The 144179-nt window shown below is 38.7% G+C and overlaps 1 pseudogene across 1 annotated transcript; it reads left to right on the top strand.

Moving 5' to 3' along the window:
- Positions 1–24600: 24600 nt before the first annotated feature.
- Positions 24601–127338, top strand: LOC149258265 (uncharacterized; annotated as a pseudogene). Its single transcript, XR_016256788.1, has 7 exons — positions 24601–24674; positions 26304–26646; positions 125225–125412; positions 125651–126120; positions 126309–126396; positions 126706–126901; positions 126995–127338. The product of XR_016256788.1 is annotated as an uncharacterized LOC149258265 (transcript).
- Positions 127339–144179: the final 16841 nt, after the last annotated feature.

Genomic DNA, 144179 nt, shown 5'->3' with positions numbered 1-144179 from the left:
AAAATTTTGGAGGGTGTTGCAACCGCTACAACAAGACACCATGAGTAGGGAAATGTTGTGAGAGATGCCTTGACTTGTTCTTCTCACTTCACAAATCTCTCTTCTACCTCATCATGAGGGTTGTTACAACTAGACTCAACTTCCACGACTATGATTTTGAATCTTCCTTCTTAATCCAATTCCTTGATCCTACAATTTCACAAAAATCCCAAAGAAGCTGCTCTAATGAATATGATATATAAATCAGCATGGATATTCCTCTATAATATTTCATTCCAAAATATCTTATTATTACATAATTTATTATAGTAGATCTTAGATTTATTATTGCTAGCTTAGCGATCAAATTTATGCAAACAACTGAAACTGAAATGAAAAAAAAAACATAAGAACACACCATCCACACAAAAGTACAAGATGTAACTAGGGAAACAGATATGGGAGAAATCCTACCTATAAGATGAGGCCTATGCCTTGATCTCTTTTCCTTATTTAAGAAATGAAAGTAGAAATAAATGGTAACTCTTTATGGATTCCGTGGGCACTATGGCATGAATGAATGCTACAAGATTTGTTACCTCCTTTCTTATGCTCTAATAAGTCACTCTAGATGATTTTCACAACTATGGAACAATAATAACATCACAAGAATGGAACCTCTCCTCTTCCTAGCGGCCCATTTTTTAACATATCTTGATAATCACCTATGGTTGGGGTTAGTGTTTTCATGCCTCAACCCTCAATTACTGTTAAGGCTTTAGACCCTCTACAATTTTCTTGAAAGTCCATATGTGGCTAGCCATACATATGTGAGTAATGGGGGTCGATGTGGCATCCACCATTACCATGGTGGTCAATGGGGGAGATCACCTTGTAAGAGGCATAAATTTTGGACATGAAATTTGATTGAGGTAATTTTACGTCGTTGGAAATATTTTAGTGTGTAAAACAATGTTGAGGGATTGCAAGTTATGCTCGCAAAGTTTTGACTCCCAAAAATTCTAGTTGATGCCTCTAATTATCTATGGAAGGTTCTAAATCATAAATCACCAAACTGGTACGTGTCCCTAAAAGGGAACCGCACGCCAATTCCCCAAATTTTTCCACCCAAAAAGTGTTGAAATAGATTACAAAATATATAATGATTCAAACCATGTATAAACAATGTGAATGTTAGATCTCTTACTAAAAAAATACATGATTAACACTATAAATTTGTATAAAAATAAATTGAAAGTCCATGAATCTTTTAAATCATCATAGACTTAAAGTTTGATAGGAAAAGGTGAATATCAAATTTCAATACTAAGTCTCCATCCTTACTTGTAATAATTCATCCCACTACCTCCAAAATCTAAACTTCAAAAGATAAGTCCAATCACCAAGTGCAAATCCACTTGAGGACATCACCCATCACCAAGTACAAACCCACTTTATATCATCGCCCATTGTCACCTCGGTGATTTTCCTTCTCAATTTAGGTCTATTGTCCTTTGGAACAAAGGAGAAATCACTAATAAGGCCACATATATTTCCTTTAAATGCAAAAGAAAAGAGCCCATGGGGGGGAACTCAATTGGCGATCACAGTGTTATGAAGTATTATGTAAACCATGAGCTTCAAGGTTCCAATCCCCCATGGGTCAAGTCAACAAAAAAAAATGCAAAAGAAAAAAAAAAATAGAGCCATAGAATGATAATTTTTCAGGGTTTTAGGATATGAAGTGAGAAGCCATCTAAGACCTAGTGCCTTGTCTTTGGGCTATGGAGCCTAGAAAACAAATAGAAGTTGAAATGGAATAAGAGATTTGATAAAACCATCGAACGTCAAGTATTATGAGTTAAGGATAGATTCGATATATATGTAACAACCATATGAAATTCTAAACAAAGACACATCAACACATCCATAATATTATTACAACCACATAAGATATGATAGATGAGATTAGAATAAATGGTATAACCTTTTATTGAATGAAAAACCCCCTAATACATTATAATTCAAATATAATATAAGTGGAGGGAATACCATCTTAATACCACACTTCAACCTCCTCTTCTAGCAAATAATAACCCATTGTGATAAGAAGAAATAACCATCTACTTGAAGACACAACAGAAATACATAAATGACAACCTTGAATACACACAAGAACCATGATAAAAGAGGATGATAGAAGCTATAATTTGTTAAGCCCTTCCTTTGTCTATTGAAAAACAGTATACTTGGCCTTAAGGGGTTTTTCCTCCCCATGAACTTCTACCTAACAAATGAAAGGGGTCCTCATTTTATAACTTCCTTATTCAACGACTTTATAATATAATACTATAAATAACACTCTAGAAAGTTATAGATCCATCTTTTCCTCTGAAAATAATAATAAAATATCATCAAAAATGCTCTTTGAGACTTCTTAAAGTAGGACGTTCCTTGTTAGTGGTTAAAATATGGACAAAAGAAGGGTAAAATAGGTCATTTCTTCCATGTGTCACCTCCCTATGGGGGACATTCCTTGAGATGTTATTTTGTCCTTTTACATCCACAAAACATGTTTCAAAGCTATCTCAAAAGAAAGATGTCTTCCATAAATGATAGTTCTTGACTTAATCTTCACATCAAATCATGCCACATGAAAAATGTCAAAGTTATCACTCCAAATGTTCCCAATAATCAATGATTATTCCTTTATAAGAGAGACTAAGAATATTATTCTACACACATCCATGTGGATTTCTCCTTAAAATAACATTTATTCCTCATTATCAAGAGTGAAAATGTTCCATAAAGGCCATGTGGCATTCCCTAGATCAAAGCACTTCTCCTAGAATGGGATTTTGACCTTGAAGGAGATGTTCTAAATGGCACGTGCCTTCATATCATGAAGGACGTTTTTTTCTCATGCATGCATGTTCTCCAAAATGTCTCCCTTAAATGCATTTAGAACCTTCTAGAAACAATGAACTCCTCTAAAAAATCACATTTTACCTATCCTTTGCTTAAGCAAGTGACTGAGGTCCACATTATGCTTCCAATGTAGAACATGCTTTGCACATTTTGATATGATACTTTGATGGTGAGACATGCCTCCAAATTTGTAACTTATGCATTGAATACCATTATGACACCCCAAAGACACTCTCCAATGGAAAATCATGCATACAAATATGTAGACAACCACCCCAAAATGGTGAACTATGGGAATATGTGCAATAGTGCCTCCAAATATGTGAACTCAACAATGAAACATGCCTCCAAACATGTGAATATCCTTCAATATGTGATAAACATTTCTCTCCATCACTATCTATCCCGTGCATGATAAAAACATGATGCTCAAACAAAGATCCCAAAGTTCACATCTCATAGTATAATGCTGTTGAAAAGAATGCCTTTGACATGCGAAATGAACTCACATTTTTAGGCAGTAAGACACCTTATTGTCAATACAATTACATCTTGTTTACTCATTTGAATGCCAAACACATGGGGATGTCTTCCTTCATCTTTTGAGAATTATAGGTAGATTCCAACCATTGGATGTGCAAGTTTCCCAACCCTTTTCTTTCACGCGTATTTATTCATTTCCTTGTTGTTTATCATTGAAAATGTTAATGACAACACTCCTTGTCATTCATCATCATCAAGGCATTTAATGGTTCAAATCACTTGCTATTCACACACACACACACATACACACACACAATACCTATAATTTGCCATTAAAAATTGGCATGTTTTCATTTTCCACATAAACCATAACAAGGTTTAATTTATGTGAAGGGTGTCGTGCAAATAAAGAAAGATCAACAAGTCTTAACCATAAAGTGACTTGCAATGTGGGTTTCTAAGGTGAATAAACACACCTACTTACCACAGATGACACATGAAACAAAAGAGGTTCATATACATGGATTGTATACCAAGTCCCCAACCCCAATTATAACAATTTCAAAGCAAACATATCAAGATGTACTCTCCAACCATTTCTTCAATTGTTGATATGTTGACATAAAGTTATTTTTCTATTACTTTTAAATCATAATCTTTACTATTTCTAAATTGCTCTCAATGCCATAAAAACCACATCATTCTTATATTACCAAAAAAATTAAACAATCACCAAACCTCTAACCATATAATTATATTAAATATTCAAAATCATATTTTAGTTGCGTTGAGAGGTGCATTCTACAACCCAGTATGATGTGTAAGGATGTTCGTCCATCATCAAAGTTGAAATTTTGCTCATGTCGACCAAAATAAAATAAAATAAAAAAAATTAATGTAAATGTTTTGTATAGTTATTTAATTTTTTATTCAAATTCAATGTATATGATAAAATAACGATTAAATGCAGAAGATAATTGTATTGTAGTTTTTTTATAAAAGAAACCAATGAAAAAAACTACAATACAATTATCTTATGCCTTTAATAGTTATTTTATCATTTACATTTAATTTGAATGGATCATAAATTTACCTTCAACAAAAAATCTTACCACATTAAAATTCCAAATCAGATAAACTTTTAAACATCTTTACTCTTTACTAAAGTCAATACCATTTCTTAAAATAAAGTAAAAAGGTTAATTCAACACAAAGAATCGAAAATTTTGCTCCAAAACCTTTTAATATTTCTTTTAATTAAATATTTATGAAATGAATCTTTAAAAGGAAAACCATATCCCGTGGATGTATTAAAATCTTTAAAGACATAAATATTTCCACATCAAAGTTGTAATATTTGAAAATTTTGTTATCATGCCATGTAAAAAATATCATTAAATCTAATATTAATATTATAAATCTAATAACTTAAGATTAATACAATATTAAATTTAATATAATTTTAAATTTATTATATTATAATCTATATTAATATATCATGATATATATTAACTCTAGATATATATGGGAGGGAAGAACAAATACATAGAGTGATAGAGGTGGAGAGATATAGGGAGTGAGAGGAAGGGATGGAAAGGGAGAGAGAAAGGATGAGAGAGAACTTGAGAGAGAGGACAAGAGAGGGAGGGATAGAGAAATGGAGTTGGAAGGAAAGAGAGGAAGGGAAGAAGAGACACAAAGAGAGAAAAGTGGAGAAAGAGAGAGAGGGAGTGACAAGGGAGAGATGGAGAGAGAGTGTATATATTTGGGGGTGAAATAGAGAGATAAAGAAGGAGAGAGAGAGAGAAGAGGGGGAGAGAAGGAGAGATAATGATAGAGTTGGAGGGAGGAGAGAGAGAGACAAAGACAAAGGCACATAGATGAGGGGCAGAGACAAAGGGAGGTGGGAGAGAAAGGGAGAGAGAGGAACGAAGAGAGCGAGGATGTGAGAGAGAGAAGGAGAGAGGAAGGGAGAGAAAGAGGGAGGTAAGAATAAAGACACAAAGTGAGAAAGGTGGAGAGAGAGAGGGGGGGTGATAAGGGAGATGGAGAGAGAGGGAGAGAGGAGAGCAGGAGGGAGGAGAGATAGAAGGGGGGAGAGAGGGAGAGAAGGGGAAGAGAGAAAGACAGGGAGAGGAAGAGGGAGCAAGAGATAGATAAATATGGAGAAAGAGTGTGTATGTTTTGGGGGTCATTTAGAGAGATAAAAGAGAGAGACACACACACACACATATATATATATATATATATATATGGAAAATGAAGAGAGGGAAGAAGAAAGAGATAGAGAGAGGGAGAGATATATAGACATGGAGAGAGACGTTGAAAATAGAAACAAGAAATGCTAAAAATAGAAGTGCTAAAAATAGCACTGCTATGAATAGCATTTCGGGATACATTCCAATTTTAATTAGTCCCTGAACTAAAATTGAGAATTAAAATTCGAATTTGATTTTAGCAGCTGTTTGAAAAATAATTAATTAATTCATATTATGTTAATTAGTTGGAGAAAATCAAACATGAAGTCTATGTGAAGACATGCAACAATTTTCCCTTTGATTGAGGAAGTTATCCCTTGATTAAGGAGATTAGGATGAGTTGTAATTAGTTAGCTCAGTTAACTGAGTTAAGTCCAGTTAGATTAGTTCCAACAGTTTGTGGAACTGATTGTGAGTTCAGTTAGTTAATGCATGCATGTATGTAACTACTGCACTTCAGATAACTGAATATTCTCTCATAAATAACTCATGCATGTCAGTTCAGTCAGAGACCCAGTTGAGATCAGATGATGGGACAATGTACTATCAGTTGTAGGAATATTCCATTGAGGATATCTCTTGCATGTAGAAGGAATTCATTCCGTGGAGATTGTGTAATTACTTTTGAGTTTGGTGAGTTGTGTGAGAGGTCAATTCACATAGGTGCCAGCCAGAGGACCCAGGAGAAACTGCGTAAGGAAATAGGAGGCTTGGAGGACTGGAGGAAGGCATATGTTGTGTCTATTTAATCTATGAGCAACATTGAGGGATTGTACTGAGAGCTAGATAGCTTTTGAGCTAAAGCTTTGTGTAATCCGGACATATTTCCACTTGTATGATAATACAGAGATCGGAGTTTTGAGCTGAGGCTTTCCCTAGAGTATTCTTCTGTGTTCATTTGTGATTGATTTCTCATTCTCTGTTATATGTGTTCTATTTGATCTTGCTCAAAATTCATTAAGCTTCCGCAAGTTTGTTTGTAGAAGTAGATCAAGTATTTTGCTTTAGTATATTGCATTATCAAGTGATCTACAGTGGGAAATTCTACATGGTATCAGAGCAAAGGTGATCAAAGCGAAGAACAATATACAAAGAAAGGAGAAGTTCGAAGTTTGAAGTTCCTGATTATAGAATTTGAATTCTTATCACATCTCAAATTTCACCAATGGTGTTCAACAGTTTGAGATTCGAGTATGCCCTTGATGGTAGCTCGAATTATATAGCTTGGAAGGATTGCATGGAAGCAGTATTAGAGGACAACGGTTTGAAGGACTTCATTGATCAAGAAATCCCAAGCCAGCAGCTGCTAATGCCCAAGAATTGGCAGAATAGAAGAAATGTGTGGCTAGAATGAGGAGAATCCTTCTGGAGGGAGTTCGAGACCACATAGTCTCATGTCTCCATGGGAAGGAGACACCGTTTTCAATGTGGAAAACATTGAATGATATATATAAGAACAACAACGATCAGAGGAAGCTGGCGCTGAAAGACAAGCTTTGGAAAATCAAGTGTGAAAAGGGTGACACGATCTCTACATATCTGAACAAGCTCACCACCTGCATGGATGAGCTTGGAAGTGTAGGGATCACGACAGCCGATGATGACATGGTGAGTCATGCTCTCCTCAGTCTTCCTAAGAGTTAGCACAACTACCAAGACTCGGTAATGGAAGAGAGAAACTGCCAGATTGGGAATGACTTTGGTTGGATCTGATGCAAGAGGAGATAAGGAGAAGCACCAGAGATGGATCTTCATCAAAGCAAGATGACGAAGAAAATCTAGCCTTAGCGATTAAGGCGAGGAAAGGGAAAGGGAAGGCGTCCCATTCCAAATCCAATTCTTCCTATGGTGGGAAGAAGATTGACAAATTGAAAGTGAGATGCTTTCATTGTCATGAGGTGGGCCATTATGCTATGAATTGTCCACAGAAGAAATCCAAGAAGGGATCCTCAAAGGGATCAGATGGTGAGGCACTGGCCTCACAGTTCAAATTAGATTTCACCCTCATCACATGTATGGTTTCATCGATGGTGGGGTGTGTTTGGTAGCTGGACAGTGGAGCTTCATTCCACATGACCGGCGACAAGAATCTTTTCAATACCTTGGAGGATAAGGACCTCTAGATGCGCATTGAGATGGGCAATGATGGAAAGCACCGTGTTTTAGGTGAAGGTACGGTTGTGTTTTAGAGGGAGCATGGAGCTCCTCTCACCCTAACTAATGTAAAGTATGTGCCGGGTCTAAAGAAGAATCTTGTGTCCATTGTTATGCTTGAAGACAAAGGCTATGATGTAGTCTTTAGTAAAGGAAAGGCATTCCTGAGGCATATTGGCACTGGACAAACCAAGAGGATTAGGATTCAAGTAAAGAATCTCTACAAGCTGGAGGTAGACAACTGTGCTACATTGAGTTCCAAAGTAGAGTTAGTGTAGAGCCAAGATGTTGGCGAGCTATGGCATAGAAGATTGGGCCACTTGCACCATGGGGCCTTAAAGATCATGCAACAGATTTCTACCGGACTTCCCAAGGGAAAAATGGAGCAAATGGATACATGCAAAGGTTGTACCTTGGGTAAGTATGCGAAATCTTCCTTTCAGGATCGAGACAGTAGAGCTGGAGAAATCCTGGAGCGAGTTCATACAGATGTGTGTGGACCATTCTCTACAGCGTCCACCGCTAAACAAAGGTACTATGTTATTTTTATTGATGATTTTTCTTGTAGATGTTGGATCTACTTTATGCAAAAGAAGGATCAAACCTTCTCAAGGTTTTGTGAGTTTAAAGCCTTGGCAGAGAAAGAATCTGGAAAGAAAATAAGGGCCTTGTGTAGCAACAATGGTGGAGAGTATGTCTCCCAACAATTTAAGGACTTCTACGCAGCAGAAGGAATTAAACAGGAGTTGACGGCACCCCATAACCCACAACAGAATGGGGTGGCCGAAAGGAAGAATAGATCGATTATGGGAGCAGCTCGAGCGATGTTGCATGACCAAAGCCTACCACTTCATTTGTGGGTTGAGGCATGCAATACAACAGTATACTTGCAGAACAGAAGCCCGCATCGTATACTGGGAATGAAGACACCAATGGAGGCCTTTTCCGGGAAGAGACCAGATGTGAGTCACTTCAGGATCTTTGGATCATCGGTTTATTGCCATGTGACCAAAGATGCCCAGAAGAAGCTAGATCCAATAGCTGAGTTGGGGATACTTGTGGGGTACACTGATACACCCCACAACTATTGGGTGTTCTTGCCTACCAGTCAGAGGACAGTGGTACGCAGAGATCTGAAGTTTGACGAGCAAAAATCCATGTGGGTATCACTTGAGAGGGAGCTCAAGTTGCATGCAGAGGAGGAACTTTTAGTTCCTAAGGAGGAGGAGCCTCAGACTGATGCGGAGCAGTCACATGCAGAGGATCCGGGAGTGGAGACATCCACTCATGCGGAGTCTTCCAGAGATGGGTAGAAATTCTCAATGGAAGCTGACAAGTTGATGTTGGATGTGAGAGAGAATGTGGGACAGCCATCTTCTCAGCACAGACAAAGGAGGTCACCCTAGCGGTACACTAGTTACATGGCCCTGGTTGGGGAGTGTGTAGAGACCGAACCTTCTTCATTCTAGGAAGCAGTGCAACAATCAGTCTGGGTTGATGCAATGGTGGAGGAGTATGACTCCATCGTTCAGAACTGTGTTTGGGATGTTGTCCCAAGACCGGAGGACAAGTCAGTGGTGAGTTCCCGATGGCTTTACAAGGTAAAGCAAGTAGTTGATGGCAATGTTGAGAAACATAAGGCAAGGTTTGTTGCCTGTAGTTTCTCATAGGTCGAGGGGATCAACTACGATGTGACCTTTGCTCATGTAGCAAGGTACTAATCTATCAGATCGATGTTGGCAATATCAATACAGATGGGTTGGAAGATCCATCAGATGGATGTGAAGACTACATTCCTCAATGGGAAGATTGAGGAAGAGGTGTACATTGAGCAACCAGAAGGTTTTGAGACCTTCAATTGTGAGTCACATGTGTGTCGACTCAAGAAGGATTTGTACGGGCTGAAGCAAGCACCTCGTGCTTGGTACACCAGGATCGACAACTATTTCACCAGCTTGGGCTTCACCAAGAGTGAAGCAGATGCGAACCTTTACCACATCATGGTAGAAGGTAAGCCATTGATCATTGTTCTTTATGTTGATGATCTAACATTGACAGGTGATGATCAGTTGATCAAGTCTTGCGAGGAGGACCTTGCAGGAGAGTTCGAGATGAAAGACATGGGTCTTATGCACTACTTTCTAGGCATGGAAGTGTGGCAAAAAGATGGGGAAGTGTTTGTGTCTCAAGGCAAGTATGCCAATGAGATACTTAGGCGATTCCACATGGAGAAGTGAAAGCCCATGCAAACTCCTCTAGCTGGTAACTAGAGGAAGGAGGATGCTACTTTAGGTGAAGTAGTAGTTGCCACCGTTTATCGACAACTTGTGGGTTCATTGATGTATCTAGTGAACACACGACCAGATTTGTGCTTTGCGGTGAACCAGTTGAGTCAAGCTATGGTTCAGCATACCAAGCTGTTTTGGAAGGCAACGAAGCATGTGCTGAGATACCTCAGAGGCACATCTCAGTATGGATTGTGGTAGAGACGGACAGAGGGAGTGAAGCTTCAGGGCTTCACAGATGCAGATTGGGTAGGGAGTCCATCAGACCGAAAGAGCACTTCAGGAGGAATCTTCAACCTTGGTTCAACTGCAGTTTCTTGGTACAATAGGAAACAGAGGTCAGTTGCACTTAGCTCAGCAGAGGTTGAATACATGGCTGCCAGTCAGGCAGCATGTGAGGCCATTTGGATGCGGAAGATTCTAGTTGGATTATTTGGTCAGAGGATGGATCCAACTGTGATCTATTGCGATAATCAGAGTTGTATCAAACTCTCTGAGAATCCAGTATTTCATGATAGGTCCAAGCACATCGATATCTGGTATCATCATCTTCGAGACTGTGTGGTGAAGAGAATCATGTTGTTGTTGTATGTTTCGACTGAGGAATAGGATGCAGATATTTTAACTAAGGCATTATCAAAATGCAAGTTCAAGTTCCACAGAGACAAGATTGGGGTGATAGATAATCCTTTTCTTGTTGAGAGGGAGTGTTGAAAATAACAACAAGAAATGCTAAAAATAGAAGTGCTAAAAATAGCACTGCTATTGATCCAGGTCCCGGTGTGAAGAAGGACCCTTCCAAGACCTTTTACTTTCGTGATGTGTTAAATTGCATTTTAAAAGAACATTAATGAATACATCTGTATGCAGAAAAGAAGAGGAACAAGACAATCATCAACGCATAAAAACATAAGCATTGATAACGGAGTTCGTCCAGGAGGGACTACATCTCTGGGCCTCAGTGTCAAGATGGTGTAGGCCACTGCATTAAGTGTTGTCAATAGAGGTGATGTACACAAGAGATGATGTCGTGATCATACAAGTAAAAATGCCCTCATGTAGGAGTGGCTCTAAGAGATATTCCACTACTGGAACTCTCAATCAAAGACTCCTATCAGTATGACACAAAAACATGCATGATGAGTATCCCGCCAACATGGCACAAAAGGGATCTCAATGCAAAACATGCATGACAACAACAAGAGTATCCCAACAACATACAACAAGGGATCTCAAAACATAACATGATGAGTTATGACAGCAAGTACATCACATAGAAGATTCCGCATCATATCAAGCAAGGAATCATGACAACATATAATAAACAAGATCCTGCATCAACATCAATCAAGGATCCATGCAGCATAAAGCATAAATAAGACGTACATGAATACATCATATACCTCACAATAAGGGGCCATCTGAAGCTTGATGTTCATATCCTTAGCAAAAACAATCCATAGTGAATAATGTTGTTCACATTGTCGATGCGCAGGCAGGGCCCATTACCAATCTGGACTTTGGCTCCCCTTGCATCGATAGTTTTCTGGCTTGTCACAATCAGGGGCATCTAAAATAGAAGTTGTCAAAGTGTTGACGCTTGCTGAACCATCGATCTCATAGCATCAATCACAAGAAGAAGACTGCTCTGGACTCTCTGCAATGTAGCTCTCTGGCTATCTGGCTTTGTAGTGCTCTGGCTATGTCGCTGCAGTTCTGCAGCTTTGCCTGACCCTCTGGTTCTTTGGCTCACCTTCTCGCATTGCCTCGATCACACTCTGTGGCTCTACGGTGCTCTGGCTTTAAAGCTTCTCTGAGTAACTCGTGGCACTATCTAGCTATCTCTGGCTTTGTTTGGCCCTCTCGTTCTGTGACTCTCCATCGGGCGCAGCCTCCTCCTTGGCTCTCTAGCAATCAGGCTCTCACGCACTCTCTGGCACTCAGGCTCTCATGCTCTCTAGCTCTCGGGCCTTGACATTCATCGTGTTTTATAACACGTTTTTGTGACAGGGCCGCTAAAAACGTGGAGTTTGTTGGTTTAGAATAGAAGTCATTTGAACAGAAGGTTCGGCTGGCGCAACAAAACCACAGAAATAGCCTTTTTTTGTTCAAAATAAAAATACATAGAAACATTGAAAAATATGAAAAATCGGACTTCAAATTTCATGAAATCGAGTCTATAAATACATCGAGTCTGGCCCTTTATCAAAGTCGCTATCACTGATGTCAATGGCCCTGTATATCGGAGGATCACCAATCGCTGATATGCTGATTAGATCTGGACTGTTGATCTGTTCCTTGATCGGACGGTCCAGATTGCATCACATGTTGCTATCGCATCGCCCCTTGGTACCTGGGATCGCCAATCTCCCGACTGTCGATTTAATCATGGCCGTTGATCTATTTTCTGATCCAACGGCGGAGATCGCGTGTCGTTGATCGCTATCGCATATCGCATTCACTGTGGCCCGGGGGTTCTTCCCTTGTCCATACGCCGACGCCGATCACCGATCGGCCGATCGTTCCGATTGCTGATATCGCAATTGCAAGTTGGCTATGCCTGGGTCCTGATATCGCGTGCCTGCCTTCCTCTGACCCAATATATCAGAGATCGCCGATTGGGGGTTCTAAAGGCCCAACCTTAAGTCTGCCCTTTGGACTCCTCCGATTTCGATTTTCCTTATAAGGCTTTTAGATGCATTTTTAGAGGAAAAGCCTCCTTTCTCAAAGGAACCAAGGCAAACTCTTTTCATGATAACTTCATCATTCAGACTCGGATTGGAGTGTCATTCGCACCATTGGAATCAGGATGACAAGATCTATGCTCTGGTCCTAGGTTGACATCATTATGAACACTTTGATTTTCAAGTGTTCATAAACCCTCTTTGTCCTGTGTGTCTTTCTAGAGCCACCTGGATCAATCCTCCCCACTGAGGAGCTTTTGGTCCTCCAAAAGCATGAAAAATAATCTACAACTCTCTCTGTACCCTGCCTGCATCACAAGCGTCCTGAAAAGGTCTCGCTTCCATCTCCTTCACCTTTGTTCTTCGGAGCCTTAAGCGACGAACCGACACCTGCTACCTCTGCATCTTGTAGTACATTGTTTTGCAAATTACATGCTTGAATGACATGACCAACTAATGACCCAAAACGTCCCATACTTGCCACGAGTTTATAACACATACTCGGTGGTCAAGTTTACAACAAGATGGACGTAATATCCTAGCTATGACAACAAGGCCAACCTATCATGGTTGCTTCAACAAGTGATGGAAAACACATCATCACTGCAACACATGATTTACATACATAAGGCCAAACACTATTGTTTCGACAAGTGATGGAAACATAACATCACTTTTAGAGTGTAAAATACGACTCAAAACATGACTAGACATCATTGATGCTGACCAAGTGATGTAAACACATCATCACTTTTATATTTTAAAATGCAACAAATGATTTACAAAATAATGACCATGAAATGACAACATGTCGAGAAACCATTTTTCACTTATCAATGTGAATGGGTCACCTCCTTGAGGTAGTTTTGCTTGTCGAACAACTGCTCTTCCTGGTTCACGCACCGATGCTTTATATTTAAGGCGCTACTCTAGATAGAGCCTCCAACAAGTGGCTCTTTGATGGCCATTTCTGTCGCAATGACCGCAGTAGGTTTTCTTCCTCCATATCTGCTTAACTTATTTCTTTTCATGCTGTTGAGAGGGTCTTTCACACATCATGAGTGCTGCCATTCTTTTCCAACACTTAGAAAAGGTATGGTTAGGTAAACCACAAAAGGTACATGTTTTTCGATGCCTTGATCTTTGTTCATTATTAACAACATGATCATAATCAAAATGAACATTCAAATATCGAAAATGGTTATACCTTCCCTTGCTGTCTCTGATGTCAGTATGGTGATGAGAGCTTGCCTCAACTCTCTCCCTGCAATGGAAACTGCCATGGGATGATGGGGATGTGTTCCCATCATTTTCTTTCCTCACCGATTTCATCGATGTCTCGGACGACTCTGACACCTTCGAGCACTCTCCTTTAGTGTATCTCAAGCCTGCAAATGGATGTTCGTGCACAACCTCCAAAGGTGGAGTTATGCCTTGGTTATTAACACCAAGTTCTTCTTTCTCCTCGTGCCTCGTCTTTGTAAGGAGCCTCATATTTGTCCCTGTAATTGGGATCTCCAAGTCTCCAACAGACATCATACTATGAGAAGATGAAACCGAAAGGAAATCAACATATTTTACCTTCTCTTTCGATTTGGAAAGATCTAATGAGGGTTTCTCATCATCCGTTGTTGGTGGTTCGCTCGTTGTCTCACGCATTCCCCAACCTCTTTCCTGACATACCCAAGTCCTGCCTGACGAGGTAATCCCTCTACTTTGATGGGGATTGACAATGCCTTGGCCATTAACACACAAGCCCTTTCCTTCATACCCCATTCTCTTCAACAGTTTGGAGCCAATTCCTGTGGTATGATTTTCAAACAACGAAATCATTATCAGGAAATATACATGAAGATGGAGAACTACATTTTACCTTGCATGGGTTACGATGCAACTTTTCCAAGGCCTCGTCCTTTGCTTGCAGCTGTCGTAGCAAACTTTGTTTTTCCTCTCTCTCTTCATGTAGGCGCATCTTCAATTCATCATTCTCTGTTTGAAGATTATGCTTGTTTTGCTTCAGTTCTTCCATGGCCTCTTCTGTGGCTTGCAACTGAAGCTATAATCGCTCCTTTTCCTCTGTCTCTTTCTGTAGAGTTTCATACATGATTTCCACTTTCTTGGAAATGTTGAGCATGGTCTCGTACATTGCTCTTTCATCCTCTGTCATTGTTCACACTGCAATTCACATCAACGCAAAGACCGCTCTGATACCACTTGATCCAGGTCCGGGTGTGAAGAAAGACCCTTCCAAGACCTTTTAATTTTGTGATGTGTTAAATTGCATTTAAAAAAAACATTAATGAATACATTTGTATGAGGAAAAGAAGAGGAACAAGACAATCATCAACACATAAAAACATAAGCATTGATAACGGAGTTCGTCCAAGAGGGACTACGTCTTTGGGCTCCAGTGTCAAGATGGTGTAGGCCACTACATTAAGTGTTGTCAATAGAGGTGATGTACACAAGAGATGATGTCGCGATCATACAAGGAAAAATGCCCTCACGCAGGAGTGGCTCTAAGAGATATTCCACTACTGGAACTCTCAGTCAAAGACTCCTATCAGTATGACACAAAAACATGCATGATGAGTATCCCGCCAACATGGCACAAAAGGGATCTTAATACAAAACATGCATGAAGACAACAAGAGTATCCCAACAACATACAACAAGGGATCTCAAAACATAGCATGATGAGTTATGACAACAAGTACATCACATAAAAGATTCTGCATCAAATCAAGCAAGGAATCATGACAACATATAATAAACAAGATCCTGCATCAACATCAATCAAGGATCTGTGCTGCATAAAGCATAAAGAAGACGTACATGAATACATCATGTACCTCACAATAAGGGGTCGTCTGAAGCTTGATGTTCATATCCTTAGCAAAAACAATCCATAGTGAATAATGTTGTTCACATTCTCGATGTGTGGGTAGGGCCCATTACCAATCTAGAGTTTGGCTCCCCTTGCTGCGATATTTTTCTGGCTTGTCACAATCAGGGGCATCTGAAACAGTAGCTGTCAAAGTGCTGATGCTTACTGAACCATCGATCGCAAGAAAAATACTACTCTGGACTCTCTGCAATGTAGCTCTCTGGCTACCTAGCTTTGTAGTGCTTTGGCTATGTCGCTGCAGTTCTACGGCTCTGCCTGACCCTCTGGTTCTTTGGCTCACCTTCTCGCGCTGCCTCGATCATGCTCTATGGCTCTGTGACGCTCTATATTTCAAGCGCTCTGGCTTTAAAGCTTCTCTGAGTAGCTTGCGGCACTGCCTAGCTATCTCTGGCTTTGTCTGGCCCTCTTGTTATGCGGCTCTCCATCGGGCATAGCCTCCTCCTTGGCTCTCTAGCACTCAAGCTCTCGCGCACTCTCTGGCACTCAGGCTCTCGGGCTCTCTAGCTCTCGGTCCTCGACATTCATCGTGTTTTATAACACGTTTTTGTGACAGGGCCGCTTAAAACGTGGAGTCTGTTGGTTTAGAATAGAAGCCGTTTGAACGGAAGGTTCGGCTAGCGCAACAAAACCACAGAAATGGCCTTTTTTCGTTCAAAATCAAAATACACAAAAACATTGAAAAATCTGAAAAACCAGACTTCAAATTTCATGAAATTGGGTCTATAAATCCATCGGGTCCGGCCCTTTATCGCTGTCGCTATCGCTGATGTCAATGGCCCTGTATATCGGGGGATCGTAGATCGCCGATACGCTGATCGCCGATATGCCGAGTAGATCTGAACTATTGATCTGTTCCTTGATCGGACGGTCCAGATTGCATCGCATGTTGCTATCACATCACCCCTTGGTATCTGGGATCATCAATCTCCCGACCGCCGATTTAATCTTGGTCATTGATCTGTTTTCCGATCCGACGACGGAGATTGCGTGTCATTGATTGCTATCGCATATCGTATTCACTGTGGACCGGGGGTTCTTCCCTTGTCATACGCCGATGCCGATCGCCAATTAGCCGATCATTCCGATCACCGATATCGCAATCGCAAGTCGGCTGTGCCCAGGTCCTGATATTGCATGCCTGCCTTCCTCTGACCCGATATATCGGAGATTGCCAATCGGGGTTCTAAAGGCCCGGCCTTAAGTCCACCCTTTGGACTCCTCTGATTGTGATTTTCCTTATAAGGCTTTTAGACCTATTTTTAGAGGAAAAGCCTCATTTTTCAAAGGAACCAAGGCAAACTCTTTTCGCGATAACTTCATCATCCGGAATTGGATTGGAGTGTCATTCATACCGTTGGAATCAGGACGACGAGATCTACACTCTGGTCCTCAGCTGACATCATTCTAAACACTTTGATTTTCAAGCAATCATAAACCATCTTTGTCTTGTGTGTCTTTCTGGAGCCACCTGGATCAGCTATAAATAACATTTCGGGATACATTCCAATTTTAGTTAGTCCCTGAACTAAAATTGAGAATTAAAATTCGAATTTGATTTTAGCAGCTATTTGAAAAATAATTAATTAATTCATCTTGAGTTAATTAGTTCGAGAAAATCAAACATGAAGTCTATGTGAAGACATGCAACAATTTTCCCTTTGATTGAGGAAGTTATCCCTTGATTAAGGAGATGAGGATGAGTTGTACTTTGAATTGTAATTAGTTAGCTCAGTTAACTGAGTTAAGTCCAGTTAGATTAGTTCCAACAGTTTGTGGAACTGATTGTGAGTTCAGTTAGTTAATGCATGCATGCATGTAACTACTGCACTTTAGATAACTGAATATTCTCTCATAAATAACTCATGCATGTCAGTTCAGTCAGAGACCCAATTGAGATCAGATGATGGGACAATGTACTATCAGTTGCAGGAATATTCCATTGAGGATATCTCTTGCATGCAGAAGGAATTCATTCCTTGGAGATTGCGTAGTTACTTCTAAGTTTGGTGAGTTGTGTGAGAGGTCAATTCACACAGGTGGCAGCCTGAGGACCCAGGAGAAACTGCGTAAGGAAATAGGAGGCTTGGAGGACTAGAGGAAGGCATATGTTGTGTATATTCAGTCTATGAGCAGCATTGAGGGATTGTACTGAGAGCTAGATAGCTTGTGAGCTAAAGATTTGTGTAATCCGGACATATTTCAACTTGTATGATAATACAGAGATCGGGGTTTTGAGCTGAGAATTTCCCCAGAGTATTCTTCTGTGTTCATGTGTGATTGATTTCTCATTCTCTGTTATATGTGTTCTATTTGATCTTGCTCAAAATATCGATTAAGCTTCCGCAAGTTTGTTTGTAGAAGTAGATCAAGTATTTTGCTTTAGTATATTGCATTATCAGGTGATCTACAGTGGGAAATTCTACAAGAGAAAGCATGTGTGTTTGGGGGGGGAGGGTGATATAGAAAGAAAAAGAAGGAGAGATGGAGGGAGATATAGATATAGATGGAGTGGGGAGAGGGGGAAGAATAATTCTTCCATTAGATGCATTGATTTCAACGTAGATGGTGATTTCTAATCCTATTGAATTGCTTGAACTGAAGGACATAAACTAAAGGTTAGGGGAGAGGAGGAATGGGGAGAAAGAGAGAAGGAGAGGAGTGAGAGAGGGAGAGAAGGGTAAGAGAGAGAGCGGGAGACACAAAGATGGAGGGGGGAGAGAGGGGGGAGAGATAAGGAGAGAGGGGGTGAGAGAGAAGGAGAGAGGGAGGGAGATAGTGACAGGGTTGGAGGGCAGAGAGAGAGAGAGAAAGAGAGAGATGGGGGGAGAGAGGGAGGTAGCAGAGAAAGGGAGAGAACGGGCTTGAGAGAGAGGAGGAGAGAGGGAGGGAGAGAGAGGAGGAGAGAGGGAGTGTAGTATACCTAGGGGGGATAGTATGGGGTACAGAGGGAGGTACTCAAGGGAACAATATAATAATGGGATGGGCCATAGTAATAAATAAGGTGGTTAACCTGTATCATGTAAGGGACCACAAGTAGTTAGCAATAATGTAATAAGCCTATGGTATTAGATAGATGGTATTGAGGGAACCATGGTAATGACCCATGGTATTGTATGTATGAGGCCTATATAAAGGCTAGAGACTCCCCATTGAGAGATGTCAAGGAATATTGTATGAACATGCATATGGCTTGTGGAGTGTTCTCCTTCCTTAAAGAGTGAATGTATGGTGTTGCACTACCTTAAGGGTTTGATCAATAAAGAAGCATTTCTATCTATATTCAGATCTAGTTATTTCTTGGGTATATTTATATTTCTCATATATTTTCATATCAGTTATATAACAAGTAGTGTCAGAGCACTCTCTTGGGCAAAGCAGAGATCTTTTTTTTTTTTACAAGAACTTTTTGGGGCAGCGAGTTTGCAGATAAGATCTGTATGTTCTGGTAAAAATTTTGCAGAATCTAAATGTAGATCTGAGTTCCTTGCAAAAAACTACCCAATTTATAAAAAAAAAAAAAAAAAATCGGCAGAATCGGACTCCGGATGAGGGAGATATAGCTGATTTAAAAATCAACTGTGTTGCAGACATTTTTCAGGGCGGTGAGTTTGTAGATCAGATTTGTCTATTTTGGTGCAAAATATACAGAATCTAATTGCATATCTAGGTTTTTGGCGAAAAAATACGCATTTTGAAAAAAAAAATCAGCCGAATCGGAGTCCGGATGAGGGAGATATCGTTGATTTAAAAATCAGCTGTGTTGTAGATATTTTTCGGGGCGGCGAGTTTGCAGATCAGATCTATAAGTTCTGTTGTAACATTTGCAGAATCTAATTGCAGATTTCAGTTCTTTGCAAAAAAATACCCAAATTAAAAAAAAAAAAAATCAGTCGAATCAGAGTTCGGATGAGGGAGATCTCGCTGATTTAAAATCAGCTCATTTTTCAGAAATTTTTGTGACACGGGACAGCTGAAGCGCGAATCTGAAATTCTAGTGCCTAGATCAGAATTTGATGAAGATGTACAAATTTGATGGCTCTAATTCAGAAATATGGGTAGCACAAATGGAACAATATTTCTCTCTGAATCACATCGTAGATGATGAAACTAAACTGCATGTGGGAGACCTTTACTTGGACCAAGAAAGATGGCAATGGTGGCAGTCACATTCTAAATGCTATCCAAGGACAATTACTTGGCAGATGTTCGCAAAATCCATTTGTGACCACTTTGACCGTAAATCTAATTTTTTGGGTCCTCTTACTAAGCTCAGACAGACAGGCACACAACTTAGCAAAGATTTTATTTTTATAGGAAAGAAGGAAACTAAGAAACCTAAAGGGTTATTTTCTGCTGGTATCTCCTTATTGCAGGTTCATGGATTGATTTAGAAAGAGAAGATGATTGTGTCTATAAATCCTAGTTGCAAGAATAATTTTATCAATGTTAATTTGACAAAAAAAATTCGAGTTCCAGCAAAACAAATGGAGCACATACAGGTTAATAATGAGGAGGTGCAAGTTTATAAAGATTTGAAGCTTTCTATGGATAAGTATGTGTTGCATTGTGATTTTTATATTTCGGATATGGATAACATGGATGTTGTTTTGGGATATCCTTGGATGGAATCTATGGGTACTGTCAATATTAATGTGCAGAAGAAATTCATGAAACTCTGGTATTGCAAGATATTTCTATTAAGACCCAAGTAGAGACATCAGATGATGAGCCTTTAATGGTCGACAACCAAACATAAACATCAAACCAAGTACCAGAAAAACATGGAGAATCCAAGGAGGTTGAAGCAGAAAATGTTATAGGTACTGATATAGCATATGAGGACTCAGTGGTTGAAGTAATGTTGGAAGATAAGAAACAACAACAGGCACCACAACATGTACTAGATACCAATCAAGCTCCATTATGTGGTGAATTAAAGAAAAAGACACCATTGGTTAAAACTTCAGCATATCACCACCCACATCACTTCGCAAGAAAACAACCAACAAGATGGCAACAAATTGGCCACAAGGACAACAACCCCTGCATGATAGATAGAGAGAGGCGACGATCCACCCACTACACATCAACATAGAAGAGCCGCCAGGGTCAACTTCCATCTCAAGCGAGCAAGACACTAGCTAGATCGAGGGTTCACCTTTCTCTTGGATGGCTAGATGTATGTGCATGGTACCAGTGGACTGCTCTTTTGAGTAGATCTTATTAATTGTGTTCTTCTTATGTTTCGGGGACAAAACATGTTTAAGGGGGGTGGAATGTAGTATACCTAAGGGGGATAATATGGGGTACAGAGGGAGGTACCCAAGGGAATAATGTAATAATGGGATGGGCCATAGTAATAAATAAGGTGGTTAACCCGTATCATGTAAGAGACCACAAGTAGTTAATAAGCCCATGGTATTAGATAGATGGTATTGAGGGAACCATGGTAATGACCCATGGTATTATAGGTATGAGGCCTATATAGAGGCTAGAGACTCCCCATTGAGAAATGTGAAGGATTATTGTATGAACAAGCATATGGCTTGTGGAGCGTTCTCCTTCCTTAAGGAGTGAATGTATGGTGTTGCCCTACCTTAAGGGTTGATTAATAAAGCGACGCATTTCTATATTCAGATCTTGTTATTTCTTGGGTATATTTGTTATTTATCATATATTTTTGGGCTAGATCTATAACAGGGAGGACAAAGAGATGGATTTGGAAGGGGAGAGAGGGAGGCAAGAAGAAATACATAGATAGAGAAAAGCATAGAGAGAGAGGGAGTGAAAAATAAGAGATGGAGAGAGAGTGTGTATGTTTGGGGGTGAGATAAAAAGACAAAGAAGGGGAGATGGAGGGAGATATAGATATAGATGGAGGGGGGAGAGAGGGAAGAATATTTCTTGCACTAAATGCATTGAATTCATGGTAGATGGTGATTTCTAATTCTATTTGATTACTTTCACTAGATGCATTGATTTTAGTGTAGATGTTGATTTCTAATGATATTTGATTACTTGCACTAGATGCATTGATTTTAGTGTAGATGTTGGTTTCTAATCCTATTTGATTGCTTGCACTAGATTCATTGATTTCAGTCTAGATGTTTTCTAATTCTATTTGATTGCTTGCACTAAATACATTGATTTCAGTGTAGATGTTGATTTCTAATTCTATTTGATTGCTTGCACTAGATGCATTGATTTCAGTGTAAATGGTGATTTCTAATTCTATTTGATTGCTTGCACTAGATGCATTTATTACGATGTAGATGACGATTTCTAATCCTATTTGATTACTTCCACTAGAGGCATTGATTTTAGTGTAGATGGCGATTTCTAACCCTATTTGATTCCTTGCACTAGATGCATTGATTTCAATGTAGATGTTGATTTCTAATCATATTTGATTGCTTGCACTAGATGCATTGATTTCAGTGTAAATGTTGATTTATAATCATACTGGATTGCTTGCATTAGATGCATTGATTTTAATTTAGATGTTGATTTCTAATCTTATTTGATTGCTTGCACTAGATGCGTTGATTTTAGTGTAGATGGTGATTTCTAATATTATTTGATTGCTTGCATTAAATAAATTGATTTCAGTAGATGTTTTCTAATCTTATTTGATTGGGTGCATTGATTTAAGTGTAGATGATGATTTTTGATTTGATGTAACTCAATGTATGATGGTACATTAACTTAAAGTGATTGGATTAACAATGTGCATTGATTTTAGTGTAAGCACAAAAAAATGATTGACAATGTGCATTAATTTTTTTGTTATAGTAATTCAACCTATTAATATTGGAGAACAAGAGAGACAAGGTATGATGTTTACTACAATAGTTCGAGTTAAAGAATTGAATGGTTTACGATCTCAACTATCATTTTCATATAATCTATATGAAAAGATGGGAAAACTAACAAATAATGTAAAGGTTTTGTAAATCGATCACTCATTAAAAAATATCAAAATTACATTATGTCTTGACTTTTGCAAAACAAACTAAAGATAAAAAAATCATCAAAATATTTTGAAGGAAATAAATTATTTAAAACATTACCAATGAAACAAATCAATTCAAGAGTAATCTTGATGCAGTAAATTATTTAAACTACTCTTCAAGATATATTTAGTAATACATGGAGGGACACTATTAAGAATTAATTAATTGCCAAAAGTTGTGATACCTAAAATTAAATGAAATAAATGTGTAGTATCGATCATCTTGCAAACTATTGACAATATTGTCTCATTTCTTCATCACCATCTATTACTAATAGACAATTACATACACATATAAAAATAGAACACAACAATTGTAACATTCACAAACATTGCCATCCAAATCCAAACACATAAACACACAAACCACTCAAAGCATCCAAGCACGGACGTACAAACCATTCAAGGCAAACAACAAAAATAAAATTAAAAAAGAGAATGATATAGTCGTGTCAAACAAAGAAAGCATAATGTAAATTTCAAAGTATGAAGTTTATCTCAAACATATACATAATTGATAAATCTAAAAATATGTTATTGTTGCCCTCGACTGAAACCAACCTAGATCCATCTAACTACAGATCTATCATATGCCGCGAGGAATCAAATCCCTCAAGGTGTAAACCTTTCCTCAAATGATACACTCTAAAAAAAATTTACACCTCGAAAGATTTGATCGCTCTCAACACATAATAAATCTATAATTAAATAGATCTAAACTGATTTTTAATAAAATATTTCCATATTATTACATATATCATATTAATAAAAATTTTAATATTCCAAATTATAAATTTTTAAATAAATTTTCTATACTCTAAAGTTTTCACCAAAAACATTATACTACGATGCATTTTTACTGGACACTACATCACCATACTACCTTTTTCCCACCTTTCTAAAGCTTTAATTCATGATACTATCTCCCTCATGGAAAGAAAGGGAAAAACAAATTCCCCTTAAACAAAATCTAATACTACCAATGACTCATAAAAGCGCTTTCACGACCTAATCCCAACCCAATCAAACTTCATCATAATTCCTCACTAAAAGGAGTACTTTCACGACCTAATCCCAACTCCAATCAAACTCCTTTTTCCTAATTAAAAATTAAGTACTTTATTCCATCGATTTTAAAGTTTTAATGGTGATTAAAAGGCTGCCCTCTTTGGTTTTTTCTTTCACCAAGAAACTAATAAGGGTGGGTTATTCTTTTCAATCACCAATCAAATTTTTTTTAAGCATTATTATATTATTTTTGAGTGATAGAGATGGTGGTTTGTCATTTCATTTATCTGGGTTTAAATCTTTGATAATAGGCTCATCATAATAAGGTTGGAAGGATACTCGACTCAGTCTTCAGACATCCTAAACTCGACTATGAGTTCTTAATATATATAACTTGAGCTCTATTACATATATATAAAAAAACTGCCAACCCATCAAAATTTTCTTTAAAATATACATTTTATAAAAAAATGTGGATATTTTGGGATGGACCAATCAAATTTTAAAAATTTCCATTATTACCATAAAAATCAAACTTCGGATTAATTATGAGGCACTCCAAAGTCAACACTCGAGCAATACTATTTGATGGATGGGAAATGTGAAATAATTTGCCAAATCAACAAATGGTGTACTGAAACATTCCCTATCCCAATCACGGGAGACCATCATTTGAAAAAAAAAAAAACACTATCTACTCTCTCCTAGAACGCTTTGGGCTTCCCCCAAAGTGTAGGATTTGCTTTAAGGAGTGATTCCCAATACCCAACCAGCGTTGCCAGCTTTCCTTTCCTTCTTTTCTAGCCCTGTCACCATTTTCTAATTTTCTATTGTGTAATTGATTCTCTTTTGGGACAAAGTCAGACAAAGTTCAAACACGATGTGTGCACCTTAGCGCAGGGAGAGTAATGGATATATTGTGCGTGGAGTTGTGGCTTTAGTGGAAGAGTTAGTTATGCAAAACATTAAATGCAAGTAAATCATTATTCCAACATACCGCAAATTGCAATTAATTTCAAATCATTGCTAAAATCTTTCCACTCCTTCGCAATAAGTAATTAATGGTACGGACACGAATAAGAGGAATGATTTATGATGCCGCTGATTAGGGACACAAGGACAGCGGAGCAGAGCAGTTAGTCAAAAGTTTAAACAGCTCTGCTTCCTTCAATTGTACTAAGTGTTTAGGGTTTATGCCTCAGATTCCTCCCGAGGTACTAACAGACAAACTGATTGTTGCAATATTTCATTTAATCAGAACGCACCTTGGACCACATTGGCAGTTTTATATGTTTTTAATTTCGAAAATTGAACAAGTAGATTGTGAATGCACAGAGAATTTGAGTTGATTTCTATACACTGTGTAAGTAAGGTGAGTTTTGCTGAATTAGAGCTTTATATCAGTGTGTTATTTGAATAATGCTTGCACAACATTGTTCGTCTTTTTTTTTTTAATTTCTTAGTATGGAAGAAAAATGCTGGGTTTTTATAGAGAGTTTTGTTTTATGGGGTGTCTAAAAATGTTGGGTTATTCGTCTAGTTTTATTGGAGTTATCATATTGGTGCTACTTATATGTGCAGCGTTCTGATGGGTTTTATGGAAATGCTGGATTTTGTGTAGTTTTTTAACATTGGCCTTATTATATGTGATACAGTCACAGTTATTTTGCAGTGAAAGGTCGTAGCAACCCATGCATCAGGGCTAGAATAGTTTTTTTGTAAGGAATGAAGGTTCTGTATTGTAGGTTCTCTGCAAATTCTATGTTATTACTTCAGCCTGCTATATAAATTTGGAGTCCCAGACTTTTACAGTCAAGTGTTTTGGGTTTTAGGAAATCACAGGCTTCAAGCTTATGGCCGTAGTACTTATGCTATCAATGGTTATCTCCTGTACTTTTTCCTTGTCAAATACATTATCTTTGGTAATTGTTATCTTTCATGTTGTCATGTTTATGGCATTTGCTATTGTATCTTTCTTTTTGTAGGTGTAACTGTGTTATATTTTTGCTGATTTAGTACCATTTTCTTCCAGCCACATATTAGACAGGCAAGATGTGTAATTTCAGATCTTTAACATTATTAGGAAAGATATGTAAATTTAAGCCATTCATAATCGTTGTTATCGTGGCTTCCCTGTATCTACTATCTTGTGTTGTTTTAGTCTTTCTTAATTTCTTCTCCACTGGAAAAATGGCTGTTTGTTATTGAATATCTTGTGTCTAGGCATTCCCTTGTAAGAGATTGAGTGCTTTTGCATGCCAGTCCATACATCCATGCATGTGTCTCACACTCTTGCCCATAAGTTGTATGCCATAAGATCAATTGCATTCCTTCAATTTATGCGGTTTCACGTCCTTGTGTTAGTAGAAACATTTTCCATAACTTGTATTTGTCCCTTGAAGTTTACAGTTACTTATAACCTCTAGAGATGTATAGAAGCTCTGATAGTGTTTGCAATATGTAAAATAATGAACATTTGGGTTCGTGTACTAGGCTGCTTAGAAAGGTTTCATTTTGGAGGTTTTATTGTGCAAAATGGTCATTCTAGCATTTGAGTGCTTATGTATAAAATTTTAGGCCTGTTCTGAGTTTTGACCTTGTCAGGGAAATTGATTCGACTAAGAATGAGAGTCGGGATACTACGATGCATTCTGCCATGACTTCTTCCATGATGGCGGGTGAAGGGCGACCACTGTTTCATGATTTCTTGGGCATGAGCCCCAGCGAACCAAAACATACAGAGGAGATGGTAATGTCTCATGTTTTGTCAAGGACGCCTCCCATAGTAGTAGACAACATGAAGAGGAGAACCTTAACAGGGATTCATCTATGAGAACGTCCTCATTGACTAGTGAACGACATGAGGTAGCAATGGCATGCTCAACACAGCCTCTTCTTACAGGACCAGTGACATTGACAGTTGCTGGATGTTCAGAATCCGGATCAGGTGCTGTTGCTCTGACTATGCTATGCTCTACTTCTTACATTTTTAACTGCGACAGTCTCCATTTTTTACAATGTTTTTTTTTTCAAGTTTGTTTCAAACCTGGTCTTTTTAAAGTTGGTATTAAATTTTAAACCAAAGAATGCGAGGTTATGCTCCTTATTCTCTAGACTGTCGAATTACACAAATATGGCCAAAGGTCAAGGTAATTACAGAGAGTCGTATCCTTCAGAAACATATCCTCTGAAAGCCAAAAGGTCAATATTCATCTAACTGCCAGGACACACTTTTTTCTCATTTCTGAGTCAGACTCATGCATGATTTTAGAATGTTTATGTTGCAAGGGATATCACCACTATATAGCTTGGTGAATTGATTATGTGTTTTGTCTTTGAATATATGGTTTGTAGACGAAGGAACCGGTGAATTTCTCCAGAAAGCTTCTAAAAAAGAGAAAATTATTGCCAAAATGTTTGATCATTTTGGAAGCACAGATTCTTTGTAAAATTTAAGTTGTTCTGGATTATTTAGTACCAGGTTTGTTGTTGACATTTTCCATTCTCCTGGGGCACTCGAGACGTGGTTTTATTAGTACGGCATCAATTAGTTTTTGCTTTGTCTTTTTATCTGATGAAGAAATGAAGTTAGGTTCTGTCTGCATTCTTCTGAAAGGTCATAAAGTGGTATTTTGATTTTTTACTGATTTAATGTGCATAGAACTAGTTAAAGGCATATGTACGTACATATCTTTACTGTGCATACAATAAGTTAAATACATACATACATTCATGTCATTGGTATGTACAGAGCATGTTAAATGCATATATACATATATGCCTGCACCTAGGATATAGACCAGAAGGACTTCTTTTCTTCATTTGTTGTTTTGCTTAACTGAAGAAATATATATTGTCCAACTTTAGTTACCAGAAATTTACAAGAATACAAAAAGGGTCTTTGGGTTGCATTTTCTCATGTGATTTTCTGTAGAACAAACTGCATGGCTTGTTTTGTCTCTCTTTTAAGAAAGAAAGAAATGTAGGTCTTTTTATTCATAAATGTAGTGTACCCTACAGTATGGTCAATGTGGGTATTGAATTCTTCTTCACCTTGATGCTAATCTTCAAAAATTTGCATGCACAATGCATGAAAGAGAGAGAGAAAGAGAGTTAGAACAATTTGGTTCATTCAATTTAATAGCTCAGAAAATGGAAATATGTCATTATTCCACTTTTGGAATTACAATAAGGGAAAAGGTACAGATGTGATACTCATCTCTCTGAACATCTGCAGGGCTGACTGTGAAAGGGAGATTTAACACCCAGCTTTAGATATTCCAAATTAAATGCTACTTGTTATCACCTGGAAATTACCACCCTGTAAAGCTGAAGGGAGTTGGGAAACTCTAGAAGTAAGAACTGTCATCTCGCTTATTTCCTCTCTCCGAAGTTAGTACTTGTCAACTTCAGGAGGGGTATCTCTCAATCTAGGTACTAACTGCAAATTCAAGAAATAACAGTAACACCTAAAATCTAAGTAAAAAGCTTGCTGGCCTTGTATATCTGCCTAAAGTATGAAAATCAACAAGCTGGAAAATCTAAAAATTATCCTAAATGCAAAAAAATCAATGCAGAAAATTAACAGTGAATAAGGACACGAATTCCAGTGCAAATACACACCAAAAACGTGCTAATAAGATGACAGAATAGAATTTAGTAATTTACAGTGAGCTGTTATAACAGTTTTAAGGCCGTCTATGTTAAATTAAATTATATTTTTGGGTATTTTTTACGTTTTTAGATTTTTCCAATGCTCAGAAATTGAGAAAAATGTAAGGCCGTCTATTACTGCGTTATAAACAAAATTACAGCAAGTTAAGGTTGCCGTAATTTAACAAAAAATTGAATAATTATGATCGAAGATGCCTGAGCTATATGTTCAGAATGCCTAAGATGCACAAATTTTTAGATAAAGAAGTGGTATTTCTTTTATATAAATAAATATATGACTAGGAAAAATAGATCAGTGCCTTATGGAGTCAAGAAGATGAAAAGAAGAAAATGAGTAGGGTAGAAGAAACATCCTATTCCCACTACTTAAATTGGAAAATTTTATCAAAAACAAAATTAAAAGCAATTAAGAATCTACTAAATTATATAAATTCTTACAAATAAAGAACAAGAGATAGTTGCAAATAATTGGGACAAGAAAGAATTCTCCAAGTACAATCATCCTCAGCTAGATGGCATATGTACAATCATGATCCAACAAAGAAGTCTCCAAGTATCTTAAGTACTATATGCTAGCTCTCAACATCATTCTCTCAAGAAAATAAAAGAAGGGTGCAAGGCAATAATCAACAAGCTCTGGTTATCAAATCACTCACAAAAATGGACCCTTCTTCACAACTTGTACAATATATCAATACAAAGAATGCAAGAATAATAATAGTTAAGACAGAAAATATAAGGGAAGTAAGTGTTGATTTTTGGGTAGACGTGGGAGTTATTCTCCAACTACATAAGTTAAAAAAAAGAAAAATTAAATTTTAAATTAAAAGAAAGAAAATTTAATTTAATTTGCAAAGTGACGTGCTTCTTTGGGCACCCTAATATCACTATAAAAAGACAATTGAACTTCTCATTCACTCATCACTTACATATTTCTCTCTCTCACACGTGGCAAGTAATCTGAGGACGAGGCTGAAGTTTCTAAGAAGTTGAATTTTTTAAGTGTAATTGCTTAATGATATTCTGGGGTGTGCTAAAGTAATATCATATATCATTGGAAGTAATTATCAGTTACATAAAATTGTGCTTGTCTAATTAGCTCTAGAAAATGAACATGGTATCAGAGCTTTGGTGGAGAAGGGCCTCAACAAAGTGTTAAATTTTTGGGATTGTTATAATCTTTATGTACAAATATTTACTTTTACTGCTACCTAAATTTATGCAAAGAACTGCATAAGTTATGGTGGGAAGTAATTCCTGATAAATATGTTTAAATTAACCTAAATTTATGCAAAGAATCACATAAATTATGGAGGAACAATTTAACAAAGTCAAACACTATGTGGGTGGATTATAGCCTAATTCCAATGGAGTAAAATACAAATTTTAATATGAGGAGATATTTAACCTCATAGCACCAATGAGTAAATGGTTAGAGAATATGTGTGGTGTGAGTAGCGACATAGATCCGCTAGTGTTCATAAGAAATTAACCTAGTAGATTTAAAGGGCATCTTAGAGGATTCTCTCAGGATCGAGCATAAACTCAGCAAGAGTGATTTGTGTTCGAGAGGGAGAAATTGTATAGACATCTAAAGCCATGCGAGATGACTGAAAGAGCATCTAGTTCAAAGGGAGTAGACAGTGAGGTAGAATGGAAGGATGCAGCCTACTAGAGATCCAAAGGGTCTCCCATGGTGATGAGGAGCAAGAGGCTCCCAAGGATGTGGGATTAGGTCCTTCTGTACCTGTAGAACATCCTTTAGATCATCAAGAAGACTGTGAAAAATCCTCGATTGCAATTACTAGATATTATTCTACTAACTGTTAGTAGTTTAATTCTTTACAACGATTAACGAATAACTCAATATTGCAATCTTCACAATAAAAATAGGTTGCGGAAAATAAAACCAGGAATTGAGAAATAAATGCACACACACATAAAAATGACACCAATATTTTTGGACTAATGTCCCCAGAAAAACCCCAAAGGGAAAACCGGTGCAACAGATGAGGGTTTATTTTTCTTATGCAGCAATTAGGAAATTACTACAACTGGATACCCAACTGCCAATCCTTCAGAAATAATCCATAAAAATCAACTGGAGAATTTTTCTCCCTTCTACAAACAATTCGACCTCCCTCTAGCCTGCTCGAACCCTCTCATTGGCAACTTGACCTGCTTGGAATTCACACTGTCTGGCCTGGGAAATTCGTACTACCTGCTACTTAACTCTAAGTTGTCCAGCCTCCCTTTGCCTTTGGAAATGACTCGCTCTGCCTGCCGGGGGATCTCCCAACCTTCAATAATTGAAACGACCCTCTTTTCGGCACTCACACTGTGGTTTTTGGCTGCTCGCATTGGCTATTCGGCCTCTCTGCAGAATAATTTCGGTCTCCCTTTTCTTGCCTCTCTAGCACTGGAAAATTGCTGGGAAACTCTCTAAATTCTCCTCTACTTCTCCCTCAATCACTGATGCTCTCCCTCTTTGGGTCAAACTCTCTTCTTTATTGAATCACTACAACTGGATAGCTCGATCTGTCAAGGTAACTCGCTCCCCTCTTGTGTCTTTTTCCATCCCATCGACTTGCTCTTATAATCTTAGACTTGATCCAAGTCACTTTTTGGAAGTCTCTAGAGCATAAGTTGATCTCTTCAATTAATTCAGTTTAATTAATCACTTTTTCTAAGTTAGACTTAGGAAATATTTAAATGATGTGATCCAGGTGGATATTGGTGGGCACCTGCCAAGTCCACTTGGACCCCCACCATTGTTTCTTTCAGCTTTTCAGTTTCCTTAATTGTAGCCCAGTTTACTATTTTTAGCAGTTTTTCAGGTCCTGAACTTCCGGAGTCGTTTTGAAGCCCTAAACGATGTTTTTTGGGAAAACTGGGAGCAACATGGGTCCATGGACTGATGTTGCTCTTCCCAAAGTTGTATTTCTCGGATAGATATTTTTAACGAGATACTGTGCGCGTCAAACGAAGATCGTATGCCAAAGTTACAACCCCGGGAAGTTGATGTACCAATTTACCCAAACGGGGCCCATAGTTTGGCGTTTCATCTTCTAGGGTTAGGTTTTGGGATGTTAAGGGTTTTCCATTGTTTCTCAACAATAAATAGGCCTTCGAGCTTCATTGTAACACAGTTCAGAGGCATGTAGCCGCCACATCTCTTCTCAGAGATAAGCTACCATCGCCCTAGCTGGTGTATTTCCAATTCTGTTTGTAAGCATATTTCAGTGTTTTACATTAATGAAATGAAGTATTATTTCCACTGCATCTCTGTGTTTATGGTTATCTCTGTAACTTCCTGTTTAAATTCAGATCAGTGGTATCAAAGCGGTTTGCTTTTTCTCTGTTTTTCTTTGCATGTCCCCAACGAGGTCGGGATATAAGGAGTCAGGGCTTGAACTGGTCGAACCTTTGCAAGACCAGCCTCACAAATCCCGACAGCCTCCCATGGCGGATGAAAAGAAAGACGATGGGGCAGGAGATCCTATCAAAATCTTGCTTAAAGAAGCCCTCGAGCGACAAAGGAACGTGATGATGGACAACTTTGCCAGATCCTTCAGCGGCTACCTAGGGGCAATGCATCGGCTTCCAACAGCTACTCTGGAAACGCCACACCGTTTAAGGTACAAGTTAATTTTGAAATCCCCATATTCGAGGGTCAGATAGACGAGATGCCGTCGATAAATGGTTAAATCTGCAAGAAGGTTATTTTTCTGTTCATGATTTTTCCAGTTGAGAAAAGATTCTTTTCGCTCTTCTCAAAGCATCCCCCCACGTCAAGGACTGGTGGGAAACCTACTGCGAGCATAAGGATGAAAGTATAGGCTCACTGTTTTCAGCCGCACCCACTTGGGATTCTTTCCGAGATGCCATCAAGGGGCAGTACTACCGAGTCGGAAGCTATGAGGATCAATACATAAAGTGGACCACGCTGCGACAGGGAAGGGACCAAGACGTGCCGGAGTTTACCAATATTTTCCATACCCTTCGCACAAAGTTGGGTATCAAGGATTCAGAGCAGCGTTTGATACTCAAATACGCAGCTACCTGCACAAGTACATTCAGGAAGAAATAGAATTCCTGAACATCCCCTCGCTCGGCATGGCATACCGATATGCTGTCAAGGTCGAGCAAAAGTTTAAACAGAAGAAGCTAGACTTTGGATTTGTGAATTCAAAGCAAGGGAAAGGTGCCCCCAAACTGCAGAACAAAGGAAAAAGCCAAGGCGGGGCGGCCCAAGACAACCCGCCAAAGCTGTAAGCAAAGAACAGTGCCGTGAAGCCGAAAAAGGACACAGGAAAGTGGTGTGAGTTCCATAAGAGCTCCATTCACAACACAAGTGAGTGTTGGGCCAAACAGTCACTGGTGGTCGAGCTAAAGGTTTCAGAATCAGATGCACGTTCCGACTCTGAGTCAGAACCCGACAAGGGGAATGACAAAGGGAAGCAGATTATCGATGTGGAGCCCAACGCCACCGTTGGCACCACGAAGATCCAGAAGGAGGAACCGGAAGATCCAGAGGAGGAGGAGCGTCTCTTGCACTCCCAGATGTGGGTAAAGGGCTCCCCGCTACAGTTCATTGTCGACAGTGGGAGCCAAAAGAACCTCATTTAGGTAGAGGTCGTGAAGCGACTAGGCTTACCAACCACAACACATCCACAACCGTACACCATGGGTGGCTTCACCAAGGATGGGCTCTTCGCGTGAGCCAGCAGTGTCGCCTTCCATACAACATCAAGCCCTTCACGGATGAGGTATTGTGTGACATTGCTCCCCTTGAAGTTTGTGATGTATTATTAGGACAACCTTACTTGTGGAAGCGACATGCTGTGTATGAATCAAGGCCCCGTGTTGTTATTGTTACTTTGGGAAATAAGTTGTACAGGATACCGGAGGTAGCACCGCCTACCGCCATCTCTTTGATTACTGCAAAACAATGCAGTAAGCTCGTTTCCAAAACCGGGAAATTTGTTTTCCTGATGATACGCCCTCAAGGAAAGAAGAAGATGGTGGCCACGACCTCCAGACAGGGCCCCTCCGCACGACAACTACAGATGGACAAGGTCGTGGAGGAGTATGAGGATATCTTCACCTCCCCCGCAGGGGTTCCTCTGCACTGTCAGGTCAAGCACTCCATCGATCTGACCCCAGGTGCGCCGCTACCCAATGGACCAATCTATCGGCGCTCTGTTTTGGAGAATGATGAAATCAAGAGGCAAATTCAGGAGTTGCTACAGAAAGGTCACATCCATCCAAGTTCATCGCCCTGTGGGAGCCCGATCGTGTTGGTACAGAAGAAGGATGGGACTTGGAAACTCGGTATTGACTATCAGGCACTAAACAAGATCATTGTTCGTAATAGGTACCCGATTCCACGGATTGATGACCTCTTGGACCAACTGAAGGGGGAAAATATTTCAACAAGATCGATTTGAAGTCAGGATATCACTAGGTACCAATCGAACCCTCCAATGTGTGGAAGACTGCCTTCAAAGCCAAGGAGGGCCTCTTCGAATGGTTGGTTATGCCTTTTGGAATGACGAATGCTCCTGCAACCTTCATGAGGCTAATGGATGACATCTTGCAGCCATTCACCAACTCATTTGTAGTGGTATACTTGGATGACATCCTGATCTTCAGCCAAAGTTGGGAAGAGCACCTCCACCACATCCGATAGGTTCTCCAAACACTGTGGCAACACAAGTTATGTGCCAATTTGGAGAAATGCACTTTTGGCATGACCCAGGTTCAGTACCTAGGATACATTATTAATGAACAAGGAGTACATGTGGATCCATCCAAGATCCAAGTCATTTGATATTGGCCATCTCCAACCACTCTGACAGAGCTCCGCAGCTTTCTAGGTCTTGCCAAATTCTACCGCAGGGTCATGTTGGGATTTTCTCATATCACTTGGCCCTTGAGTCAATTCACCAAGGGAGGAGCGAAAGAAAAATTCTTTTGGTCTGAATCTCAACAGAAGGCATTCCCAGAGTTGAAAGATCGCCTCTGCACGGCACCAGTGCTTGCATTACCAGACTTGCAACAACCATTTGAGGTCGAGACAGATGCCTTTGACTATGCTATTGGGGTAGTCCTCACTCAACACGGGCATCTAGTGGCATATCACGGTGAGACACTTTCAGACACAGTCCAGAAGTATCCCACTTATGACAAAGAGATGTATTCCATTGTGCAGGCCTGCCGACAATGGAAGCGTTACATTTTGGGGAAGGAAACAGTCATCCACACAGACCACCGACCCCTGCAGTTCATACAGACCCACGGGAAATTGCAGAATGATCGCCATCAGAAGTGGTCCACATACCTGCAACAGTTCCATTTGAATATCAAATATAAGAAGGGTAGCACCAATAATGTTGCAGATTGCCTCAGTCGACCACCGATCATGGCGTTAACCACTGTGCTCAACTCTTGTGGGCACGAGACTTATGATTGGCCACTTCTCTACAAAAGTGACCCAGAATTCAGCCACACATACCAGACACTCTTAAAGGGTCAGCGTGTTCCAGATTTTCACCTCCAGGATGCCTTGTTATGCCACCTGGGTCACCTTTGTGTTCCTTCAAGCGAGCGTGCCAAGATGATTTGGGAAGCACACTACAGTCGGGCTGCTGGACATTTCGGGGTCGAGAAAACGGTGGCAGTACTGTAGAAATATTTCTATTGGCCGAATCTTCAACAGGATGTCGGGAAGTACATCAGATCATGCACTGCCTGTGCCATTGCCAAATCGACCATCAAGAAGCAAGGCCTCTATACCTCGCTGCCTACCCCTAGTAGACCTTGGGAATCCATCTCCATGGATTACATGTTAGGCCTTCCTTCCACTAAACATGGAAACGACTATGTTTTTGTGGTCGTCGACAGGTTCTCGAAGATGGCCATTCTGGCTGCCTGCAAGAAGAATATCACAGCATAAGCCATTGCTAAACTCTTGTTTGAACGAGTGTAGGTACACTTTGGGATCCCACAGTCTATCATCTCAGATCTGGACAACAAGTTCCTTAGTACATTTTGGTCCAATCTTTCATCGATGCTCAACACCAAACTCACTAAGTCCACAGCCTTCCATCCTCAAACTGATGGCCAGACAGAGGTTGTCAACAAGATGATCGTACACATTCTGTGCATGTACAACTCAAAGCATCCATGCACATGGGACGAGAGCCTCCCTTATGTTCAGCACAGCTACAACCGGGCTCTCCACAGCTCGACTGGCCACAACCCTTTTCAGGTGGGCTTGGGATTCCAGCCACTATGTCCCGTTGATGTGGCCATGCCATTTGCAGCTACTCACGCAGATTCGGCTCATGTCCAGTCCGAAACAGATAAGGCAAACAACTTCATTGAGCACATCCAACATATTCGTCAGCAGGTCCATGACATTCTGGAGAAATCAAATGCCAAGTACAAGCAGCGACATGATCAACATCGGGTGCCACACAAGTTTCAGGTGGGCGACAAAGTCTGGTTGCATTTGCAAAAGGAACGCCTTACCGGACCCTATCGGAAACTCAGACCACTTCGATATGGTCCTTACACCATTACCAACGTTGTGGGAAACAATGCATTTGAGCTTAGCATTTCCCCATTCCTTGGCCTGCACCCAGTGTTCAATGTGGACCGCCTTCGGCCATACTTTCCACCATTACTAGACACATCCAACATTGCAGAACAACTCACACCCACAGAGTTAAATCCAGATTGCATGGAACATGATGCAACTGATCGGATCATGGACACACAGATCAAGCACACTCACCAGCAAAATATCCAATTGTATCAAGTTGTCAAAGTAGGCCAACTCCTTCACCAGGGCAAGTGGCTCACCAGGGACAAAGTTCAATAGAAGTTTCCTCATCTCATGGAGGAACTCAACGCAATGGGGACCATTACTTCCTAAGGGGGGAGGAAAGATCCAAGTGGATATTAGTGGGCACTTACCAAGTCCACTTGGACCCCCACCATTGTTTCTTTCAACATTTCAGTTTCCTTAATTGTAGCCCAGTTTACTATTTTTAGCAGTTTTTCGAGTCCTGAACTTTCGTAGCTGTTTTGAGGCCCTAAACGATGGTTTTTGGGAAAACTGGGAGCAACATGAGTCCATGGACCTATGTTGCTCTTCCCAAAGTTGTAGTTCTCAACTAGATCTTTTTAATGAGATACTGTGCACGTCAAATGGAGATCGTATGCCAAAGTTATGACCCTGGGAAGTTGATGTACCAATTTACCCAAATGGGGCCCACAGTTTGGCATTTCATCTTCTAGGGTTAGGTTTTGGGATGTTAAGGGTTGTCCATTGTTTCTCAACAATAAATAGGCCTTCGAGCCTCATTGTAACACAGTTCAGAGGCATGTAGCCGCCACATCTCTTCTCAGAGATAAGCTACCATCGCCCTAGCTGGTGTATTTCCAATTCTGTTTGTAAGCATATTTCAGTGTTTTACATTAATGAAATGAAGTATTATTTCCACTGCATCTCTGTGTTTATGGTTATCTCTGTAATTTGTTGCGTTCCTGTTTAAATCCGGATCATGATGGCTAATTAATTTAATTAAGGCGTTTCACAAGCTTATCTTGCAAAACCTTTTTGTTAGTTTTTGTAGCATCGGATGTGTTCTAGCCACGAAATTTGGTGGAGAGGCTACAATCATTTATGGAAAATTCCGCCTAGAAATGGCTTAATTAGATTATTAACTATTTTTTAAATATTTCCTAAGTCTAAACTTCGGGAATATGACTAATTAATCAGTATTAATTAAGTCAAGGCGAGAATCATCTAGAAACTCACATGGATCAATTTACAGATGATCCTAGCCATTGATTAATCTTGGCCGTTGGTGTTCCAACAGAGGATTATAAGAGGAGATCAATGTGGTGATGGAGAAATCACTTGAGCAGTTTGATTTCTTGGCAGATCGATTTCCTGAGTAGTAGCCTAAGTCACCACGTTCGTGTTCGTGTTCGAGTTCGGCGACCTTGAAATTCGAATAAAGTTTGGTACCTAAAATTTTGTCGATAAAGTTCGACATAAAATTTGACATATAGAAATTTGAAAAAAAAATGTATATATATAAAAAAAATCAATTTAAAGTCAAATTTCAAAGTCCATAATGCACATTGCAAACACATAGGATTATTGCTCAAACATTTAAATCATTTCCACATAATTTTATAAACCATGAAAGCAAGTGCCAATAAAGAACCAACTTCCATACATAGTAAACAAGGTGAGAAATTCATCATAGAGATTGGCACTCATATCAAATTCAACAAAACTATGGGCCATATCAGATTTCATATATTGAGAAACAATCTGATAAAAAAGTATTCAAAATATATAAACTCGAAAGTTTAAAGTAGTTTGGCAGTTTTAGAAAATTGTTCATGCAAAAAGTTAACTAGAAGTCTAAAACAGGAACACAAGTTTTATTCTTGATGTTGCTGTGGCCCACTTGTTATATCAAACAGTTCTATGTCATCAAGAGCAGTAGGAGTTGTGAGTCCGCTAGATGCTTCAGCATCAGATTCATCACTCAATTCCCTGTCAATGTCACTATCAATGTAAAATTCAACTTCATCCCTTGATGCATTTGGAACAAGATCGATCCACGGAGTAGAGGAATTGGATGACTCTTTAGCCACATCTTTGAAAGCCAACTGAAAGTTACTACGAACATAAACAAGATCTTCTAATCTTCCAGATAACATTCTATTTCTTTTCTTGGAATGAATGTGGTCAAAGGAACTCCAATTCCTTTCACATGTTAATGCACTTGATCCTTGGCTTAAGATACAAATTGCAAATTTTTGCAATTTTGGTGCCCCTGAACCATAAAATTCACACCATACTGCTGGATCACTTATGCTCCTATCATACTTTGCTGATTGTGTTCCAAAAAACCCTTTTTCTAACCTGTATGTTCATCAACTGACATCTGACCAAACCTGCAATTACTGGATCTCGATTTAGCTTCTCAATAGCTTGGATAAGTCCATTCATGACTTCTTCATCCCTATGTCTTGATAACCCAAACAATCTAGGGTCCAAATAGCATGTTGCTGCATGTAATGGACTATGCATCATCTTACATATTTGATCAATTAAATCCAATATCTCCAGGTAATCAACTTCCACATTATTAAAAGCACTTGCAATGGCCTCTTTGCAACGATCAATGTTTTCATAAACAAAACCCATACAAGGTTTGTTACCATCAACCATGCGGAACACATTAACAATTGGGTCACATATTTTTACAACCTTGTTTGCATTTTCCCAAAAGCCATTATTGAGCACTATTTGTTCAACATTTTTCCCCTTAGTTTCTTTTGAAAGCGGAGGTCTCTCTCACTCAGTATTGTAGAAAATACTCTTAGGCTTGCTTTTTCCTCAACAACTCTTTTCAGAGTAATATAAAAAGTGGCAAACCTTGTATCACAAGGCCTCAACAACTCTTCTGATGCATTCTTCCTATATATGCTCAAACTGAGACGATGGTTGATGATGAAGTTTGCAATTATTTTTGCTCTTTGGATTGTCTCATTGACCCAAGGAAATTTGGCTAAATCATGCAACATTAAATCCAAGCAGTGAGCTGCACAAGGGGTCCAATAAATGTGATTATACTTTTCCATAAACTTCTTCCTTGCACCAACAGAATTTGATGCATTATCTGTAATAACATGGACCACATTTTTCTCCCCAACCTCTTGAATTGCTTCATCCAAAATTCCAAAAATAAATTCTGATGTCTTCACTCAATCCATTGCATTAACTGCCTTCAAGAAAAGTACCCCTTGAGGACTATAAACAAGCACATTGATCAATGGGTGATGACACAAATCTGACCAACCATCACTCAAAATTGTGCATCATGTATGCTTCCAAGACTCTTTAATCTGAACCAACTTATCTGTCACTCTGTTTCTTGTTTTTTTTAGCGTTTTTGGTCCTTAAAGCTTCAAATCCGGGAGGAACATAACCCTTCCCAAAATCAATGGCCTTTTTAATTACATTTTTAAAATATGGACTCCTCACCACATTAAAGGGAATTGCACATGCATAAAAGAATTTTGCAACAACATCATCAACTTCTTGTCTCTCCACAAGTTTCCAGAATTGATTTAATGTTTTGGTTCCACTTGTTTTTACTTGAGTAGAATTTGATTCACCAATGGTTGAGATTGAATTAATGGTGTTGGAGGAAGACATGGCAATCTCCCTCTCAATTCACTGCCTCTTATTTTCAGTGTTCTCCTTTTCCATCTTTGAAGTGAAATAGTCTTTCTCTACTACAGTTTTTTGTTCATCAGAGATCTTAGTGCAACCTTCAACACCACCTCCACTTCCATTGCTAATACTGAGAAGGTGATCCACTGCTCTAGTTAAAGAGCCAGTGAATTGATGTCCATACAACTGACTCAAAAGTTTTTTCCCCTCTTTTTTGACAAAATTCCATGATACAACAGTTGATTTTGTGGGTGCCATTGAAATTTGAAGGCTTTGATTGTTGAAGACTGAGGTGAAGGCTTGAAGCCTGAAATATCTGCAGTTTTTTTTTTTTAATTTACATTTTAATTAGTTTTATATTTTTTTTGCAGAATGAAACTATAATTTATAAAATAAATTTAAATAGTTTGGATCTCTCAGGCTAAAGCCTGAGAGTCTAGACACTATATTAAAAAAACTACTAAATTGTATATATTAACTTATTAAGTTTTAACTGATAAAAAAATGTGCATTTTAATTTTTGACTTACCTGGATAGTGCGGCTTGCTGAGCCTATGATGCCAAGAACCTTCAACCGAGCAAGAGGGTGACTATGCAGTCATGCAGTGTGAGGCTAGAGTGATTGGCCCAGTGGGAGTCTGCACAGTGGAGTCGACATCGACGGCCGCAAGAGACTGGGGACTGGAGTTGGGAGTTGGGACGTTGCGGGAGACTGGAGATGGCGTAGCGTGTTGTGTAGACTGTAGTGACTAGTCGATGGGTATCAGCTATGTCGTGGCCGGTATGCTGCTTCCTGCAGCCTGCTGTATGTGATTTGTGAATCAACACAAAAAGCAAGCCGCGACATACATAAACCGGTCAGGTGATTTTTTTTTTTTTTTTTTTAAATGGCGGCCAACGAAACCCTAAGTTACTTAACCAGGCCTGCATAAAATTCAAATTTTTAAACCGAATAAAAGCAAATTTAAACGAATTTCAAGGCGATTTTTTTTCTTTTGGCGATCAAGTTCGGGTTCGACGTTCGGGTTCGGGTTCGACATTTTATTTGGCAAACACATTCGAACAAGTTCGATTTTGCTTGAGGTTCGTTGAATTTCAAATCCCAAGGATTAAATTTGTTGAACTCGGTAACATAGGTAGCAGCAGTTAGTTGACGAAGAGAGCCAGAGATCGAAGCAGTGAGTGAGGGGCAGGGACAGTGATTTGGAGGAGAGGCAACAGCAATAGGGATGAGTTATCCCAGTGAGGCCGCGCAGAGTACACGTAATAGCTTCAAAGAGGGCAGTTCGATTAGCTAGAGAGAAAATCATTCTTAGTTCTAGAGGCCGGGTTGAGGTTCCAGGAGGCCAGAGAACAATTTCCTCAGTAGCTGGAGGCAAAACGACTTCATCAATGACTGGTTGGAGGCTTGACGTCAAGCAAACTACGCAAAGCAATGTAGAGGCTGACGCAAAGGGTCAGAGGGCCGAGTTTCTGAAGGCAGGTTGTGTCGGGATTGCCGGTGGAGGAAGGGTAAATTCCCTTCAATACTTTTGCCTGAAATTTCATGCTGTGGATTGCCAGTTTCAGGCATCCAGATTGTACTTAGGTTTTCACTGCTACATAATAATAAAAACTCACTGCTGCACTGGTTTTCCCAAGTTGGGCTTTTCTAGGGATATTTGTCTAAAAATAATTGTCTCATATTTTATGTGTGTGTGCTAGGATTTCTCAGTTTCCAATGTATTATTTTTTTCCGTAGAATTTTATTTGTGAAGGTTGCAGTGTGTTCATTTCGATATTTGCCATAGTAGATAAATTGTTAAATTAATTAACAATTAGGAGAAATAATACCAGTTGCTGTAATAGGATTCCAGTTTTGGAATTTTCACATGGTATCAGAGCGCAGTTGATTAGCCAGAGAGCTGAAAAGCGAAAGAAGGAATTTCTCTATTCAGTAAGAGCAATAGGCTGAAATTCCCAGGGGTAGTGCAGTGTTTTACCAGGAGGCCGAGTTACTTGAGGAAACTCGATTTTTCAAAGGTGCAGAAAAATTCGATCCTTCCAAATCGAGTGATTCTAGAGGCAGAGGGAGCGGCTAGGTTTTTCGTTGGGCAGATCTCTAGCTGGACGCAGAGGGTTTTGCAGCAGTTCCCTAGTGCAAGACCAACGTCTGGGTGGAAGAGAGAAGGGCACACATACAGGGAAAATTTTCCTTAGGGAACTTCTAGTCTCAAGAAATTCATTTTTCCTTGTAGATCGACAATAGTTGTGAGCAAATCTTCTCACTTCGGAAGGGAGTGTGAGTCGTAGAGTAGCAACCGAGCAGAAGGAAAGAGGAAGTTTTTGACAATTCCTTGAGATGGCCATTGCTGGGCTTCATAATCAGGACAGGATGGATGGAGCTTCCAATTATGTCATCTGGAAGGCAAGGATGTCCTTCCTTCTAGATGAATATGGCCTGGAATCCTACATTGATGCTGTAGTGGCAGTTCCCATAGATGCAGATCAGAAGAAAGAATACAAGAGGAGATGGTGCGAGTGAAGCGGTTGATCATAAATGGTGTCCGGGATCATGTTGTCTCATATATAGCTGGCAAAGATACTACCAAAAAGATGTGGGATGCTCTCTCCATATTGTACCAGGTTACTTCCGAGCAGTGGAAGATGTACCTAGAGGAGAAGTTGAGACTCACCCAAATGCAGAAAAGGGAAGGCATAAACCCCTTCCTTACCAGGATTCAGGAGGTCCAAGAGTAGCTGTCAGTTATCGAGGTAGCGCCTCAACCCATGGAGCTAGTGTGATTGGCACTCAATAGTGTCTCAGAGGATTGGCAGGTCTTTGTCCAAAGCATATTGGGCAGAGATAGGCTACCAGACTAGGATAGAATGTGGGCCGATTTGCAGCAGGAGGAGTTGAGATGAGCTCTGTTAAAGAGCTCCATTAGTGGCAGCAACAACAAATCAAAGACGATGAAGGAGGAGAATGTGGCCCTCGCATCAAAGTTTCCCAGTCAAGGACAAGGAAAGCAGAGGAAGAAGAAGAGGGACCTGTCAAAGGTCAAGTGCTTCATATGTGGTGAGCTTAGTCACTACAGTACCCAATGTCATCTCAGAAGAAGAACAAGGAGGAGAAGCAGGACCAACAAGCAGCTTCAATAGAGATCAATAGGCTTTCCTCCAGGTTGGAGGAAGACTTCGCTATGTTTGCCAATATAACTCTAGGAGTGAGGTTGGGTGACTTGGTAATGTAGTGTCAGAGCGCTATAGTTGGGTAGGATCCTTGAGGAGTCCACCTCATGGATCATTACCTAGCTACGGGGGCCTACAATATTCATTGGCAGGATGGATCAGTGGCAGTTGATGCAGTCAGAGACCAAGTGACAGTTGCAGAGACTAGTAGCAGTCAAACACTGGGGAGCGCAGTGGAGAGTTGGCAGCAGTACAGTTGGCACAGTGCAGAGTCAACAACAATGCAAATTCATCAATGACAGTACAAATGCTAGTAGCAGTCAGGACTCGAGAGAAAAATGCATCATATTGAATATAGTTGATTCAGTATTTTGGATGCTTTTCAGTTGCAGATGTTGCAGTTGCAACAACAACAAATGAAAGGGAGTTGCAGTGCAAATGTAGTGTTGGTAGCAGTATGGCAGTGTCAGCAGCAACACAAATGCATCGTATATCAAAGTTGCGCAGTGGTTGATGGGCAATATGGCCAGACATCAGCAACGTGATAGGAGATGATGCAGAGACAGTGTGTTGCAGTAGGGAGTGCATCACTAGAACACATTCCTTGCTAAGAGGGAGTGTTAGTTTTTGTAGCATCGGATGTGTTCTAGCCACGAAATTTGGCGGAGAGGCTAGAATACATGAGATCTCCAAAACCCATAAATCGTTTTTGGAAATTCCACCTAGAAATGGCTTAATTAGATTATTAACCAGTTTTTAAATATTTTCTAAGTCTAAACTTAGAGAATATGGTTAATTAATCAGTATTAATTAAGTCAAGGCAAGAATCATCTAGAAACTCACACAGATCGATCCAGAGATGATCCTAGCCATTGATTCAGTTTTAATCTTGGTCGTTAGTTTTCCAACAAAGGATTATAAGAGGAGATCGATGTGGTGATGGAGAAATCACTTGGGACACTTGAGTAGTTCGATTTCTTGGCAGATTAATTTCCTGAGTAGCAGCAGTCAGTTGCCAGAGAGAGCCAAAGATCGAAACAGTGAGTGAGGGGTAGGGAAAGTGATCCGGAGGAAGTTTTCCAGATCTGGAGAGGCAGCAGCAAGAGGGCTGAGTTATCCCAGTTAGGCAACGCAGTAGCTTCAGAGAGGGCAGTTCGATTAGCTAGAGAGAAAATCGTTCTCAATTCTAGAGGTCGGGTAGAGGTTCCAGGAGGCCGGAGAGACTATTTCCTCAGCAGTTGGAGGCAGAACGACTTCATCAGATACTGGTTGGAGGCTTGACGTCAAGCAGAGTAGCATAGAGACTAGTGCAGAGGGTTAGAGGGCTGAGTTTCTGAAGGCAAGTTGTGTCAGGATTTCTGGTGGAGGAAGGGTAAATTCCCTCCAATAATTTTGACCAAAATTTCTTGCTGTGGATTTCCAGTTTCAGGCATCTAGATTGTAGTCATATTTTCACTGTTGCATAGTAATAAAAACTGTCATTGCTGCACCGGTTTTCCCAAGTTGGGTTTTCCGGGGACATTTGTCCAAAAATAATTGTCTCATCTTTTATGTGTGTGTGCTAGCATTTCTCAGTTTCCAGCGCATTAATTTTTTCCGCAGAATTTTATTTGTGAAGGTTGCAATGTGTTTATTTCGATATTTGCCGTAGCAGATAAATTGTTAAATTATTTAGCAATTATGAGAAATAATACCTGCTGCTGCAATAAGATTCACGTTTTGGAATTTTCACATGGTATCAGAGCGCAATTGATCAACTGGAGAGCTCAGAAGCGAAAAAAGGAATTTTGTTGTTCAGTAAGAGCAGCAGGCCGAAATTCCCAGGGGCAAAACAATCTTTTACTAGGAGGTTGAGCTACTTGAGGAAACTCGATTTTTCAGAGGGGTAGAAAATTTCGATCCTTCCAGATCGAGTGATTCTAGAGGCAGAGGGAGCAACTCAGATTTTGCATTGGGAAAATCTCTAGCTGGACGCAGAGAGTTTTGTAGCAATTTACTAGTGTAAGACCAACATCGAGGTGGAAAAGAGAAGAGCACACACAAAGGGAAAATTTTCCTCAGGGAACTTCTAGTCTTAAGAAATTCATTTTTCCTTGCAGATCGACAGTAGTTGTGAGTAGATCTTCTCACTCCAGAAGGGAGTGCGAGTAGCAGAGCAACAACTAGGTAGAAGGAAAGAGATAGTTTTCGACATTCGTTGAGATGGCCACTGTTGGGCTTCGTGATCCCTTGGTGGAGGACCTCTAAAAATTGATTCCTTTAGACCCATGAAGTTTTCCACTTGGAGAATTATTTTTTCTAAGGCATTTTAATTTCGAATCTAATTAATTAATTTTCTGGCTTAGGATTTAATTTTATTTTGCCAGAAAAATTAATTAATTTACATGAGGGGATTTAATTATTTTCCCATCCTATAATATATAATATTTTACATTTACAACCCTCAAAGCGGGAATACAGATTTGGTTAGACCCTCAAGGGACATACCCCATCTGTGCCACAAATATGATCTAGTAGACCAAGTGATTTGTAATAAAATAATTTAGCCAAATAGCTTAAATTATTCCCAAATCACTTTTACATAAGACTCGACTTGAACACTAGGACTGACCTAAGACTTTGACGAAGAATTCCACCCTAGCTTTGGGGTGAGGTTGGAGGGGAAAACTTTGTCGACCATCCGTGTTTAGAAACACAAATGAATCAGTGAGACAAAAAACCTCCTCGGATGAAGCTCTCGCCAAAATAATAGGCTTACCTAGGTTGTTACCTACATTCGTGGTCTTACTAGCATCATTTACATTACATAACTTGCAAAATGAGTTTACAATGACATGTAGACCACTGATAAATGATCTGATCCTTCGAAAAATTTGGTCCTTCGGCTTTCTTGGAACTTTGAAAAATCGTGTGGGGACACGTTGCTTCCATGAAGTAATGTGAGAACCCCAGAATCCAACATCCAAGAAAACAAAAGTCCATCAAATAGATTTCCATTCAACATTGAAATCATCATGCTTATATAGAAAATACCACTGGAATAGAAAAATATACTCTAACAGACTAAAATAAAAAGACATAATATAATACGTGAAATAAAACTATCTAATGACATGAAATAAAAGTGATAGGGTTAGAGATACTATACAAAACAATGCCCTATGGCATCAGATGTCATCGATGAGGAACAATCTTAGGCATCTGTCCACTGATTGGTAGATCAATGGGTTTCTTCTCAGATATCCACTGCTGAAATTTAAGCCTCTTAGGTCAGTGCAATTACTCATCACTGTGCTGCATATTTTTGTCCATCTGCAATCATTCTCGTTTTCTGCTTGGCGGAGGGGATGGGTGGTGGAAAAAGTGACACACTGGCTAGATGAACTCTAACTCAAAATGAGGCAAATGCTCCTGAGGCACAACGTGTTCACCGTTCTCCAACTTCTTTGGAACTTCTACATGATATCTTCTTTCCACTTCTCTATATAACCTGACCATGCCACCTGTTACTGCTGGAATGGTAGCGTAAGATAGATCCATCTGAATAGAACTACCCAAATCTGCTGCAAACTTCCTGGAAAGAAGCATTCCCCAAACATCTGGTGTATCAATCACTGCTATATCCATGGTGATGATCCTGTATGGATAATTAGTTAAGGCGACTTGTAGATTTTTAACTACACCAAGGACTTCAACTTTTCTAGAATCCATAGAGAAAATGTTATGATAAGGTCTCGAGATTCTTAAATTCAATTGTTCCATAACCTTCTTAGTCATAACATTCATGAATGCACTAGAGTCGAGCATACAATTATGAAGCAAATGATCATTTATATCCAATGTCAAGAAGAAAGGTTGATGGTCTTCATTAGTCATGTAGCAGTTCAAATCTTTTAATGTGATTTCCTCATCTCTACGCTGAAGATCAGATCTTTCTTGTTGAGTAATGCCTAAGGCTTTAAAGAATGAGGCCCTTTGTAACGAATCTTCAATAATTCTAAGACTGGAATTGACATATTGATGCTATTTATCCACGCTGCCCAATCTATCTTTAATCCAGACTTATACCTTTCGACAGGAACCTGTTTATTCTAATTCTAATCTTTACCTCTCCTTGTATAGACTTTACTCTTTGCTAGCTCAAGAATCTTCTCTTGAGATGACTTTTCACCATATGCCTAGGTAATAGGGTCTTTCTCTTCATTGAAAGTGTTGATGCCAAAAGCTGAAGATATCATATCGGCACACCAACTTTCATGGGAGCTATCTTGATTTGCTTTATTATCCAACAGTTTCTTACTTTCTTCCAAAATCCTTCTAGCAAATTCACATGTACTCTCGTCATGAAAACTCTCACAAGGTTTGCAGAATGGGACAGACTCATCAATCATGTTGGCAGACTCAAGTGGTGTAGAGCGCCTTTCATCATTGGGGGGATTCCTTCTTGGCCATGGATTGTTGTTGTTACCGCTGTTATTATTATTGTTCCTAGGTGGCACACTTTGCATTTGGAACCTTTCCATTTGTATCAATTGATTCCGCATTTGACTTATCTGTCTGTCATGTTCAACTTTCATTTCTTTCATTAATCTAGTTAAATATTTAACAGTGTCTGACTCTTCTTCTTTGATTTCTTTCCCTTTAGACCTAACTTGGACTCTTTCAAAACCAGGGATTTCTAACTTCCCTAAGGCTTTCTTATATTTCTCCAATTCCTCAGCCGTGCTTTGGGAAATTGTTAGAGTATTGGGATGAGCATGTCTAATCTCATATTGGGTCTCCACGGAATAAGCCTCAAGATATTGTTCTAGAATAGTCTTGTCAGGAGGCTTGTAGTCTTGAGTCATATCTCTCAGAAGTTTGTTGAATCTTTGGTTGAATTCTTCCACCGTTTCATTTTCTTTTTTCTTAATAGTGTTGAATTCCTTACCCGAATATTTTTCTTCTCTCTTGTCCCCATATTTATCTCTGAATGCATCAAGGAGACTCCTCAAAGAATCAAAGGCATTATCGGCCTTATCCTGAAACCAATCAAAAATATCATCTTCTAAAGAAAGGATAAAAAGCTTCATTCTGACATCTTCATGATTGTAAGCTACAGTATGAGCAAATCTTTGGTTGAAGCAGTTGAATTTCTTAATATGTGCTTCAACGTTGATGGCATTATTCCCCGGAACAACGGTAGCTTTCTCATGGTAGCTTCATTTGGAAAGTCATGTGGATGCCCCTGAATGTTTGTGAAGTTGCAAGGCTCGTAAAAGTCATCCATGATGTCAAGATTTATAGGATAGTTGATGAAAAACAAATGGATATCAAGGAGAGCTTCCTATCTGAGAAAATTTAAATGATCTCTAGAGTGTAACTTGTTTAACTGGGCTCTTAGAATCTTTTCAAGATCGGGAGCGGGGTTAACCAGGCTACCAGGATTCCTTCTAGAGCACGTTCTTGTGAATGGATGAGTAAGTGGAGTCGCCACCCAAACAGGAAACCAACCTAAATGTCCAGGTGCTAAATGTGAGTATGAACAAGATGAGAGGATTTAGTGAGAGGAAAAAGGATAAGGTGATGAGAGATGAAGAATGATGAGAGAAGGGTGCCAAAAGGTGTGGCATTGATGGGACAATGAATGAAGAATGAAGGATCACAAGGTGATATGATAAAAGAGTATGTCGTTGAAGCGTCGAGAACAAGGTAAACTTATCCCCGACAACGACGCCAAAAAATGTTGTCGCTCAGATTGTACAGGCACCGCGACCACTGCTCAGGGCGGGGGCTGTCACTCTGATCCCTGCTCACTCCGTTCTAGTTGTCTTCTAACAACAGTCTATGTAGGGTAGTCCCTATGAAATGAGGTGAAGCGAGATAAGTTGGGAACCAACTCGCCTCGGAGACATGGATGAGTGGCCTAGCCACTTGGCTGAATTTGAGCAAGGTTATTGATTAGATTAGATTCTCGAGTATGAGACCAATGCCTTATGGAGTCACAAATTCTTGCTTATTGTAAATTGAAACCAAGTAACCGGATTGACACTGGTTGCTTAAATGATTGGTTAACCTATATGATGAAAATCCTAGGATCTATATGTGATGCAATGATCTTGGTTATTTTTAGTTATATGCCTAGTCTAAATAGAACCTCTCCCCTAACTGTTTTGAGAAACATTCTTCAGAGTGGGTTTTGAAATGGAAGCCAACGGGAAGCAAGCAGTGGCCTAATTAACGATACTTGCCCCTGTGTTCCACCCACCTAGTGCCTCTAACGAATGCAAGGTCACTGTGTTAACCACTAAGAAGAGTTGAATCTCTCAAGCTAATTGGAAAAGGGTTACCATAGATCTCTATCAACCTAGCTTATGTTAGGAGGTAAATTTTAATGCAACCTAAAAATAAGATGCTTGTGCAAGAGATTATGAGTGAGATTTTTAGGTGAGATTACTTAAGTGTTTCTTTAAGTACTTAGTTATATTTTACCGCAGTTATGATGTTAAGTACTTCATAATGCTTAGAACATCTAATACCAACCAAAAGACAAGTGTTAGATTTTAACAGTGCCAACAAGAGATAAGATATCCACAAGATGCAATTGATTAATGAATATAGATCCACAATTGATAATCAATAGAGCAATAGTTGACCAATGATTCAATATGATAAGCCAATGACCATTATCCACAAAAGACAATAAGATAGCAAGTGTTCTTAGCCAATATTCCTCAACACAATATGATTTATCAATTTTCAAGTTAAGAACACTTAGATACAATCTAAATCACCACCAATTAGATGCACAAATGAAACAAGTTATTTCAATACCACTTGGATTAGAGAGACTTGGGAACAATTTATGTACTTAATCCAAAGATTTGAAATGTGTTTAGAGAGTGAGCTTATTAGACATGAATTTCAAAATTTATAGCATACAAATGCACAAGGAAAACACAATGTTAGTCACTTCCACAATGTCAACGCTAGGAACAATATACAATAGATTGTAAGACTATGAGAGCACTTACGCAATTTATGTTCCAATGACCTCACAATGAGCAATAAGTGACTATTATGAAAATAGTGACAACAAGAAGTAAATTAGCTTTATATGCCCAATTTAAAGTGCAAATACTTGCCCAATGTAATGAAAAAAAAAACCCATGATCAAATAAACTTTGCCAACTGAGAATTTGGATAGATTACCCTTTCAAATATATAATTTACCATTGTTAACCACTAAGAAGAGTTAAATCTCTCAAGCTAATTGGAAAAGGGTTACCATAGATCTCTATCAACCTAGCTTATGCTAGGAGGTAAATTTTAATGCAACCTAGAAATAAGATACTTGTGCAACAGATTATGAGTGAGATTACTTAAGTGTTTCTTTAAGTACTTAGTTATATTTTACCGTAGTTATGATGTTAAGTACTTCACAATGCTTAGAACATCTAATATCAACCAAAAGACAAGTGTTAGATTTTAACAATGCCAACAAGAGATATCCACAAGATGCAATTGATTAATGAATATAGATCCACAATTGATAATCAATAGAGCAATAGTTAACCAATGATTCAATATGATAAGCCAATGACCATTATCCACAAAAGACAATAAGATAGCAAGTGTTCTTAGCCAATATTCCTCAACACAATATGATTTATCAATTTTCAAGTTAAGAACACTTAGATGCAATCTAGATCACCACCAATTAGATGCACAAATGAAACAAGTTATTTCAATACCACTTGGATTAGAGAGACTTAGGAACAATTTATGTACTTAAACCAAAGATTTGAAATGTGCTTAGAGAGTGAGCTTATTAGATGTGAATTTCAAACTTTATAGCATACAAACTCACAAGGAAAACACAATGTTAGTCACTTCCACAATGTCAATGCTAGGAACAATATACAATAGAGTGTAAGACTATGAGAGCACTTATGCAATTTATGTTCCAATGACCTCACAATGAGCAATAAGTGACTATTATGAAAATATTGACAACAACAAGTAAATTAGCTTTATATGCCCAATTTAAAGTGCAAATACTTGCCCAATGTAATGAAAAGAAACCCAATTATCAAATCAAACTTTGCCAACTCAAGAATTTGGATAGATTAGCCTTTCAAATATATAATTTACCATTGTTATATCAGATTTGTTATGCAGAAATGTCAGTCACCAAAACTTCTAGATTCATGCCAAGCTATGATTGCCCAACTTATGCAATTTATTCCTCAATATGCCAAGCAACTTATGAATGATTTTTTAGGCCAATTTAGGATGTTTTTATCACTGTTATGAGTTAATTTACTTGCTGAAGTAAAACAATGAGGAAACAAGGGTTAGGAGATCAAACCCTTAGGCCCTAGGCCTTGAAGTCTACTAGCCCAACTTGTGCAAAATTTTGTCCAATGACTTGATACCTGAAAATACAAACTTTGGACCAATTTTCTCTGCAAAACACACCAACAATCAGTCTAGAAAAATTTCAGAGATAAGCATATGGCAATTTAGGGCCAAGAGAGGGCAAGAGAGAGGCCAAAAATGAAGGGAAAAGGCCTTAATAGGCTTGCGGCTAGGGTAAAAGGCCTATTAGGCCTTATGGCAAGCCCAAAAAAGGCTGTTGTTGGGCTTAGGAAGGGCCAAAAGGTCCACTAGGGGCTATGACGTAGGGTTTTGAGGCCCTAAGGCCTGCGGCACCCTAGGGGAGGCCTCAAAAGAGGCAGCCGCAAGCCCTTTAGGGGCTGCGGCTTAAGGGAGAGGGGGATGGAGGGCAAACAGAGGGGCTGAGGATGGATAGAGGTGAGAGGAGAGGGCTAGCGAAGGAGGACGGAGGCCGAGGAAGGAGGAGAAGAGACCACGGAGGGGGACAGAAGGCCTCTAAGGCCTGCAACAAGGGTAGAATGGGTAGTGGAGGAGGCTGAGAGGGATAGGAGGGCCTGCGACAGGCCTAGGAGGGGAGGTCGTAGCCCTTAAGCCTCACGGCTAGCCTCTAGGAGGCCTAAAACCCAGATGCAGGAGGCTAAGAGGGGGACGCTGAGGGTTTGGAGGAGAAAACCGGGGCTAGGAGCCTTGAAAACCTTAAAACCCTTGCTCCAATTTTTTTTTATGCTTCAACTCTTCATTTTTTTGAAAATTCTTCCGTGGCTGGCCCTACAAAAAATCCTAGAGACTAGATCTTACCCTCAAGGGCCTAGATCTAGCTCTACTTCAGCCTTTTCTCTTGATTCAACCTGCAAAAATGAAAATACAACACCCAAACCCTAAATATATATAAAATTCTTAAAACCCCAACCCAAGTTAGCAAAAATAATTTACAAAATAATTTTACAAATTATACAAGGGTTTTAAAATAAATTTTGAGAAATAATTTTTTATGGTATTTTTTTTTGATAAATGGCTAAAAATGCTTCAGAAACCCCATGCACACTATAGCCTTAGCGAAGATTTAATCCACCATACAAATACTTAGGATCCAAGCAAAATGATCCTTGCCCACAGTTTGTGAACTTGGAGACCAAGGACTGAAGTACCTGCAAACACTATGTATTATCTCAAAATAATCATATATAAGCACAACATAGGAAACCCGTAGTCAGTACATACCACAAATCAATGAACAAGTACATTTTGAGTTGCACCCCAAAGTCTTTATTATGGCAGAAAAAATAGTTTCCAACTAGACAATAGTTTACACAAATACTTCAGCGACAATTTCATAGCCAAAAATTAGATGGCTAGAGACTCAACTGACTCTCTAATTTATAGCTAAATCCTCCATGTGGAAAAATAACCACTAGTTTCTTTGATCATTGTCAAAATAATCTCAGTGTTCAAATAATACTTGATCACCTTTTAATCATAGCCGTTGATATAATTATTTTTGAGGAAAATTTGAATTTTTTTTTGATTATTTTTTGATTAGCTAAAAATTAATTATTTTGAGCTAATTTCCTCAAAAAATTGACTTTGACTTAACCACCAAGGTCCAAGGGTCCAAATTTTCTTGAGATATACAATATTCCTTTGGTGGAGGACTTACAAAAATTGATTCCTTTAAGACCCATGAATTTTCCACTTGGAGAATTATTTTTCCTAAGGCATTTTAATTTTGACTCTAATTAATTATTTTTCTGGCTTAGGATTTAATTTTATTTTGCTAGAAGAATTAATTAATTTACACGAGGGGATTTAATTATTTTTCCATCCTTTAATACATAATATTTTACATTTATAGCCCTCAAAGGGGGAATACACATTTGGTTAGACCCTCAAGACACATACCCATCTGTGACACAAATACGATCTAGTAGACCAAATGATTTGTAATAAAATAATTTAGCCAAATACTAGGAAACCGGATTCGTCCTAAACCCCCTGCGAATCCCGAATCCGGCAAATCCGACACGATTCGGTCCAGATTCGTGTCCAAATCACAGGACACGTCGTGTCCGTTTCGGACACGTCGTGTCCGAGGGCGTGTCGCGATTTTCAGGGGCGTGTCGCGATTTTAGGACACGTGTCCGGTTTCCAGGACTCGCTAAGCTCAGTGCAGGTATGAAAAGGGCGTGTTTGCTCATTAATATTTTCATTTGGTAAGTGATTTGTGCTGTTGCAGCAAGGAGTAGAGCATTTTGGCAGCTTCATAATCAAGTCTAGGCCCTAGTATTGATATGCTATTCATGGTAATGTTAAATTCTTAAAGTAAAAGTGACATTCTCCTTAATCTTCATTTTCATCCTTTTACTTAAATTTTTAACATTACCATGAAATGACTCAGGATGTTTGAGAGTGGTTCCGGCCTCATTGGATTTCATATGGAGAAAGTAGAATTTTAGATTTCATTCAAAATCCAGCAGACTTATCAGTTTTTCAGGATTTTAGGATTGGGGGATTGCAATGTTTCCATTGAATTTTGTCATGTATTAGGGTATGGAACTCGTATTTAATCAAGAGCACCAAACCAAGAGCTTCTGAATATGTCGTTCCCGCTCCCGTTTTCGCTCTCGCTCCCCGCTTTCACTCCTGCTCCCAAGTAACACTGTTCCTGATGATATGGGTCTGGACACCATTGTTGAGTTGGCATTGGCCAACATGGATCTCAATGATCCAGTGCTAGAGCCTGTTAGATTTGATGACTTAGAGGGGTCAGCCTCCATACCAGCAGATGCAAAGGCGACTATGGATACAGGGGAGGAGGAGGATGTAGAGGAGAGCAGTGGGGACCATGATGATGGGGACAGTGATGCTGATTGATGCCTTGAGGCTTGTATACCTGTAGTTGTTTTATATTTTCTATTTCTATTTGCCATTGGCATTGCACCAACACTACCTATGTAACACATTTTGATTTGATGACTTAATGAGAAAACTACAGTTGTCAGTGTGTTTATCTTACTATCTTGTAGTTGTAAGGTCTTTCAGTTATGAATTATGAATCATGATTTAAATTTTTAATAGATTTATCATTTATGTGACCAGTACCACTGACATTTATTTGAATTTTGTATGTACTATGCATGCTAATAGCTATAGATGAAGATCTATGTTTGAAATCAATAAATTTGTATCATTAATTAAAATTTGTGTAAGAAATATGATAATATCTAATTTTTAATATATATATATATATATATATATATATGTTTTTAAATATATATTATATATATATATTTTTTAATAAAATAATATATAACGTATCCTAACGTGTCCTGTTCCGGGGGGTCAGCGTGTCCCGAATCCGACACCACGAATCCCGAATCCTACGTGTCCCGAATCGCCGTGTCAGGTGACTTAGGCCAAATAGCTTAAATTATTCCCAAATCATTTTTACATAAGACTCTACTAGAACACTAGGACTCGCCTAAGAGTTTGACGAAGAATTCCACCTTAGCTTTGGGGTGAGGTTGGAGGGAAAAACTCTATCGACCGTCCGTGTTTAGAAACACAAATAAATCAGTGAGACGAAAAACCTCCTAGGATGATGCTCTCGCCAAAATAATAGGCTTACCTAAGTTGTTACATACATTCATGGTCTTACTAGCATCATTTACATTACATAACTTGCATAATGGGTTTATAGTGACATGTAGACTGCTGATAGATGATTTGATCCTTCTAAAAATTTGTTCCTTCGACTTCCTTGGAACTTTGACAAATCTTGTGCAACCGGAGACACCAGAGTTAGGGCTTAGAAAAGAAGAGATGGAGGTGAAAAAGATTTTCATTTAGGTAACCACTATTGTCGCTTAGATTGTACATGCACTGCGACAACAACTCAGGTCGGGGGTTGTCACTCTAATCCTTGACCTCTCCGTTCTAGTTGTCTCCCAACAACAAGCTATGGGGGTAGTCCCTATGGAAGTGTGAAGACAAAGGACAAGTTGGAAACTAACTTTTTTGGGAGACACGACTGAGTGGCCTAGCTACCTGGTTAATTTTAGCAAGACTTAACGATTAGATTAGATTGAATTGTGAGACCAATGCCTTATGGAGTCAACTTCTTGCTTATTATCAATTAAATGCCAAGTAACCGGATGGAAAATCGTTGCTTGAATGCTTAACTAACCTATATGTTATGCAAATCCTAATACCTAGGTGTGCTGCAAGAATCTTGGTTACTTTTAATTATATGCCTATTCTAGGTATAACCTTCTGTTGACCACTACGTGTCAACTTCCCATAGCAGTACACTCCCTTTTCTTCGCAAAAGGGATAGCGCTTGATTGACGTGTCCGTGCCATTCAACAATCATCGTCGACTTGATCAATTTATGTTGTAAACCCAGTCTGCATGTGTGAATTGTAAATAATCTTAGTAGAGTTGAGTCATGTATGTAAATTGCCTAGGTGGACCTAATTTTCTAGTGATAATCTACGTTCCGGAAGGTTTTTTGTCTCACCGATCCATGATCGGCAGAGTTTTCTTTCAGCCTAACCCCAAAGCCGGAATTGATTTTGTCATTAGAATCTTAGGAGAATCCTAGTATGTTGATCTGCTAGATTATAGTTGTGTCGCAGAACTGGGTGGTTTATGAGGGTCTATGTCAAATGGGTTCTCCCCCTTGACATGTAAAGTTGTAAAAGTCATGATGTAAAATGTCTTGAGGGTTAGAAAATGTTTTAATCCCCTCATAAGTTCTAAGTCCTAGGTCCTAGGTGATTTTGGAAAAAAGTTCGAGGATCCATTTAAAAATAAATTAAAAAATTTAAAAAAATGACTAAAAAATAAAAATTTAAAAAAATAATAAAATTAATAAAATGAATATATATATATAAATAAATAAAAATTTAAAAAATATAAAAAAATAATAAAATAAAGTAAAAACCTAAAAATAATAAAATAATAATATTTTTGAGTAAATAAATGTAGAATTTCAATTTTTTAATGCATTAAAAATTCGACGGATGAGATTAAGAGATATCTTGATCCTTATCGACGGTCGAGATCATTTTGACATGGATCACTCGAACTAGTTGTTGAGAATTTTTCCTTTAAGGTGCTAGGGGTCATTTGAGATGAGATTAGATCTGAGAGTCTGGTGCTAAAGAAAGCTCTCTTGTAGTCATTTTTTGTGCAATAAAGAAAGACTTTGGGGTTAAAAATCTTGCTGGTGTTACTCTTCTGAAAGTGCTGTAAGATGATTTATGTTTCTGTATAATTTTATTTTCAGGCATTGATTTTAGCTTGATGAAGATTGATCTAGGCACAGGTATCTTGTCTGATCTCTGGGGTTTGAATGATAGTGTAGATCCTGAAATATAATGGCAGGTATCTCCATTTGATCTGGATTCCACTATTGTTTTCTCCCTCTATGTTAATGGTTGATTTTAAACTGTGCAGGAAATCTTTTTTTAGATTACCGGGCATTAGGGGAAGTTCTCAGCTGAACCAGCCAACTCCCGGATTGTATTTTCTGAAAGAGCCCAGCTAGTTTTAATTCCGGGCTCATCATCTGAAATTTTTTATGAATGCATGCAGGGTTTTCCGAAGTATCTCACATTAAATTTAAATTCTGAAAATATTACTGTGGATTATTAACAAATCTGGCTATTTTAGAGCTTTTAAGCTGTAATTATTGTAATTACTTAGTTGGTTTTAGGGTTTTTAGGTTTTGTCTCTGGCATATTTTATTTCTGGGTTTTCTGTTATTGCAGGTTGCTGATACAGGTTTTGAAATTTTTTTGGGGTTTTCATTAAACAAATCTGAAGCAAGGTGATCTAAGATTTACTGGAGAATTTGGAGGGTTTTTTGGTCCCTTTTTCTGCTGCTGCCTGGAGTCTTCAATTTTTGGAGAAATTTCGAAATTTTTTTAAACGCTGTTCACTGTCCAAACCCTCACGCAGCTGGACGTTATTTTCATTTCTCTACGCTGCCTCCTCATTGCCTGCTCTGCGTATTGGCCAACCCTCTCTCATTACCAGCGGTTCTCTTTCAATCTGCAACCATCGCTTTCCCTTCACCTCGACGCTCATCCAAACCTGCAAAACGCATAAAAAAAAAAAAAAAAAAAAAAAAAAAAAACTCACACAATCTTCACGCTGCCATTTTTCCCGCAGCATCAATCACACTCCCCACAAGCCACGCTCTCCCACGTGCATCCCTCCTACTCTAGTTTTTTTTTATCACCTTGCCACACTCATTCGACGTCCTCTGTGTGCATCAACAATCCACAAATTTGCGCAGTCTACCTATCATCCACACTGACCTGTATTACTCTCTCTCTGTGCTGCGTTTTCCTCCTCTGTCACTCAATTTGCTCCAAAATTCTCCAACATTGCTCGTTTTGCAAAAAAAAAATACACATCTGCAGCTCCTTTACCTGCCCGCAGCACCTCAAACCTGCGTATGCTGATCAACATCTAAATTTTATGATCATTTAAAGCATTTAATTTTTCTTTAAGTTTAATTGCTGGATCAACGTTAAAGTGTTGTGCATTTTTTGAAAATCTTACATCGCTTGGGTTATTTGATGATAAATGATTGTTCTACATGGTTTATATTTCTTCAATATTCAATAAATAATCATTTAATCATCAGCTCCTTAAGGCACTGGTCTATTAACTTAATAAAATCAATTAAGTGCTTGTTTCCCTTCATGTCTCCCAGCCTAACTTGCTCTCAGTTGGTCATCCATTTTCCCATAGGGTCTACCCCCCTTAGCCGCGGGAGACAGGCTTAAACGGAGAGATTGGGGATCAGAGTGACAGCCCCCGGTCTGAGCGTTGTCGTGACAATCTGTGCAACAACACCTTCCTCTTAATTTTTTTGTAATTAGTCTCCAGAGTAGGTTGTGGGGTGGAAGCCAATGAGAATCAAGCAAAGGTTTGATTAATGATACCTCCCCCTATGTTCCAACCACACGATGCCTCCGACACTGTAAAGACTGTGGCTCCGACAACTGCAAGGTCACCATGTTAACCACTAAAGAGGTTCTAAGTTCCTCAAGCTAAATTGAGAAAGGGTGGCACCAAGTATCTATCAACCAAGCTTATGCTTGGAGGTACGTTATTAATGTAGCTAGACTTAGAATGCGGTGCCAGATGGATTGAGTGATTCTTAAGGTAAGATTGTTTAAGTTGTTGAAATACTTAATTATGACTTGATCTTAAGTTATACCACCAAGTACTTATCAATGGGATCACAACCTTATCCCAAGAAAATGTGCCAAGTTACCAAGTGCCAAATAGATATCTAGTATACAACTATTCAACAATTATGAGATGTGCTCAAATCCCGTAGTAACTTGTTGAATGATAATTGGAGCACTTAGAATAATTTGATCAATGCTTAACAAGATACCAATGATTATTAACACAAAATTATCAATGCTTTTGCTCCAATTAGAAACTTTCAAGATACTTCAAAGAGATAAATGCCAATAATACTCAATCATTCAAGATATGCTTGATTAGATTAAAACACTCAATACCAATGATCCTTTATGCAAGATGCCAAAGACAATTACTAGAGACAATTAGAAACCTTTCAAGATATTCAAATGATGATTCCTCAACAAGATTATTGCTTCAACAATTAGTCTCCTTTATGTAATTAGATTTCAAGTTAAGAGCTTCTCAAGATATGCCAATATAAGATAACCATTCACAATTAGATACCAATGTTCAATGAGCTCTTAGATTCATTCACTTAGACAACCAGGATTGCTAGATTATGTGCTTTAGGGAGTGAACCACTTAGTGCAAAATTGACAAGATTATGAGTAAACTCACAAAGGACAACAAGTGTTAGTTTTCTTATCCAATATTATCAATGTCAACAAACACATTAGATAATGAAAATACAACAAGGCGTGAATTATTGGAAACACTTCAAGTTACTTATGACCTTATGATAGTGACATATATGAGTAATTATAACAGCAGTGAGATAATCATGAAAATAGTGAGCTACCAATGAGTTTTTTCTTATGCCAAATGCATTAAACAATCCCAAATCACTTACTTCCTTAAGAACACTTCAAATGAAAATGTAGACCATGAAAATTTACTTATGTCACTGTTAAGTTCAGTTTCGATTAAGTTATGACAATCAACAATACATCAATGAAAACTAGCCAATTGAAAGCTACCCAATTTATGCAACAATTAGCTAGTGAACTCTAGGTCACTTCTAAATGATTTGAGAGCATTCAAAATTATTTTTTACCACTGTTATGAATGTATTTAGAGAGTTGTAAAAAACAATGAGAGAAAATAGGGTTTAAAGATCAAACCCTTGGCCTCTAGGCCTAGAAGAAACTTGCCCATATTTTCTTCCAATGACAATGATACCTGAAAACACAAATTTGTAGCCAAATTTCTCTGCAAAACCACCAAGAATTAGCTCATAAAATCAAATGCACCCACAAAGGCAAGGGAAGGGAAGAATGAGGCAAGGGAAAGGCTAAGAAGAAGGTTAGAAGGCCTAGATAGGCTTGCAGCTAAGGCCTAGAGGCCAAAAAGGCCTCACGACAAGGAAGAAAAGGCCAACTAGGGTCTGCGTTGAGGCAAGGGGAGCCCAATAAGGGTTGTGGCTCTAGTGAGGAGCCTCAAAGGGATCACAACCTCAAAGGGCTCACAACAGGCCCAATAGGGTTGTCATTTGGCTTGAAGGGAAGGTCGTGAGGCCTACTATGGCTAGCGGAGGGGAGGAGAGAGGAAATGATGGGTAGGAAAGGGTTAAGGAGGGAAGGAAAGGCAGGATGAAGGGAAGAGAAAGAGGGCTGAGAGGCTAGGAAAGCCTATGGTAGGCCTAGGACAGGAGCCTAGAGGGTTTCAAGGGGTCCCAACCCCATGATTAGAACTGAAAGGCCTCAAAATGCCCACGACCAGGCAAGGAAAGGCAGACCGAGACCTAAGTAGGCATGCGACTAGGCCTTGGAGGTCAAAAAAAGCTAACGCTGAGGTCAAGAGGGCTAGACAGATGGCCTAGGGGAGGACATTGGGCCTAGAGGCCTCATAAAAATTGAAACCCTTGCCCAAAATATGATCTTGCTTTAGATCTTCAATTTTACTACAAAATTCTTCAATTGTTTGTCCTACAAAAATTGTAGAGGCTAGATCTTACCCTCAAAGGCCTAGATCTAGCTCTAATCCAACAAATTTCTTTTGATCTCACCTGCACAAATAAATTTACAAGTATCCAAGACCCCAATATATACAAAAAATTTAAAAAAACCAAAAGCCCAAACCCCAGTTGCAAAACAAGGGTTAGAAAATAAAATAATTTACAAAAATTAGTATACAAAATATATTTACAAAAGATACAAATGTACAATGCTTAGAGAAATTTTGAAGAATAGAATTTTTATAGATCTTGACAATGGCTAGATGTATTTCGAAAAATAAATGTTAAACCACAGTCTTAGAGAAGTTAGAAAATCATATAAAATATTTAGAATTCAAACATAGTCAGCCTATGCCCATAGTTTGTGAACTTCGAGCCCAAGAATTGGGGAACTTGCAAACTCTATATATTTTCTCAAGAATAAACTGTTAGAAAATACAATGAATCAGATGACCTAAGATAAGCCCAAAACTTAGCAATAGAACGTTCCTATCATCTACAATGAAATAACGAATTAATTAATATTTGAAGCACAACATAGGAATGCACATACCCGACACATACCACAAATCAGTGAGACAAAGACACTATGAATTGCACCCCAAAGTCTTTTATTAGGATGATCAAAACGTTCCCAGTGGGACAGTGGCTTTACACCAATTTTTACAAATTTACATTAGAGTAGAGCTCAAGATCCTTATGAAAATATAAGCAAAATGCTTTCTATTTATAGAGAAATTCCTCTAAGTGGAAAATAATGGCTAGTTGCCTTGATCCCTATCAAAATAATCTTGATTGTCGATAAATCTTTGATGATGTTTTAATCTCTGCTATCGAAAAAATTTATTTTTGAGGAATTTTCGAATTTCTCATTAAAACCATTTTTTATTAGCTCAAAAATAATTATTTTGAGCTAATTTCTTAAAAAAATTGATTTTGACTTAACTACCAAGGTTCCAATTTTTCTTGAAATATCTAATATTCCCTTGGTGGGGGACCTCCAAAAATTAATTTCTTTTAGACCCACGAATTTTTCCACTTGGAGAAATTAATTTCTTTAACATTTTAATTTTTGACTCTAATTAATTAATTTTCTGGCTTAGGATTTAATATTATTTTTGCTAGAAAATTTAATTAATTGACTCGAGGGGATTAATTATTTTTCCACCCTCAAATATTTTAGCCATGGTCTCTAAGTATGAGGGACCATGCACTGAAATATTTTTTACATAAGATTTTACAAATTCAACCTTCAAAGGGGGAATACCCGTTCGTTATAGACCCTCAAAATACATACCCAATTCTGTGACACAATATGAACTAGTAGACCAAGTAATCTGTAATAAAATAATTTAGCCAAATAGCTTAAATTATTCCGAAATCACTTTTAGAAAGGACTCACCTAAGACTTATACGATAAATGTTATCTTAGCTTTGGGGTGAGGTTGGAAGGAAAAACTTTGCTGATCATTCGTGTTTAGAAACACGGACGAATCAGTGAGATGAAAAACCTCCAAGGATGAAATTCATCACCAAAATAATAGGCTTACCTAGGTTGTTACATAAATACATAGTTTTTACTAGCATCATTTACATTACAAACTTGCACAATGGGTTTACAATGACATAAAAATTGTTGGCTAATGATTCTGAACTTTGAAAAATTTCCTTCAAGCTTCCGGATCCTGCTCCCTTGGAATGCTGAAAAAATGGGTGCAACAACTACCAAGGATTAGACCAGTGCCTAGTTTATTGGTAGAATGGAGTCTATGAGATTTTTAATGTTTAGGGTTTCTTTTACGCAATCAAGGAGTTCTGTAGCAACTTTGTATAGCCCTGAGGTAACAATTAGGTCATTGGGAAAATTTATACTTCTTGATGCTGCAATTGATGACTTATCAGGGTAATTATGAAGATCACATACCCCTAGGAACATTCATTCACTATACCAAGCATGTAACATATGAAAAACTCTCAGAAGATCAAGATTCAACAAATTTGCATTCCCATTAGGGCAACAACTCCAGCGTCATGAGCGAAAATTTCATATATTATACATGTGACATAAAATAGAGAAATAAATCATGAAAATGGCACCTACAAGTATAGCGAATATATACAATCATCAAGAGAGACAAAAATCGAAGATCCAAGGGCAAGAGAAGATTTCCAAATATTAAAATGTATCAAAGATATACAATTTGTCCTCCTATAGCTATAGCGAAATTCTCAAGAAGAGATCAAGATCCAAATCCAAGTGATGATCAAATGAAATGATCATCACATCAATATATATGATCCTCTAAGTGTTCGATTTGCCTAATTAGGCCTAATGATGTCCCAACTAATAAAATAATGTGCAAAAATAACATTTCTTGGTGACAAGCCCGCACCAAGATAGCTCCATAATACAACAATAAGCCTCTTAAGAGGGAAAACTGATAGATACAATAGGTCGAAGGGCCATTGAAGAGGCCTAATGGAGTCCAATATGTGCCAAAGTGAATGGATGGGCTCCAAACATAGTGGTAAAGGGGGTAGCCCTTTCATATCCAAGCAAATGACCCGTGGTGCTTCCAAGTGGCTGTGGGGGCACAAAACATCCTCATGGGTCTCCAAATGGATTGAACAAGCCTATACCCCATCTGTAAGGGCTAGAAGAATGATGCAATCCCTCCCTTTGTCTCCCATGGTGGGACACATCATCATTTGGGCCCTAGATCAACTGTCAAGCGTGTGGTGCAAGAGTGTCGCTGGCTTGGCAAGGTGGTCCAGGTGCATCGTCATCGTCAAATAAATGGAACACGAGCAAGTAATGTGTGGAACTAAAGGATCCCATCATGTGGCAATCTGCTTTCTGCTGTGGTGGAGGCCCATGGCTCTCAACGCTTACCCTACGAATGCTAATATGACCCTCTAGAGGACTTGGACTTCATATAGGGAGACCAAATCCATGATGAAGACCCACCTGCAATCCTATATATGATCCAATGCATCCCTTCACTTTTCAGTACAACAAATCATTAGTGCAATCAAGTAAATGAGCTTACAAATCATGAAACAAAGTGGACACTTCATAGTGGCATGCCCTTCCATAATAGGCTTTAGAATGTACAAGTGTCTCCAAGTTCAAGAAGAAGGTTAACCAAGGACCCAGTTAGGTGGTTTCAACCTCTAAGGGGAGTGACATGTCCATGGTACATCCATCAAATGGCAAGTGGCATGTGATATGATGACAAAACGGAGTGGGGCATCAGGGGAAAGCTCCAAGCCACATGCCACAGTACAAGGGTAGCTATGATGCAGGAAGCCCACACTTGGGTGTATGAATGTAGGAGGGAGCAATCATGGTACATGAGTTATCTTTGTTTTTCCACCCTTCTTCATATGCCTATTGCCTTTTATTGATTTTTCTTTTTATAATTGCTCAAGACTCCAGGGGATGAGAACATGAAGTGTAATATATATCAGTGAGTACCCCCTTTAGGTAGGGCAGTTCATCACTCACTAGGGGTTGGGACAATCATGGGTTCCTTAATGATGTAGAGGGCTCATATAGGGGCCCTAAGAACCAACGTGATGGCCATAATGATAGGGGGTAGAGCTCATGTTGGCTTTTGCCCACGTGCTAAATTTGCATGTCCTGACCATCTTTTGCATTTTATGGTACATTTCCTGTCAAGAGTTGCAAATTATGCTATTTACTTTCCTTTTAGCTGCATCAACCTTTGGGGCATCATTCTAGGCTTGACCCAAAGTGTGGACAAGGGGAGGGGGATGCTAACTCCTTGTGGACCCAATAGACAAATGTGGACCAAGATGGGAGATACGTGAAAAGGGGTTATAATGAGTGGATGGGAGTGATGTATGTAATGTTGGAAAGTGGGACCATGCAACCAAAGTCAAGATTTCCCAAGTAGTGCCACTCTTAAAGCTAGTAGCCCATAAAGAAGATCCCACAGGACTAGGATGCAAGGTTAACCACCAAATTGGACAAGGAGACAAGAGTACAAACCAAGCCCATTCTTTTCACCGATTCCCCCCACTAATCGATGTTTAGATGTGTCCATGATAAGTAAGCAAAGATACCCAAGTACATAATGAAAAGCCATACCTTTGGGGTTGGGAGGCCCACGTTCAAACATACAATCATAACAGATGGGAAAGGAAGCATATGGCTGGGTTAGGTGGTGGAGATGGTGGCACATCGACCTATTTGGTGACTGCAAGGGGCTGCTGGTTGTCAGCTGAAGGCCATTTACAAGAAAAAATTCTTCTTCTATCAGTGTTACCCATGGGTGGTGGGTAACATCTGGCTCCAACTGAGACACGATCTCTCAAAAAAGTGCACAAACGTACTCAAACGGGGAGATCATGAGAACACTAGCAATCTCTTAGGACCACAGACCTGTTACCTACACATCCAAAGACCAAACACACAAGGCAACATGTTTTTGTGGTGTCTTATGATCACTCATGCTTAACATTAGGCCATAAAAATTGACAAGAAAGAAAATTTACTCTAGATGCAATTAATTTAGCATGATGATATCATATGACATTAGTTCTAATGCAAAAAAATCAATATGCAATGCATCCTACTCTAATATGCGTATAATACAAAGTCAGGTATCAAGGAAGGGGGTGATTCGACTTAATTTGACTAGCTGCGGCCAAAGTTCATCATCAAGTTTAGTAATGTAATAATAGTCCTCACCGACCTTCCCATGAATCTTGACAGAAATGAGGTTTTTATCAACCAACACCATGTCCCCAACTTCATACTCCTATTTAGACTTCCATCTCTTGCTTTGCTTGTGATTAGGCCTTTAAGGATACAAACATCTTGAGAAGTATAGGGGATGCTTTTTTAGCCTTAGGGATCTTGTAATAAGGAATTGGGCCTAACTTTACCACATGAGTAAGATACATGGGTTCTTTATAAAGGGTGAAGGGAGTTCCATAAAAGTGCAAAATGATGACATAAGATAAATCCATTTGAAGTTGACCATCCACTGTAGCACCCCATTTCCTAGACAATAGCATCCCCCATACATTGGGGATATCTATGACTACGACATCCATGAGTAATGATATGTTAGGGTTCATAACTAAGGAAACCTTTAGATCTTTTATGAGGCCTTCTACTTTGAAAGGTTGGGAGTTGAAACCACAACAACCTTATACCTTTGGGTAGTGCTAAGATTTAGTTGCTTCATGACCTTTAATGGCATAATATTTGCGGAAGCCCCAGAGTCCAACATACAATTATGTAATAAGAGATCATTGATAGCTAAGGTGAGTAAGAATGGTTCATGTCCTGGGTTTGCATTAGAGAGGTGAATATTTTGTAAGGTTATGGGTGTGTCCTCTTCCTCAAACCCAAGGGCTTTCTTGGCTTGCCATTGTTGTCATGGGAATTTCACACTCTCCTTTAAGGGAACTTGTATGGTCATCTTTCCTATAGCAGTTCCTACATCAACATCAAGCTCAATCTCCTTGCCCTTGGTCTTGTTTTTAGGCTCTCCCTTTGGAGGATTCCTTTTAGGATTATCTTTTTAGGGGGATCCTTCTTAGGAGGTTCCTTAGGAGAAGGTTCTTTAGGAGGGCACTACTTAGGAGGAGACTCTGTTCATTTGAAGTCATGGAGGAGTCTTTATTGTCCTTTCGTGAATATTTAATCCTAAGTTGCACTGAAACGGATACGGGAACGGATACGGATATGGGGTTTGAAACGGATACAACAAATTTTCAAAATATCAAGATACGATACGACAAGGAAATGGCATGCATATATATGTATATATATATATATATATATATATATATATATATATTACCATTCATCTTTTAGAATCTAGAATATATATCTAAAAATGCATAGTCATTGTCATGAATTCAACATAAACTAATCATCATCATCAATTCAACATAAACATTGTCATCATCATTAGTGATTATTATAACATTCAACATATTATCATCATCATTAATAATGTAATCAGAAATGCTACAACCTTTGTGCTTTCGGGTCCAACTCCTTCAAAGAACGTGTCATGCATGGCAGATGATATCTATCTTCCTTGCATGACAATTAAAAGGGCCATGGGATCATTGGGATATTCCATCAAGACCTATTTGAGCATTTCAATCTTCTCGATGTCAGCTTGGTCTCATGACTATATGCAGGCACAAGATTGGCTAGAGAAGATTTGTTATATTGGAGGGATTTATGAAATCAAGAGAAAAATCAATGACAATTAACAAAACCTTAACCAAAATGAAAATGAAAATTAATCGCTCTAATAAATCTCTTTACGAAGACATTCATCAAACCCTTTTATTTGCATTTTTGAACATCTATCTTTTCTTAGTAAGAATCCTTGATAAATATATGGAGTGTCGTTTCTAAAGATTTAGAAAAGGCTTTATGAGACTCTGTTTATAGTGAGTTTATTTTCAAATCTGATTTCTTCATTTTTATTATTTATTTATGGCTATACAAATTTTCAAGCTTTTTAACATTTAAAGGGTGGATTTTGATCACAATTTTAGTGGATCTGCTTCCGGAAATCTGGTAACGGATCCAAAAAAATTTAAATCCCTTGGAAACGTATCCTATTCCAAATCTAAAGTTTCCGATTTTTTGAAACGGCACAAAAACGTTTTTATAGCGTTTCGGACAAGAATCGTATCTGTTTAAGTATCGAAAATGGGGATTCGTGTTTCCAGAAAATTCTTCAGGAGTTTCCGGTAACTTAGGTTTAATCCCTTTAAATCTCCCACTATCATCAAAATTGAGGATTGGCTCATCCTTTTCTTCTTTAATGGTTACTTCACTATTTGGAGGATGAATGTGTGTGCCACCTAACATAATGTCAAAGGCGTGAGAATCTAAGACATTAACTTGCTCATCACTCTCTTCATCTTCACTTTCTTCTTCATCACTTTGCTTGCTTTCGGAAGATGATTCTTGTTCTACAACATTAGTTGGGGCTAATGTGTTAGGAACTTGTGAAGAGCTTGGCTTACTTTCATCACTAGTTTTTCTACGAAAAGGCTTGTTTTTGGAATGAAAACTTGTCTTTTGGGCCTTTTCAAGGGCAGTGAACTTATTCATATAGAGCCTATCCCTTGAGTTCATTTCCTCAGATAGCTTGTCAACTAAGAAACCAGATTCGCCGAAAACACTTTCCGTGTCCCGAATCCCACGAATCGAACACGATTGACTGGGACACGTGTCCTCTGAGCGTGTTCTCCAAGCGTGCCCATCGTATTCCAATTCCGGGACACGTGTCCCTTGGAAGTGCGTGCTGCACGACCCATAAAGCCCGATTTTGGCTCATTTCTCCGTCATTATTTTGTGTGGCTCTTACTGTGGGTATGTGGGAGTTGTCGCCCGGATTGTACAGGCACCGTGACAATGCTCAGGGCAAGGGCTGTCACTCTGATCCTTGCCCACTCTGTTCTAGCTATCTCCCAACAACAGGCTATGGGGGGTAGTCCCTATGGAATGAGATGAAGAAAAACAAGTTGGAAACCAACTTGTTTGGGGGACACGAATGAGTTTCCTAACCAATTGGTTAAATTCAAGCAAGATTATTAATTAGATTAGATTTTAAAGTATGAGGCCAGTGCCTTAATGGAGTCACAAATTCTTGCTTATAGTAAATTAGAACCAAATGACCGGATGGACACCCGTTGCTTGAGATGATTGACTAACCTAAATGATATGCAAACCCTATGACCTATGTGTGATGCAGTGATCTTGGTTATTTTTAGTTATATGCCTAGTCTAAATGTAACCTTCCCTTAACTATTTTGAAGCTGAGCTCCAAGGTAGGTTGTGGGAAGGAGGCCAACGGGAAGCAAGCTAAGGCCTGATTAACAATACCTTCTATCGTGCTCCTATCACTCGATGCCTCTGGTGCTGCAGACACTGTGGCTCTGACGATTGCAAAGTCACCGTGTTAACCACCGAAGAGTTGCTGATGCCCCTCAAGCTAAGTGAGAAGGGTTACCTTATGTTTCTATCAACCTAGCTTATGCTAAGAGGTAAATTATTAATGCAATCTAGACTTAGTATGCTAAATGCAATATGATGAGTGAAATTTATCTTGGATTAAGATTGTGTAAAACTTTTTTTTTTCACAATATCGGTTGCTGGTTTGTATTCAAAAAAGGAAAAAAGGAGGGAGACAGATCTCCATTTTTACAGAGTGTGGTTGGAAGGTGATGATCCAACAGCAGATACAAATGTTTATTGAGTCAGCATTACAGCTTGTTTCCGTTGCTGTGTAGAATCGAAATGCTGTGTAGATTCGGACAAACTGGAGTAAAATGTAACAGGTTTTACACTTCATTTTTTAATTTTTGCAGTGGTGTTGAGTTTGCCGCCCACTGAAGTTGCTATCTGCTCACAGGCCACCATGTTCTGGATCGTCCATATCTGTAGCAGCAAAGCGGCAGCGCCTTGTGAATCGAACGCAGCCCTTGCTGAGGATTAATGGACACTGTCTTCTTGTCGCACCAGCCTTCAACTGTTGAATCCGAAGCTCGCAAGCAAACATTGCAGATATCTTTGATTTCCCGAGGTTTGTGATGGTAATCGGTTGAAAAGGTTGTGCCAATTGTGCAGACAGGTTGGAGTAGTCGGGGGCACATCTGAAATTTCTGTGGATCGGATTCGCAGAAATACAAGATTGCCTGAGGTAGCTGTAAAACTGTTTTCAAAAAGCCTTGCCCATTCTGCGCCTGGGGCCAATAGACATAGGAGAGGAAAATGTCGGCAGGAGAAGTTAAGAAGTTGGCTAATCGAGGGAAGGTGGAGTCGCTGAGATCGCAGAGAATTGAGTAATTTGGGAGGGCGGAGCTGAGAAAGTTCAAGTTTGGGTTTGAGAGGGTCACATCTGTAGAGGCCATTGCCATAGGGTAGAAGGCTGATTGATGGAAATTCACAGAGAGGCATGGTAGAGAGCTTAGTAATCTGCGAGCAGAGACCTGATGAGGATTGAGTCTACTGAAGGGAAGGAGCCTGATCATGGTATGAAAGTGTATTGATCAGTGCCATTGCACTGAAGGATGCCAAGAGGGTGTAAACATGCTTTGTTTGCCAATTTATCTGCTTTTTTATTAAGAGTTCTAAGGACGTGATAATAGAGATTGCCTTTCATTTGCTGGTCCAAAATGCGGCATCGCTCCATGATCTGATGCAGACTCAGGTTTTGAGCTTTCCTGTTGCTTATCATCAGTCCAATGATGATGGCGGAGTCTCCGATAATAGTAGCCTTGGGTATACCAAGCTTCTGAAGCTGGAGCAGACCTTGGAGGAGGGCGAAGGCTTCAGCCCTGTTGTTTGAAGCATGGCCCAGTCCCCATTCAAATTCAGTTAAAACATCTCCATTACCATTGCATATAAGACCTCCAGCCCCAGCCATTCCTGGGTTGGATTTGGAGGCTCCATCGAAAAACAGATAATGAGTATTGCTGTTCTTGAGCCACCGGGCAAATTCTTCATCTTTCATCCTGATTTTCCAGTTGCTTATTGGCCTGTCTCTGCTATTGGGATCATGTCTTTTTTGTTCTATGCTGCTTCTGTCCAGAATCTGCCCTATGTAATTCCTTTCTTCAACTGTCAGATCCATCACCTTCAGATTCCCATGACATTTTGTGGATAGTGTTTCCAGGTTGAGATTCCAAGCTTTTTTATAGGTTTTTCTGACATTGGTTGCTGTGCCTTTGAAGATCCTTCTGTTTCTTGCTAACCAGATGTTCCAGAGAAGAGTACAGGGCAAGGCGTTCCAGACCCTGCGGGCTGCATTGTTTGCTTTTCTTCCCCACGGGTAGCTCTTTTTCCATGTATGCAGCACTTCATATATGCTTGTGCCAGGCACCCAGGGGGGATTGTGGCTTCGAAAGGCTTCTTTCCAGCAGGCTGAGGCAAAGGAGCAGTCTATAAACAGATGTTGGATTGTCTCTTCTTCGTTTTGGCAATTTGGACAACGTGATGGCCCATGTATTCCTCGCTTTCTGAGGTTCTCAGCAGTGAGGACTTTCCCTCTTAAAAGGATCCATAAGAAGAATTTGATTTTTGGAAGGGTTTCAGCCTTCCAAACAAGTCTCCAATGCGCCCAGATTGCCATGGGATACTCGCTGGTGCAAATCTGATGGTATGCTGCCTTAATAGTGTAGACAGTGCCTGAGGGGTCCCATCGGAATTCATCAGCAAGGCAGCGTTTGGTGGGCGCTATACCATGAAGATGAGTTTTCAGGTTGTTAAGGCTAGTTTCTATATCTGCTGATACATGAGGGAAACTCCATCCTTTCCAGAATTGGGAGAGGGTTTCCCATTGAGAGATCTGAGCCAGAGTTTGAATACCTACGCTGCTGAAGTGAGCTAGAATTTGCTGTGTTCCAGGCCGTTGGCTTATGGGCTGATGCCCCATAATTTTGTCTTCCCCTATTCTTATGTGGCTGCCTCCTTTTGGCACTTTGGAAGTGTTTTGATCAAGAAAAGGGATAGCTTTTTTACACATCCTCCAAATTTTTGAACAAGCTCTGTTGGGAAGCTCATGATCCAAGAGCTGGTACCTTGGGCGGCTGAGATACTTTTTTTCGAGAACAGATTTCCACCAAGCATTCCTTCCAGTTATAAGTCTCCAAACCAGCTTGCCAGCAAAGGCGAGGTTTAGAAATTTGGATGACCTGATTCCCAGCCCTCCATTCTCACAAGGCTGAGTGACCTGCTTCCAGCTAACCAAGTTATTTTTTTTTCATTTCTTCCTCCTTGCCAAAGAAAGTGACGAAGGAGAGCATCCATTTTAAGATGGAAGTTAGCAGGGGCTTGAATAAGAGTAAAGCAATATAAGGGCAGGGATGAGAGGCATGCTTTCAAGAGAGTGATGCGCCCCGCAGGGTTAAGCCAAGAGGTGCCCCAATGCTGAATCTTCTGTTTCATTTTGTCAATAATAATTTCCCAGGTTGTAGCTTTCAAGTTGCCTGCACATACAGGCATGCACAAATAGGTAAATTGCTCCCAGTTCAGCTTGTAAGGAACCCCAAGAGTACGAGCAATCCTATGGAGGACATGTGCCGATGTGTTCCACCCATATATACAGCTCTTAAGATAATTTATCAGACCTCCAGAATAACTCATGTATTTGTCTAGAAGGGTTTTAAAGCGACGGGCTATAATGTTTGAAGCTCCCCCCATTAAAAGAGTATCATCGACAAACTGAGAGTGATTAATGTTTTTGACACCATTGTCAAATTTGATTCCGGTGATGAGGCCCATGCGACGGTTGTAATCCAGAACTCTGCTAAAAGATTCAGCCATTAATATAAAGAGATAGGGTGAGAGAGGGCAGCCTTGTCTAAGGCCCCGAGAGGATTGGAAGGGAGGTCCAGGTCTGCCATTTAGAAGAGGAGATATCCAAGGTCCTGTAATGCATGCTTTGATAAGGCTAATAAAGGATGTGGCAAAACCCATTTTTTCGAGCACAACAAACAGGAATGAGTGTCTGACACGGTCAAAGGCATTGGCTAAGTCTAACTTTAGTATGAAGCCTTTCTCATTTCGGATTTGACTGGAGTGTATGGCCTCTTGGACAAGAAGGATGGAGTCCGAAATTTGCCTATTAGCCAAAAAACCTCCTTGATTTTCAGATATTAGAGAGGGGAGGATTGGCTTTAGTCGGGTAGCCAAGATTTTTGTCAAAATTTTATATGATGAGTTGCACAAGGATATTGGGCGGAAGCGAGAGAAAGTCAGAGGTCGATTTTCTTTAGGGATAAGGGCCAGGTGGGTGGCATTAGTGAATCCTCCAACTTTGCATTTACGTTGGACCCATCTTACCATTTTGACCAGGTCTTTTTTAATTACTCCCCAGTATGATCTATAGAAACAGATAGGAAAGCCATCTGGGCCTGGGGCTTTATCTGGCTGGAGATCCTAGATGGCATCATGTATTTCTTCTTCATTGATCTCCTTAATCAGGTCTGCATTAATATCCTCGCTGACTCCTTTGGGCGTATGCTGTAAGAAGTCTGAATAATCTTCTATTTCCTTTATCTCAGTTAGAAGAGTGCTGTAATAGGCTGAGCCAGTTTGCTTGATGGCTTCTTGGGTTCTTTGAGGGCGGCCTTCCTCATCATTAATCATGGTGACATTATTTCTGACTTTCCGGACAGTTGCTTGTTTATGGAAGAATGCTGTATTTTTGTCTCCTTCATGAAGCCAAAGCTGTCTTGATTTAATTCTCCACTTCTGCTCTTCGTCCCTATTAACCCGGTACAGCTGATAGTATATATCACTTTCTAAATCTTTATTCTCTTGGGTCAGCCCATTTTCCTCAATTTTTCTGTGGGTGTCTTTTAATTTATTTTTCAGCTCTTCTTTGACATTTTCTGGTTCTTTGTAGTGCTGTTTCACCCATTCCTTTAGGGCGTGCTTTGTATTCTTCAGCTTGCATTCCCAAATGAAAACCGGAGATCCTTCTATATGGTGGTGCCAGGCTGTTTGGACAATCTGATCCACAATAGGATTGTTACGCCAAAGAGGATTATATTTGAAAGGCAACGGCCCCAATGGGCAGTGTGCTTCCAGGACAATGCTGATGGGATAGTGATCAGATGTTGAATAAGGCAGAATGTCAGCATGAGCAGTGGAAAAATCAGAGAGGAAAGAAGTATTTACCAAGATTCTGTCAAGGCGCTCCAGAATGTTATCTCTACCCAGCCTGCGGTTGTTCCAAGTGAACCTCCGATTTTTTGGGATGATGTCTACTAAATCGCACTCTTGCATGATGTTTTCTAGCTTTGCTCTGTAAGGATCATGAGTAAAAATGCCTCCTCTTTTTTCATTTGAATGTAATATAAGGTTTAGATCTCCCCCTAAGATGATATTCCTATTTTCTTCAGCTTGGATGTCTTCCTCAAGTGTGGCCCAGCACTGATCTTTATCTCTGAAATGGTTCGGAGCATAAATGTTGTAGAGGACTATTTGCTTATCCTCTGCTTGTTTTTCAAGTGTGACTTTGATCCAGTATGGAGTGATAGTTTTGGATGTGCATTTCCAAGTATTTTTATTCCACATTGTGGTGATGCCGCCTGAAGCTCCTCTTGCTTCACATATTTGTCCCTGATAATGCCTGAGCTGTTCTATAATTCTTGTCATCTCTTGCAGTCTTTGTTTTGTTTCCTGAATCATTACAATTCCTGGCTTCTCCTGAGCTGTGAGATCTTTCAGGGCAACAATTTTTGAGGGGTGCCCTAGTCCCCTACAGTTCCATGATATGACTTTGATCATTGAGTATTTGGGTTTCGGAGGGATGCTCGTCCCCCTTGCTTCTTATGTGTTGCTTCATTGCTGTTTTGCTCCAATATGTAAGTTTCTATGGGGTTTTGAGTTCCCATAGCGATGTCTTTTTGAGCACTTTCATTCCTTTGTTGTTTACTTGATTTCCTACCAGGCCCTTTTTTTTGAGTTTCTAGATTGATTCCATGCTCTTTCGAGGAGCTTCTAGTAGATCGGGGTGGGGTGCGGCAAGGGAGTGGGAGGGGGAGGATTGAGTAAGAGAAAGGAGGATTGGGGGGTCATTTTCGAGGGGGATCATGGGTTCATTATCAGGGAGAGAGAGGGCACCAAAGGGATTTGATGAGATCAGGGGGGAATCAGAGGATGGCCCCGAGGAGGGGAAAATGGGTGGACCAAGAGGAGAGGAGGGGGCAGGGACAGTTGAGGGGGAAGCTTTGGGCGGAGCTGAAGGGGGATTAGGCTTGAGAGGGGCAGTTTTGGGAGGTTCTTCAGAGTTTGCTTTCATTCCAGAGGCAGTCTTCTTTTTCTTTACAGTTTCCCATTGTTCTTCTAATTGATCAGATTTAACATTAACAATTTTTGGATAGCGATTGGCGAAGTGGCCGTATTCGTGGCATACCTTGCATTTGAAGGGGATTTGCTCGTAGTCCAGCTGCTGGATATGTGTCCAGTCATCCACTTTTAGTTTGATTGCTTCTGGAAGACCTTTGCCGAGATCGACTTCAACGCATATCCGCGCACATGCCTGCATATTGTCCTTGGGCTCACATCGATCTATGTATTTTCCAACAACATTGTCGATGGCTCGGACCGAGTCATCTCCCCAACAGTGGAGTGGGAGGTGCGGAAGACGAACCCAGACCGGAACAACGTTAGGGACATCCAGCTCAGGATCGAAGTCTGGAGTCCATTTGTTCAAGTACAGATCGCGAGAATCCATGAAATATGGCCCATTTCTGAAGATTAGGTCCTTATCAGGCTTCAGCTCTAGATTCAAAGTGGAAAGTATAGTATCCTTTTCCACAGAAGCGGATAGTGATTTTGCCATTGACTTTGTCAGCCTAGTTTCTTTCGATCCATTGCTGAATAGTTTTCAGGGAGGGCCATAGGCTAGTGAACTGTCCGATGAGCCCCCGCTCTGCTAATGAGAGAGCAGCCATTCGTGGAATCGAAGGAGGAAGGACAACCTCTTGCAACCCATCAAGTTTTTTGACAAACTTGGACAACGCAGGGCGAGTTCTCTGTGGCTGTAGAGATTTAACTAAGGCAGAGAACGCATCAGCATCTGAAGGGAGGTTCGCATCTGCCTCGGGTTGAATGGGGCCCTCCGTGACAGGGGTTGAGGAGGCCATGGAAGGCCAGAGGCCAGTGGCCTCGCGCTGCAGAAAGAGGACCAGCAGTCGGCTGCTAGGTCAGGGAACGCGCAGTGGGCGCGCGCAGTCCGCAGCAGTTGTCATCACTAAATCCTTGAGGATTAAGATTGTGTAAGTTACCTAAGTATCTTTTGTGAATTAGTTTTGAAGCAAGAGTACCTAACAATATTTAGATTCAATCTTAAGAAAGATAAATGTTGAACGATACGAGTGTCAAATAACCAATGAACTTAAGATGCCAAACTTTTTAAGATTATAACAATTATCCAATTAGATGCCACAATATCAAAGACTTAGAATTTATGAAAGAGTGCAAAGTTGGACAACCAAGATGAGATAAGTCAATTTCAGATTTATGACAATTTATATCAGCGATAGTAATTCAAAAATTTCAGACTTTATCAATGTTATGACAACAATGAGAAACTACTTCAAATGATGAGATTTGCCCAACACATGAAACATAATTTTTTTTAATGACCAAAAAATGTAAAATTAGCTTGTTTAGACCCTCTTATGATGATGTATTCAGTGATATTTTAGATCTGATATTTAATTTACAACAGTAAACAACCACAGATCAACGAACTAATGATGCCAAAAATAGACGACCAATATGCCCACAAATGGAAAAAATGCACCAGAACTTTAAAAATTCAAATTTTAGGGCTTTAGAGAATTTGATTCAACAATTTTTAAGATTGTTATGTTTATTACAACAGAGAAACAACGACTGATCAGCAAGTTAATCAAGCATAAGACAATGCCCAAAACATCCAAAAATAGTAAAATTTCACTAAAATTTAAAATTTTCAAAATTTTGATCCAATTTACGTGTATGCTTCATAAATCTTCAGATCTGAATTTTTCAGTTATGTAGTAAATTCCAGCAAGCTTTAAATTTAGATCTAGGCGAAATTGAAGATGCCCAAGCGGCCAAAATTTGTGAAAATGAAGATTTTTCAATTCTAAATGATTTTGAGCATTTAATTTGTGATTTTAAGATTGGATTGTCAATGATTTTATTGCTATAATAAAAGTGAAGCAAAACAAGGGTTAGAGGTCAAACACTAAACCCAATGCCTTGAAGATCCCGTGGTTGAAATTCGTTGAAACTTTGGGATCAAATTGTCGTTGGAAAAATATGAATTTTAAGACCTTAAACCTACAAAACCACCAAGTATTTAGCCTTTAAAATTCAGATTAGGGTTTCAGGTCAAGTTAGGACAGAAAATGGCAAAGGAATGCCAAAACTAGGACAAGGAAGGCTAACGCTTGGGGACAAGGAGGCTGAGATGATAGATTGGGGGCAGAAAAGGCAAGAGGAAGCCAGAAAAGTGCAACGCTGGAGGAAGAAAGCCCATAAAGGCTTGATGCTGGGGTTTTGGAAGGCAAACTAGGGCCAAAAGGAGGACGACCTGCCTAAAGGGCAACTGTTTGGGCAAGAGAAGGGAAGCCGTGTGGCCTAGGGCCCACGACAAGGCTTTTTGAGGCCTTAAGGCCCCAACGATAGGCCTAGAATGGGAGTTACTGGCCTCCCAAGGCTACGAACTGCTCTAAAAGGGCAGAAAAGATGACACAAAGGCCAAGGAAGGCTGATGCAAGCTAAGGAAGCGAGATGCTGGGCTTGGAAGGGGAAGATTTGGTCCCGGGAAGGCCAAAAAATGAAAACCCTTGTCTCAATTTTTTTTCTTCTTCCAGATCTGAATTTTGCCGTCAAATCTTCAGTGAAAGTCCCTGCAAAATTATCGAGAGGCTAGATCTTACTTTCAAGGGCCTAGATCTAGCTATTCCTTCAGTTGATCCCTTGATCCAAGCTGCAAAAAATAGAAATACAACACCCAAACCTCAAATATATACAAAATAAATCTAAAAACCCCATCCCAAGTTAGAAAATTAATTTACAAAATATACATGGGTTTTAAAACGATTTTGAGAAAATATATATATATATATATATTTATGATATTTTTTTCTTGAAATAATGACTAAAACACTTCAGAAATTTTATGCTCAATATAGCCCTAGTGAAGATTCAATCCACCATATAAAGACTAAGGATCCAAGCAAAGTTACCCTTGCCCACAGTCTGTGAACTTGGAGAACAAGGATTGAGTACCTGCAAACACTATGTCTTATCTCAAAATAATAATATAAAGCACCACATAGGAAGCCCATAGTCAATACATACCACATATCAATGAACAAAAACACCTCGAGTTGCACCCCAAAGTCTTTTATTATAGTAGAAAAAATAGCTCCCAGCAGGACAATAGTTTAAAAACTGGTTTAGCAACAATTCTAGCCAGAGATGAAGATGATTAGAGACTCATCTGTCTCTCGAATTGATAGATAAATCCTCCAAATGGAAAAATTACGGCTAGTTTCTTTGATACTTGTCAAAATAATCTTGGCCGTTGATAAACACTTCAAAATCTTTTAATCTTGGCACTTGATTTTTTATTTGAGAAATTTTCGAATTTATCATTTAGTTCCATTTTAATTAGCTCAAAATTAATTATTTAGAGCTAATTTCCTCAAAAAATTGATTTTGACTTAACCACCAAGGTCCAAGGGTCCAAATTTTCTTGAAATATACAATCTTCCCTTAGTGGAGGACCTTTAAAAATTGATTCTTTCAAGAACCACGAATTTTTCTATTTGGAGAATTTATTTTCCTAAGGCAATTTAATATGACTCTAATTAATTAATTTTCTGGCTTAAGATTTAATTTAATTTTTCCAGAAAAAATTAATTAATTTACACTTGGGGGGATTTAATTATTTTTCCAACCCTCTAATAAATAAGGTTCTTCACTTACAAGACTTGAAGAGGGAATACACATTCGGCTTAGACCCTCAAGACACATAACCCATCTGCAACACAATATGATCTAGTAAACCAAGTGATTTGTAATAAAATAATTTAGCCAGTTAGCTTAAATAATTCCCAAACCACTTTTACATTAGACTCAACTAAAAACACTATGACTCACCTAATAATTCGACAATAAATTTCACCCTGGCTACAGGGTTTAAGCTAGAGGGAAAAAAACACTTCTAATTAGCCATGTCGAAAAACACAGGGAATCAACGATGTTAAAAAACCTCTTAGGATGGAATTCGTTATCAAATTATAGGCTTACCTAGGTTGTTACATAGACTCAAGGTTTTACTAAGATCATTTACAATATATAACTTGCAAAATGGATGACCATGACACACACACTGCTAATATGTGATCCGATCCTTGTTGAAAAAGTTGGTACTTCCGCTTCTTTGGAACTTTGACAATTTGAGTGCAACAGGAGCGACTAGCAAAGGGTTTGGGAGCATTTTGGAGGTAATTCAAACAATAGGTAAGTGCATTTTGTTTCTATTTTTTTGCTTTTTTATTACAACAGTTTGCATGTGCATTTTTTTACAATTTTGTGCATTTTTTCTTTATTTTTTTACAGCATTCATGGCTCAATCAAGGGCAACAGGGAAGGGCAAAGGAAGGGAAGAATTTCCCCATTAGAGATGCCTCTCCTGTTCCAATTTCATCAGGATTTGTAAGTGTTCCCTCTATTAGAAGTGGGGTTGCGACAACAACTTCAATGTTGAGGGAAGAATCAATATAAAAAGATAGCAGGCTCAAGAAAACAAATATCCCTTGTGGAAGTATGTCACAAGAGAGAAAGGGCCAAATAACAAGTTGAAAGGAGGAGGCAATGTTGCTTGGAAATGCAACTATTGCAACAATCATTTTATGAGCACTTATTACTTTGTGAAAACTCATTTGTTGGCTTTACCAAGTTGTGGAATTGGAGCATGTACACAGGTGTCTTTACCAAGTTGTGGAAAAAGAGACCAATGTTGGTGTGGCAAAGGTGGTTGCATCATCTAAAAAAACAAGAATGATGATCCCCTTCCATTCTTGAGGAAAAGCAGCAACAAATTTCCATTTGATAGTTTTGGTGGGGGGACAAGCAATAAAAAGAAAGGTAGTGGCACTTGGTCTAATGGACAAGAATTTTTAGAAGAGAAACGGGAAGATCTTGATCTCACCATTGCATTCTTTTTCTATTAGAACTTCATATCATTTAATGTTGCACGCTCACCTTTATTTATTGAGATGCGTCGAGCTCTAACTCAAGAGGCTCCATCAGAGTATGTGCCTCCTGGGTCATAAAAATTTAGAACCACATTGTTGACTAAGGCAAAGAAAGAGGTGGACAAAATGCTTGAGCCTATTAAATCATCATGGCCAACATCTGGGGTTAGTATTGTTTTTTATGGATGGATAGATCCAGCATGCCACCCATTCATCAACTTCATGGTGTCTTCCTTGAATGGACCAGTTTTCTTGAAATCAGTGGATGCACTTGGACAATACAAGGATGCACAATATATAGGTGAGTTGTTCATTATTGAAGATGTAGGTGTTGATTTTTGTGTGAAAATCACTACAGATAATGCCCCTGTTTGCAAGGCTGTTGGCATGATTGTGGAAGCTAAATATCCACAAGTATTTTGGACACCTTGCATTGTCCATTCCTTGAATTTAGCACTTAAATCTATTGCTTCTGATGTGCCTTGGATTGGAAGTATTAGTAAGGATGCACGCCATATCCGCAATTTTGTACAAAATCATACAAATGCCCTCACAATCTACAAGGAGTACACCAATCTATCATTGTTGAAGATTGCAAATACATGGTTTGCCTCTTCATTCATCATGTTGAAGAGGTTGAGGGAGGTCAAGACCGCTCTTGGGGCCATGGTTACTTAAGAGTTTTGGTCTTTTTGGAGAAAGACAGATCAAGGAACCTCAAAAAGAGTGAAGGACACAGTGTTAGATGATGCTTGGTGGGAGAGGGTAGATATACTTATTAAGATCATGGACCCTATCATTGCTTTGCTACGATTTATAGATACAGACCAACCCATCCTAGGAGAGGTTTATGAGTTATGGGATTCCATGAATGAGTCTGTGAGGACCATTATTTTACAGAATGAGTGCCCCGAGTATAAGACATCATCAGAGGCCTTCTTCATCACCATACAGGATATTCTTGTCAGCAGATGGGACAAGAATTGCACACCTTTGCATTGTTTGGCTCACTCATTAAACCCAAAATACTACATCCACGAGTCGCTGAATGGTGGACCTTCCCGCAGATTCCCTCCTCACATGGATGGTGAAATTTCAGACTGGAGGAAGGATGCATTGAGGCGGATTTTTCAGGATAGAGCATCCCTTGATGAGGTGGAGGATGCCTTTGCAGATTTTTCCACTGGCACTGATTGATTTGCAGGATATGATGTGATTAGAGACAGGGGGGCTAAGAAGCCCTATTCTTGGTGGGAAACTCATGGGACAACAAGCCCTCCTCTACAACAGTTAGCCATGAGGCTCATCTCTCAGGTGACTTCATCCTCTTGTTGCGAGAGGAATTGGAGCACATATTGGAATTTGTATACTGTCAAGAAGAGCAGGCTTGGCAGTCTAGGGCGGAGACAATGGTGTATGGGCACACCAACCTTCATCTTATTTACAGGTAGAGGGATGAATGTTTGAAGGGAAAGATAAAGATGTGGGATGTCTTTCCTGATGATATAGGTTTGGACAACAGTGTTGAGTTGGCATTGGCCAAATTGGATCTTAATGAGCTAGTGCTAGACCCTGTCACTTTTGATGATGGTGATACTGTTGAGGTGTCATCCTCCACACCAACATATGCAGAGATGACATTGGATACAGAGGAGGAGGATGCAACAGAGGAGAGCAGTGGTGACAATGACAGTGATGCTGATTTTGATTTTGATGATGATTGATGACTCATGAGTTATCTACTACCTTGTACTTGTAGTTGTTTTGTATTTTCTATTTCTATTTGCGATTGGCATTGCTACTACCTATGTAACACATTTTGATTTTGACTTAATGAGAAAACTGCAGTTTCTTGTCTTTCTCCTATTGGATCATTGATGAATTTGTCATAATTGTATTTGTATGCATAATGTTACTTTGTAAAACTTACAAATTTTGAATTTACAATGTAGAATCTAGATCTATGTTTGAATTTATATCATGAATGAGAATTTGTGTAAGAAATATCTATTATATATATATATATATATATTAATAAAATAATATATAATGTGTCCTAATGTGCCCTATTCCGGGGGGTCAACGTGCCCGTGTCAGACACTCGAATTTTTGTGTCTTGCATTTCCTTGTGTCAGGTGACTTAGCTTGTCAAGCTTCTTAAGGACCACCACAAGGGTTTCCTCGTTTTGATCTTTCGACTTACCTTTCTTAAGCCTCAACCTTGGCTTTAGGGTGCTTGTTGATTTCCATTTTGGAAATTCTCAAGTTTTGCTCAACTTCCATAACAATCTCTTTGGCGTCAACCATGGTCTTGGGTTTCTTGTCCTTCAATGCATATGATAGATGACCACCCACATCCTTAATGAATTTGTCAAGGATATTTGCATCAGGAGGCCTAAGGTGATCAGGGATGTCTCTTACTACCCTGTCAAATTGTTGGATAAATTTTTTAATATCTTCCCTTCTCCTACTTATGTGGTAAAACATTTCAATTTTGAAAGTCTCTTGGGCATCGGATGACCATCTTTTCATGAAAACATCCTCAAATTGGTCAGAGTCTCCTATGCTACCCGAACGGAGGCTAAGATACCATTCCCTAGCTTGCCCCTTAAAGGATAAGGCAAATAGCATCATGATCCTATCCTCATCATCAATGAATCTAGGGGAAATCATCCAATAGAAGTCCTCGACATGATCATGAGCACTTTTGGTGGCATCTCCTTTGAATTTGGGTAACCAATCATTATATTTTTCGGGCAAAGGCTTAGGATTGTCACTCAATTTCAAAGGTCCAAAAACACTAGCCAAGTGCCTCTTGCTTCTAGGGACTTTGGTTTGGTTTTGATTTTGGTTGGCATTGGAGGTGGTTGCCATATCGGGAGTTGAATTACCAACCTTTTCAAATTCAAGGAGAAGATTAGTTCTAAAAGGTGACGAAGTTCGCTCTCCTCTTCTTGCAGCAACCCTATTTAAAGGATGAATGTTGTCACCTTCAAGTAACTAGGGGATTGGGCAATGAATGTAGTCGCCAAAGGAATATTTGAAATGTCGTCAATGAATCAATTCCTCAATGATTCACAAGGGAGGTAGACCTACTTCCTCCCTGGCAACAACGCCAAAAATGTTACTGCTCAATCTAGCAGGGTCCTAGGAGGGGTTCCTATAGAGAAACTACTAGGTCAAGTGGTAACAATGGAGCAATAGCCCACTGTCACCTCAGCTAAAGCACACTGCTCTTTACGAACTTTCACCAATGAGAGGAGTCTCGGTATAATGGAAATCCCTAAGAAGATATATTAATGATGTATAGGTAGAGATTTCAAGAGCCTATTCAAAGGAGAGACTCTAGTGATAGGATTTACTTGCTCAAGAAGCAAGATGGATGGCTCTCCAAGAAGGGCTAAAGGGAAACCTAGACCTAGGGATGAGGAGTGTTTCTTGCTAGAGAGTACCCTAGACCTAAGAATCCTACGAAAATAGGGTTTTCTGAGTAATCCTTGTGAAATTGGAGTGACAAGGTTGTGGGACCAGAGAGAAACTCTAGTGGACCCAAACAAGGTCAAGGGTTTGGGGTGAAACTTCAAACAAAAGGTCTTGACCAAGTAAGGGAGGAGAAAAGGACCAAGGAAGTTAGATTTGTCTTGAGATTTAGTGTGATGATCCTTAATGAAGCCACTAACGAAATGAGACCTAGAGCCAAGCATGAAGTTGGAGCTAGGGCTTGGAATAATTCCAAATGTAGTACAGGATTGATCTCAAAATTTGTCGATGCCTAGAGGACACCCTAGCGCAACTATGGACCAACTTGCTCACCAAGTGGATGGCTACAATAAGTTTTGGGTGATACCCTAGGAGACACTAGGGTTAGGGCTTAGAAAAGAAGAGAGGGAGGTGAAAAAGATTTCGTTTAGGTGACCACTAAGGATTAGATCAGTGCCTAGTCTATTAGGAGAATGGAGTCAATGAGATTTTAATGTTTAGGGTTTCTTTTACCCAATTAAGGAGTTCCCCAGCAAATTCGTATAGCCCTAAGGTAGAAATTAGGTCACTAGGAAAATTTATACTTCTTGATATTGCAATTGATGACTTATCAAGGTAACTATGAAGATCATATACCCATAGGAACATTCATTCACTATACCAAGCATGTAACATACGAAATTCCCTCACAAGATCAAGATTCAACAAATTTGCATTCCCATTAGGGCAACAAGTCCAACTTCATGAGTGAAAATTTCATACATTATACATGTGACATAAAATAGAGAAATAAATCGTGAAAATGGCATTTACAAGTATAACGAATATATCCAATCATTAAGAGAGACAAAAATCGAAGCTCCAAGACCAAGAGAAGTTTTCCAAATATCAAAATGCATCAAAAATATCGAATTCGTCCTCAAATAACTATAGCGAAATTGTCAAGAAGAGACTAAGATCAATCCAATTGATGATCAAATGAAATGATCATCACCTCAATATATATGATCCTCTAAGGGTTCGATTTGCCTAATTAGGCCTAATGATGCCCCAACTAATAAAATAATGTGCAAAAATAACATTACTTGGTGACAAGCCCACCAAGATAGCTCCATAATACAACAATAAGCCTCTTAAGAGGGCAAAATGATAGATACAATAGGTCGAAGGGCCATTGAAGAGGCCTAGTGGAGTCCAATATGTGCCAAAGTGAATGGATGGGCTCCAAACATAGTGATAAAGGGGGTGGCCCCTTGATATCCAAGCAAATGACCTGTGGTGCCTCCAAGTGGCTGTGGGGGCACAAAACATCCTCATGGGTCTCCAAATGGATCGAACAAGCCTGTATCCCATTTGTAAGGGCTAGAAGAATGATGCAAGCCCTCCCATTGTCTCCCATGGTGAGACACATCCTCATCTGGGCCCTGGATCAGTTGCCAAGTGTGTGGTGCAAGAGTGTAGCTGGCTAGGCAAGGTGGTCCAGGTGCATCATCATCGTCAAATAAATGGAACACGGGAAAACAATGCGTGGAACTGAAGGATCCCATCATGTGGCAATCTGCTCTTTGTTATGGTGGAGGCCCATGGCTCTCAACATTCACCCTAGAAATGCTAATATGACCCTCTGGAGGACTTGGACCTCGTATAGGGAGACCAAACCCATGATGAAGACTCACTTGCAATCCTGTATAAGATCCAATGCGTCCCCTCACCTTCTAGTACAACAAATCATTATTGTAATCGAGTAAATGAGCTTACAACTCATGGAACCAATTGGACACTTCACAATGGCATGTCCTTCCATAATGGGCTTTAAAACGTACAAGTGTTTCCAAGTTCAAGAAGAAGGTTAACCAAGGACCCTATTAGGTGGTTTCAACCTCTACAGGTGCATCATCATCATCAAATAAATGGAACATGGGAAAACAATGCATAGAACTGAAGGATCCCATCATGTGGCAATCTGCTCTCTCTTATGGTGGAGGCCCATGGCTCTCAACATTCAGCCTACAAATGCCAATATGACCCTTTGGAGGACTTCGACCCCATATAGGTAGACCAAACCCATGATGAAGACCCACCTTCAATCCTGTATAAGATCGAATGTGTCCCCTCACCTTCCAGTACAACAAATCATTACTGCAATCGAGTAAATGAGCTTACAAATCATGGAACCAATTGGACACTTCATAGTTGCATGTCCTTCCATAATGGGCTTTAGAACGTACAAGTATTTCCAAGTTCAAGAAGAAGGTTAACCAAAGACCCTATTAGGTGGTTTCAACCTCTAAGGGGAGTGACATGTCCATGGTACATCCATCAAATGGCATGTGGCATGTGGTATGATGACAGAACAGAGTGGGGCACCAAGGGAAAGATCCAAGCCACATACCACAGTACAAGGGTAGCTATGATGAGGAAAGCCCACAATTGGGTGTATGAATGTAGGAGGTAGCAATCATGGTGCATGAGTTACCTTGGGCTTTGTTTTTCCACTCTTCTTCATATTCCTTTTTCCTTTTATTGATTTTTCTTTTTATAACTGCTCGGGGCTCTAGGGGATAAGAATATGAAGTGTAAGATATAGTAGTGAGTACCCTCTTTAGGTAGGGCAGTTCATCGTCTACCAGGGGTTGCGACAATCACGGGTTCCTCAATGATGTAGGGGGTTCATATAGGGGCCCTTGGAACCGAGGTGATGGCCATAATGATAAGGGGTAAAGCTCATGTTGGCTTTTGCTCACGTGCTAAATTTGTATGTCCCGACCATCTTTTGCATTTTATGGTACATTTCTTGTTGAGAGTGGCCAAATTATGCTTTCTACTTTCTTTTTCGCTGCATCACCTCCGGGGCATCGTTCCAGGCCCAACCCAAAGTGTGGACAAGGGGAGGGGGAGGCTAACTCCTTGTAGACCCAATGGACAAATGTGGACTCAGATGAGAAATACATGAAAAGGGGTTATAATGAGCGGAGGGGAGTGATGTATGCAATGTCGGGAAGTGGGACCATGTAACCAAAATCGGGATTTTCCAAGTAGTGCCACTCCTAAAGCTAGTAGCCCATAAAGGAGATCCCACAGGACTATGATACAAGGTTAACCACCAAATTGGACAAGGAGACATGAGTACAAACAAGCCCATTCTTTCTGCTGAATCCCCCCACTAATCGATGTTAAGAAGTTTCCATGATAAGTAAACAAAGATACCCAACTACATAATGAAAAGCCATACCTTTGGGGTTGGGAGGCCCACCTTCAAACATACGATCATAATAGATGGGCGAGGAAGCATATGGCTGGCTCAGGTGTCAAACATGGTGGCACATCAAGCTATTTGGTCCCTGCAAGGGGATGCTGGCTTAAAATTTCTCCTATGGGTGTTACCCACGGGTGATGGTTAACACAACCCTCAACATCAAGAGAAGACTGCTGCAACCAAAGAAAGACATGTCATCCTACTTGCTAGAGTAGGGCTTCCTTGCCAACCTGCTTACTAGACGAAACAATCTGTTTTCCTTGCTAGCCTACTTGCGATAACAAGGACACACCAATAATTCTCCCGTAAAAAACCTGTCGCACACATTTGTTAATGCCATCTTGTGATGTGAATGAGAATGTGACTGGTCTATGCAACAACTGGATAATTGCACTGTCCCAACTGGTACCATATATATAAACACACACAAGTGATAACTTTTCATATGAAGGTTCATCTTCAAAACTCCCTTGCATGCATATTTATGTTGTAAATTTAACGCAACTACTCTCCCATATCAAAATGGGGTGTTTATAGAAGGTATCAAGTTGGTGAATGTTGGTTTGGAATTTAATGTACATGCATCTATCTACTTTTGAGGTGGCACTCATGTCCAAAATTGATCTAGGAAGATCACAAAAAAGCACTCAAAAATCAAAATGCTCAAAGCATGATGGAAATAACGCCATGTTGAAGAGATTGACGAGACGATTCCAACACAACTTGAATGGGCGAAAACAAATTTTGTACACGAAAGTTGTCGCATTTTGAATCTTGCATGGAACAAACAAAAATGTTAGCAGAGGTGCCATGTGGCAGTCCTGCAAAAAGTCACGTAGCAGTAAGGAGCTGACGTGACAGTATTATAGAGGTCACATGGTAGGCTAGGCAGAGAACATGTGGCACGATGTGGCGCTGACAAGGCCAACACATGGCTGAGCTTGAGCATAACATGTGGCATAATTGGCAACTGGCATGGAAACACCAACAAGTGACACATGGCAGGGCGGTCATGTGAAATTTCCTTTATTGCAGTGATTTGAATTTATTCTTCTATCTATTGTAGATTATTTGTTTTCAAAAATTAATCACAACAAATAATGAATAAATCACTACTGCAATTTTCACAAATAATAATAGGAATTGAGAGATAATGCGCACACAAAAAATAATTAACACCAATATTTTTGGACAAATTGTCCTTGGAAAAACCCCAGTGAGGAGAACCAATCCTGCAGATGAGGTTTTTATTATTATTCTTCAGCAAAATTTGAGAATTACCATTTTCTTGCCTCTCATTGGAAAAGCTTCGACAAATATTTTCCTCTTCACAAAATTGATCTGGAAACCACAAAGTCTCCCTCTGCAGATGTACTCGACCTTTGTGCAATTCACACTCGTCCCAACAACTCGCACTGGTTGCTTTGACAATTCGCACTGTCTCCAAAAAAATTATCCTGCAAGAAAATTTGCCTCTAGCAATTCGTCTGACCAACTCGCACTCCCTTCGGGAACCTAATCCAACAACTGGAAGCTAAATCGAGGTCCTCTATCACTCACACTGTCAAATTGGCTATTCACACTGCTAAACTCGACCTCTTCTTTTGCTGATGAATTCGACCTCTTTCCTGTCACTGGAAATTGGAAATCATCTGAGAAAATTCCTTCGCAAAACTTCTCCCCAATCTTCTCTGCTAAAACCCTTCTTTCGGTGTCTCCCTCGCTTAAACTGCGCCCTTGCTCTCACTGCAACTGGGTAATTCAAACTCCTTGTTATGTCTCCAAATGATCCATTGATTTTCTCTTACAATCTCTTGTTGACGAATCAATGACCATGATTTAATCACAATCGATGGCTAAGATCATCTTGACCCCATCAAATGACTTTTCTAGAAGTCACTAGAGCAAAATTGATTTACCTCAATTAATCTGATTTAATTAACCAATTTTCCTAAGTTAGACTTAGGAAAATATTTAATAATTGCCTAATTAATCTAATTAAGGCATTTTCCTTAGAAAAATTTTCTGGGTCTTTGAGATAATTATCCTTTTGTGTTCTTTAGCCTCTTATACACCAACAGGACTAGAACACCTATCCAAGCTACTTCAAAACTAACACTCCCTCTTATCGGGGAAGGTGTTCTCCACTACTCCCAAGTTATCCCTAAAGTAGACAAACTTTGCCTTACCCAAGGCCTTCGTGAGAGTATCTGCAACCTGCTGATCTGCGTGAACATACTATAGCTAAATTGATCCACGCTACACACAATCTCTAATGAAGTGGTATCTGATGTCAATATGCTTCGACTTATCATGAAACACTAGTTTCTCAAAGAGTTTGATGCAATTCTGATTATCACAGTGGATACTGGTCAAATCCAATCGCTGACCAAACAGTCCCACTAGCAGCTTCCGAAGCCAAACAACTTAACACGTGGCCATGCTAGTTGCCATTTATTCTGCCTCTGTAGAACTCAGTTCTATGGACTTCTGCTTCTTGTTGCACCAGAAGACAACCCTTTATCCAATACTGAAGCAACACCCTGAGGTGCTTTTTGATGCACTGAACTGCCTGCCTAGTTTCTATCTGTACATCCCATCAGACTAACACCATCATCTCGAGTATATCGCAACCCATACTCGACTGTATCTCATAGATACCTCAGTACATGTTTCGATGCTGTCCAATGTACTCTCTTTAGCTCCACCATGAACTGGCTGACAGTGTTGACCGCAAAACAAATGTCTAGCCTTGTGTTGACCAAATACATGGGAGATTTGATGAGCTGCCTATACAAGGTTGGGTCCACTATTGCATCCTCTAATGCATCTATCTTCCTCTAGTTGGTAATAATAGGCGTAGACATGGGTCTATAGTCTTGCATCCTAAACGTCTTCAAGATCTCCATAGTATATCTCCCTTGCCCAAGGAAGATCTCCCCATCTGTTTGCCATACCTCCAATCCTAGGAAATGATGCATCAGTCCCAAGTCTATCTCGAACTCAGCTGCCAAGTCCCTCTTGTAGTCCTCTATGAGCCCTGATGACCCTGTTAAGAATAGATCATCCACATAAAGTATGAGAATGAGTGACTCACCTCCTACTATCAAATAGTAGAGTTTGGAATCTGCTTCGCTCTTCACGAAGCCCATATGCTACAAGTAGCTATCAATTTGACCATACCATGCCCTAGGAGCTTGCTTGAGTCTGTCTGGTGCCATTTTTAACCTGCAAACATGCGTATCTCTCCCATGCATCTCGAATCCCTCTGGCTATTCGATATACACCTCCTCTTCTATCACCCCATTCAAGAAAGTTGTCTTGACGTCCATCTGGTGAATTTGCCATCCCATTTGCATTGCTAGAGATATCATGGCCCTATTTGAAGTGTATCTGGCCATAGGAGTGAAGGTCTCCTCATAGTCTATGCTTTCCTTCTGTGCATAACCCGTGGCCACAAACTTAGCCTTATATTTCTCCAAGTTGCCATCTGCAACATACTTGATCTTTTAGATCCATCGAGAGCCAACTACTGACCTATCCATTGATCTAGGTAGGACCACATCATTAATCCTGATGGAGTTGCACTCCTCCACCATCGCATCCTGCCACACCTGATGTTGTGCAACCTCATGATAGCTGGAAGGCTCTCTGTCAATGACCTCTGTCACCAATGCCTTGTACCTGTCTGGCTGTCTGTGCTCTCTGTTGCTCACCCTAGGAGCTCACATGAACTCCTGCGCATCCTTCAATGACTGAAGCACCTCCCGTTTCTCTTTTCGCTGGTGGTGGGCAGAGCTTCATGCTCCTCATCCTGCCCCTGTTGCTCCGACTTTTGTGAATTCACTAAACCACGTGCACTTGAGCTAGAGCTTGTACTGGTAATTATTCTTGTGCTTTGTTGTCCTTGTGGCTTTTTCTCAACCCTTTGAGCTTCGGCTGGCCCATTCTGATCATCTGTTGGAAATTTGCAAGATCTTCTGAAGGCTTTCTCCTCCTAGAATTTAACATCTAGTCTCATGATGATCCTACTGCTACCAGGAATGTAGATCCTATACACCTTGGACATTTCACTATAAACACCTTGGACATTTCACTATAACCAACGAAATAGCCCTTCTCTATAGTCTAATCCAACTTGGTGCATTTTTCATCCGACATGTGACAATAAGCTATACTGCCAAATATTTCGAGGTGTTAAAACTCTGGCTTCTTCCCTATAAACGTCTCTCGCAGTGTCATCTTCCCTAATGCTCTATGAGGAACCCTGTTTTGAATATACATTGGTGTGCTACATGTCTCTACCCATAGAAACTTAGGCGTATTCTGGTCATATAACATTGCCCTCGTTGCTCCAACTATCATCTTGTTCTTCCTTTTTTCGACCCCATTCTACTGTAGGTTATATGGATTTGTCTGCTCCTCATCGGTGGTCGACTCCCAGGACGACTTATCATCCTCCTCCACCATGGGCTCAACATAAGCCACTAACTGTCCCTCCACAAATAGCTCATCATGCATAACATCCTCACCACTCTGTTGTAGGTGGCTACCATTTGGAAACTCTATCATGACTCTACATAACATTGTGCTTGCTGGCACCACATCAATGCATATGTCTCCTGACACCTCATCAATTTTCTATGGGCTGCTATCATTTGAAAACTCGGGCACGACCCTGGACACCTCATCAATGGATATCTCAACAATGGGTGGCACTACAGGTGTACGCTCTACTCTCTCCCCCAAGGTGTTAGCCGAAGCTATCAAAGGTATCTCCAACAAGGGTGACTCCTGCATCACTCTGGGTATTTCTATGTGCTACTCCTGCATGCTGTCAACCTCATGCTCAATCTCCCCCTCAGGCTCTTGATATCTAACGCCAGGTCTCCACCAACACAAATGCGTCCTAGTCTCACCCTCTAACTGTCCATGTCCTGTCCACTCCTTTTGAGGAGGTCTGGTATCCTGATTTTGTTGACTTTCTCCACACAGTGTAAATGGCTTCATCCCCATGTCCTACGCACCTCTGGTGTCTCTGTCATAAGGATGAAGATGGTCCTAGTTTATCCCCTTACAACTACAAAACTGGGCCCACATTCTTTTTAATTCTATTATTTTTTGATTATTTTTGTGGATTTCTTCCTAGATCCTCCATGAACTCCATCTTTCTTGCATCATTGGGATGTCCATACTTTCACCAATCAATGTGCATGCATGCCCAATACTATCAAAATCTTGCTAGCTTCCCCACAGTTGGCCAAGATCATGCTCTGATACCACTGTAATGTTCCTGTTACCCACCACTTTGTGGGTGATATCCGTAGGAGAAAATTTTCTCCTAGATGGTCCTTAGCTAGCAGCCATTAACCCCTTTGCAGCCACCAGATAGCTCGATATGCTATTTTTTTCTCCACCTAAGTCAGCCATGTGGTCCCTCACTCATATGTTATGATCGTATTTTTGAAGGTGGGCCTTCCAATCCCGAAGGTATGGCTTTTCATTGTGTATTTGGGTATTTTTGTTTACTTATCATGGACACTTTTGGGCATGGATTAGTGGGGGGATTCTATGGAAAGAGTGGACTAGGTATGTACTCTTATCTCCTCTATCCAATTTGATGGTTAACCTTGTATCCTAGTCCCGCGAGATCTCCTTTATTGGCTACTAAGCTGTAGGGATGTAGTACATGGGAAACTTCGATTTTGGTTGCATGGTCTCGCTTCTCAATACCATATACATCACTCCCCTTTCGCTCATCACAACCCCATTCATCATTTTTCTCATCTAGGTCCACAAGGAGTTAGCTTCCCCCTCGCCTTGTCCAGGCCATGGGTCAGGCCTAGAATGATGCCTTGGAGGTTGATGCAACTAAAAAGAAAGGAAAAAGCACAATTTGGCCACTCTCAATAGGAAATGTACCTTAAAATACAAAAGATGGCAGACACATACAAATTTAGCACGTGGGCAAAAGCCAAGCATGAGCTCTACCCCTATCATTATGTCCATCACTCTGGTTCCTATGGCTTCTCATATTAGCCCTGTTGACCACTACGTGTCAACAACCCATAGCAGTACACTCCCTTTTTTCGCAAAAGGGATAATGCCTGATCGATGTGTTCGTTCCGTCCAGCTACATCATCAGCTTGATCATCATCTTATAATGTAAACCCATTCTGCATGTTTATGATGTAAATAATATCATCAGATGTGTGTCGTGTATGTAATTGCCTAGGTAAACCTACTTTTCTGGTGATGATCTACACTCCGAGAGGTTTTTTGTCTCACCGATCCATTCTCAAATGGTCGACAGAGTTTTCCTTCAGCCTTACCCCAAAGGAATGGATTTTGTCACTAGGATCTTAGGCGAGTCCTAATGTTATAGAGCAAATCTATGTAAAAGTGATTTAGGAATAATCCTAACTATTTGGTTAGGTTATTTTATTACAAATTGCTTGGTCTATGGATTATATTTGTGCCGTAGAAATGGGTAGTCTGTGAGGGTCTATTTAAGATGGGTTTTCCCCCGTGTGATGTAAAAGATATGAAAATTATGATGACAAGTGTCTTGAGGGTTGGAAAAATAATTTATCCCCTCATAGGAATTAATTAAATTTTTTGGCCAAAAACTAATTGAAAACCTAAGCCAGAAATTTAATTAATTCTAGATCCTAGGTAAATTTAAATTCTCTGAAGGTAAAATTCGTCGGTCCTTAAAAATTAAATTTTAAGAGGTCTCGGGACTAAGGTAAATTGATTATTTTGCTAAATTTTAAGCCTTTGGTCCCTGGGGTTAAGTCAAAGTCAAAATTTTGAGGAAATTAATTCAAAAATTTAATTTTTGAATTAATTAAAATGCATTTAATTGAAAAATTCGAATTTCCTCAAGAATTTGAAATTTCGACGGATGAAATTAAAAGAAATTTTGATCCTCATCAACGGTCAAGATTGCTTTGACGAGGATCACTCGAACTAGCCATTGGAGGATTTATCTTTAAATAGGAAGTCATTTGTCAGTCAATTGATCCGACCTTTGAGTCGTGTGCTAAGCGAAAAGCTCTCGTGTAATTTTTATTCGGATAATAAAGAAAGACTTTGGGGTTAATTTTCGTCGGTGTTACTCTTCATGGAAGTACTGTAAGATGTGTCATTTTTCATGTGTAAATTTTTTTTAGCCATTGATAATAGCTTTTGAAGAGTGATTTGAGTACAGGTATCTTGCTCAGTCGCTGGGGTTTAAGTGATAATTTAAATTTGAATGTAATAGCAGGTATCTCTATTTATCTGAATTTTATTATCATTTTCTCGCTCTATTTTGATGGCTGAATTGAGTTTTGTAAGAAAGTCTTGATTTTTAGATCATCAGGCATTCGGGGAAGTTTTTAGTTGGACCAGCCAACTCCCGATCCATGTTTTCTGAAGAGCCCAACTTAATTTGATCCTGGGCTTATCATAAGATATTTTTCACTGGTGATGCATGAAGGGTTTTGAGCTCAACACCTCTTTTAAACTTTAATTTTTTAATTTTTTTTTTTTTTTTACGTGCGAAATTGATGAATTTGGCTGTTGAGAGCCTTAGATTATCAGATTAGGAGCGGATTTGGACTCACACTTCTCAGATCTGATAGATTTGTCATTCCTGTACATAGATCTGTAATTTTCTTTGGGTTTTCCTGGGTTTTAGTTTTATCATTGTATATATCGTTTGGGTGTTTCTTGTTGTCTTGCAGCTACAGATTTGAAGAAGAAAATGGTGTAGAGTCTAAATCTAGGTCGTGGAGGGTAAGGTATGGATCTCTGGGGTTTTTATTTGCATAATTTGACAGAGAGATTATTCAAAAGATTTTGCAGTCCAGGGTTTTGAAATTTTTTTTTTTTTTTTTTTAATTGGAGAAAATTTTAAGGGTTTCACTGGTAAATCTTAAGTAGAGGTATAAGATCTTAATCTGGAAATTTCTCTTCGGTTCTTGGGCTACAGTTTCTTGATGCCTGGGGTTTCCTAAATAAAAAATTTTGAATTTGTTTTCACTGCCATTTTCTGGAAAATTTCAATTTTTTTTTTTTTTTATTGTCTTGAGGTTTTGTTTTTTTGTTTTGTTTTTGTTTTTGTTTTTTTTAATCCAGAAAATTTTGGGTTTCTTTTTACCCTGGATTGCTTGTGCTTTTCACCTACCCTGCATGCTACCTCCTACATCTGCCGCTGTCCAAACCTGCTAAACCCTCGTTCCCTCTTCCAAATCTGCAGATTCATTTTCCTTACGCTGCCATCACGCTCTTCATTCCCTCACTTGCTCAACCCTCTCCTCGCTGCCTCTATCAAATCCGCAACCCTTAAGAAACTTATCCGCTGCCCAAGTCCTCCGCCATAGACCTGTTCTTCTCTCCCTCTCACGCGCAACTCCAACCTGCAGCTTCTATTCCCTGCCTGTCCGCGTCCTTCTCGCTGCCCACAGTCTCCCTCAAATGTTGTCTCTTTAAACCTGCGTTTCTCTCCCTTTGCCGCCGTCAAACCTGCAAGCTCCTTCGAAGCTCCTTGCGTTGGCTGCCAACTTCCTCTTTCATTCGCTTCGAGCTTCTCTCGTTGTTTCCGCCGTCAAGCAACTCCAACCTACATTCACAACAACGAACACACTTTCGATTTTTTTTTTTTTTACATTAGGTTTGTTCTTTTTATTTGTATATTCGTTTAGGGTTTATGTTTAGTTATTTCTTTTTAAATTTTCTATTTCATGTAAATAAAAATTTAGTTAGAATCATTAAGATTTAATTCGATTGTATTATGACTTTTATTTTTTTATTCGATTTCATTTCATTTTTTTTTTAAATTTTGATTTAAAACAAATAAAAAATCTAAAATCCTAAAAATTAGAAAATTCTAAAATCTAAAACATTTAAAAAGTTTTTTTTTTTTTGTGCGACATTTGATTTTAAATTTTTATTTTTTACAAAATTAAAATAATATAAAAGTTAAAAAATTAAAAAAAAATTTTTTGACATTTGATTTTTTCCTTTTTTTTCATTTAATAATTCTAAAAATAAAAAAATCCTAAAAACTTTTAAAAAAATTAAAAACATTTAAAAAATCTAAAATTTTTAAATTTTGGTGTGGTGGGAATTGAAAATGAAATAAATTAAAGGGATTCACACATTCACATTAAAAATTTTAATGTGGCCTATGGCCCATTAAAATTTTAATTTATTAACCCTTTTGATTTTGATTTTTTTCATTCAACTAATCGCCTAAGGAATAATTAAAGCGCAAATTTAAATTTCATTGGTGTTATTTGGTGATTAAATTATTTTTTCAAGGTGCGATAAATGTTTTAAATCATATTGGCTATAGGAGAAAGTTAAATGTTCTAGATCTGAATTCCTAACAAAAATCATTTTAAATTTGGAATCTCTGGCATATTGCAGTTTTGGGCGTTTATATTGATCATTCATGATTGTCACTGTTCGTCACATCTTGGAAAATTGTTCTGGATAACTTGTTTTCTTACTTAATCTACGGTTAATTGAACATTAAAGCATTAGTCTATAGTCATTTTTATTTCGTGATTGTGTCTTATCTAGCCGAGACTTGCTTTAAATTCATCAAGTTGTTCATCCTTAAAATCTCCTAGAGCTTGTGTTCCACAGGCTACCCTCATCCATTAACCTTAGGGACTACCCCCCTTGACTTGTCTAGAAGAGAGTCTAAACGGCGTGAGTAAGGTTTAAGAGTGACAACTCTTACTCTGAGCGTTGTTGCGGTGCCTAGACACTTTATGCGACAACAAACCCCTTAACATCATTAAGGAACCCATGATTGACCCAACCCCTAGTGGGTGATGAAATGCCCCAACCTTAAGGGGGTATCCAATCCTATACCCTACACATCATGCTGTCATCCCCTAGAGCCTCGAGCAGTTATGAAGAAAAATCAATCAAAGGCAAAAGGCATATGAAGAAGGGTGGAAAAACAAAGGACAGGCTTACTCATGTACCACGATTGCTCCCTCCTACATTCATATACCCATGTGTGGGCTTTTCCTATTATAGCTACCCTTGTATTGTACTTGGAGCCTTTCCCTTGATCCCCACTCCATTCCATCATTATATCGCATGCCGCCTACCACCTGATGGATGTACCATGGACATGTCACCCCCTTTAAAGGCTGAAACCACCTAATAGAGTCCTTGGTTAACCCTTTTCTTGAGCTTTGGAAACACCTGTACATGCTAAAGCCCACTATGGAAGGGCATGCCACTATGAAGTGTCCACTTGGTTCCATGATTTGTAAGCTCTTTTACTCAACTATTCTAATGATTAGTTGTATTGGAAGGTGAGGGGACGCATTGGATATTTATATAGGATTGTAGGTGGGTCTCCATTTGGGGTTTGGTCCCCCTATATGAGGTCCAAGCCCTCCAGAGGGTCATATTGAAACTTGTAGGGTGAGCGTTGAGAGCCATGGGCCTCCACCATAGTAGAGAGCAGATTTCTACTTCGTGGATCCTTGAGTTCCATTCATTGATTACTCGTGTTCCACCTTTTTGGATGAGGATGATGCAACTTGACCACCATTCCCAATCGACTTCACGCTTGCACCACACACTTGGCAGATGTCCTTGCACCCAGATGAGGATGTTTCCCACCACGGGGGACAAGGGAGGGCTTCTGTCTTCATTCCGGCCCTTATAGATGGTTTACATGCATTATTGATTTACTTGGAAACCCATGAGGATGTCATTGTGCCCCCACACCCACTTGGGGACACCACATTTGATTTGCTTGGATATCAAGGGGCCAACCCCTTGATCACTATGTTTGGAGCCTATTCTCTCAGTTTGGCACACTTTGGGCTCCACTTGCCTTGTTCAATGGCCCAACGACTCATTGTATCTATTATTTTGCCCTCTTGAGAGGCTTATCTTTGTCCTATGGAGCTATCTTGGTGGGCTTGTCACCAAGTTTTGTTATTCTTCCACATTATTTTATTATTAAGGGACATTATTAGGCTAATAGGCTATTTAAACCCTCTTATGGATTGTATAAACAGATGAGAGGCTCATTCATTTCTCTCATCATCATTTGGATTGGACTATCTCTTCTTAAGAATTTTGGCTAGCCTTTTTGATGGAGAAATTTGTGTCTTAAATGCTTTGGAAGAGATTAATCTTATATTGGAGCTTCGATTTTCTGTATCTTGATGATTGGAATAATTTCGCTATACTTGTGGGTACTCTTTTTCATATTTATTCTTACTATTTGTCTCATGAAATAATCTATGAAATATTTTCGCTCATGAAGTTGCCTCAAAACTAAGTGGAGTTGCTAATTTGTCTTTGTGAGGGATTTTTTCAGATGATTATTGTGATGTATGGTGAATTATTGTCCTAGGGGTATGTGATTTTTCATGGTTTACCTTTATAAGTCATCGTTTGCAGCATCAAGAAGTATAAACTCTACTAATGACCTAGTTGCAGCTTCAAGGGCCACTCAAAGTTACTAGAAGACTCCTTGATTGAAATTAAGCCTATCTAAGCATTGAATCATTAGACTCCATCCTCCCAATTGGCTAGGCATTGGTCTAGTCCTAAGGTGATCACAAAAGAACATTCTTTTCACCTCCTCTTCTTTCTAAGCCTAACCTTAGAAGGTTCCCTAGGGCATCACACGAAATCATTTGTAGCCATCAAAAATCCTTGAAAATCGGTCAAGAACTGCCCTAGCATCTTCTTGAGAGGTCCTACAATTTTGAGCTCAATTTGACAGTGGAATTCCAAGATATTGCAAGCCCTAGCTCAAAGACAGTTTTTATCTCTAGGTTTCCTTGGGTTAGTGCCTTCATTAGGATCATTGCACTCAAATTTCAAGACAATTTCAATTCCTTTGATTCTATTGTCCTCCCAACTTGGTCAAGACCATCAATTTGTTGCTATAGACCAAACCCTTGGCCTTGTTTGGCTCCACTTAGGGCTTCTTCCTGGTCCCGCAAACTTGAAACTCCAATTTCACAGAGGACACTAGAAACCCTTCTTCTTTAGGATTCCTTGATCTTGGGTACCTCTTTTCAAGTAACATTCCTCAAACCCTAGGTCTTGGTAATTCCCTAGCCCTTCTAAGAGAACCATTCATCTTGCTTCTACAGCAAGCAAGCCTATTATCTAAGCCTCTCTTGTGAATAGGCTTTAGAAATCACCTCATATCCTATCATTCATCCATCTATTCTAGTGATCCCTCTCATACCAAGACTCCTCCCATTGGTGAAAGTCTATAAAGAGCAAGGAGCTTTAGCTAAGGTGACAGTGGGCTATTGATCCATTGTTGCCACTTGACCTAGTAGTTGCTCTATAGGATCCCCTCCCAGGACCCTTGCTACGAGATGTGTGTCCTGTTCCCATATGACAATATAGACATATCATCCTTGGTGACTCCATTGGAAGAACGAAGCCCTAGTTCTTCATTGAACCTCAAAGTCAATGCTTGTAGGGTGAAGCAAGCATTTATTAAGGCAATTTTAGTTCACCGTGGTGACTCCCATGATATCAAGATATAAAGATTAATGGCTATCAAAAGGCTTCACGAGTGGTTTCCTACTTTGGATGTCACATGGGTCCCAGGATACCCAAATGGCCTAGATTGGAAATTCATGCGAAATATGCCACAATTTGAGGGTGATCCATCTACAACAATTGACCACATAGCAAAACTCATCAAGCATGCTTCTAAGGTGAATGTGGTTCATCTAGATAGCCTCATCGAGTTATTTATTGCCTCTATTGAATATGAACACCGAGGCTGGCTTGATTCATGTGAGCCTGAAAGCATTTCATCTTTTACTGAGTTGATCAACAAATTCTTGAAGTATAAGGGGCCAAAATTCCAATCTAATGAAGTTGCTTGTGAAAGCCTAGAGGTAGCCCTCCAAAGGGAAGGTCTCATTAGTCAAGATGAAGAGGTTGGAGAGGACCTTGAGAATCTAAATGATGAGCGGGAAGATGAGTCCCCAGGTCCACATGATGAAAAAGATGATTTTGAGAACACATGCATTGGGCAGGATGAGTCTACGGAAAGTGTTTTAACTCCTAGAGACAACCTGGGTTGAGAAGAAGGTCAGTGCCTAGGACATCTTAATGTCTCTTGCTCAAGAATTAGATATAAAATGATTTAAATTTGGTTCAATTACCCTACTTAGAGGCAATATTTCATTCCAAAGACTTAATGTTTAGTTATGGTGGCCTACACACAGAGAGTGCAGTTTCTTTAATTGTTGCAGTATAGGTGAAAGAATAAATGCAAGAGAGAAACCTAGTGCAAAGGGCTAGTGATAGAATCTTGTACACTAAATTCTAGCAGAATTATGAAAAATAGAGAAAACGAGATACATAAACCATGGAGTGAATTTTAAGTCCTTCAACCTCACACATTATAGGTACCATTTGCCATAACATAACATAGGTAAATCTGTTATACAAGATTGAATTCCAACAACTACAATTACACAATTTCTGAGAGGAAAGAAACACATATGACATGATAAACAAAGACAAAATTACATACTGCACATATCAATGCTTGGAATCACTAGAACTTCATTAATCTTCAAAACAACATACATACATCTCATAATTGCAAAAATTGCAAAAACTTCAAAAAGTACAACCTCTGAGACAGAAAGTTCGAACCCTTACTAATGAGTTCTTCATCCTCTTTTAAAGGGAGAACCAAAATAAGAACAACTTACACAAAATTCTGGAAATGCTACAACTGTCTAAACTAATCAGTTGTTCAAGTGTGTAGCTAGTCTAGCTATCCTAATTATTACATAACAAACTTGATTCCTTTATTGAAAATAAAATATTAACAAAATTGTAGAAGATGAAATTGTCATGATGTCTGAAACATAATATCTTTCATTGGATCCCTTGAAGTGGACCCAGGCTCCACTGTTTGGACTCGTGGTGGGTTAACAAATTGATCACATCTTTGCCATAGAACTGGATTTGGTGTGGGAGTGTGAATAAGAGCATTGTAGGCCATCCTTAAGCTTGTGAGCTCAATGTAATTTGGCCTGGCTATGAATAAGGTCTTCACAAGCCATAGAAACTGAAAATCTCTCTGTAGATAATTTACTATGGTCTTGCCCTTGAGAGTGGTAGTCTTTTCATGTGATGAGTCCACCTTGCTCTTGGCCTCAACTAATAATTTCTCATACTGCTCCCATGGTAGCAAATTTCCTTGGAAATCCCAACAGCTAGGCAATCCTACTCTAGTTCTCTAGTCAAAATTAGAGTTGAATGTTGCAACCAACCTTGCCATCTCATTCACACATTCCTCAGCCTTATCCCTTGCTGCCTTTTTTTGGATCATTTTGGCAACTTCCATAATCACACCTGTCCTATCAATGATGTCCATTTCCCTCAACTCATCAACTGACTTCTCATTAAGGTACTTGATAAATTTCTCAGCAGTGTTGGCATTCTTAGCATCCTCCTCTTTGGATGACAGGATAGAGAATTCAATGGTCTTTACTGCAACTTTTTGTTCTGCAACTAATTTTAGGTGTTCCCATATCTTCTTTATCTCAGAGATGATATCATCCCAGATTAGTTGCCTAGATTCAACGAGGGACATGTTTCCTTTCAATCTATTCTTCAGTCCTTTAATCTCATCTTGTGCCACCTGATACTTGTTAATTTGTTCCACACTTGCCTGGGTGGACTTGAGTTGTTTCTCCTTGTTTTCCAGCATGTACTTGGTGTTGTCCAAGTCAATCTGAATCTTCTTAGGGAAGATCAGTGAGAGCCTTGGTTAACTGCTCAGTGGGGTTTTGTGGGTTGTCTGGCACAACCACAACACAAATGTGAGAATCAATCCTTTGTTGCAACTCTGTTACCTTCAATTTGAGGGCTACCACCTCGTTATTTCTTTCTATCAATTCCTTGGCCAGGATTTCCTTCTCGTTTTCCACTTGAGCCAATTCCTTGGTTTGTACATGCTCTGCAACAGGCATTTTAAGCTGTTGCCTCAATGACTGGATCTCTGACTGTGAGCCTTTAATGATAGCATCTATGGCAGCTTTATCATTTGGGTCCACCCCCAATTTGATAATTAGCTCCTTGTAGCCTTCATTTTGCATATGGAGGGCTCTCGAATTGGCCTTTTCCTGCTTTATTTTAGTAGCTTCCTTCTCCAACAACTTCTCGACCTTGTTGATGGTCAAGGATCCCTTGCTTAACTCATTATAAATCATCTCCCCTCCCTGCCAGTGCAAGTTGATTTTGTCTTGCGAAGGGATGGGAGCCATGTCTAAGGACAAATATACTGTCCTGAATTGTGGTCCAGATGGAATGGAATGCAATGAAGGGTGGTACAGGGGAAACTTCATTTGATTTCTTTCCAGATCCATGACATCCAAGACCCTGGTCTAGTATGGCACTGAATGGGAGGCCAACTGTGATAACGTTTCATCTCTGAATTTCGTGTTCCTCTCGTATTTCATTTGTCCTTCCTCCCATTTGGGGCCTGCTACTGATGTGTTTCCTGTTGAACCTAAGATTGTTACCTCAGTTCAATTGGAGGTGGCAATTTGTTGTGGATCCTCTAATTGCACCTAGAAGCCTGGTTGGTCTAAGTTCTTTTTGATGAATTTGACCTCAATCTCCTTAGTTTGCTCTTGGAGTTTTTCTTTCTTCGTTGAGGATGCATCCTCCATCACGGTATCTCTTGCCTCATCAATACTTCTCTTCTCCATCACGATATCTCTTGCCTCATCAATACTCCTCTTCTGAGTTTTTTCCTTGGTGCTTGGTGTCTTGACTTATATCTCTATAGTGATGGGCCATGAATCAAAATTAGCCTTCCATTCTAATTCAGGCTTATATTCATGTTCATAGGCAAAGGCATTAATCTCTTTCCTTCTATTAGATATGATACCATGAGGATCATAATGCCAAACCTCTCCCATTTCAAAGTTCAATTCCTTTAACATAATTTCAACCTATTGGAAAGCTTGTCTGGAGTTCACAACAAAGGGTCCTATAGTCTTTGGAAGTTTGAATATATAACCCTCTTTGGCAGGGACAATGGATTTGGTCAATATTTAGGCTCTGCCTGATGAATTCCAAGCAAAAATCCTCATGGGCATAAACACAGGCAGCTGGTAAGGAGGCAGTTTAGATCCATATACTTCGATTTCAGTGTAGTCTTCAAACAAATGCTAGTCACCTACTCTAGCATCCTTGCTAAGTTGAAGAATCCGTTTCTGTTGGGGCAAGACACTAGGAGGAGAGACTTTGTTGGAAATTTTGTAAGCAGCAGCCATGAAGGTAGAAATAAATTGTGAGAACCCCTCATTGTTAGGCTTCTTCTTAGAGAGATGTCCCAATCAACTACATACTTTCTTTGCTTATTGGAGTCTACAATACTAAGGCCTAGGTAATCAAATTCCTCCACATGAGTATACAAGAACAAATAAACCAATATGGAGTAGTAATTGAAGTAGGAGGCAAGGTAAAATTGGTTGCACTGGAACTTGATAGCCTCAGCCAATAAAGAGGAAATGTCAAGGACAATATATGGTTTCATCATTTTGTGTAAGAGCCCTAGGTTTCTTTGGAGACATTTGCTATCTCATCCTCACCAAACAACAATAGGATAATAGCCAAAATTGGTTGCACAGTTTCTGAAAAGAAGGAAATGGGAAAAGTTTCTGAACTGGCAGGCAATTAGGTGTTCGGAGCCAGAATTAGCTAGAGGAAAACCTGTTTCTCTCCAGTTGAGAGTCCATTGTACTCATATAAGAGTGTGGTCTCTATAAAATTATCCATGTTAGGGGATATTAGGTAAACGAAGGCGTTCTGTACCAATTCTGAGGTGACTTCCAAAATTTTCTCCCAGTGAATGAAATACAATAGTGCTTCTCTTTGATGTAGGTGGCCATAAGCCAGGACACGAACTTTGGGAAAGTATATAGAGTTGGGGTAACTAGGTGGTACAGTCCGACTCAATGATTTGAAAGGGATCTTCTTTTTTTAGATTGTGGCCGTAGAAGTTGAAACGAAGGTCTGACAGGTTTAGAGGGAAAAAAGAGTCGTGAATTTCAGCCTCTGCATCCATGAAGGGTTCCATGTGGCTCGAGTTTTTTGGTTGTTGTGGTTTTGGGTTTTGGGGCGACTTTCGTTAATTTGAGCATATGGTGACAATGATGCAAGGACAAGGAATCTGTGGATTACCTGGTAACCAAAGGCAATTGGACATTGTAGGCGCAAGATGGTCCTACACGGGTTGATAGTGGGGTGAATGATGTTGCGAACAAGTGGAGCAGGAAGAAACAAAACAATTTGAAATATACAAATTTGAGTTGCAATGGTAGATTTACGTAGGTTTATGGGCTAGAAAACAATCAGGTGAGGTGAAGGATACATGTGTTAAAGTCGAATTAGGTGGAAAGAAAGGGAGGAGGGTGGTGCATTGAACGGTTTGACGCTGCCACGCTCGCTTGGCGGTGACCTCGACTGCTGACATGGTCACCACGTTGGCCTGATAGGTGGTAGGCCTATCTATCCTCCTCCAACAGGGTGCCTGAGCAGGTTTGGAGTCGAAGCTCGACCCCCCTGGAATCCATCATAGCCGTCGATCTGCAAAGTGCGCTTTATTGACTTTGACTTTCTAGGGGAAAGCACTGGTTTAACTGTCGCGCTTGTTACGCCATTGGAGCTTCTCTAGGGTGAGGCCGCTCCGGGATGGATGGGGATCCCCTCGATAAGTGGCCATCGTTTAACCCTTTAAATTTAAAAGCGGGGGGAGCCCACATTCCATCATCTCTTGTGCTTTCTCTTCTTTTCTTTCTCCTCCATTTTTATCTAGAGTTCCAAATAATCTTTGATCTCATGAACCAAGATCCTCTACAATACAACAATTTTAGGAAAAATAGAGGGAGTACAATAGAAAGTGAAATTGAGGCTAACATTAACTTTCTCAAGGATAGTACTCATGATGACTCTCCTTTTGAGAACCTTAGGGAAGGTGATCCCATCAGTCCCTTAGAAGTTAACATTGGAGATTACTTCCATATTGAAAAGGAGAAATGGGAAATCATTGGTCCTCAATTTGATTGTGCTCCCATTTATGATACCGACAAAGAGGATGAAGTTGAGATTGATCTTCCCTTTCTCTCGGGCATTATTTTACCTTGCATTAAAGAGGGCAGTTGGAAGTAATTGATTCTCCTTTCAGGGAAGACCCTATCTTTGATACTAGTAATGATGGAATCGATAGGGCCCTTGCTCCTACCAGCCTTCCATGTGATTCTGGGAGTATATTCAAGTCACTTGAGCCTTTAGAATATGATTTTTAGGAAAAGAATCCGTTGAATACAATACTTCACCTTCCTCATCGCCTTTCCTTCTTGTTCATCATTTTGAGTTATCCATAAGTGATTCCCTCACCCCTTGTTATATGATCTTAGGTGACCCTAAGCCCTTTTCCCCTTCTGAGTATAATGTCAAGGAAGAGCCCCTCGTTGAATATATTTTACCTCCTCAAACATAGCCTCAGGATTGTGATCACTACATAACCGCCCCTCTCCAATGTGACCATCACATTGAGCAACCTGTTTATTGCACTTCTTCCTCCCCTCACCCTCCTTTCTCCTCCCATCATGACCTTGTGGCATCCACAAAGAATAATATTATGAACAATGATTGTGATAGGAAGTTGATGAGCCTGGTCATTCATTCTTCCATTTTGTGTTTGCAAGAAATGTTGTGGACCTCTAAATTAGTATCCTTCCCCTCATCTAGGGCTCCTTTCTATACCACATGGATATCATATTTTCCCACCTCCCACCCGCATCGTCCACATGATGGTCTCTATGTTGGCTTTCAGATTATTGCATGAGTAATCATATTGATGAAGACTCTTATATTAATATAATGATATGTTGGTTACACTGGCTCTACGATTACACTTAGTATTTGTTTGAAATAATATGCATTTTAGGGTAGGATGCATTGCATATTGATTTTTCATTAGAACTAACATCATATGATATATTATGCTAGATTTGCTGCGCTTAGATTAAAATTGCATTTAGATTAAATAATTTTTTTTTTTTTTGATTTTTTTTTTCTTTTTTTGATGGCCTAATATAAGCACAAGCAATCATTAGACACTGCAAAAACATGCTTCCCTGGGTGCTCGGTTTGTGATATGTGTAGGTGACAGGTCTGTGGTCCTAAGAGATTGCTGGTGTTCTCATGACTTGCCCGTTCGAGTACGTTCATGCACTTTTTTGAGAGATCATGTCCCAGTTGGAGCCAAATGTTACCCACCACTTTGTGGGTGATATCCATAGGAGAAATTTTTCTCCTAGATGGTCCTCAGCTGACAAGCAACAACCCCTTTGCAGCCACCAAATAGCTCGATGTGCCATTTTCTCTGCCACTTGAGCCAACCATGTGGTCCCTTACCATTTGTTATGGTTGTATGTTTGAAGGCAGGCCTTCCAACCCTGAAGGTATGGCTTTTCATTGTGTAGTTAGGCATTTTTGTTTACTTATCATGGACACTTTTGGGCATGGATTAGTGGGGGGATTTGACGCAAAGAGTGGACTAGGTCTGTCCTCTTGTCTCCTTTGCCCGATTTCATGGTTAACCTTGTATCCTAGTCCCGTGGGATCTCCTTTATTAGCTACTAAGCTTTAGGGATGGCACTACATGGGAAACCCCAATTTTAGTTGTGTGGTCCCGCTTCCCAATACCATATACATCACTCCCCTTCTTCTTTTTACAACCCCATTCATCATTTTTCCCATCTGGGTCCACAAAGAGTTGGGCCTCCCTCCCCTTGTCCACGCCTTGGGTCGAGCCTAGAACAATGCCCTGGAGGTCGATGCACCTAAAAATAAAGGAAAAAGTACAATTTGGCCACTCTCAACAGGGAATGTACCATCAAAAGCAAAAGATGGCCGAGACATACAAATTTAGCACATGGGAAAAAACCAAGCATGAGCTCTACCCCTATCATTATGGCCATCACCCAGGGTCCTAGGGCTTCTCATATTAGCCCCTGAACATTATTAAGGAACCCATGGTAGTCCCAACCCCTGGTGGATGATGAACTGCCCCACTTTAAGGGGGTATCCATTGCTATACCCTACACATCATGCTCTCATCCCCTGGAGCCCTGAGCAGTTATGAAGAAAAATGAATCAAAGGAAAAATGCATATGAAGAAGGGTGGAAAAACAAAGGCTGGGGTAACTTATGTATTACGATTACTCCCTCCTACACTCATATACCCAAGTGTGGGCTTCCCCTATTATAGCTACCCTTGTACTGTGGCATGTAGCTTGGAGCCTTTACCCCGATCTCCAATCCATTCCATCATTATATCACATGCCACCTACCACTTGATGGATGTACCATGGACATGTCATCCGCTTTAAAAGTTGAAACCACCTAATAGAGTCCTTGGTTAACCCTTTTATTGAGATTGGAGACACCTGTACATGCTAAAGCCCACTATGGAAGGGCATGCCACTATGAAGTGTCCACTTGGTTCCATGATTTGTAAAATCTTTTACTCGATTACTCTAATGATTTGTTGTACTGGAAGGTGAGGGGATGCATTGGATCTTTATATAGGATTGCAGGTGAGTCTCCGTTTGGGGGTTTGGTCTCCCTATACAAGGTCCAAGCCCTCCAGAGGGTCATATTGGCACTTGTAGTGTGAGCGTTGAGAGCCATCGACCTCCACCATAGCAGAGAGAGCAGATTGCTACTTCGTGGATCCCTGAGTTCCATTCATTGATTGCTCGTGTTCCACCTTTTTGGATGAGGATGATGCACGTGGAACACCATGCCTAGCCGGCTTCATGCTTGCACCACACACTTGGAAGATGTTCTAGGACCTAGATGAGTATGTTTCCCAGCATGGGGGATAAGGGAGGGCTTATGTCATCATTCCAACCCTTACATATGTTTTACAAGCATTATTGATCCACTTGGAGACCAATGAGGATGTCATTGTGCCCCCCACACCCGCTTGGGGACACCACATTTGATTTGCTTGGATATCAAGGGGCCACCCCTTTGATCATTATGTTTGGAGCCTATTCTCTCCCTTTAACACAAGGTTACTTGGGAGCGGGAGCAGGAGCGACATTTTCAGAAGCTCCTGGTTTGGGAGCGATTCCGGGAGCGTTTTTTATATAATATATATATTTTTATATTTTTTATATTTTGATGCATATATGTCAACAAAAGCATGTAGAATGATGAATTAGATATAAAAAACATAAAAAACATAGATTTAACCATATAACAACAATCATCTACAAGTTATAATCTTCATCAACCACGTCCACAAGTTAGTAACATAGTAACATAGAACATATTGAGTCTCATTATTCATCAATCTTAAAGTTTCAAGCTTTCAAAATTCAATATATAACATTTATCATCATTGATCACCAAAGTTGTACTTGTAAGCTAAGTGTAACCATTACAACAAATAATATCTAACATGAAATGAAATGTTATAAAATGAAATGAAATGAAACAAATTTCAACTTTCATGAAGCATCATATTCTTAATTCATTACTAATGAGTTATAATTGCCAACTTCAAACTTCAAACTTAAATTGTCATATATTGTTTACAAAAACTATCATAATAAATATGAAAGAGTCAATAGCTATAAAAACTACTAGAAACTAGAAAAGACAAGTAAATCTATTATCTATTGCTAATGCTTGGGCCTCTTGCCACCACGAGAAATGTCTAATTTTTTAGTCTTGTTGAAAAATCATGATCTTTTTCATTAATATCACCCTCTAAGCATTAATATCCAGAGGTATCTTTGTCATTACCTCTGGATCTGTATAGGGATCTTTGTCATTAATATCACCCTCTAAGCATTAACATAAGATAGAAAAAGCATAGCATGTCAAGTCAAGATTTTGTTTGAGTGATGCGTACATTTTTAGGAGGGTCATGATAGAGGAGTTCGACAACCAATATCACTAACATCAAGGTACATAGAGGGATTGGTGCTCTTGATTAAATATGAGTTCCATACCCTAATACATGACAAAATCCAATGGAAACATTGCAATCCCACCAATCCTAAAATCCTGAAAAACTGATAAGTCTGCTAGATTTTGAATGAAATAAAAAATTCTACTTTCTCCATATGAAATCCAATGAGGTCGGAACCACTCTCAAACATCTTGAATCATTTCATGGTAATGTTAAATATTTAAGTAAAAGTGGAGAATGTCACTTTTACTTTAAGAATTTAACATTACCATGAATCGCATATCAATAGTAGGGCCATAGGCTTGATCATTAGGCTGCCCCACTCAAAACTTATTTGTTTCTTTGAAAAAAAATTTGCATTTGGAATATTACTGCAACTTTTTTTTTTGCAAAAAAGACTAAACGCTCCCGAAAAGGCAGGGAGCCTTTTTTTTAGGGAGCGCGCTCCCGAGGTGCTTCAGAGCCGCTCCCGCTCGGAGCACGAATTGTGAAGGGGGGGAGGGGGGGCGCTCCCCTGCAACCCTGCTTTAACACACTTTGGACTCCACTTGGCCTCTTCAATAGCCCAACAACTCGTTGTATCTATTATTCTACCCTTTTGAGAGGCTTATCTTTGTATTATGGAGCTACCTTGGTGGACTTGTCACCAAGTTTGTTATTCTTGCACATTATTTTATTATTAAGGGGCATTATTAGGATAATAGGCTATTTGAACCCCCTTATGGATTGTATAAATAAATGAGAGGCTCATTCATTTCTCTCATCATCATTTGCATTGTACTATCTCTTCTTGAGAATTTCGGCTAGCCTTTTTGATGGAGAAATTGGCATCTTAAATGCATTTCGATGTTTGGAAGAGATTAATCTTGTCTTGGAGCTTCAATTTTTCTACACCTTGATGATTGGAATAATTTCACTATACTTGTGAGTAGTCTTTTTCATGTTTATTCTTACTATTTGTCTCATGAAATAATTTATGAAATATTTTCATTCATGAAGCTAGTGAAGCTGCCTCAAATCTAATGCGGAGTTGCTAATTTGTCTTTGTGAGGGATTTTTCATATGATTATTGTGAAGTATGGTAATTTATTGTCCTAGGGGTATGTGATTTTTCATTGTTTACCTTGATAAGTCATCGTTTGCAGCATCAAGAAGTATAAACTCTACTAGTGACCTAGTTGCAACTTCAAGAGCCACATGAAGTTACTAGGAGACTCCTTCATTGAAATTAAGGCTATCTAAACATTGAATCATTAGACTCCATCCTCCCAATTGGCTAGGCATTGGTCTAGTCAAGGTGATTAAAAAAGAACATCCTTTTCAACCTCTTCTTTCTAAGGCCTAACCTTAGAAGGCTCCCTAGGGCATCACACGAAATCATTTGTAGCCCTAAAAAATCCTTGAAAATCGGTAAAAAACTGCGTTGTGGTCTTCTTGAGAGGTCCTTAAATTTTGATCTCAATCCGATGGTGGAATTCCAAGATATTGCAAGCCCTAGCTCAAAGACCGTTTTTCTCCTTAAGTTTCCTTGGGTTAGTGCCTTCATTAGGATCATTGCACTCAAATTTCAAGACAAATTCAATTCCTTTGATTTGATTCTCCTCCCAACGTGGTCAAGACCATTGATTTGTTGCTACAGACCAAACCCTTGGCCTTGTTCGGGTCCACTTACGGCTTCTTTGTGGTCCCACAAACTTGAAACTCCAATTTTACAAAGGATACTAGAAACCCTTTTTCTTTAGGATTCCTTAATCTTATGTACCTATTTTCAAGTAACATTCCTCAAACCCTAGGTCTTGGTAATCCCTTAGCCCTTCTAAGAGAGCCATTCATCTTGCTTCTATAGCAAGCAAACCTATTATCTAAGCCTCTTTTGTGAATACACTTTAAGAATCACCTCATAGCCTATCATTGATCCATCTATTCTAGTGATTCTTCTCATACCGAAATTCCTCCCATCAGTGAAATTCCATGAAGAGCAAGGAGCTTTAGTTGAGGTGATAATGGGCTATTGCTCCATTGTTGCCACTTAACCTAGTAGTTGCTATATAGGATCCCCTCCTAGGACCCCTGCTAGTTTGAGCAATAACAATTCCAAATTGAAATTTACAGCAAATAACAAAGACATGTACAAAGAAGTATCAACAATAAACAAATTCCAAACATGCACATCAAAATACACAAGAAACTGAGCCAAACAACTGAATCATTTTATTAATACAGAAATTTGAGTACATAAATGGCAAGGAATGATGGAACTTGGGCTTGCTATGCAAGTTAGGCAAATCCCAAGTTATATCTCACTAATCCAACTACTTGAAATGTCTCCCACAAAATATGCGAATTGCCTTGAAGTTCTACTAACTACTGCTAGGAGGAAACTGAAATTATGACCTCAATATTGCCTGGATCGATCTGAAATTGCAGCCACAAACTCCTCTCCTATAACCCTGAAATACTTAGAAATGGATTGGCCTAACTCCAAGCCAAAATTGAACCCATAATGTGATGCAAACTACCCAACTAACCAACAATACGCCCTACTGTAAGGATGTATGATTCTAGCCTGAATACTGCTTGTAGAATTCTATAAAATTAGCTCTAGGTTCCTTACACCCAAACCAACGAAACCCATAAATCGTTTGGGCTAATTCTCGCTAACACGGAATGCCCAAAATAGAATGAATTTCTAGCTACACAGTTTTGCACCCAACTAGAGAGAAACTGTTGAGAAATGATAAAAATCTCTTGCAAATGGTTGAGAAATTATGCACAAACATCCCCTGACAAATTACTATCACTCACAATTAAAAACCCCCAGTAAATGGCAGCACCAAACACCAATAATAAAAACTTTATTCTCCAACCCCTATGCAGGTTCTATAAGAGAAAATTCGGCCCAGCCAAAAGATACAGGAACAACTCTGAAAAATGGAACCAAACTTCTCCACTAACCAATAGAAAATCCTCTGCAATTACCCAAAACCTGTAATAGAAAGATGCTGCTCCAAATAACCTCTGGTGTTTGTCTTCTGCACCTAGAAATAATGAATTTCTGAGTGAATATTCTGCAATAAACTCCAAATGTAACCCTTGAAATAGACTCCCCCAAGCCTCACTAGGGAGACACTCGAAGTTCTCTGAAATGAGAATGAGTTTCACTTGAAACTCTTGAGCTAAACAATTCTCCTTCTCTTGTGATGAACAACCTCCAAGAGAGAGTTCGATCTTCATAAAAAAATGAGCAAAAGATGCAAAAGTGGAGCCCTAATGTGCTATATATAGATGCTGATCCTTTTTCCCCTAGCGGTCCCCCCTCTCCACAAGTTCAAACTTCCTTTCTTTTCTCTTTCCTTGTCCTAGTGCAAATTTCTCAAGGGGGTCGAATTTCCCTCTTTGGTGGTCCCCATATTTCACTTAACAAAAACTATTTCCGTTTACTCTAATGTTTATTTTTCCTTTTTCCTCCAAAAATTATGTTGGGTCTCCATAACCCACTTTTACTAAGTTTTATATGCCAAAAATATTTCTCAAGGCCAGAATTGCAATAATGATGATTTTACTTGGGAAATTATTTATTGGGGACATGAAACTATATCTGTTATGAAACCAACTCACAAAAAAATAGAAAAGATAGATCAACGCCTTAGAAATAAGCCTCTTCGAGGGGGCAACTTCCTTTACATTACACAAATGAACAATTCTTTGATGATTCAAATGACAAAACCTCCTTTCTATATATAGGAGTCTACGGGGTCACAATATAACCAAGCTGACCTAACAATAATAATATAAAGGCACAAAAATAACAATAGAGGGATTCTATGGGGCACAATAATAACAATATGGGGACAATAGGGGCACAATAATAGCAATAAGGGATATAATGACAATAGTAATGGGGGGATCACTAATATTATAGGGACTTAACATGCCCCTCTCCTTCAAAAAAGTGTTGTTCTCAACGCTTGAGTAGTTATGGATGCTTCTGTATAGAATTCTCATCCTCCCATGTGGAATCTTCAACAGGTAAGTTCTTCCACTTGATGAGATACTCTGAAATTGATCGATTTCGTAGCTGTCGAGTTCTTGTTTCCTTGAATGCTTTAGGTTCCAATATGATTTTTCCTTTCTCATGAAGTTCTGGAAATATCGTCTGAACTGGAAGCTTGTCACCTATAACCTTCTTTAAGCATGAAACATGGAAAAATGGGTGTACTCGAGAAGCTGCAGGAAGCTCCAATTTGTATGCCATAGTACCTATCTTTTGCAACACCTTGTACGAACCATAATACTTTGGTGATAATTTGTTATCCTTCTTAGCTTGCTTGAGGGACATTTGTTTATATGGTTGTAGCCGTAGGAATACAAAATCACCTACATCAAAACTTCTTTCGTTGCGATGTTGATCTGCCTGCTGTTTCATTCTATTATGTGCCAAGGTGAGGTTATCCTTTAAGAGTTAGAGAACTTGTTGCTGATGCTCGATGTGATCTTCCACTGCTTGAACCTTAAAATTTTCTCTTAAATATGATGTGATGGATAGTGGATGATATCCATAAAGTGCCATAAATGGGGTCATTTTTGTTGCAGTATGTAAGGAAGTGTTATACCACCATTCAGCCAAAGGCAACCATTTGACCCATTGTGTTTGTTTATCAGATGCAAAGCAACGAAGATATCCTTCCAAACATTTGTTTACTATATCAGTTTGCCCATCAGATTGAGGATGATAAGATGAGCTATGAGCTAACTGAGTACCAAGACAAGAAAATAATTCTGTCCAAAAATTTCCAGTGAAATGGGATCTCTGTCACTTACAATAATCTTTGGGTTTCCATGTAGCTTTTGAATTGTTTCCATAAATGCAGTAGAAACTGTACTCACTTTAAATGGATGAGATAATGCACAAAAGTGTGCATACTTGGTAAGTCTGTCCACTACCACCATGATAACACTCTTTCCTTCGGACTTGGGTAAACCTGTGATAAAATCCATTGAAACGTCCTCCCAATGTTGACTTGGAATGGATAAAGTTTGTAATAGTCCTGGAGTCTTAATTGTTTCAACTTTATTTTGTTGGCAAACCAAACATTCCGCCACAAACTTTTGAATATCCGATTTAAGGCCATCCCAAAAGAAATCCTTCTTAACCCTGTGGTAGGTTTTTAGAAATCCTGAATGCCCTCCTAAGGGAGAGGTGTGCAATTCCCTAAGAATCTTTTGTTTGAGTTGGGAATTCTTACATAGGTATAACCGATCCTTGTACCATAACGAATCATTTTTCCAGATAAATGTATCAGATGTACTGGGATCTTGTTGTATCTTTTGAATGAGTGCCCACACTTCCTCATCATTCTTTCATTCATCCCTTGCTTCGTTTATCCAATTTGGTTTGATAATAGAAATGGCGCAAAGAAATGCTTCCACATCCTCATCCTTTCTTGAGAGTGCATTTGCCACAACATTTTGCTTCCCTTTTTTGTAGATGATTTCAAAGTCATAACCCAACATCTTTGTGACCCATTTTTGCTACTCTTCTGAAGATAATCTTTGTTCTAAAAAGTATTTAAGACTATCATGATCTGTTTTTACCTTGAAGTGTCTTCCCATTAGGTAGGGTCGCCATTTCTTAAGTGCATGTAGTATTGCCAACATTTCCTTCTCATAAATAGCTTTGTGTAAATACTTTCCTTTGATTGGACGACTTTCGAAAGCAATGGGTCTTCCTTCTTGCATTAAAACAACACCAATTCCATTTCCTGAGGCATCACATTCCACAATAAAGGTTTTTGTGAAGTCCAGTGTAGCTAAGACTGGTGCTTGGCACATTGCCTCTTTAAGATGTTCAAAGGCCTTTTTTGCTTCTGGAGTCCATGAAAATGCATCTTTCTTCAATAATGTTGTTAGAGGTGCTACTATTCTCCCATAATTCTTAACAAACTTGCGATAATACCTTGTCAACTTGAGAAATCCTCGTAGAGGATTTATGGATGTGGGGATTTTCCATTCTTTAATGGTTTTAATTTTGCTAGGGTCTACCTTAACACCTTCATGAGATACAATATGACTTAGATATTCCACCTCTTGTACTCCAAAGAAACATTTGGAGATTTTTGCATATAATTGTTTCTCCTCCAATAGTTTGAGCACCATGTTAACATGTTGGACTTGATCCTTCCAAGATTTGCTGTAGATTAGTATATCATCAAAAAATCACAAATTTTCTAAGAAAGGATTTGAAAATGGAATTCATCAAACCTTGAAATGTAGAAGGTGCATTAGTAAGGCCAAAAGGCATGACCAAAAATTCATAATGACCCTCATGAGTTCTAAATGCTGTTTTTGGAATGTCTTCAGTCTTCAATCTAGTTTGATGATATCCTGAACGAAGATCCAACTTGGTGAAGTAAATTAATCCATGCAATTCATTCAATAATTCATCAATGATAGGAATGGGAAATTTATTTTTAATAGTGAGCTTGTTGAGCTCCCTATAATTTGGACACATGTGCCATGATCCATCCTTCTTGTGAACTAATACTACTGGAGCAGAGAAATAACTTTTACTAGGTTGAATTATACCAGCCTCTAGCATTTCTTCAACCATACGTTCAATTTCACTCTTTTGGACATAGGGATATCTGTAAGGCCTGATGTTTGGAGGAACACTTCTTGGAATCAAATTAATAGCATGATCATGATCACGAATAGGTGGAAGGCCCTTGGGAGTCTCAAATACCTTGGAATGATTGTCCAAGACTTTTTGGAAATCGGGAGAAATGGATGATTTCAATGTGGGAACCTCTAGTGAACATAATTGTGCAATTATGCCTCGTTGTTATTTCTTTAGAAGCTTTGTCATTCTGTTAGAGTTGATTATCTTTCTGTAGAAGGTTTGTAGCCATTGGACTCCTAGTACAACATCAACACCACCCATTGGAATGGAAAGCATTGGGCTATTCAATACATATTCTCCCATGGATAGCTTTATATTATGGCACTTTCCTGAGCAATTTATGGTTCCTCCACTTGCAACCATCACTTGACACTCTGGTGCTGGATATAGGAAGCAATTTAATTCCTTGGCTATCTTACAATGAATAAAATTATGGGTACTTCCTGAATCAATCAACACTATTACCTTTTTCTTCTTGATATGCCCTTCTATCTTGATAGTTTGAGGAGTGGTAATTCCAGCCAATGCATTACAAGATATGGTCGGATTCATTTCTTCTTTTTCTAGGGTTTGTTCCTGGTGTATATCCTCTTCTTTTGACGTTTCTTGTTCCTTTTCTTCCTCCTCTTCACAATCTATGTAAAATAATTTCTTCTCGGCACACTTATGACCTTTAGTGTATTTTCTATCACAATTGTAACAAAGCCCTTTTGCTCTTTTTTCTTCCAATTGTTGTGGTGTCAACCTTGTAGGTTGTGGATGGCTAGGGGCAGTAACACTTCCATCTTTATGATTGTGAGTGGTAGGCTTCCTTGTTGCCATAATTTTGCTTTCCATTTTTCTTGCCAACCTAAATGCCTTCTCCAATGAATTTGGTTCCCAAAGGTGAACCTCATGTTGGATGTTATCTTTTAAAGTCCCTATGAACACATCAATCCTATGCTCCTCTGGAATATCTTTTACCCTTATATTCAATTTTTGGAAGTCCTCAATGTGCTCCATCATTGAACCCTTTTGTTTGAGATTTATCAATTGGCTAAAAAAAGTGTTGCTTTTTGTATCCTTATAATGTGCTATCATTTCATCCGTGAAAATAGCCCAAGTGCCAATTTGTTTACGAAAGCAAAGCCATCGATACCATACAAACTGATTTGGTTCCAAATATAAAGTTGCAATGCGTACCTTTTGTGTGTTTTGCACATTATGGAGATCGAAAAATTGCTCCATCTGTAGTATCCATGTTCTGGGATCCTTGCCATCAAGCTTCCTCATATCAATCTTTGTAACATGGTGGTTCTTCGATCCAACATTAGAGTCTATGAAATTATGATTAACATTTATTTTGTTCTCATCATGAGTTTCCTTTACTACCCTTTCGCCATTAGTAAGCATTCCTTGTAGAAACTTTGTCAAATTTGTCTTCAAATTTGTCTACAAATCTTCCATGCCTTTCTTTAAATCATCCATCTTAGCTTCCACACCGTCCATCTTAGTTTCCACGCCGTCCATCTTAGCCTCCACGCTATCCATCTTAGCTTCCAAGTCATTCATCTTAGCTTCTACGCCTTTCTTTAAACCATCCATCTTAGCTTCTACGTCTTTCTTTAAACCATCCATCTTATTTTCTGTTACCTTTTGTGCGAGTGAAATTTGTTGCACTTGGTTTCGTAATATTGATATATCATGTTGCATTTCTTCCTCTTCTTCATGAGTCATGCTAGAGCTTTTAGGTTTGTTACTAGGTGTTTCCATTTTCTTTCTTCGGGGCATCAATTACCGATAATAATGCTTCACTATGCCCTTTGAATTCCTTCAAACTAATTTTTCAAACCAAGCTTATGCAAAAATTTAAAAAAAATACACACTTTTTTTCACTTTGTAGGAGCTCGATATTGAATCTGATGTACCTCTGTAATTTTGGATCTCCCAGTTCTGAAATCATGACTTGCAGTAGCCCTCTGCGTCCTCTTTCCAATGCCACCAGTCTGATCGAAATTGGATTCTCCAAGGAAGAGTTATGCCAAATCTCCCACGGTGACCTGATTATAGACTAGTTCAGTAGAGCGAACTTGTACGATGTGCCACGTGTCACTGTTTCAACCTTAGTACCTGAAACTGATACATAGAAAACTAGAGGCCGTCCTCTTTCTGAAACTTTTTACGATATTTCAATCTAATGCTCAAAACAAAAGTTATGACGATTTTCCCCAGGTCACCTGTTTGGAATGTAATTCGGGAGTCTGCAAAAACTCCAACTTCCTCAGATCATATCTCCGCAAATATAGCGAGAAAAGCTCTGAAATTTGGACCTGAAGTTCAGAACTATTTCGACCCAAATGGTTTTTTTTAGCTTCTGAAACGTCGCAAAAAAAAGTTATAGCGAAAATGGCACGATGACCTGTTTGGAGCAGCGAAACCCTAGAATCCAAAGCTCTGATACCAAATGTTATGAAACTAGCTCACAAAAAGATAGAAAAGATAGATCAACGCCTTAGAAATAAGCCTCTTTGAGGGGGCAACCTCCTTTACATTACACAAATGAACAATTCTTAGATGATTCAAATGACAAAACCTCCTTTCTATATATAGGAGTCTACGGGGTCACAATATAACCAAGCCGACCTAACAATAATAATATAAAGGCACAAAAATAACAATAGAGGGATTCTATGGGGCACAATAATAACAATATGGGGACAATAGGGGCACAATAATAACAATAAGGGATACAATGACAATAGTAATGGGGGGATCACTAATATTATAGGGACCTAACAATGTCATATAACAACTAGAAGAAATAGCCTTTTAAGCTTAGACCAATAAAGGAATAAGGATATCAATTAGGAAAGCGAGGTTTAGGGTAGGCAAGTGAGTTTTTTTGGTTGCAATCATGCATAAAACAATAATAAAAGAGATGATGTCATCCATACTTACAGGTTTTACCATGCAATGAATGCTAGATTATGTCTTTTTCAAGTTACTAAATGCAATCCCTATTAAGAGGGAAATAACACACAAAAAATTGCTATTAGATACAATTTCAAGAAAACCCTAGCCCCAACTCTAGATACCTGGAAATTAGAGAGGAGAGGAAATATTTATAGAGAAAAGGTTGATTGAAACCTATTAGGCTAGTGCCTTGATCTAAATGGGAAATGGAATATTTTAGGGCAAATTCTATGAAGACGACCTCGATGAAGAGGGCGAGAGCTAAAACCTCTACTTAGAAATCCCCTACTCAAGGATGTGGATAAAGGGTGCCAATATCAATGACCATGACAATCAACCGAAAGAATGGAGATGGATAATCGGGAAAGATGGAAAGTGGTAAGTGTGGATTACCCTAGATGATCCGTAAATTGCCATCCATTGGAAAATTTGTGACAACAGATCTAATAACACTATATTTAGAAATCCGAAATCTACACTATTAGGGTTTTATTTCTCTTTAGATTTCTGGGTCTGTAGATAACTGTTAATTGCGTATTCATGCAAATTAAAATTATGCAAAAAATAAAGAACAATGAAATAAAAACTCACAAACCACAATTTGAGACAAGATATATAACCTAGGAAACCCTTTTGGGAGAAAACTAGTTTGAAGGTAAGGCCACCTTGCTCTCTTTCTCTGAATAGAAAATGGCTACAAGTACAAAGAACTATGGCTTATGGCCAGTGGGCTACTAAAATGCACAAATCCTCTATGTGTGCTCTATCTCCTCTCCCTCTCAGCTAGTTTTCCTCATCTATGGAACAAATGCACTCGAAAGAATGGAATCCCTTTTCCTTTTAGTGGCTTGGTTATAGCACAACTCGATAGCCTACTAGTGGTTATGTTTGACTACCTCAACTCTTAACTAGAGTTACAATATGAACTCTTCTAGAGTCTTATTCATCATAATCATGTGGCTAGCCCCTTTTCCATGAATAATGGGGGTCGACATGGCATCCTCTCAAATTATGTTGGTGAAAATAGGAAAGTCAACTTTTGAGTGGCATTGCTTTTGCATACAAACTCAGATTGAGGCAATTCTTGTGCCATTGGAAAGGTCCTTGTGTGTAGAATATGAAAAAAAGGTCCCTATTAATTTTCCACTACTCTATGCTATGCCAATTACTTTATCCCAATTCATCTCTTCAATAAGCAATATTTTCAACAATAATTAATTTTTCCAATAATCAATATAATTGAAGATAGAACAATAAATGCAATGACAATAAAAGAATCAAAAACATCAACAAGAGACACCGTTTTGGTCAAAGACCAGGGAAAAACGCCACAAGGGGGAAAACCCTTTGAAAATTCTTCTTCTATTAGATTTTCATAAAATGTTCAACAGAGAGTACATTGAGCCCAAATCCATAAACAAGAATCAAAGTCAAAGTTTTGACTTGTCCAACAAATCAACGAACCAATATCCAAAATATTCGCCAATAGTCAATTCTAGTCAAAGTCAACGACAACAACAACAACACTAAGTATTCAACGGTTAATGGTCAACAATCCTCCAAATGAACTGTGTCAGCAATCAAAGAATGTGGCCTGCTCAATTGGTGAAAGTGCCACAAAAACAATCCCCAAAATCTCCTTCAATCTTGGTCAAAGTCAAAGTCAAAGGTAGTCAAAACCCTAGTTGCAGGTTTAAAGTCAACCAAGGTCAAAGTGCCCAGAAATTCTCGATTTTCGTGCCAAGAAATTCGACCCTCCAAAATAGTCCAAAACCCAAGTCAAAATAAGTCAAATCATGCCTAATTTCCAAAAGTCAAACTTAGTCAAAGTGTTGGTTAAAACAGATTTCGGCTTCTTGCAATTTTCTCCTTCCTCTTGTGCGCATGTGAAGAAACTCCGACGATTTTTTCAGATGTATCGAACCCAAGAAGAGAAGAGAAGTGTGTGATAAATGATGTCCGAATGAGCTTGTGGCGTCATGAATTTATAGGCGTCGGAGGAGGGCTAATGAGCCTCTAGGCCGACTTGATCCTTACCTTGTTCCTTTCATTGTGGGATTGATGTTCTTTGCTTAGGTCAATTTCTTCAATGTTCCACATTAGCCCAATTTTCATTTCCATTTCTTTCCATTAGCAATCACATAAACCATTATCACATTGATAGTAATTGAAGAAAGAACATAAATACCATATAGAGGACAAGCCAAGACAAGAGAACACAAAAATTGGCTCAAGCCAAGGAAAAACCCCAAGATGGGGATAACCCTTGACAAATTCTTCTTATTATTAATATGATGTGTTCAACTGACAAGGAGAGAGAGAGAGTACATTCAAAGTCAAAACCAACTTGCCAAAAATGATTACTCGTACCACTGTCCAAATGCCAAAGAAACTGCCTAGTCAAGTATGAAATTCTGCCTTCAAAGAGTAGCAGATAAATTCTACCCTAACTAGTGGTCAATAGTAGTCAAAGTGGCTACAAAATAATCTCCTAAAGGAGCTTGGTCCTGGATCAAATAATGCGACCTCCTTTGCGAAATATAAAGAGCCCAAATAGTCCAAGAATGAGCAGTCAAACCAAGTCGATGAGATGAGGAACTTTGTGGTCAAATATCTGCAATTAGGGCTTGTAGTCATAGATCCCAGATTTGCCCAGATTTGGTCTCAATAGCTGCGACCCTCTTTCCTAGGCAAGTTGCTTCAATGTGTTGTTGTCTAGCCTCCTTCTAGGCCTATAAACGATCCCATGTCCTTCTCTGTTTAAGCTCCTCAGACCTGCGGCTCCCTGCTGTAAGTTCTTGCCCTTCAAACAAGAGGGATAAGGCTTGTGGCCTACCTAAGAGTACCCTCCACAAGTGCGGCCTGTTGTAGGGAAGGTATGCCACATAAAACAATCACAAATACACTTTTGAATTAGCCCATAAATCCTCCCTAAGGATGCAACCTTCTCTTGCAATGGCCCAAACTTGCATAAGAAACAAAATAACCCAAAAACATGCTTCTTCGTCCTCCTTTGTTGGTCCCCTAGGGCTATGGCCAACTTCAGAGAAAAAATATGTGTTGTGGATGTGTCTAATGAGGATGGAGGTCACTTCTATTTATAGGAGATGGAGAGGGTTTCACTTTGTTTAATTTACCCCAAGCCAACCTTAACAAATTACACGTGTGGGCTTGCTTTCAAAAATATACTTTTTCTTATCCAAATTTAGTGATATTTAGGTCGATTTTGGTTCTCTCGAAAAGAGTAATTCAATGCCACAATTATCTTCTTCAAAGGAGCTGCCCAAAGTGGAATTTGGCCCTAGTTGCCAATTTTAACAACTTATTTTTACTTCAGTGCCATAGCTCACTTTGATTATTAGTGTCATGGGCCATTGCTAGAAGGGGTTTTCCATTGACTCTATAGAGTCCTTCAACTCTAGATCCCATTGTAAAAGCATCTCTCATTTGGGATTTCTTCGTCTAGGAGAGGACATTTCTATTGATGAAGGCTACTCTCATTCCTTTGTCTTCCAAGGGAGAAATAGATATTAGGTTCTTCTTTAGTTCCAGAAAATACATCACTTCATGAAGAATAATAGATTCTCCATATTCCAAATCAAATTTAACAGTACCAAAGCTGTTCACTAGATATGTAGTGTTGTCCCCAAGGATAATCTTCAAAATCGTCTCCCTCTCAACTAGATTTGAGAGGATGTCCTTATACCCAAAGAAGTGTTTAGAAGCCCCACTATCTACCAGCCAGCTATCATACAAATCCCGAGGAGAAGAGCTAGAAAGGGCTAAAATAAGAATATATTCAGATTGACTTATAACTACATTACTTACATACCTGAAGTTTCTTGACTTCTTTTGAGGATGAGGACTTTCTTCACAATCATCTAGAGTATCTCTTCTCCTTCTATCATCCCTTCTTCTATTGTCTCTTCTTCTACTATCATCACTTCTTCTTCTATCATCATTTCTTCTATCATTGAACTTGTTGTTGTTGTAGCTTCGGTCGGATCTTGGAGCATCTCTCTTTCTTGGACAGTGTCGGGCATAGTGACCACACTTGTGACAATTGTAGCATTCAATATCCCTTGATCATCTATTAAAGTCTTTTGACTCGGGAGAAAGCCTATTTGAACCAAATGGTCGTCCTTTTCCCTTTCTCTTCTTGTCTTGAGTAACAAATGCAGTGGGTTCTCCTTATTCATGCTTTTGAATTCTCCCTCTTGAAATCATCCTGGATTCTTCTTGAGTGAGTTTTCCAACAAGCTCATCAAATGACGGGAAACTATTGTTATTGCTTATGGTGGTAATGAAGGTTTCCCAAATAGGAGGGAGACCTCTAAGAGTTACCAACACCAACTCCTTGTCAGGTACAATTTCCCCAACTCTCTGCAATTGATCTCTAAGACGAGATATCCTCATGATGTAGGATTGCACAAATTCTCCTTTATTCATTTTCATATCTTTGAGTTGATCTTTCAAGGAGATGATCTCATTCAAATTGTTGACTTCATACATGCCGACCAACTTATCATACATATCCTTGAACTTCTTTAAATTCCCAAAATAGTCAAGTAAACGATCTTGTAAACCATCAACTATAATTTTCTTTTCTTTTAACTCACCTTTCTTGTACTTGTTCTTGGCAGCAACAACAACATTTTCTGAAGGCTTAGGAACTTTTCCTTGTATGTACTCCAAGACGTCATTGTCATTCGATATGATTTTCACCTTGATCTTCCAAGCAACAAAAATTTGATGAGTCTCCCAACTTCTCAACTTCCTTGAAGTATGAGGTAGTTCATCTTGACCTTTTCAAATAGATTCCTTCAACTTTTCCAAAGATGATGCTTTAGCTCTTGTCTCCTTTGGGCTTGTCCTTCACCTTAGCTCTGATACCATGTTAATTTTCCACTTCTCTATGCTATGTCGGTTACTTTAGCCCAATTCACTTCTTCAATAAGAAATCTTTTCAACAATAAATAATTCTTCCAATAATCAACAATAATTGAAGCTATAACAATAAATGCAATGGCAATAGGAGACAATAAAAAACATCAACAAGGGACACCGATTTGGTCAAAGAACAAGGAAACACCCCACAAGGGGGAAAACCCTTTGAAAATGCTTCTTCTATTAGATTGTCATAAAATGTTCAGCAGAGAGTACATTGAGCCAAAATCCATAAACAAGAATCAAAGTCAAAGTTTTGACTTGTCAAACAAATCAACCAATCAATATCCAAAATATGAGCCAATAGTCAAATTTGGTCAAAGTCAATGGTAGCAACAACAAGAAGAAGTAGTCAATAGTCAATGGTCAACAGTCCTCCAAATGAACTCGGTTAGCAGTCAAAGAATGTGGCCTGCTCAGCTAGTGAAATTGCCACAAAAGTAGTCTCAAAAATCTCCTTCAATCTTGGTCAAAGTCAAAGGTAGCGAAAACATCAAAGTCAAAGGCAGCCAAAACCCTAGTTGCAGGCTTGAAGTCAACTCCAGTCAAAGTGCCCATAAATTCTTGATTTTTGTGCCAAAAAACTCAGCCCTCCAAAACAGTCCAAAACCCAAGTCAAAATAAGTCAAATCATACCTAATCTTCAAAAATAAAACTTAGTCAAAGTGATGGTCAAATAGATTTCAACCTCCTGCAATTTTCTCCTTCCTCTTGCTCACACGTGTGAAGAAACTCCTGCAATTTTCAGATGTATCAAATCCAAGAAGAGAAGAGAAGTGTGTGATAAATGATGTCCAAATGAGCTTGAGGTGTCATGAATTTATAGACATTGTAGCATGGCTAATTAGCCTCTAGGCCGACTTGATCAAATGTGTCATTGTGGGCTTGACTTCAAAAATACACTTTCCCTTATCTAAATCCAGTGCTTCGAAAATAGGAAGCTAGTCCCATGATTGGAATTTGTCACTGAGTTGCCAAATTAATAGTGCCACGCTAAAGAGAAAAAGTTTTTCCCCCAAGAAACATCGTCTGATGCCAAATTGGGTCCCGTTAGTAAAAATGGTCTTGTGAGCTAATTCCTCCACTTTTTTGCACTCTAAAAGCACCAAGATGAATGACAAGCAATATAATGATCCAATATGCATCACTAGACATGCTATATCAGTCAATGCCTCCCCAGTAGTGCCCTTCCTAAACCATAAGGCCTCAGAGGAGGTCCACTGGACTAGAGTCAAAGGCTAACCTCCTAGGTGAAGTGTGGGGACAAGGATACAATCAAGAGTGATCAGTCATCTAGTTTTCTTCGTGATTCATATTAATATGCCCATAACATAAAATGAAAGTACATGATTGCTACAGTGGTTAGAGTACCTTCTAATAGTTGACTCATCCTTTTTCTAGACGGGAGAGAGCACTGACCAGAGCAATATGTGGAGAACTATGGCATAATGCTATTTGAAGACCATCATAGGGCTGTTGGCTGTCAAATGAGGAGACAAATTTTCTCCTATGCGTTACACTCTTTTGGTGGGTAACACACTCCATTATTGGCTATGTCACTATTGAACTCATCTGCCACAACCCTAGTAAAAATGTACCCTTCATTCAAGCTAAAGCCACTAATGAGGCATGTAAATCTTCCTACCTCATTTCAACACATGGTTAGCTAATTGCATCAAAGCCAAAGGTTGTTGATTTGTGAAACAACCAGGTGGATGGATTTGGATCCACTAGTAGCACCAAGCACTAGTACTAATGCCCTTGGAGGACTGAAGTAGAGCTAGAGGAGGAGGCAGATAGTGCTATTGATGATGAGGATTCCAATACAAGGGATGATTTTGATGATGTGTAGTTATTTGGTTGTAGCATGATGTTTTTTGAACTCTAGAGCCCATTTAGAGCCTTAATGTATTTTGGTTCATGTATCGCACTTAGCACCATTTGTCTATATTTACACTTGAACGCTTTATGCATGAACAAACTTTGCATATTTGGTGTCTAATGGTTTGGACTTATATTGGTGTACATGAATCATTGTAGGGGCCTCTTATGGAGGAGGGACCTAAGAGGTTATATTAGTAGGGGCAGGGGAGGATGATCCACAATTTTTGATGGGGGGGAGGAGCCTGATATGCCAGCCTCAACACAACCTTCTACATAGAATGAGACACCCACCAATGGTCATCCATCTCCAGCCACAGAGCTTCTTCTATGAGAGGACAAGCCATTCCTTTTCCTTTAAATAGGGTGTAGTGAATCGGTAGCTAGCTTCTAGATAGTCATTTCAGTTGAATCATGATGATGGCGAGATGCATTTATTATATATATAATGTAATTTTGTTATATATATAATGTAATTTTGAATTTAGTAGACATGAATGGATAATTATCACGATTTAGCATGAACAGTTGATGTTTGAACTTTGATTAATCATTTGGCATCCACTATGTCATATATATCAGTTTTTTTAATATTTATGTGTCAACATGTTTATTTGATGTTGCTGTTGGTTTATATGTTTAAAAAATTGAAAAAAATGAAGCTATTTGTATTTTTTAATGCTTGCTGCAATTTACTGATTTTTTCAGCGATATTTCAAATGCCAATGTTTTCAGACCCTAGGCAATTTTTTGCCGATGCCCATGTTTTCAACAATAGAAATTTCAATTGTTTGTGTTTTCGGTTCCCAATCAAGCTAATGGTTTTTCTTGATGCAGAGAGGCTATCATGGGAAAATTGCACTGGGCATCTAGCACATAGTGACAAAAGTGCCTTTTGTAGACCCGAGGTTGATAGCAGGACAACCGGGAAAAAGAGAGATTCCTCAATCTCAAACAGTAATCACATGTTGCAAGATCGGTTTCATATGAGTACAGATACATTGGAAAAGTCACGCGGATTTAAGGTGTTTGTCTTGCTTTCATTATCTTGTGATAAGTTCCTTTTAAATGCCTCTGAATACCAGAAATTCTTAAATGATTCCTAAAATATCTTCACCTTATTATGTCCCTTGTAAGCTTTCATACTTGTTTCTGAAATTAGATAGGCATTTTGTTACAATGAACTTTAGCATGCACTTCACATTTATTGGAACTTCTCCAATTGACATGTAACATTCTTTGTTTGTGTTTAATAAATCATAGATGTCTCGCTTGGGATTGAAGGATGACAAGAGGGGATGGCAGAGTGATATCCAAATAGCTTTAGATGATTTTCATCTGCCTATGCAGCCCCCAAGGCAAATGTCAAATTGTCTGACATCACTGCAGCCATCTATGCACAAGCCTGATTTGATGACATTGAATAAATGGGAACGTCCCGTTTTATTAAATAAAGCAGCATATGTTCATTCCCATCCCAGTCAGTTTAGAGGGTATCCTGACAAGAATTGTTCTAATTCATCTGGGGATAACTCTACTGTGATGTTGCCTCTTTCTAGGCCTGCAGCAGATGAAGGTTCTCGAACTGGAATACAAGTGCCTGGCCTAGCAAGTCTCATCACTAATGTACCAAGCTCAACTTCTGACAGAAGTACAAGTGCTGCAGGAGTTTCAACAGGCAGTGCCAAATACTTGTCTCGCAGTGGAGGGTCAGAGTCAACCATTGCGAAAAGGTAGAGTAGTTCAGAAACATTAACTCTTTAATGGATGATAAAGGAATGTCTAATCACATTGATTTTGGTGGAGGTCTGGAGTTATCTGTTCAACATGTTTCTTGCAGACAAAAGAGAGGTTAATACACATTGATAACTATGGAAGTAATCTCACTTTTAAGTTCTTTCCTTTTGGTGCATCTGGCCAGTCATCAGATTGCTGCTTCTCCAAGTCGTCAGTTGACAATATTTTACGGTGGACAGGCTCATGTTTTTGATGATGTTCCTCCTATCAAGGTCAGTACAATGCAGTCTGTGAAATTAAGATAGATATGTAGGCATGATAACATTTTGTTATTTTTTTATCCAACAAATACATTGCACAGCATATTTTTGCGTGTGGCAGAACTTATATTGCAGGAATTGGGGTGGGGCTTCTGATTTTGGAAAGTAAGCAAATGGCATCTCTTAGTTTCATTCAGTTGAAAGACAGCTTGGTTCATGATCATATTATCATTTAGTCCAGTAACGGTGTTAGAGCATTGCCATTCGTTTGTTAAATAATAAAATTATTAACCTTTCTGTTTTTTTTCACTTTAAAATCAGGCAGATGCCATTATGGCTCTTGCTGGATCAAATGGGCGGTCATGGTCAACTACTTATTCTCCTCGGCGTAGACCATCTGAGTGTGATGGTTCTCTCCCAGCACTCGAGAGAGAAAAGGGTGAAAAGAAGGATACAAGGAGTGTAAGAATTGGCCGGTGACGTCCACATCTCTTGGGCCATTGGCAACAAGGAAATGGTGCGATTGGTTTTTTAAACTTTTTCTCATTAAACTTTCTTTTCCTTGATTTTAATCTGCTTTACATATCTGAATAGAGGATTTTGTATGTAGGCTGTCTTCAAGGTTGCACAGAGTTATCCCGTCCGTATCTTGAAAAGGTAATGTTTGATACATTCTCTGATATACATTTATAAGGAATTAGATTGTAAGGTCTCCTCATTAGGTGATATTTAGTTTTATGTGACAACATTTCTGTTCATTTAACCAGGTTTGCTTTTTCTGTCTTTATGTTATCACAATTTCTAATAGGTTGGATGTTTATTAATGGGAAAGAATTATTATCCTTTTCTGAATTTATACTGGGAAGCATTCTATGGTCTCGGTCGGCCTTTGTTATCCTACTTACGTTATTAGTACGTTGTGCATATGATTAAAACAAGATATATTTGTACGAAACTTAGATTGGTATATGGCTTGTATATTTTGTAAATAATAGTTGCTCTTTGTTGGTCCTCCTTGATAATTTCAATGCATATTAATGTTGCACCATTATTTTGTAGCCATCTGTGCAATGAGTGATATTCTAGTTTATTTTCTTAACAAAAGAGTTTGTTAAAGCATGGTTTGAATTAGAGGTTGATTTGTTTGTTCAATCCAAAGAATGAAGCCATCAATATGCAATAAAGAATTTACGAGGCTTATCATTTAGTGCAGCCGAAAGATACAGTAAAGAACTTGTAATGTTTGTATTTTTATGATAGTTTGAATTAGAGGTTGATTTATATGTTCAGTCCAAATAATGAAGCCATCAATATGCTCCAAAGAATTTATGAAGCTCATCAATTAATGCTCCGAACTATACAGTAAATAACTTGTAATGTTTATAAGTAATATCACGTGGAATAGCATTCCTTGGAACATTCATTATAAGTATTTTCTCACTTTATAAGTATTTTCTTACTTTATGTTGAAATGTTTTTTGAGTAAATGGAACTCCATTTGGTTTAAATACTTGAGACAAACATTGCATTATAGTTTGTGAAAATAACCAAGAGCCGATTCTCCTCTTCAAAAGTAGGGAAAACGTAACATCGAACTTGGCGTTCACGTCATTGAACTTCTGCCGAAATTAGGATAGAGAGCATTGAAATTTGGTTGAAATTAGAGTTCAGATCATTGAGAGCAAGAAAATAGATTTAAGTTTTAATATACTGAGTGTATATGAGTGAATTGAGAGATAATAATCATAACTTAACCGCTACACACTTTTATGGAATTGTGCAAGGATTTATTAGTGGATGATTCAATTTCTTCAGTGAATCTACTAATCTGAAGGAACTTTATTTTCTAAATTGTTTGTTTCTTATATTTTACGGATTAGAAGTTGTACTTGGATTATGCAGTTCTGTCACCTTTCCCCCTTAAGAGTAATTCTTCTTGTATTTGAAAATTTTTCCCTGGAAATTGCATTACAGTCCAAATAGGGTATGTTGGTTTTAGGTTTGCTTATTTATTGAGACAAATACTAATAAGTGAAAGCCAAGATTGTTATCCTACATTATTAAGTCCATTCTCTCTTGGTAACATGCCTAATAAACTTGGTTTAATTTATTGCTAATGTATATTTCATACCTTGATTTCTGTATTTCTTAGGTATTTAGATGGACAAGGAAAGTTCATAAGGTGTATTTGAAATCTCATGAATTGTATTGTAATTCATAAGGCGGAGTATAAGTTGTTCTTGGATTATGCAGTTTTGCTACCTTTTCCTTAGAGTAATTCTTGTTGTATGCAGTTCTGTTACATTTTCCCCTTAGTGTAATTTTGTTGTATTTGAAAAAATTTACCAGTCCAATAGGGCATGTTGTCTTTAGGTTTGCTTATTTATTGAGACAGATACTAATAAGTGAAAGCCAAGATTGTTATCCTACATTATTAGGTCCATTCTCCCTTGCGAGCATGCCTAATCAACTTGGTTTAGTTTATTGCTAATGTATTTTACATACCCCGATTTCTGTATTTCTTAGGTATTTAGATGGAAACTTTGTGCCATTTATGTTCTATATCTCAATATCCATAAACATGTGCTTGTTTTTTACAGATGTATATTGGCATTCGACATTCGATGATGTGAATGAATTCCAGCCATATTTATATCATCTACATTCTTTTAAATATGAAAATGTTAATGAATCCCTTTATGACATTTACCTTATTTTAATTTTGAAATGTTAATGAAACCGTTTATGATGACTACTTTTGCATTTCTTAGAATGCCATTTACTTTCAATTCAATGTGAGGTGCTTGATCATGCCAGCACAATCAAGTTTATGGAGGTTAAATTAATCATGAGCTTATAAAAAATTCCATTTACATTCGATTCAGTTTGAGGTGCTTGATCATGGAGCACAATCAAGTTCATGGAGGACAACATAATCATGAGTTTATGTAGTATAAGCAAAGATTTCATCTATTCAGGTTGCTTCCTCAACCTCTTTTTTGAATTAGTTGATCATGTGGACAAGGGGAACTGTCCCACCTTCAACATTAGGGGTTCTCCCCAATGAAAAGTCCCAATTAGACCTCACACTGATTAGAATAGGGAACATGTTGAGATTCTTCTATGTAACTATTACTTATTATATGATTTAAATGAATAAATTCAAAGTTCTAAATGTAGTCCTAGAATTAACGAAACACTGCTATCCTATTCTAACGCCTAACAAGAATTTGAAAACAGAAATGAACATGAAATAAACAACCATTTCAACCATTAGATAAAAAATTAGTTTACTATTGAATAACAATAAAAAAAATGAAATCAACAGTCATCAAATCGTGTTAGCTTCATATTAATAACTAGTAACCATTTCATATTCACCAGTAGCAACAGATTAAATAACAATAGTAAGAAATAATTATCATTTACATGAGAATAGTCTATAATAAAAGTAAAAGTGTTATGGTCATTCCAGCATGAACAAGTGTGGGATTGTGCACACGACATACACATCAAAAGTAGTGTCCCAAAAGTGGCTAGTAATGGCTTTTCATTAATAATTCATAAAATAGTGTGCAAAGGTCCATAAGCAAAAACCTTTTCTCTACCAAGTTTATCTTATTAGTGCAAGAGAGGAGGGGGACTCATCATTTTCACTCGTTGTTGGCTATTTGTTTCTCTTTCTAGGTTGTTAGGGTTCCCTATCCAGTTGTCCTTTTTCAACCAGGGGTTTAATTCCTTTGTTTGTTCCAATTTCTTTGATGGTTTGATTCCCTTCATAGATATTCAATTAATTTCTTTGTTAAGCTATCCTTCTGTGTCACTTGGGGCTTGCTTTTTTTTCCTAGCTATCACAACTTGCATTTTTGTGCTGCTTGGTGGTTTCAATTTGTTTCGTTAGTTCAAAATCTCATAATTGTTTGAGTCTCTTTCTTAGTTGTTTGATTCTCTTTGTAACCATTGTAGGTTATTTGCTTGTTAGTGTGTCAAAAATGACACACATTGGTTGATTCATAACATTAGATCAATAATCTCATTGAACTGATACCTTTTTGATATTTTGAATGAAACTGGGTTATAAAAAGATTTTGTTCATTTTGCTTAAGTTCAAGTGTTTGTGCATTGGCTAGATGTTTGAACAATTTGAGGATCGAGATTGGTCTTAGAATGGGGACTAGGTCATATACAAGTTCAAATTGGGAGGCCTTGATTTGAGCAATCCAGGTTGATTGTAAACTTGGGGTAAGGGCTATGAGAAGGTGTGAATAGGTCTTGATTTAGCAATCGAGGATGCTTCGATATTAGGCCAAAAGCATTGGAAAATTCTTGAGAAAATTCCAGGTTTGGGGGAAGCACTCCAAAGGTTTGAGTAAGAATTCACATGACTTTGAACAAAATATTGAATGACCATGTTGATGGTGTGGGGACCCCTATTTGGCCATTGAGGAACATTGTGGAATTAGGGCATAGAGGAAACAAGCTTAGTGAATAGAAGGAACGAGTTTGAATAAATAAAAATAATGAAATAAATTGAGGAAGGAAATAAGCGAAACTCAATGGGGAATAAAGCTTAGGGAAGGAAAGAAACCATGTCAAAATAAGTGAGGAAATGATGAAATCTCATTCAATTTAACCATTTAAAAGGAATGAATATTGTAGTAAGGAAATGAGAAACCAAAGTAAATTATGCCCAAGAGAAGAAAGCTTGCTCAACAAGTGAAGTGGAGGGTATCCAAGTTATTCCCAAAACTTGGAGGGGTTGTTCAGGGCTCAATAAATGGTGACATACTAGGAAAATCATGAATCTTTGAATCATTACTCATTCAATCATGTTAATTATTAGGAAGCTGACTTAAAAAAAGAATACGTCATAATTTAAACAAATGATTTCTTTAGGTGTTTCCCTTGTAACATGAGTCCACAATACCCCAATTGCATAACTTTAGTGGTTTAACAACATCTCTTGAAAATAAGAAGTATGGAGTTGGTTCCCTTTAAAATTTCACTTGATGTTTCAGGTAACAATGATAATCATAGGGTTTTGTTTTGAATGAGGAAGAAGGTTTTGAGCATACAAGTTTTTTCACTTTCTTGTGGTGTTGTTCCATTTCTTGTGAGCATCCACAACTTTGGTGGAGTGACTTTGACATCATATATCTTTATTTCTTTCCAGTGAACATCCATAGCTTTAATAGAGATATCAACATTTCCTCACAAATGATTAAATTTCATTTTTCACTCCGTTTACCAAATTGAAAGTATATGTTCTAATAATGGTGGATGGGAGAACTAGTAGGTCTTTGCAATTAGGTGGGGATAATGCCTATTTTTAAGGAAAGGAATGGCCATGTCTAAATAATATGTCCCAAAAGATAATTTAATCTTAGATGTTCGAATGAAAACCCTTAATTTGGTGTGCTCCTTTAGTGTGAATGGATGGTATTTTCAAGTTCATTGAATCACCCCTTAAATATTTTTCAAGATCTTGCGGGACTTAGTTATCTGAGGAAGTCTCGTTTCACCATTGTTTTAAATTTTTGTATGTAGCATATGAAAATTATTTCCAAGTTTGTTTAAAAAATGGTTATGAAGTAAAATAAAAGATTAAAAGGCTAAGCAAATTTGTTTTGAATGAGGATGAAGGTTTTGAACATACAAGTTTTTTCACTTTCTTGTGGTGTTGTTCCATTTCCCTTGAGCATCCACAACTTTGGTGGAGTGCCTTTGACATCATATATCTTTATTTGTTTCCAGTGAACATCCATAGCTTTAATAGAGATATCAACATTTCCTCACAAATGATTAAATTTTATTTTTCAATCTGTTTACCAAATTAAAAGTATATGTTCTAATAATGGTGGATGGGAGAACTAGTAGGTCTTTGCAATTAGGTGGGGACAATGCCTATTTTTAAGGAAAGGAATGGCCATGTCTAAATAATATGTCCCAAAAGATAATTTAATCTTAGATGTTTGAATGAAAACCCTTAATTTGGTGTGCTCCTTTAGTGTGAATGGATGGTATTTTCAAGTTCATTGAATCACCCCTTAAATATTTTTCAAGATCTTTTGAGACTTAGTTATATGAGGAAGTGATGTTTCACCATTGTTTTAACTTTTTTTATGTAGCATATGAAAATTATTTCCAAGTTTGTTTAAAAAATGATTATGAAGTAAAATGAAAGATTAAAAGGCTAAGCAAATTTGTTTACTTTACAAGGCCTCACGTTTAATCCATCAAGGGATTTGCGAAAAAATTAACAAACAGATAGACCATGCAAGGTTCAAATTATTGCCAATAAAACCATATAAGTCAAAACCTTAGCGAAATATAAATTATTGAAAAAAGTGAGGGAGCAACTTTAAAAAGAAAAAGTTTGGTGTTTGATTCTAATTGTTGCATCTCCAGGGTTGGGACATCTCATCAGGGTTTTTGGTTTGTTAAGTTGGTCATCCTTTAATAAACAACTTATAGTATTTTCTTTGCTTCATCCAGTTGTGCCAAATAGATCACTTGGTTTGGGCACAAAGGGAATGAGGAAGTGAAAAGTACACAAATCTAAATAAAGTAATGCTTAGGCCAAGTTTAAAATCGTAAAAAAGGAAAAGAAATGATGATTAAAAAAGAAACTCAAATTGAAAGGTAAACTCGCTAAAAGGAAGCTTAGGCATACAGCAATTTTCTCAAAAATATAGTTGGGAAAAATAACATTTGAAATAATAAAATCAAGTTTGAATAGAAAAAAATTCCAGGGATGCAAACCATCAATCTTTAATGAGAAAAAAATTAATGGTAAGTAGAAGAAATCCCCCAAGAAAGAATGACAATAAAGCTACTATATATAGAAATCAATTTAGAAGCAAACATGAATCATCAAAAATTCAATTTATATGGGAAGCAAGGCAAATAAGCAGTTTGTTTATATTATTTAAATACTTGGTTGCCTTCATACTTCATATGGGATTTTCCAACGAAGTGGAAAATTGTTGAAGAAAATGTAACTAGGTTCGGTCTTCATAATGATATGATCTTTTTAATTGATGGAATAAAGAGATTAAATTATTTTTGTATATCTTGCTTCATGGGTTTCATGAGCAAGAAGTGTAATTAGGTCAAAGACTTCTTCTTGATGTCTTTAGGAGTGTCAAAGAGTCATGACATATGTAAAATCTCTTTAAGAGCTTTTGTAAATGTATACTAGTCTTCAACAATGTGTATCAACCCTCCAAGACCAAGAACAATCCCCCAAGAACAAGCACACTGAAGTCTTCAAGCTATACAACGAAGAAATCCTCGTGTCGGCTCCAAAATAAATTAAAAGGGAATTATTGAATAAATGGAAGTCATGTTGGCTTGGTTAAAATGACATGTCGGTTCATGGTTTACGTCGGCTCAAATAAATGATGCAAACCACTATAAATACCCATGAAGGGTCAGCACAAAAAATACAAGAAGAAATTCACATTTTTCTCTGAAATGTCGTGGGTGCAGAGGATCTGAAAAAATGTAGGATAGAACATGCAATCCCTTCCGTGATCATGGAGTAGATCCGCATTAGGGAAAGGAGAGTCTAACTGCACCTCGGATGGGTTTAAGGTGCAGGAAGACTAGCCCTCGAATGGAAGCAAGAAGATTGGTTTTCGCATGGAAGGAGGATGACCTCGCACTATAGGAAGACTGGCTCTTGGATGGCCTCGCATTACAGTAAGGCAACATATCAGGTCTACAGAGGGAATACATCACTGTAATCTTCACATGTCTCGGCATTACAGTGAGGAACACTCAGCCCTAGATCATGTACATCAATGCCTTCGTTACAACACTTACTCCATACACTGCCAATAGATAAGTCTCGACATATATATATATATCTATCTATATATATATATCTATATATATATATATATATATATCTATATATATATATATATATATATATCTATATATATATATCTATATATATATATATATATATATATATATATATATAGATATATATATATATATATATATATATATATATATTAGTCATATGGTCTTGTCATAATTATTACAGTACTGAAGATACAATCCTGACAACAGTAATCTCAGTATTCTTCACAGTCTTGGCATTAATAAAAGGGATAAGGAACTAGATCACTATCTCAGTCTTAAAGGATGTATTTATATGATAGTGAAAGACTGGTTGTCTCGGCATAAAAAGAATCACAGTACTGACATACTCTTTTGACATATGATTAGTAAGGTATGATGATGATCCTAGTACTCAAGGAAACATGGTGAGACTGTCATAATGAAAGCATAGAATAAAGAACACAGTGAGGATCTCAATAGATCTCAGTGATATGAGAAATAGGCAGCAGAAAGGACTTCATAGATGCAGCAATCATGAAGCAGTGATGGAGCAGAGGATTGATTTCTTGGTCTTGGAGAGGCAGATTATGTCAAGGATCATGGTCTTGGTATTCGTCAATGGAATCTCTATAAAAAGAATTTATGCATGGGTCTTCTTCTCCAAGAGGGAGAGGTTTTGGCCCTGGCAGAAAGCCAAACATTTGTGTTCTTGTCTCTTTTGTTTTGGTAGTAGTTTGATGAAGTAAACTCATACACTAATAATGAATGGAACAAAAAGCTAAGATAAATTGCTTAAATACTTCACAAATTGTTATCATGTAATGAAGAATCAACTTAATTATGCATGCCCTAGATTCTTCAACAAAAATCCCACTCATGAACTAAGTTTATACACACTAGGTGTTAATACAAACTCTAACTGGTTTTTTATAAATCAAAGCACAACCTTTTATTGTTTTACATAAAGAAAACTATCTCCACCAATTAGGAGGCATGATAACAAGAAATGGAAACCATAATAAAGTAATAGATCTAGTTAGAAATAAGACTATAACTAGTCATAAGAATGGAAAACTAACTCAACGATTCAATTCAAAAATCCACAATAATAATCTCCTAATAAATAATTGGAGGTGATAATACATATGCAAATGGTAGGGACTAGAATTCCTATCATTCCTCTCAACCATATAGCATTGGCCTTCAATGCTTTCAAGGGTGAGGGGAAGTGATTTTCTTAGTTGTTATGGAATAAGCATGATGCAGGTATTGACCCTTCTTAGTAATAAGGAAGGAAGTGGGAAATTCCACTCATGAGTCTAGTTCATACACACTAGGTGTTAATACAAACTTCAATTGTTTTTCTATTAATCAAAGCATAAGATCTTTATAGTTTTACATAAAGAAAACTACCTCCACAACTATTAAGGAAAAATCTTAAGAAATAACAACCATACTACCATAATAGATCTAGTTGGAGATAGTATATTCATTAGTCACAAGAATACGAAACTAACTCAAGAATCCATCACACAAATCCATAGTAACAATCTCCTAATAAACAATTGGAGATGATAATACATATGCAAATGGAAAGGAATAGAATCTATATCAATACTATTTGATTACTGATTAGTTATCCATTGGTGCTTCCAATTATCATGAATTAAGGCTCTTCATTAGATGCACATACCAAGTACAACATATTTTGCTCTTGGACTTGCAAAAATACTTGAATTAGAGGGGGTGGGTTATTGCTCCATTGGCTTCTTTCCTATAATGTGCATCTTATAAGATATCTTCAAATATTTTATTGACCAAGTTCTCTAGGTGTACTTCATTCAATGTTCCAAAATCACTTCTCAAATTTTGATTTATGCCCCCTTTGACACTAATCAACCAGTGGTACAATTCACTCTTTGTTAAACTCATCTTTTAAATGTGAGGTTTTGAAAAACTGAATGAAACACACAAAAATAAAACTTAACTCAAATCTACAACAAGCTTATGATATGATTTATAAAATGAATTCATCGACAAATCATCTGAGTGTCGTGATTTGAGCATGTTTCATATTTCCATAGGGGAAATCATTCCACTTTATAATGATTGTTTCTTCATTTGGAAATGTGTGAGAAATTTTGGGTCCTTTCTTTTGTTAGATTTGTGGGGTATTCTATAATAAGTTCCTACAAATAAGACATCCATCGGATAATGCCACGATAAGCAAAAAATGGCATGATAACAACAACTAATCAAACCATTGATACATCAATATAAATTTAGTCTATCCATTAGATTAGGTATACATTTTAGAGTTGGAATAACATTCTTTTCAACACAACAAAACAATATTAAAGAGCAAAGTTGAGCTAACACATCCATAATACATGAACATGGCTAATGGTGAAGCTTTATGACAAAATTTATCAATTAATATACTACTAGACTTATGTTTGTTTTCAAACAAGTTGGAGATTTGCTTTAACAAACCAACATTAGTATACTCCATTAAATACAGTGTTTGAATTCAATAGAATCCCACACCTATTTGAATGTTATTAACCTAATTTTGAGCTTACCGTTTACTATTGTAGGGCTAAGAGCAAAATAAGGCGAGCTATCTTCGTCAGACACACGTCCACACTTGGACCATAGGTTAAATTAAGAGAAAACCCATATTTAATTCAAATTTCAAATTTGGTTTTAGAGCATATTGGACCCTTTGTTATAAGAACTGGTTTATTTAATTAAGAATGTAAAACATCTATTTAGAAAGAAAGATTGAAATAGATAAATGGAAAATAATATCTATATATATATATATATATATATATATATATATATATATATATCTATATATATATATATATATATATATATATATATATATATAGATAGATAGATAGATAGATAGTGGAGCACTAGTAGAACATACCTCTCAGTGGCCTTAAGGACCAATGAGGTATATTCTATTAGTGATCCACTTTAAGTCCATGTGCTTTTTCCAATGCTCCAGGTCAATTCTTGTGATGCATTTTTAGTTGCCACACTATCTGAACCATTATTGAAAACCTAACATCCTTTCCATTAGCATGCTAGCAACTCCTTGCTTGGCTTAAATCACATCCATTGATTTCCACACTCATTGCATTTTTCTATTGGTTTAGGTTCATCTTTCATGGCCTACATCTACTTGTGCATTTAGTTTGCACATAGTAGTGCATCAGGGACCTAATCACCCATGCATTAGTGTTCTTTCATCACCATCATTATCCAAAACCTAGACCTTAGTGTTTTGGAACTCATCTTGGTCATCATTAGAGATATTTTTTGTAGCATTTGTAGCCATGTGACCAGGTGCTACCTTGTGGCCATCAATCATTCTCCACATCAAGATTATCCTCCTCATCCTCTTGCTCAAAGACATCTAATAGGAGTGCCATGAGTGTTTTTGATCACATGACTAAAAATGAATGCCAACTTTACTGTATGAGATGAAAATTCTTTTCCACCCACACTATACATATTGTTTCCCATCCATGAGCTATTGGCCTTCAGAATTTTCACCCTTTAAATCATCATATGAGAATTGTTGAAACCTTGGTGTCCTCAATTAAGTAAGAAAGACAACTACAAACCCATAGGAAACACCACAATGAGTTCCCAATGTCCAAAAGAAGTCACATACTATATCCATATTTGATATATTCTCAAGCCCTTGTATTTTTCTGGGTAGATTTAGTCTTAGCAATCTACCCATGTGTATTGCCTCAAAAAACTACTATTAAAAATAATGAATCACTCACCAAATCTTTATCACTACCACTATAAGGAAAATACTTTCTAGCGGAGGTTTTTGCGTAAGCCCCTATAAAAATAGCCCAAAAAATCCATTTGTAGCGGTCATTAGCAGAGGTGGGTGGGCAGATGTTTTTTGGATGGTGTGTCTACAATCTACAAACACACCAGTGCTTTACTATCCATACAAGCACCAGTGCTGCACAGAACATGGTGCACGGTGGAAAATTTATTTTTATAAAATAAAAAAGATGGTGTGCTAAATAACACAATGCACCAGTGCTTGAACAATTGATAGCACCGATAAAATGTTTTGTTGGTGCTATATACACCTGCAACACCAGTGCCCTTCATGTAGTAAAACACCTCGGTGCAACACCTTATTATGTGTCCTTATCACTTATTTTTACCAAACTTTTTTATATAATATATTCTTGTTAGAATTGCGATAATACTCATCGTGCTGATTGAAAAATATTTAAAAAAAATCAAAACCTAAAAAAATTCGATTACTTTTTTTTTAAAATATTCAAATCAATTTAAATTTAATTTTCAACTTGGAATCGTGGAATAATATTATTGTGACACCGACAACGTCCTCCAAATTTGAACAATTTGTTGAATATTATTGTCAAGCCACGACGATGTTCAAGCCACGACAATGTCCTCACATTTTCCTCTACTACAGACCAGACAATTGTCACTATTACTTGTGTTGTATCAGATATTTGACTGATGTAGTTATTTGACTTGTTTATATATATATATATATATATATATATATCTATATATGGTGCTTTTTTTTCCCATGTTTATGTGCTTAATTTATATGTTGGTATTGATGTGTATATTGTTAGGTCATGTTAGATATGTTCATTTAATGTGCTTGCAGATAGATGTATATGTGATAGAAGTTATTTGACATGAGATGTATATGAATTTGAGGATGTGTATGGTGATGATGGTAGATTACAATGTTTGTGTTTTATTAGATGTGATCACAATGATGATGATTTGTTAGATTATTAGATTTGTGTGCTAGTTAATGACGTTTATATGTGCTAGAGGTGTATATAATTAGATGATGGTAGTGAATTCGAATGTGTATTTTAGATGATCATTATGTTTGACGTTAGATGGTTATCATCACGATGTTTATTTTTATGAAATAATATTTATTATAGACTGTATTGGTGAACTTATATCAAACTTTTATATATGAAGTTGCATGCAAAACAACTTACTTTAAAAAAAATGCAAAGATATTTTTATAAATTAAAAAGTTCAGTATGGTTGAAACTATGATTGTAAAATTACGATAAATATTATTCTATTGCTTAGATAGTTTATTGATATCCAATCTAACTTAATTAGTAAAATATTTCAATACTCACAAGGAAAAAATAATTAAAGGTAAAATAATTTTATACATGCATAAGACCTCCTTTTAATTTACTTAATGTTGCAAGAACTGCAATTTAAATATAGTAAACATGACTTTACCTAGCATGTCAAGAATTTAATCTTACATATTAATACACAATTTTTTAATTGTTAAAAGTCCTCATAGTGTTATAGACATTTTTGTGCCTTACAGCATGAAGCATGAAATGTCCATAATCTAAGGGATCCAAAGTCCCTAAACATGTTGTTCCTACCCCTAGAGGAACAAGGTCAGCAAACCACAGCACTGAATATCAGTTCTCCACCTGAAAACACTCAAAAACAAGCAAATTCTGGATCATGTCAACTACTCCACTGAGCATCTGCGCTGAATGTCAAGTGCTCCACTCTGTACCTGCGCTGAATGTCAACTGCAAAGAAGGCCACCTGCGCTGAGCGTACTTGGACAAGTGGCACAGTCATTCCTCAAGGTGTCAGCGCCCAGGAAGCTTCCAAAATGACACTTGGATCAAGGAATTCGCCTGGTGATGAGTAAGAGGATTTAGATCTCCAAGTGGAAGCAAGAACCTCCAAGTGGACTCAAGAACTGAAGAATAACTGAAGTGAGAGAGGACACTAGTCAGCTTCATGCCAGCCTCAAGCTGACTCATCCTTTCTCCAAAACTCCTATATATAGAGCTCTCTCATGAGGTCTAGGGAGGCTGGAATCTTGTGAATGTAAGGAAGTGCTGTTGGTTTGAGTTTAGAGCTATTGGGTGATTTGCTTTGAAGGAGGTGAAGAGGAGATTTCTTTCTGCTGGGAAGGTGATGCTGGATTGGGCCTCTTATGGTTGTATCACTTCCTGAACTTTACTTCTTCCATTAATAAAGCATTTGAGGTTCTTCTATATGCATGTGTCTCAATGATGTATTGTCATACTTGTGTATTTGATTTATTCTAATCCTTGAATCAATTATGAATGTATGCTTCTTGTAGTTTCCCTCTCTTGCTATTTCGCAGGATCTTGGTGTAGCTGGGCCAGTGAAAGAGCAAGGAGCTGGGAGCAAGCAGCAAGGAGAGAAGATTGGATCAACCATTAGCGAAAGATATCGATTAGTGGATCTCTTTCTCCCCTATTTTACTTTCATAAAGAAGAAATCTTAGATAGCTTTGCTTCGATTGTTGCTGAGGTACTATCACCCTTAGAGTGGGATAGGGTCATTCCGTATTGGATACTTTTCCCTACAACAAATTGGCGACTCCGCTGGGGATCGTATCTTGTTTGGTTGTTTGTGTTTTTTGCTATTCATTTCCTAAACACAGGGAGTACCGAATCGAACTGCATTTGGATCTTTCAAATGCAAAGTAGAGGGCAGCTACTCTAGCTCAGTTTCTGGGCATGTTTATGATTTGAAGAGCTGATCCACAAGGACTCTGAACAGCTCTTAGTGATAGCTTTTCATCCTCCTAATTACCCTTTAGTGTGTACTTGATTGATAGCTTTTGATTTGGCCAAAAACTGTGAATTTTTGAGCAATCTGTGACCCGGAAACCAAGAGAAACGAGAGTTTCTCTCTTCATTGCAGGCACTGTGAAGGCAATCTGCATTTCATCGCAGGTCCCGAAGGGGCTACCTGCGCTGAATGTCAAACTGACAGTGTACTACCTGCGCTGAACCAGTTTTGCCTTGTGCTACTGGGGTTCCCTGCTGTTCATTGCCCTGTTTTCATCCTTGTTTTTGCAGCCTGTTGTCAGTCAATGTACCTATCTGAAACCATCTTTCCTTGCCACTATTCCGCCTCGGTTGTATAAAGAAACTGTATTTGTTCTTTGTGTATTTCTTACATCATTTGCAGTTTCCCATAACGAAAAGTGAACTAGTCTTGCTGTGGCCTCTTAGATCTAGACCTGTGATAAGTGTCGTATTGATCTTAAGAGTTAGTTTGTTTGCTGTTCATAGCTGATTGAGCTTTTGCTTTCGTCATATGGTTTGAATTTATGTATTTCTAGTGTTGAAACAAGTAAACCTTAAGGTGTCTTTTGATTTTGGACAAAGCTTGTTTGCTTTCACTTGAAATTGGATTCGAAATTATACAACAGCTTTCTTTTTGTAATACATCAACATTAAGAAAGAGAAAAGAAATACCTGCATTGTGCATGTGCATTTTGACAATTTGCATGTTGATTTAGAGAAAAGTGCATTAGTGTGTGCTCTATGATCTGTGTGAAAAGATGATGTCTTTCTTTTCCCTCAGTAGTTAAGATTTTCAAAGTTGAAAGATTGAAAAGCTTGCTTATCATCTTAGACTGCATTTAGGAAGTTGTATTATACATCTCGTGGTGATCCATAAAGGCAAACTGCTAAACAAGATCAACTTAAAATGGATTGAATTTACATAACAACGCTTTGAAACATAACGCAAACACATAGAGGTCTAAGCTAGAGACGTGTTCCGGCGTCGTTAAACGTGATATCTTAGCGTTGAGTGGTTGGGTGATTCCTCCACGGTGAAGCGATAAGTATCAATACGGACTTGTGCTCCCACGTACCGTCGTGTATATATTGGGAGACCCCTATAGGAACAAAGCCTTTATCCATAGGAAGCCGTGTCGGCCACCCTACTGATCGCAATGCAGTGAACACAGCATTCACGAAGATCGACCACTCGTACCGTAAAACGTATTCTGTGGTTTTGCGAAAGGTTTGGCACACCCTCTGCCTAGATCTCCAGAGCAGTTTCTTTTGGCCTTTTTCAAACTCTATAACTGAAAAAGTCCATCCGAGCATTTGTCACTTCGGGCTCGTTAAAACATCGAAGGAGACTAGAGTCATCTTTAGCTTTTTCTCGACTCTTAAAAAGTGAAAAAGCAAGTTGTGTCTAAAGCGTCGTTATAAAATTTATTTTAAACGGAACATAATCACCTCCTATTCCTGCGTTGATCTGTAGGTTGAGAACATGGAACGCCCCAACCAAGGAATTCCCCATGATGGAAATCCTAGTCCTTTCTCCTCTTGGGGAGAAGTTGGTGCGCCCCACATGGCCACATTGTCGCTTCCAGGATTGACAATTGGCCTGCCAATTTGGCTATTCTCAACCAATGTAGTTCAGAACACCACGGTTCCTGAACAGTCGAGTCAACAGTTAGATCAGTCTAGAGTTGCCCACCAGCCTTCTACTTCCTATAACTCTTCCTCCAATCCTTCATCTTCGCAAGGTAGAGCCGGCAAAAGCCAAGCTCCCATGGAGAAGAAGGAGAAGAAGAAAAGGGAGAAGAAGAAGAAGGAGCCTAAGGCGACTAGGGGCAAGCAAAAGACATTTGACAAAAATCCACACACAGCACAGACCGGGCCTAAATCGCCATGTGTCATATGTAGAGGAGACCACTTCCATAGAGATTGTCCCTGTATTCCCCGGATACTAAGGGACTGGTCCCCTCGTTTGCACAATTTGGGAGCATCAACCTCTGATAGCCATGTTGAATGCTTACCGTCAACCAGCGAAAGTGAAGGTTCAAGACAAAGAGGGGGAGTAAGATCCCCCTGCAGACTGTGTGAAGGCGATCACGCCATCCACCGTTGTCCCTTCTTAGACGAAGCGAAGAGAGTTTTGGAAGATCGTCCGGTTTCACCGTTGAGACTTCCTCCTGGATACAAAAAACTCGTGCCAAGTCCTTCGTTGGTTGAGAACACAGCTGGCCCACTCAAGTGGTCGGCTGAAGCGTTAGTCACTGAAAATGAACCTACTGAATCCAGACCGGACGAAAGTCCAAAGGTCGAAACGGCAGTTGACCCGGTTCTCCCTTCAGAAGTTTCATCTTCAAATGACACCGTCACTGAAGACTCATCTTCAAATGACACCCTCACTGAAGAGAATAAGGATGACACCATCCAGATTCTTTTCATCAACACAGACTCTGATGAGCATCAGGGCAATGCGCCCATTCCTTTATCGCAGAAAGGAACATCGTCAGGGTCATATCCGGCCGTATATTCGGTCCCACCACCAAGCAACCTGGTTGTATCCTTTGATTGGAATCAACTAGGCAGACCCCGGTTGCCAGCCAGTATACCATTCAGAATCATAGTCCAAATATACAGAATGGTAATGGCTGGCACTATCATTGATGAAGGGGCATCTGTGAGTATCCTTTCCTCTATTGCTTGGAAAGCACTGGGTTCCCCGGCGCTTTTGCCTGAGATAAGAAATCTCTCAGGTTTTGATAAAGGAACCAGTCAACCATTAGGGATGCTCCCCAATGTGCCTATTACATTGAAAGGGAAGACCATTCAAATGAACGTGATGGTCGTTCAAGGACCCTTGGATTATAACCTACTCCTTGGACGAGACTATATATATTGCATGGGAGCGATAGTCTCCTCACTCTTTAGAGTAATGTGTTTTCCACACGAAGGAAGAATGGTCAAGCTCGTAGACCAACTTTCATTTCCGGGATCACGCATCGCAAATAGTCACATACCAACCCTGAATGGTCTATTCAATCAAGAAATGTCTCCACCCCCAGTCCTCCTTCCCGATGAGTGCGAGTGATTCGGAAAGATGGGACTGGAACCTAGGGGGCATGCATCCTGGTTTGCTTCGGGCAGAAAAAAACCCTGGGTATAAGGTAGAATTTCCGCGATAGAATATGACTAGTCCGTACCCCGTCTGTGGATGGAAGAGGGGTTGTTCTGGAATAGGATTCTTTTGTCAAAGTTACGTGTTTGACAACAGTCATTCACCCTTGTCTATTTCGG

Source organism: Pinus tabuliformis, chromosome 6, assembly GCF_031772625.1.
Source record: "Pinus tabuliformis cultivar Carrire ecotype Pingquan chromosome 6, CPIR1, whole genome shotgun sequence".
NCBI lineage: Eukaryota > Viridiplantae > Streptophyta > Pinopsida > Pinales > Pinaceae > Pinus > Pinus tabuliformis.
This window is presented reverse-complemented; position numbering and strand designations above follow the sequence as displayed.